The 136,608-nt window shown below is 47.2% G+C and overlaps 3 protein-coding genes across 7 annotated transcripts; all 3 read left to right on the top strand.

Annotated features, from left to right (window-relative positions):
* Positions 1 to 26,989: 26,989 nt before the first annotated feature.
* On the top strand, positions 26,990 to 66,905 carry PITPNA (phosphatidylinositol transfer protein alpha). The gene is made up of 12 exons (XM_031967781.1): positions 26,990 to 27,197; positions 31,083 to 31,113; positions 37,136 to 37,281; positions 39,812 to 39,903; positions 45,368 to 45,375; positions 46,131 to 46,205; positions 46,841 to 46,924; positions 48,265 to 48,342; positions 48,529 to 48,639; positions 49,491 to 49,613; positions 63,028 to 63,095; positions 64,398 to 66,905. The coding sequence occupies exons 1-11, from the start codon at positions 27,178 to 27,180 to the stop codon at positions 63,070 to 63,072; spliced, it is 813 nt and encodes a 270-aa protein (XP_031823641.1). The 5' UTR covers positions 26,990 to 27,177; the 3' UTR covers positions 63,073 to 63,095; positions 64,398 to 66,905.
* Positions 66,906 to 67,725: 820 nt separating this feature from the next.
* INPP5K (inositol polyphosphate-5-phosphatase K) lies at positions 67,726 to 85,300 on the top strand. 3 transcript variants are annotated; one of them, XM_031967779.1, is made up of 13 exons: positions 67,726 to 68,160; positions 70,027 to 70,436; positions 70,586 to 70,693; positions 70,969 to 71,077; positions 74,014 to 74,130; positions 74,423 to 74,598; positions 75,136 to 75,247; positions 76,098 to 76,207; positions 81,637 to 81,823; positions 82,687 to 82,824; positions 83,223 to 83,306; positions 83,600 to 83,704; positions 83,923 to 85,300. In XM_031967779.1, exons 2-13 carry the CDS (start codon positions 70,186 to 70,188, stop codon positions 83,986 to 83,988), a joined length of 1,563 nt encoding a protein of 520 aa, XP_031823639.1. In that variant the 5' UTR covers positions 67,726 to 68,160; positions 70,027 to 70,185; the 3' UTR covers positions 83,989 to 85,300. The 3 variants fall into 3 exon arrangements, with proteins under 3 accessions (XP_031823639.1, XP_031823640.1, XP_012405324.1); XM_031967780.1 differs by lacking the exon at positions 70,027 to 70,436 and having other exon boundaries at positions 67,728 to 67,905; positions 68,097 to 68,160; XM_012549870.3 differs by lacking the exons at positions 67,726 to 68,160; positions 70,027 to 70,436 and having other exon boundaries at positions 70,606 to 70,693; positions 70,976 to 71,077.
* Positions 85,301 to 88,224: 2,924 nt separating this feature from the next.
* Positions 88,225 to 130,044, top strand: MYO1C (myosin IC). 3 transcript variants are annotated; one of them, XM_031967776.1, is made up of 32 exons: positions 88,225 to 88,536; positions 107,705 to 107,863; positions 107,989 to 108,104; positions 108,391 to 108,589; positions 108,733 to 108,813; positions 109,265 to 109,444; positions 109,585 to 109,683; positions 109,902 to 110,015; positions 110,100 to 110,171; positions 110,897 to 111,016; positions 111,204 to 111,286; positions 111,881 to 111,986; positions 112,142 to 112,222; positions 112,588 to 112,679; positions 116,523 to 116,617; positions 116,767 to 116,813; positions 117,323 to 117,403; positions 117,660 to 117,765; positions 118,370 to 118,487; positions 121,682 to 121,795; positions 121,876 to 121,952; positions 122,571 to 122,639; positions 122,857 to 122,941; positions 123,511 to 123,670; positions 124,875 to 124,958; positions 126,251 to 126,344; positions 126,534 to 126,589; positions 127,105 to 127,240; positions 127,520 to 127,590; positions 128,026 to 128,123; positions 128,239 to 128,338; positions 128,635 to 130,044. In XM_031967776.1, exons 1-32 carry the CDS (start codon positions 88,462 to 88,464, stop codon positions 128,659 to 128,661), a joined length of 3,195 nt encoding a protein of 1,064 aa, XP_031823636.1. In that variant the 5' UTR covers positions 88,225 to 88,461; the 3' UTR covers positions 128,662 to 130,044. The 3 variants fall into 3 exon arrangements, with proteins under 3 accessions (XP_031823636.1, XP_031823638.1, XP_031823637.1); XM_031967778.1 differs by lacking the exon at positions 88,225 to 88,536 and adding an exon at positions 89,848 to 90,017; XM_031967777.1 differs by lacking the exon at positions 88,225 to 88,536 and adding an exon at positions 102,250 to 102,405.
* The last annotated feature ends 6,564 nt before the right edge of the window (positions 130,045 to 136,608 follow it).

Raw genomic sequence — 136,608 nt, 5'->3', positions numbered from 1 at the left:
ATCTCATATGTGCTCCTGTCTGCCGACCTCCTCTCTCTCTGCTCTGCTCTTTTGCTCATACCAACTCCCACACCTGAAACGACTCATGCCCACCACGCCATATTTGTAGACAACCACTGACGTCCTTCCTTCATGGCCCAGCTGAGACGCCAGCTTCCTCCTTCACCTTCCCCCCCACTCTCTCACTCTGCCCCGTGAGATGTGTCTTTTCTACCTCCTGTTTCTAATTAGCCTTTGCTTGGATCTGTCTTTTGCACTTGTTATCTCCCAGCCCTACCCCCGTACTGTGGGTATTGAGATAGTTCTTCGCCAATTAGATTAAGTCGTGTTTTGGGGAGCAGAGCCTGTGCTTTCCGTGTGTCCGTTGCCCCTAACACAGTGCCCACATGCTTGGTAGGTGCTTGATATTGTTGTCCGTTGGTTTTAACTGTAGTGATAGAATCTGTGTGTTCATTGTATGAAAATTTAACTCACAAACTTACTGATGTTGTGACGCTGATCCTTCTGTAGGGCTGTAAGGATTACAAAGCACTTGCCTTACCGTGGTCACGGGAGGTAGGTATTAGAAGTATTATCATCTCCATTTTATAGATGCACAAACTGAGGCTTAGAATACAAGTGATTTGACTGTCACTTAGCAGCACCTGACACTTAGTAGGATGCTTAATTAGTGTATGTGGACTGACTGACTCAAGGTTAGGAGGTGCTGCTTTGGTACTGAGGTGGGTACATGGGTAAGTATGAGTTCTTTGTGGGTACAGTTTCACTTTCGCCTCTGCGGGCCCAGTGCCCACCTAATGGGCAGTTCTTGTTAAATGTTTATTGATTGGTTTAAAAAATAATGATAGTGGTCCAGCCATTAGTGTTGGAACAAGAAGTCTGGCCAGGGGCAAAGACTGCTAGGAGCCTTTGTAAGCTGGGTCAGAGAGGAGGCACTGAGGGGACCCAGGTGGCAGCTGGGGTAGGGGAGTCAGGCCTTCACAGAAGAGCCTTTCAGAGGGTGGCAAAGGGGGCTTCCACCTCCCCCCCAAGGAACCAGGCCCGACTCTGCGGTCATCCTTCAGGCTAACTGTAGCCAGCTCCTCTGGGGGGCCCTGCCCCCAGCTTCCTTTGCTTCTCCTCTAGCAGAGGGAGGTGCCTGAGAAAACTTCTCCCCTCCCGCCTCAGCCCCGGAGGTCAGACCCTATTCCCTGGCCCCTCCCCAGAGCAGTTCAGAGCAACAGAGAAACAGTGAGCGTCTCCCTGGGCCTCCCTTCCCTTTTCTCTGAGGCCCAAGGTCAAGGCTTCTGGAACAGGAAGCTGTAGCAGCCTCAGGAAGGATGTAACCATCCCTGTGATTCCTGATCCTGTTTTGCCAGTGACTTGGGTCGTGCCCAAGTCAGTGTCCCCCCCTCCCCAAATAGGGCTATTGCACTGTGACCAGCGGCCCTTCTAGCTGGGGCACCTTGCCAGTGCTGGCCTTGATCCTGAGGCAGAGGAAGGTCTGTAAGGGCCAGGGACCAGAGGGAACATGGATCTTCCTGGTCCCCTGGGAGGGCCTGGAGTTCTGTGAGAAAGAATGATCCTTGTCCTGGGGAGGCCACAGGAAACAGGCCCCAGCAGCTGAGGCTTACTCTGGCCCTGACCCGCTGGCCCCTCACCAGCTTTCCCTGGGAGAGGAAGAAAAGAAGCAGGTGGGATTGCCCACAGCTGTACAATGGCCACCTCCCTCCTGTTCACTTTTAAATGTGTTAAGCTGGGAGACATGAGTCTCCAGTAACTGGAGGAGATCTAGAAGCCAGCTTCTTAAATCGTGGTTCGCAATCCTATACGGGGCCTCATAACTGAACGTGGGGGTCATGGAATTATGATTTAGTATCAGTATGTGTTTGGTTTGTGTGCCGAATTCACATTCCTGTATGCCCAGGGTCACACAAAAGGATCATGAGTGGGAAAAGTTGAAGAAGTCTTAAAGTTTACAAAGTGCTGCCCATTTGGGGGGTCCCTCCACCCATGCAGGTCGGCACCTTTCTGAGGTAGAGGTAGCAGATCACCAGGGAACGCTGGGCCTCTGGGTGACCCGTCCAAGGTAGTTGGTCAGTCTGTGTCAGGAGATGGGCCCAATGGCTGGGGCTCGGAGGCCATCTCTCTCTGCATCCGCTTTCTCTCTTTAGAGCCTCAGCACCAACCCAGTGAGGTCACAGCAAGTGTTCTGTGCATTTTGCAGAAGAGGAGGAGGCCCTTAGCGTTTCTCCCATGACCATTCAGCTGTTGTTTCAGGTGGGATTTGAACCCAAGTCTGAGCCTCTTCTCTACAAAACCCCTCTTCCTCTTCAAGCCTTCCCTTTTGCAGTAGCCGCCTCCTGCCCACTGTAACCAGGGGAGCCTTATTTTCCAGCTCAGTGTCCAAGATGTTTCCTGAATCTTTAATGGTTCAGATCCTCATAAAACAATTATTTTCTCTTTCCCTCTTTTTCCAGCATTAGCATCATCAAAAAAAGTCTTTGATTTATTAAGAAACAATATAGGGTGATCAAAAGGGCTGTGGATTTGAAATTGAGAGAGTCCCTGGTTTTAACTCCTATTTTTGACATGAGCCGACAGCCAAAACACACTCACACACATTTATTGAGCACCTACTGTGTACTAAGTGTTGGGGAGCACAAAGAAAGGTAAGAGGCAGGCTCTGTTCTCCAGTGGAGGACAAAAGTATAGACAATTAATTATACACAAACAAGCTGTGTACGAGATAAATAAGAAATGATGAAGAAAGGGAAGGCTTGGGAGGGAAGAGGGGCTGGGGAAGGCTTCCTGTGCAAGCTGGGCTTTAAAGGAAGCCGGGAAGAGGCAGAGATGAGGGAGGAGGCTTTTCAGCTACAGGGGGACAGCCAGAAAAAATGCTGGAGCTATTCTTGAATGTCTTATCTAGTCTCGGAGCCTCAGTTTCCTTATCTGTGAAATAATGTTATCTGGTGTTTGTGCTGATAAAATGAGATCCTATATGTGAGACACTTTGCAAACCTTCAAGTGTTATTATTTTTAAAGCTGCTAGTGGTGAGGGCCCCCCAGTGAGGGCTCTGAAGAGATTCCCTGCCCCAGCCTCACTCTGCTCACTGGGTGCTTCAACCCAGATAGAGCCCTGGCCCAGAAGCAGGGACTTTAAGGATCAGGGCATTCTGGGTGATCCATCGCCCTTGCCCCTCTTTGTAGAGAGTTTACAGGAATAACTGGCTGAATGTCATCATCGAGTGGCTAATAGCTGCTGATGAACTTCTCTGGCTCAACCAACCTCTCTAAGACTGGGTCTGCATCCAAAGCCTTTAGTAGAACTGGCAAGAAAAGGTTCTCCTGGCATAGCCTGGGCTTGGCCCGGGTCTCTGTCCCACCAGGGTGAGACACTGGGGAAGACATGACGGCAGGAAGGAGAGAACTGACAACATCCACAAGTCAGCAAGGGCAGATGGGGGCGGTGCAGCAGGGGACCACCAAGGGGGCAGATGTCAGCTCCTCCTGGGCACAACAGGGTCCCCTGGGGCTGTCTGCCCCGTCTCGATCCTTCTCCTGTGAGCCGGGGGTGGGCTTGTGTGTGTCACACACACGTGTGGGCCGAGGGATAAAGGCTAAAGTGTGTTCTGGTGCGGACAGGTTAGTGAGCCGGATAAGATGGGGAAGGCAGGGGCCGGCGATGGAGGCGTGGTGGTATACGGTGGAAGAGAACAGCCAGCGGGGGTCCGAGAACGGCTGGCGTTCTGCCCGGTGTGGACCCCAGCCCTAGGGAGACATCATATCTGGAAAGAACTCTGGGGGGAGGTGGGAACCCTGCTGCTGCCCCCCCCCACAGGGAGAGCCTGGCTCTGCTCCCCGGGACCCACGGTTCTTTGTGTCCCTGCGGCATGCCGAGATCCCCCCACCCCAATGCGGCTGGATCACTGTCACCAATAAACTTGCCTCCGTGGCCTCGGACAAGCGTCTCTGTGTGGTACCTTTTGTGGCCCTGCGGCTTGTCAGCTGCCAGGGAAGGCTCCCCGGCTCTCCCCGGAGCCCCATGTCCTCCCTCTCTAACGGGGGAGAGACCCCTTTCCCATCTGGTCACAATCCCAACTTCAGTGGCCTCTGACCAAAGACAGACCATTGCAAGATGGGGGAAAACTGCCCAGCTCTTTCCTGCCCCTCTCCTCTTCCTGCCCCGAGGTATTATCCCCCCTTAAATAGACCAGGGGTTCTTCACCCGGAGCCCAGGCACCTCCACAACATCTACGGATGGATTTCAGGAGCTGCTAGAACTGGGATGGGAAAAAAACATGTCCCCTAAACTCTCAGTGTTACGTTTTTGTAATCTGTGGACGGAGTGCCAGGCCCGGAGTCAGGAATTCTCTTTGCCTCCGGCTCTCCTAGCTGGGAGACCCTGGGCAAGTCACTTCACTCTGGCCGAACATCCTCCTCGAGCGGCTAATGGCTGCTGCTCGTGAACTTCTCCTGCTCAGCCTCTCTAAGACTGGGTCTGCATCCAAAGTCTTTAATAGAAAAGAAGAGGAAACTCCTCTGTCAAAGGAGCCGGAGAAGGAAATGGCAGACCCTTTGGTACCCTTGCCAAGAAAACCCCAAATGGGGGCACAGAGAGTCGGAGGGGAGTGAAAAGTGACTCAACAAAAAGGAACGGGATTAGAGAAGGGGTGCACACGTCTGCCAGCCTGCCAGGGGGCACCATGGCACACAAGCCATTATGAGCCCTGATTTAGATACCGCAAACACAGAAGGACTGACCCAGCGCAATGCCGGTGTTAGAGTTTTCTTGGACCCCCAGTCTGGTGCACTACCCACTAGGCAACATTGCTTCATTTCTCTGGGTAGATGTGCTTTGATAATGCCCTTTGGGTGGTCCTTTTCGGCATTCTGTAGCTGCTCTCCTTTGATCCGCCCGACCCTGTGAAGTAGGCATTAAGGGAGTAATTATATCTCTTTTGTAGATTAGAGAGTTCTAAGGGAACATGGGAGGGGAGCTCTTAGTGGAAAGAAAGATGGGCCTGGAATTAGACACTGAGCACAAATCCCTCCCCCACTGTTGCTACCTGGGTGACTTTGGACAAATCACCCCCCCCCCTCCCAAATCCCTTTTATCATCTGTTAAAAAAAAAAAAAAAAGGGGCCACTCATTCCCTTCCAGCTTAAAATCTCCATTCCTCTGATTGATCCTGATCACGTTGCTCATGAGTATTAGCCTCATTCAAAGCCAACCGACTCGATTCCTCTCCAGGCACCAAAAGATCCCCCAGAGATGAGATGCCAGGGGGTTTCCTCCAGTCTGTCCCTCTCCCGGGTCTCCTACTGTTCTTCCTCTGCCCATAGGGCACTTTGGAAGCCTGAAAAGCTTCCCGTGCCCCAAAGAATGGATTTAAAGACACCCTAATAGCCATTTTCCTAAGCAGAAAGTCCTCAGTTTCCTTATTTGTCAAAATGAGGACATTGGACTAGAACCAATCCTTGTCAGGATCTTTTGTCAGGTGGGTCACAAAGAGTAGGACAGGGCTGAGAAGGCAGAGCACAACTGCAAACCTTGATGGAACTTTGGAAAGAGGGAAAAGCAAAAACAAATGAGTGAACTTCAGGCACGGGAGGAAGGGTAGGAATGACAGCCGCTGGCCAGGTTGCCTAGAAACGAGGTGATGCATTCATAGATTTGGGGTCAGTAGGGACTCAGATCAGTTATTCCAATTTTACAAAGGAGAAAACTGAGAGTCAGAGAGGGAAGTGACTTGCTCGAGACCACAAAGGAAATAAGTAGGTCTCCCTTAACCAAGCCACGGGTGTGTGCTGGACAGGTTGGGAGAGATGATTGTTAAAATTTCATATATTGAAAATCTGCAAACGCTTGAAATTGGGGTCGCATGGATTGCTTTGTTGGCCTAAGAGAGTAGAGAAAACGTTACCAGATGAAGTTTCAAAGGCAACCACTGTTGCCTTTCCTGTCTCCCAGTCTGGCTGGTAAACATTTACCAGCATCCCCCCCACTCATAATCCTGGTTGTTAAACATTTACCAGCACACCCCTGATCCTAATCCCTTTTAGTCTTTCTTTGAATGGGGGGAGTTACAAGTAGGGGTACCGCCTATTATTCATCCCTTAACTTGGTACACTCTTGTTAGTAGTGAAGAGATAAGTTAATGATCCACAAAGGCTAAAAGGCTAGTTTTTATCTTTCTGGACTCGGGTCAACAATATCTTTTAAACCTTGACAATCCATCCTCTCACTACACTCTGCCTTTTCCCTGGCTGTCTCCCCCCCCTCCCCCCAAGTTCCACACACACACACACTGCTCTCCTTCCTCACTTCCACCTCCTGGCCTCCCTGGCTGTCCTCAATATTTAAATTCTGCCTCTGACGGAGGCCCTTTTTAAACCTCTCCATGCTGGTTCCTCCCCCAGAGATCACCGTGCTGTGTGTCTGCATGTCTGTGTTCTTCTTTGCTGTTGTTTTCTCCTATTACAATATGAACTTTTAAGATCCGGGACCATGTTTTTGCCTTTCTATGTATCTCCAACCCGGCACACAGACTGATTGACTAAACCCCTACCGTGCAGAAACAGGGTATAGACAAAAGCCAGAGTGCCTGCCTCCGAGGTTCTCACGTTCTTCTAGGTTTAGTCTCTTAATTCTAAAAGTCCTCTACCTACCCCAGGCCTATTTTGTTCAAAGAAAACTGTGTGACAGGGAGATTTCTGGGAAATCCCCCTAGCGGGTGTCCAGCCAGCTTCAGGGGCACCGGGGAGCCAGGAAGAGGATAACCAGAGAAGCTACTGCGGGATGGTCCCTGCTGCTCTCTGAGCTGTGCTCTGGGGTAGAGAGGACCCTAAGGAAGCCTGTGTATGAAAAACCCACCAATGGAAAGCTGGGAACTGGTCCAACCTTTCAATGGAATGACACTAAGAAAGTGTGATGTACTCAAGATACAGAATGAGACATACATTTTTGGACATGGTTTCTTGCAATCGTACATATTTGTTGCAGGGGTTCAGTTTTGTTTTTCAAAAAAATATCCAGCTGGGAAGAAGAGAGGGTGGGGGTGAAGGATGGGATTGCAAAGAAAGAGTGAGAGGGAGGGAACAAGGGAGGGAGGAAGGAAGGAAGGAAGAAAGAAAGAAAGGGTGAGAAGGAGGGTGGGAGGGAGGGAAGAAAAAAGGAAGGGGAAGGGAAGGGAAAGAAAAAAGAAAGGGAGAGAGGAAGGAAGGAAGGAAGGAAGAAAGAAAGAATGAAGGAAGGGAAAGTGGGTGGGAGGGAGGGAGGAAGGGAAATGGAAGAGAAAGAAAGAGGGAAGAAGGAAGAAAGGAAGAAAGAAAAAGAAAAAAGGAGGAAGGGAGGGAAGACGGAAGAAAAGGTGGAAGAGAGGGAGGAAGGAAGAAAAGAGAAGGAAAGGGAAGGGAAAGAAGAGAGAGGAAGAAAGAAAGGAAGGAAGGAAAGAAGGAAGGAAAAGAAAGTAAGATCATTAAAGAACTTGTTTAATAAAAATAAGCTCAGAAAGAATCCCCCCCAAGCGAGACAGCGCTGAAAGCAACATTTGAATTTCTTATATACTTGAAAGGAATGGTAATCTCGACATGATAGAGAGTTGTAGAATTATTTACAGTTCTCTTCTTCTGTCCCACTAGACCTATGAAAACCTTTACTTTATTTGGTGTTTGTTAAATTCAGAATTATTTTTTTTAAATAAAGTGTTTTGTAAACCTTAAAAAAAAATTCTACAAAGAAAATGATTCCATTGTCCACCTCCTCTGACCAGGGATCTCATTGTTAGCCATATGCCCAAAGGAGGGCAGAGCCAGACAGACAAAGACCTAAAAGAGGGCCCTTTTTGTAATCGCAAAGAACTGGAAAGAAAGCAGATGCCCATCAAATATGGAATGGCCAAACAAATTGTGGGCTATGAACGTCCGACTGTGCTGTAAGAGGTGATGAATTCAATGAATACACAAAGAAGCCTGAGACTTTTATGAACAGATGCAAATGAAATCAGCTGAACAGGGACCCATTGTGCCCCTGACCGTGCCAGTGGAAATGGCAAGAAAACCGACCACCACCCAGAAGGAGTGTTCTGATTATCACCAACAAATCTGGCCTGAAAAAGTCAGATGAGAGTGGGGGTTTGTGCATGAAACACAGAGATGGGCGGGATGACTCAGTGTGGGGACAAGATTTGCTGAATTGTTTATCCTTCATCCCCTTTTTTGGGGGGGGGATCATTGCTATAAGATGGAGACAGAATTTCTTTCACAACTTAGTATTTTCCCCCAGTTACATGTAAAACAATTTTTAACATGTGTTTAAAACATTGAGTTCCAGATTCTTCCCCTTCCTCCCTCTCCACACCCACTCATTGAGAAAGCCCATGTGAAGTCATGCAAAACATTTCCATGAAAGTCATGTTGTAAGAGAAAACATAGATATCCTCCCCCCCCCCAAAAAAAACAAAACTTAAGAAAAATAAAGGGAAAAAATATGCTTCAATCTATATTGAGACACAACCAGTTCTTTCTCTGGTATGGATTTCATGGAGGGAGAATTTATTAAGAAATGAAGGAAATGTAAAAACCAAAGGATATCCAGAGAAAGAACAAAATCCCAAACTTATCCTTTGGTCTTTAGTGGAAGGAACAGACAAGGTCTGGATCAGAGTGAGATTAAATGAAAGAAACTCAGAGAAAGAAAAATTCTCCTTGGCCTGGAGATTTCCCTCAACAGCAACTCAGCCCATCCTTAGAATTGAAACTTTGGACTCCAGGATTGGATTTATCATCCCAGATAAAGCAGCTGGGAAGCAGCCAATCAGAAAAAAAAGGCAGAAAGGGAGATGTGAGGAGGTGACACAATGACCCAAGCTGACCCGGCCTCAGCTCCTCACAGGGAACAGGAAAAGGAAGATTACCTGGTAGCAAATGAGGGGCTGATCCCTTTCGCCTTTGTATCCTATGATTAATTCCACCTTAGATAGGCATCCACCTATTCCATCTACATATAAAGCTAATCCAGGTTCTCGACCTGGACGCACATTCTCATGGCCTCATGGGTGGGGATTCTGCCCTTTGAGACAGAAGATTTGTGCCCAGTTCCTGACTGATAGACATCCTAGCTGTGTTAACCCCTCTGAAATTCCATTTCCACATCTTAGGAAGGGGGATAATAATATTTACTACCTTGTACTTTCCAGGGTGGTTTTGAGGTCGGTGCTTTGTAAACCTTAAAGCCTTTGAAACGGAAGGTCATTGTTTTGGGGTCAACTTAAAAATGTTTTTGTCATTTATTTTTAAAATGCGTTGAGTGGAAGGATACATGTGTGTGTGGCAGAGGGGGTGTCTGTGTGTGTGAATGTGAATGTTTATATATATATATATATATCACACACACACACACACACACGTATATATCCCCTCCACAAGTTGAAACTCAGGAACAGGGAAAGGCTAACTTTGGGTGTGACAAATCACTTCCTTCCCCTGGGCCTCAGTTCCCTCATCTATCAAATAAAGGGGGTTGGAGCAGATAGCTTCTGAGGGCCTTTGGATCCCATGTGACACTGTCTGGCCCTCCTTAGAGAATCACGTCTCAGGATTCAAGGGCAGTGCTTTAAGGATTACAGGCCCAGAGTCGAGAAGACATCCTCCTGACTTCAAATGTGGCCTTGGACACTTAGAGCTTTGTGACCCTAGGCAAGTCAGTTCATCTTGTTTGCCTCAGTTTCCTCATCTGTTAAATGATCTGAAGGAGGAAATGGTAAACCACTTCAGTATCTCTACTGAGAAAACCCCAAATGGGGTCATAAAAAACTACTTAACATCCATAACAAACACAGTTTAGCAGACCTTTAACACTTCTGAGGGATGAGCAGGAAGATTTCCTTTCTCTGACTGGACCATTCCCATTGCTCCCTCCAGGCTGGTAGGCCCCCTGCCTACAGCGGGTACTTTATGTTCTTAATCTCCAAACCCATCTGCAATGTGGTGGCAAGAAGATGAGATTTAGATTGAAGCCCATTTCTGTTCCTTAGTCTCAATGTGACTCCCGGCAAGTCATTTCTCTCCTGATTATTCATTTGTAAAAATAAAGGAGTTGGACTAATTGGTTTCTGGGATCGCTGCCAGCCCTCCATCTAAGTGACTGGATATGACCTGTGACTTACCCTGGGCTCCATACGTATCCCTGTCTTCCCCGACCTGGCTCTTCGGATTCCTTCCTTTGCCAAAATCTAAGAGACTGCGGGACCGAGAGGGCCAAGGCCGGCGGTTTAGGCTCTCCAGAGGCAGGGTGGTGTGGTGGACAGAGCGCCACTGGGTTGGACTTTGCCACGAATGAGCTGTTTGTCTTCAGGCCAGCCCCTTTCTTTTCTGGGTCTCGGTTTGTTCTGTAAAATGAAGGGGGCAGGGAGGGGAGGGAGGAGATGTTTCTAAAGTTCCTTCCAGTTCTAATGTAATGAGACTGAGCCTCCTGCCTTCCCCACATCTTCCCTTTCCTTGTCCACTTCTCCATTTCCATGGCAGTCGGATGGGCAGCCTGGCCCATGGTATGGGCTACATACCGATGGGGGCTGGTTTGCTGCAGGTGACGAGGCAATGGAGTCTCCAGCTAAAGACAGGGATAGGGAGCGTGACCCTAATGAACAACCAGAGACAGAGGAATCAGGAATGGAAAGAGCTGGGAGGCCTCTAAGAACAAAGCTCTACAAACTGGGCCACTGAGAGAATTAGTAGGGGTTGAAAAAAAAAAAAAAAAAGCAGGAAAATTAAGAATCTGAGAAACGCACCAGACACCAACCTTCCCAGGGAGAGAGAGCCTGAGAGTGAAACAAGCACAGCTGCCACAATGTCAATGATTGAACATATGCAAACCATCTCCCAACACATCTACAGAATAGATACTGCTGTGGGTACGTGCTCATCTCACAGATGAGAAAACTGAGTTCAGGGCAAAAGACAAGCAGTGAAAGATTTAGAGAGAAGGACATAAAGAAACAAGTAACTTGTATTTTTGCTAATGACCATTTGGGTGGCTATAGAGACGAGGGACAATGGATATGGACTCGGTGATACAATCATTGAATTTTTCTTTGCAACGAGGGGAGTATTTTGGGGAATTGTTGGAATACACAGAGTCACCTGACAGTGGCTGCTGGAGATCCAGCCCAGATCTGCGGAATGGATCTCCTCGTGTGAGAGGATGACACAAGGAGACTGAGAGGCCGTTGCTGTTCTCCGACTTCTCTGACTGACCTCTCTCCTCATTTATCTCGTTCCCAGTCGGCAACACCTATGTCAGCAAAGGCTGCCCGGCAGCTCCTTCAGAGGCTATGATCCACAGCTGTGGGGGTTCTCAGAGAACTGACCTGCCTCTTAACAGGAAATGATTCTGAGCTTTAAAAATAGAAATAAATAAAAGTTATTAATTGGTCATTAAAAAAAAAACTAGGTATTTGTCTAAACTGAGAAGTAGAGAAAAAGAGAAAAGGGAAAAGAAATATGAGTTTGAAGGTAGAAATAAGCAAGCAGAGAAAAAGGGGTAAAAAGATGGTAAAACATAGGCAGAAGTATAAGTTTCAGAAGAGACAGCTGCTAGGTAATGCAGTGGTTAGAACTCTGTGCGTAGGGTCAGAAGATCTGAGTTTGAATGTGCTATCAGACACTTACTAAGTGACCCTGGATAAGTCACTTAATCTTTACCTCAATTTCCTCAAATGTAAAATGAGCATAATACTAGAATAAATAAGATCATAATAATCACATCTATCTCCCACAGTTCTTTGTGAGGATTAAAGATTGTAAAACACTTGGCGTGGTATCTGTCATATGACGGATGTTCAATAAATGCTTCTTCCCTCCCCGCCTCACCTGCCTTGAAAAACATGCCAGTGAGGAGATCAGTGGGAGTTTGGGAAAATAAAAGGGAAAGGGAAACCAGCTAGCCAACCGCTAACTGGTTTTGAGTTGAATTCATCAACAAGCCTTTATTAGTCTCTTACTGTATACCAGGCTCTATGCTAGGAGCTGGGGAAATAAAGGCTAAAGTGATAAGTCTCTGCCCTCAAGGAGTGTACATTCTATTGGAGGGAACAACTTGTAAATATAGAAATGTGTAACAAGGCATCAGTAAATATACAGAAGTGATACAAAGTAAGTAGGGGAAAGACCTGGAAGCTGGGGGAGGAGAGAAGAAAGTGGTAAAGAAAAATAGAAATTGTCTAAGAGGATTGGCTATAGGGAACAGTAAGAAGGCCAGTTTCATTCAACTAGAGAGAACACAAAGGGGATCATATGTAATAATGTTTAGATGATAGATTGCGGCCAGGTGGTGAAGGGCTTTAAATATCCCAAAAGGAGTTTACAATTGCTCCCAGAGGTAATGGGGAACGGGGAAGTGACATGATCAGGTTTTTAGGAATATCATTTTGGTGACCGTGTAGAAGACGGCTGAGAGCAGGGAGAGACCAATAAAAGGGCTACTGCAGTACTCTGAGGTGAGAGGGATAAGGGTTTGCCGAGGGGGGGGGAGGAGAGAGAGGTGATCTACACGGATGGAATGATCATGTGAGTGGAGTGAAATGGGGAGATACAAGAGACTTTTGGATATAGGCTACGTTGAGCCTTTCTTACTCTCTAAAGCAGTTCCCTTCTGAGTAATTGTACCTTTCTGGGGAAAAGAACGAAATTATCTGGCCCAGGAAGGGCTTGTACTTGTGATTTTGGCCTCATTAATATCCCAAGATGACAGATTCCCAGAGGAAGGAAAAGATTGGAACAGAAACTAAGACAGAATGAACCTGAGAAATGACTGATTAAGAGAAACATTTGTCTAGTTTTATTTATTTCTTTTTCTTTTTCTTTATTTATTTGTTTGTTTGTTTATTAAGCTCCAACTACTTACTTAGACTATTCTTGGTGCTAAGGGAGATACAAAATATAAATAAAACAAGAGGCCTGCCCTCAGGAAGCTTAGTCTATAAATGGGAAAGGATGTCAACAGAGATAATTAGAATACACAATTTTACTTGATCAGTCAGTGAACATTTATTATGCCTTACAATGAATCAGTGGCTCTGCTAAAGGCTGGGGATATAAAGAAAGGCAAAAGATAGTTCTCAAAGAGCTCGTATAACCAAGCTTGTTGTTGAGTTGTTTTTTTCGGTCACATTTGACTTTTCAGGACCCCCTTTAGGATTTTCTTGGCAAAGAATACTGGAGTGGTTTTTGCCATTTCCTTCTCTGGCTCATTTTACAGACAAGGAAACTGAGGTAAACAGGGTGAAGTGACTTGTCCAGGGTCACACAGATAGTCAGTGTCTGAGTCCAGATTTGAACTCTTTCTGACTTCAGGCCTGGTGTGCTATCTATTGTGTCACCTACCTATCCCACAAACAAGCTACAAACCGAATAAGCTGCAATTAAAGAGATTGGGAAAGGTTTCCTCCAGAAGGTGTGATTTTAGCTGGGACTGGAAGGCAGCCAGGGAAGCCAGGAGGTGGAGATGAGGTGGGAGAGTTTTACAACCATGGGGGATAGTCATACTTGAAGTTCAGAGATGGAGTTTCTTGTTCCATCTAATAATAAGGAGGTCAATGCCAATGGACAATGTGTCAGAGAGATGAAAACCAAAATCCTCTGAGAGATCCAAGGAGAAAGAATGCTCAAGGGAATATGAATGAATGAATAAACAAACAAATAACTAAAAGTAGCAGTAATAACAAGGAAATGATAATAGCTGACATTTAGGTCACTATGGTCCCTAGTTCAGGAGCCCTCTCCCTCAAGGGCTTCTGCTCTGGACTCCAATGTTCTGAACTCATCCTAAGGGGCCCGGAACCCCTTCCTCGTTCATCATCCTCATCCTGGAGTGATTCTAGGGACATCTTCTGAAACAAAATTTGGCTTACATCCAGGCTCTCTCCGAAATCCTCTTCAAAAAGGTCCTCAGTGTACAATAGAGATGTCTGTTACAAGACAGTGGTTTATTTCTTCTGCATTAAAAATGCTCAGGACACAAAAGAACCCTAGGCATGCATTAACAAATGCGGAAATCCACAAAGGAATAAGTCATCTCCCTCATTATATTCTCCCAGGAGGTAAAGACAACTTTGTGGGCCCACTGAAGAGCTACCAAGGGATTTGATGGTCCCTTCAGACACACAGTGTGTGTGTATGGGGGGGGGGGGTGCAGATGTCTGGCCAGCTGGGAGTTGGCTTGGGTTTTTTTAGCTGCAGCATCCTTCTGGTGGTAGCCCTGATGATGGGGCTGCTTCTTTGCCTTTCAAGCATCCTTCCTGCTGGGCAGCTACCATCTGAGTCAACTTCCCTGACACGACATTATTCCAGAGCAGGAAATGATTGCTAGTCTGTGGTCAGGGAATGGTGACTTTCTTAGGGCAAGTATGTATCTGGCCACCATTGCTACTAGGGGAAAAGGAGAGAAATTCCCTCATTTCCCCTTACTGGAAATTCAAGGGAGAGAAAGCATTGGATACATCCCAAATGTGATGTTTTCCTTTTAGATTCTCTTATTGCCCACAATGAATAGGCAGTTCTATGTAACTCTGTACCCAGTCACCTTTGATTAGCTCCACCACTCAAGAGCTGCCATGTCAAGAACTTTGACAAGGGGCCTTGGTAAACGTCCCACAGAAAGGGACCAGAAAATAGGAGAGTGTGCTGGCTACCATGCCATGGGAGGTGCCCAATCCAGCAGATCAATGGGTTCTTCAGATCACTCCCATTATAGAGTAGATTTTTGGTTTTACTTTGTTATAAGACTATGTCTCCCCATTTCATCCTGGCTAAAAGTGTGGGTGCTCCTCACAAGCTAAATCCTACCATTCTCTGGCTCAGGATCTGCTCTGTTTCTAACCTAGGAGATTTGCTCCTCCTTAGGCAATGTGGTACCTCCCCCACCCCAAGTTCCTCTCCTAGGGCTTAACATATTAATGCCAAACTTAGTGAGGACACCTGACTGGCATGGTTCATTACAACTCAGAATTCCGAAACTCAAACTAGGTGCTGGGCTTAGCCTCTCTGGGATTATATGCTTGGCCAGGGGTACATGGTGTTTTAAAGTCTGTAAATGGAAGGTACCAGATAGGCTAGAGTGGATTCTTTAGGGCAAGATTTCAACAAGACTTGGTAATCGGTTGAATATAGGAACTGAGGAAGAGTGGTCAAGGGCAAGGTTATTAACATGGGAAACTGATTAGATATTCATGTCTTTAAAAAAAATAATAATAGCATTTTGTCTTTCAAAATACAGGCAAAGGGGCAGCTAGGTGGTGCAGTGGATAGAGCACCAGCCCTGAAGTCAAGAGGACCTGAGTGCAACTCTGTCCTCAGACACTTAACACTTCCTAGCTGTGTGAGCCTGGACAAGTCACTTAACCCCTATTGCCTCAGGAAGAAAAATTGCTAAATCAAAATACATGCAAAGATAGTGTTCAACATTCACCTTTGAAAACCAAATTTTTCTCCCTCCCTCTCTCTTTCCCTCTCCTCCAGACAGCAAATAATCCAATATAAATTAAACATGTGCAATTCTTCTAAACACACTTCCACAGTTATCATGTTGTACATGAAAAATCAGTTAGAAATGGAAAAATAAACGAGAAAGAAAAAAAATAAGCAAGTAAAAAACAACAACTAAAAAGGTGAAAATATTAGTTGTGATCCATATTTAATTCCCACAGTCTTCTCTCTGGGTGCAGCTGGCTCTCTCCATCACAAGTCTATTGGAACTGACCTGAATAACTTCATTGTTGAAAAGAGCCACGTCCATCACAGTTGGTAATCACATGCCCTTGTTTCTGTGTAGGATGTTCTCTTGGTTCTACTCACTTCTCTCAGTATCAGTTCATGTAAATCTCTCCAAGACTTTCTGAAATCAGTCTGCTGATCATTTCTTATAGAACAATAATATTCCATAACAAGCTTCAGTCAAAATCCTGCCAGTATGAACTAAAGAATAAAATTCAGGAACCTTTAGGCAAGGCTATTAGAGTCTGTGTTTGTACGTTTTCTAATGAGGTTCTTCTGAGTGTTTATTTTGCAAATCTCTCATTGTTATTTCTTCAACTCTTACCATACAATTCTGACTATGACGCCTTTACTCTGCAATAAATTCCCTTGACTTCATATTAAAAAAATAATAATATTCCATAACATTCATATACCATAACTTATTTAGCCATTCTCCAATTGATGGACATCTACTCAGTTTCCAATTCCTTGCCACTACAAAAAGGGCTGCCACAAACATTTCTGCACATATGGGTCCTTTTTTATCATCCCTTTGGGATATAATCCCAGTAGTAACACTGCTGGATCAAAGGATATGCACAGTTTGATAACTTTTTGAGCATAGTTCCAAACTGCTTTCCAGAATGGTTGGATCCATTCACAGTTCCACCAACAATGTATCAGTGTCCCAGTTTTTCCACATCCCTTCCAACATTTATCATTATCTTTTCCTGTCATCTTAGCCAATCTGAGAAAAGTGAAAGGGTACCTTAGAGTTGTTTTAATTTGCATTTGTCTAGTTCAATAGTGATTTAGAGCATTTTTCATATGGTTAGAAATGATTTTAATTTCTTTACCTGAAAATTGTCTGTTCATATCCTTTGGCCTTTTACCAATTTGGGAATGGTTTATTAAATGTTAGTATCAAAGAAAAATAGGGAAGTCAGACAGAGCAGCAGTTTTAGTGGGAAGGAAGCTAAAGTTTTGGCTATGTGAACTTCAAGCTGCTGATGACACCTCCAGACACAAAGACCTTTTAGGCAGCTGGAGAAGTGGGGATGGTGCTCAGAAGAGAAGTTGAAGCTGTTTTGGGGAGGCATCTGTACAGAGGTGATAACTGAGGAGGTTTGGGGGACAGAAGTAAATAAGATCACAGAGAGAAAGAGGAGAAACAGAAACTTCTGAGAACTCAAGAAACTATGGACCTATGGGAGGCTCACAGAAAGAGAAGGAAGGGAGGCTGAGACTAAAGGGTAAAGAGACAGAGCCATGAAGAAAGACACACTTAAAGAAAACTGAAACAAAAAAATGAGGAGTGACAAAAGGAGATGAAACTCACCCCAGGAAATAATACACACAATGAGTGCAACAATGGAAACGGAAAGGACCAGAAAAAATAAAACAGCATCCTCTAGGATCCTAATGGCCCAAGCTTAGCTTAGAAGAAAGGTTGGGTGTGGAATATTTCCATGTCTTATCAGCATATCTTGGTTTTTGGTTTCTTTTCAATGTATTTTTATTTTCTCCAGTTACACATAAAAATGACATGGGGGTATTTATACATGTACATTCTTCTTTTTAAACATATTTCCTTATGAATTACGTTGAGAGAGAAAAATCATAACAAAAGGGGAAAATCACAAGAAAAAAACAAAACAGAAGAAAAAGAAAGAAAAAAGTACATAGACTGTGTTGATTTACATTCAATCTCTATAGTTCTCTCTCTGGATGCAGATGGCGTTTTTCACCCAAAGTTTATTCGGATTGCCTTGGATCAGTGAACCGCTGAGAAAAACCAAATCTGTCACAATTGATCATCACACAATCTTCTCTTCTTATGTACAATGTATTCCTGATTCTGTTTGTTTCATCCAGTATCAGTTCATGTAAATCTTTCCAGGCCTTTCTATAATCAGCTTGTTCATCATATTTTTTATAGAACAATAATACACTATTACTTTAATATACTATAACTTATTTAGTCATTCCCCAATTGATAAACATCTGCTCACTTTCCAGTTCTTTGCTACTATAAAAAGAACTGCTACAAACATTTTTGCACATATGGGTCCTTTTCCTTCCTTCATTATTTTTTCAGGGTACAGACCCAGTAGTGGTACAGCTGGAACAAAGGGAAGTATATACAAATATATATAGATTGGCTGGGGCAATTGGAGTTAAGTGACTTGCCCAAGGTCACACAGCTAAGAAGTGTTAAGTATCTGAACCTAGATACTTAACCCCAGATCCTCCTGACTTCAGGGCTGGTGCTCTATCCACTGCACTAATTAGCTGTCCCAGTAGTATATATTATTAAAGGGAGCATACTGGCCTGAGAAACACAATTCCTAGGTTTGATTCCTGGCTCCATTACTTACTACCTTGTGCCTTTTTTATTGATGTAAAAAATAAAGGAATGAATAAATAGATACATAGCTAGATAGATAAATGGATGGATGAATAAATAAGGAAGCAGGCAAATAAATGAATGGCTAAATAAACAGATGAATGAATGAATTAACAAATAAATAAATAGGAATTTTTGAGTTAATTTTTTTTTTAAAGAGAGTGCTGTATTACAGGAGCTCTAAGGTCATAAGCCCTTTCAGCTCATAGTTGATTGATATGTTGGTTGGTTTACCCAAAAACTCTCTTCTACCTTTCTATTATTTTCTTTATTAAAAGAGGTGACTCTCTAAGTAAGAAAGGGAGGAAATAGATTGTACATAAAGGTGATGTAAAAATAAGAGTAATCAATATATTTTTCATGGATTTACAATTTTTTAAGTTTATTTTTAATGCACATTGTTTTATGAATAATGTTGGGAGAGAAAACTCAGAGCAAATGGGTAAAACCAGGGAGAGATTAAAAAAAAAAAAACTGGAAAAAAGTGAACACAGGATGTGTTGATTTACATTCAGTCTCCTTAGTTCTTTCTCTGGTTGCAGATGGCATTTTCTCTCCAAAGTCTAATCAATATATTTTTTAAAGAAAAGGAAAAAAAGAAAACAGAAGAAGCCATAACAGCAAATCAAACATAAAAGACAGGGGAAGGGGGAAGGCCAAAACAGAAACAAAGATAGGAAAGAGAGAAAGAAAAAGAAAGAAAGAAAAAGAGAGAAAAACAGTGAAAAAGAAGACTGAAATAAAAGGAGAAAATGAAAAGCAAAATGAAGTTAGAGAGGGAGATACCGAGAAGAAGCAGGAAGGGAGATGCTTAGAGATAGGATGAGCAACAAAAATCAAGCTGAGAGGAAGGCCTGAAGCCACTCAGTTATCTCTTCTGCACAAGAACAAAGAAGAACAAAACATCTCTCCCTGCCATGTACACATGCACATACACAGCACGTATACACTCATGATACTTACATGCCTACACACGCATTCATTGTTAGTGGGACTATTTCAGCACACCCTCCAGAACAATGTCACCTGTATGAACTACACTATTCTGTAGCTGTTGGACAGCTTAGAGACAAGCTGGTTCCCTCTCCCCCCCCCCCCCCCCCCCCCCCCCCCCCGGGAATTGGGGTTAAGTGACTTGCCCAGAGTCACTAAATCACTGTTAAGTGTCTGAGGTCACTTGAACTTGGGTCCTCCTGACTTCAGGGCTGGTGTTCTATCCACTGCACCACACTAGCTACCCCCCAAAATCACCTTTTTCAGCTGAATGACAAAAGAAAACTTCATTTAAATAATAACCAAGATGATATCTAATGATGAAGAAGAGGACCTTCCCCAGCGCTCTCAGGTGGCAAGATCTAGGGGAAAGGACATTCTGCTTGTAGTCAGGAGCCCTAGGTTTGAATTCTGACATCTATTGGGCAAATCACTTCACTTGTGGCCACATTTTCTCACCTATAAAGGGAAATGGTTGTATGGTGGATTTGGAGTCAGAAAGATCTGAGCTCCATTCTACCCATGGATTCTTACTAACTTTCTGATCATGGACAAGTCATTTAACCTCTATTTTTCAATGTCCTCATCTGTAAAATGGAAATAATAGCACCTGTTGTGAGGATAAAATAAGATAATCCTTGTTAAAAAAAAAACCCTTTGCCAACCTTAAAATATTATATAAATGCTAGCTATTATTATTGTTACTTTAGGATCTCTTTGCCCTAATCTCAGACTGTATGTATGCAAGTCGTTAATGTATAGCCCCATGAGCTTTGGGCCAAAGGGAGAAGATCAGCTATGAGGGCATGGTTGACTCAATGGGACCCAATTCAGGAGGGGGTCAGGTCCTATCCTCCTGCCAGGGGACTATCTTGATCTCAAAAATCTGACCTCAGACACTTAATATTTCCTAGCTGTGTGATCCTGGGCAAGTCACTTAACCCCAATTGCCTCAGCCAAGAAAAAAGAAAAGAAAAGAAAAGAAAGAAAGAAAAAGAAGAAAAAAACTTCAAAAAAGGGGGGCATTTTGGCTGTCCCTGGGTGGGGGCATCTAGTCAAGAAGACACTGTTTCCTTTGAATGGCCAGAAAGATGCTCTTCAGAATGGCCTTCCCAGGATGCCTCCTTGGGGGGGCTGATCTCCGTAAAGCGCCATGACCAAGTCTTTCTGGCTGCTCATGCAGAAAATGCATCCAGAAGCTCTGAACCAGACTTCCTCTTTTCTCATGATATGTGCTGGGGGTGGGGGGAGAAAGGTACCCAGTTGGGATGGGGGAGGGGATGTGTGTGTGTATGTGTGTGTGTGTGTGTGTGTGTGTGTGTGTGAGAGAGAGAGAGAGAGAGAGAGAGAGAGAGAGAGAGAAGAAGAAGAAGAAGGAGGAGGAGGAGGAGGAGGAGGAAGGGAGGGAGGGAGGGAGGGGGAGAGAGACTCAGAGACACAGAGACAGAGAAAGACACACAGAGAGAGAAATCTAGAAATACATAAAGAGACAGAGAGGAGAGAAAAACAGAGATAGACACACACAGTGATACAGACATAGAAAGAAAGACACAGAGAGTGACACAAACACACACATACACACACACACCAGATACACAGAAATAGAGACAGAGAGGCAGAGACAGAAAGAGAGAGAGAGAGAGAGAGAGAGAGAGAGAGAGAGAGAGAGAGAGAGTGAGTGTCAGTCTGTGGAGTACAAGCAAACCCAGCACTGCCAGGCTGATGCTGACTCAGCTGGCTCTGCAGGACTCTGGAGGCTTCAGCACTTCCTACAGCCTCCTCCCCTGGTTCAGGATTTTTAATTTCATGAATGCAGGAAACTCCCTCCACAGTTTATCTGTAATCTCTGATTTTGAAGATCTGGCTGGGGCACTGAGAGGCTGACTTGTCTAGGTCACTTAGGCTGTAACAGAAGTAGGGCTTTATTTTAGGGCTTTCTGTCTCTGAGACTCTCTCACTCTGTCTCTCTGTCTCACTCTGTCTCTCTGTCTCACTCTATCTCTCTGTCTCACTCTGTCTCTGTCTCTGTCTCTATCTCTGTCTCTGTCTCTCTCTCTCTCTCTGTCTCTCTCTGTCTGTCTCTCTCTCTCTCTCTTTTCTTTCCCTTCTTCCTTCTTTTTTTTCCCTCCCTCCCTCCTTTCCTCTCTCCTTCCCTCTCTGTCTCAGTCTCTGATAAAGGAAAGATTTATTTTACATTTTTGCAAGAACGGGTGCCTAGATGAATAGACATACAGCAGCATTTTATTTCCTATCCTGAAGTACAAGTCCCTCCCCTGATTCCCTGGTTGAATGGTACAGAGTTACTAGATATAAATCTCCACTCCTCATTATATAACCAGTCCCTGCCCCAAAGGAACTTACATTCTACCAGAAGGAAAGTAAGGGAAAAGGGCTAAGGGTAAAGAATAAAAGATTCTGAGATTAATTCTCAATGTGTCCCTCTGTGTCTGTCTTTCTGTCTCCCTCTGTATGTCTGTCTCTGACTCCCCTCTATTTTTGACTCTCTCTGATTCTGTCTCTATCTCTAACTTTGTCTCTTGACTCTCTGTCTCTGCTTGTCTTTGACTCTGTCTCCCCTGCATCTCTGTCTCTGTCTTCCTTTGTATCTCTGTCTCTGATTCTCACTGATTCTGTCTCTGTCTCTCTGCTACCACCTCTTATTGTCAAATAATAATAATATCCCATAACAGGGGAAGGAGGGTTAGCTACTTGAGTACAGGAACTATTTCATTTTTGTCTTTGTGCTCCCATTGCCTAATAGAGGGCCTAGCACATAGTAGGTGTTTAATGAATGCTTGTTAAATTGAATAGAATTTCATTTCTCTATTGTTTTAAAGGATAACAAAGAACTTTTCTCCAAATATCCTTGGGAAGTACAACATATAAGAGAAAGAAATAATGTGAATTTAATCTAGAAAGATCACAGTTGGTTTTTGTCCATTATTCGCGAAGAGGACCAAAGTGATACTACTATGTTGGAATCAAGGCATGGTGTGTTGAAGTGTGGTTGATCAGACCAATATGAGCTTGGAAGGTTCTACTGCACATCAGACATAAACAGTCCACATGAACATGTGATCTGAAAAGACAGGAGAGGCTTTGATCACCAAGCAAAAGAGTTTAGATGATGGGAACTATTGAAGCTTTTTGAGCAGAGGAGTAACATAGACCTCTGCTATGAGAATATCCATTTGGAGAATTTTTGAGGATGGATTAAAGAAGGGAGAGAGATCAGAGGCAAGAGAATCAATGAGGAGGCTCAATAGTCCTGGTGAGAAGTGATGAGGACTTGACTCAGGGTAGGGACCATTTAAGTAAGGAGAAGGAAGAAGCCAGATAGAAGAGATATTTTGAAGATAGAATTGACCGAAACAGAGTAAATTAGCAAGAGAGGAGGCTTTGGGAGTAAAGGAAATTAATTCTGCTTGGGGGTAGAACTGTCCAATCGGTGATTGGACACATTAGGTACTATTACTCAGGAGAGAAACAAGAACTGGTTTGTAGATCTGAGAATTACCAACATAAGAATAATTACTGAGCCTATGGGAGCTGAGGAAATCACCGAGAGAGTATATATAGAGAAGAGAACTTAGAATAGAGTCCTGGGATTTACCCACAAGGGAAAGATAGAAGGAATAGAATGACAGGCAGGAAGTGGAGGCAGCTGAATGCTGCAATGGACAGAACACTGGGTCTGGAATCAGGAAGGCTTATGTCCAAGTCCCAGAAACTTACTAATTGTGTGACCCTGGGAAAATCATTTAATTTCAGTTTGACTTAGTTTCCTCAGCTGTAAATGAGGGTGATAATAACACCCACCTCCTCCCAGGGTTGTTGTGAGGATCAAATATCTGGCATAGAGCAGGCACTAAATAAATATACTTGGGGAGCAGTCAAGAGTGTCAAGTGTTTCAGAGAATTCAAGAATGAGAACTGAGAAGAGGTCGTTGGATTTAATCCTGAAAAGGTCATTGGCAACTTTGGAGAGGGCAGAGTTGGCCGAGTGATGCAGGTGGAAGGCAGTTACAAAAGCTTGAGAAGTGAGTGGGATGGGAAGTCCCAGAGGAAGAGGTGGTTGCCAACTCCTCCAGTTGCAACAATATTATTATAGCCAGCAGGTATATAGAATTTTTAGATCTACCCAGATCTTACAAATATTCTTTCATTTTATGCTCACAGAGAGATTCTATTATGAGCCCTGTTGTACAATCGAGGAAACTGAGGCTGAGAGAAAATAAGTGACTTGTTGAGGGTCGCACAGCTAAGATGTGCTAGATCTGAACTCACGTCTTTTTAACTTCAACTCCAGTGTTCCATCTGTGGCTTCACTTGGTTCCAGCAACCGTGACGCCATCCTTCCTCTTTCTGCTTCTTTCCTGAGCTTGCCCTGCATCCCCTACACTTTTCTCTAATTTTTAGTTTCCCTTTATCCACTGACTTTTTCTAGGACTTTGCTTGTAAAAGGAATGGGAGATATTGCAATAGCTTAAGGAAATGGTGGAATAAAATGAAGGTTTTTTTTAAAGGCTAGATGAGGTCTAAGCATGTCTATAAGCATTAGGGAAGGAAACAGTGTAAAAAAGATTGAAAATTGGGGGGAAAGGAGGAGATTTAAGGGGTGTGCTCCTGAAAGAAATGGAGAGAAGGGCACATTCGTCTCTTCTGGTTCTCTTATCTGTTTCATCAATCCTCAGTCTCCTTTGCTCATTCTTTCTTTATTTCTTTCTTCTGAGGCAATTGGGGTTAAGTGACTTGCCCAGGGTCACACAGCTAGCAAGTGTTAAATGTCTGAGGTCAAATGTGAACTCAGGTCCTCCTGACTTCAAAACTGGTGCTCTATCCACTGCGCCACCTAGCTGTCCCTGCAGATAATTTTCTAATCTGTAAACCCAGCCAGCCCTAGTTCTCCATGCTCAGCATCCTGCCCCCAAACTCCAACTGCCTCCTGGACATATTAAATGAGATGTGCCCTCATTCAGTCATTTCAGTTGTGTTTGACTCTTCTAATCCCTTGACAAAGATCCTGGAGTGGTTTTTGTGATTTCCTTCTTCAGCTCATTTTATAAATGAGGAAACTGTGGCGAATAAAATTCAGTGACTGGCATAGGGTCACATAGCTAGTCAGTTTCTGTGATCAGATTTGAACTCAAGGTTTTTTCTGATTTTAGTTCTGCCTAGTGCTCTGTCCTCTGTGCCATCCAGCTGCCTTTAGACGATTCCTAGATACCTCAAACTTAATTGATCCAAAACAGAACTCCTCCCCAGACTTTTCTCTCTTCTGAATTCCCTTCTTCCTGTCAAGCGTGGTACCATCCTCCCAATCATCCAGATCTGCAATCTTAGTGGCGACCTCAACTACTCATTCTCACTCATCCCACATAACTGAGCTGTAGACAATGCTTGTCTTTTCTACCTTCACTACATCACTCATATAGATCTCATTTCATACATATATGTGTATATATGTGTATGTATATAACAATGTGTATATATGTTTGTACTGTATATATGTATAAAAGTTTATATGTAAGATATATACATGTACACACCTACATGTACATGCATAAACACTTATAGATACATGAACAATTCTTTTCACTCGTCTAAAACATTTTCAGGTTCAGGTCTTTGTTACCTCTCACCTTCCTGTCTCATCTCTTCCCACTCCAATCCATCCTCCACTCGGCAGCTGAGTTGATTTTTCTAAATTGTAGCCCCTTCCCCTTGCTCAGTGATTTGCAGTGGCTCCCTCTTAGGTCCAGAATCAAACCTAAAGTCCTCTACTTGCATTTTAAAGTTCTTTATAACCTGGCCCCTTCTTCCTATCTTTCCTGCCTTTGTATGCCCTTCCCCTTTCTCAGAACTCTGTGATCCAGCTCCACAGATTTATTTGTAATTCCCCAAACATCCCATCTTCTGGGCACTCTGTATCCTCCTTACCCCATGCTGTCCTTTTAGTTTCTCTGATTTCCTTCAAACCACGATTCAGTGTTCTCTTTGAGAAGGAAGGGCGAACAACAGCAACAATGGCAAATCCTGCCTTCTACAGGAAGCCCTGGGCAGCTAAGTGGCAGTGGATAGAGAGAACCTGAGACCTGAGGTCATAAAGACTCAATCCTTCTGAACTCAAATCTGGTCTCTAACGCGTCCTAACTGTATGACCCTGGATAAGTCACTTCACTCTCTGTGCCTCAGTTTCCTCATTTAAAATGAGCTGAAAATGAAAATGGAAAAGTATTCCAGTAACTTTGCCAAGAAATCCCCTCCCCCAAAAAGGGAGTCATGAAGAGTGGGTAGTGACTAAACAACACACAGGAAGCCTTTCTCAGTCCTTTTAGCTGTTTTTCTGGGATTCTGTCCTGGCTGCTTTCTATCAAAATCCTGAGTTGTTATAAGTATTCTGTCTCCCCAATTTGAATGTAAGTTTCTTGAGGGCAAGGACTGTTTGGCTTTCTCTTTCTCTCCTCAGAGCCTAGTATGGTGCTTAAAATGTGGTTAAATAAAAGTTTCTCCATGGAGTGTGACAAGTTTACATTTTCCTGAGTGGAAACAATATGCATACAGTTAAACAAATACAATATAGATACAAAGTAAATGCAAAGCTTAAGAAACAACACGCACATAAATGAGTAAATGCAAAAGAGATACAAAGTGAATGCAAAGCTTAGAAATCTATCAGAGAAAACAACATGTACTCAGACAGTTATATACAAAATAGCGCCGTAGATCCGGAGCTAAAACGGAGGCTAGAAGCCATTTTGCAGGTGAGGAAACAGTGAAGACCAAAAAAGATGAAAAAGAAGATGTGTCCACTTCATGTTGTTTGTAAGAGACAGGACAGTTCCTCTACCCCCAACGCCGGTGCCCTCCCTGCAGGACCCAATCAATACGAGGTGATTTCGTGAAAAAGACACTGGTAGAGGAACGGACCAGGAAAGGTCTCATCATGTTAGAGGTGAACAGAAACCCTGGAGAAAAAAATAGCGATTATAAAAGGAAGCGATGCTCGGAGGAAGAATTTTCCTGGCATATCAGACAGAATGCTGGCCCTGCGATCAAGAAGACCGGACTTTAAATTCGGTTACCATCCTTATTATTATCATTTTTTCAGATATTGGGGGGAGGGGGGCCCGGGCAAAGACATGGAGAAAGAAGATGGACGTAGCGGGTGAGGAAATGCAAGACGGTTGGGCTTGGCTCGGACCCTAACGCACAGGAACTCTCTCCTAGGGCTGGACGGGTAGGTTGGAGACAGGTTGTGGTCGGAGTTTGTATCGGATCTTGGAGCAATAGGAAGCCAGGGGGAGTTTATTGAGCCAGGAGCCGACAAGTAAGTAAGTGTAGAGAGCAGGAAAAGTTCAGCATCTCTCTAAGGAGTGCAGCGCTTTCGCTCCGCAGTGCAGGAAGCTTCGGGCCCAGGGTCCCAGGAGCCCGGGGAGATCCGAAGCCCCGTCTCGGCCCTGCAGAGGCAGAGCTGGGGCGTCTGCCGGCTCCACTAAGGCACCCGAAGCTGTCGGGGGGATGGCTCGGAAAGGGGAGCGGCAGCTTCCAGCCAGGAGAGAGCTCAAGGGGGCGAGCCCGGCCCGGACGCCGCGCTCCGCCTCCCGCGAAGGATGCTCCGCGGGGACACCTCCCGGGAGCGCGCGCCGGGCACGTGCGACCCGGGAAAGGCGCACCGCGCGGGCACTCCGGTCGCGGCCGGGGGAGGGGGCGGGGGCGGGAGCGGCTGCGGGCCCACAGCGGGCGCTGGGGCGACGGACGCCCCGCAGGGCTGCGGCCCCTTTAAGGCTGCGGAGGCCCCGCCTCCGCGGTGAGGTCAGCGCGCTCGCGTGCGTGTGACGCGCTGGTTGCTGCAGAGACGCCCCGCCCCCCGCGCGGTGCTGCGGAACCAGGAGCCCCGGGCGGCGGCAGCCGAGGCTGGACAGGCGGCCAGGGGTGAGGGAAGGACGACGACGACGACGACGGAGACGAGCGCGGCCGGGCCGAGCTGAGGCGAGAGCGGCCGCCGCGAAGCGGGCCAGCCGCACGGACGCCGGGCTCCAGACATGGTGCTGATCAAGGAGTAGTGAGTGTCCGGGGAAGGCGGCCGGCCGGCGCGGGGACCCCCGGGGCGAGGGCGGGGGCGCGCGCCGGGAGCGCGCCGCGGGGGGCGGGAGCCCGGGGGCGCGCGCGTGCCCGGACCGCAGGGGGAGGGGGGCGGGCGCTGACCTGGGGACCGGGCGGGAGGGGCTGAGCCGCCGGCGGGGCCGGTGTCCGGGGGTCTGGAAGCCCCCTCAGATTGGGAGAGGGATGAGGGACACTGGGGAGGAAGGAGACGCTGAGGGCCAGCAGCAGGAGGGGGTCACTCCAGAAGAAGGGGGTGCGGACGAGGGGGAGGGGGCGCTGGCGAGAGGGCCGGGGGAGGGGGTCCTGCGGGAGAGGGCAAGGGGTGCTGAAGGACAGTAAGGGGGGGCCGGCTCAGGTGGGATCTTGAAAGGAGAGCACGATTGGGACGGAGACAGGGATAAAGGAGAAGAGAGGTGTCCTGGCAAGAGGGATCCGAGGTGACCTGGCTCTGACGGAGAGGGAGGCACGAGAGTCTGATTGAGGGGGACCGGGGAGGGTCTGGATTAGAGGAGACTTGTGGGGTCGTGGGGGTTGGGCAGACAAGAAGAGGTTGGGTGGGGAGGTGCCCCAGAGGCTGAGGGGAGATTGGGGTCACAGAGAAGGAAGGGTGGGAGGAGTTTATGGACAAAACTGACATGTAGCACTTTGGGGGGGGTCATGGGAAATAAGGAGAGACGGTAGTTTGAGAGGCTGGAGGGGCGACAAGGAAAGCTAGCTAAGATGATGGAGATGTTGGAAGGCAATCAGGAGTGTGATGGAATTTAAGGTGGGGGGAGGGGGCTGGCAAAGGTTGGAAGGGAATGGAGATTTCTAAACCCAATGTTGTGAAGGGATTGGGGTGAGGGATTGATCTGAGGGACTGAAATATAGTTCCCAGGACTGGGAGGGGCTCATTGGCCCAAGTGGTGTGTGAGAGGAAACTCAGGTCACCCAAGGGGATGAGAAGGGAGAGTCCTTCCTTGTATAGTGAAGTTGTGAGTAGACAGCACATAATTCTTGAGCTTTCATGGCCCTTGTGGGTACTTTAAGGAAGGGAAGTAAATCTTCATTTGGACCCGTGATAGGTGAGGATGTTAAAATCCTCAGCTCTCCTAGGCATTGGGAAGAGTATTTTTTTCTTCTCATCCTGAATAAATGTCACAGGGCCGTCTTCAAAGACGATAGATGGGGAAATCGGGGACAGTTTTAAGAGAACTCTGCATCTGGGTAGGGGAGAACAAGGAGGATTGTGGGGGACGACTCAGTGTCTCCAAGGAGTCCAGAAATTATTGATGTTGAAGAAGGGGGACTGATGCAGCCTCCTTGCCTATGTTACCAGGTAGCTACTCTGGGTATTTTCCCTCCATTCGGGAAAGCCGTTTGGTTCTCACTCTGTGCAGGATGTAGTACAAAGGGGAGGCTGGTGCTGTGGATTTTAAGAGATCAGGAACCTAGAAGCTACCCAAGAAAAGCCTTGCTTCTCATCTGCACAGCAAGATTGAAATTGTCCAAGGTCCAGCCTGGTTGAAGCATTTTCCAGCCACAGGGCCTCATGGGGGTTGAAACTGGGCTTCTTTAGGCTCTGCTGGGGCAGAATCCAGTATGATCCTGGAGATTCTCATTGTGATTGTGGAGAAGAGGAAAAGAAGGAAAGTGTTTCCTAGGTTGTTTTTTCATAAGAGAAGGAGTTAGTTGTAAGGAGGTTGTAGTAACTTTGAAATTTTAACTCTTCCTGTTCAAGGAGACAGCCTTTCCCTTGGTCTTTTTCATAATAATGTGCTGCAGAAATCTGCAGTCAGCTGCAGTTAGGAGTTTTGGAGGGAGGGTGAGCCTAAAAGGCATCTGAACACTTTCCGAAGAGGACTTCTCTCTGTTCTTTGATCTCCTCTGGTTCCGCAGGCCAGCAGCACATTTCCTTTCAAATGTGTGCTCTGCATGTGGGCATGTATGTGCGTGTGCCATGCGCTGGGACATATGCATCCTTATGCCCAGAGGAGGAGGGGTCTGGGATATTTTGCCATAACTGCAGTGCTGCAGCTCTTGAGAAGGGGAAGAGTGAAGGTCACACTAACTGGACACCGATTTAAGTCTCAGACTTGGCGCTGCATGTTCAGTTTCCTTTGTCTTCCTCTCCCGGGCTGGGAAGATGGCTTCATTTCCAGGGAGCGGTGGGAGAATGAATGGCTTTAGAGCCGTAACAGACGCAGCTTGGATTGTCCTAGTAGGAATTGGCTCAGGCAAACCCACCTGCCTCTGGTGGGACTCAGGAGCTGATAGTCTCCGAGCTGCTCTGGACTTTTCTGATGATCTCTCAAACGGAAGCTCTCCTGGTCTAAAAAGTTCTGAATATAATTTCCCCTTCTGTGCTTGAATTTAAAAGACTTATTGTTTTCTAGGAAGTTTCCTTTGAGGGTGTAGGAATTTTTTGCCCCAGAGTTAAGAATATTTCTGTGGTGTTTGCTTTCTCTAAGGAGAGAGAAATGTCAGCAGCAATATCCAATAAACTGGATTATTTATGTTATTTGAATCATTCTAGGTTCTTTATCTACCTTGCAGCAGCTGCTCTGAGCCCATCTAGTTTAGTCTGCCATTCTTATTTGATGTTGGGGTCTTAGTTCCATGCCCTCCCCCCCAACCCCATGTGTGCTTCCCACCTTCTTGGGGAGGCCTCATGGCCCTGTACTGTAACCGGGAACTGACCATTCACTGGTTTGGGGAAAGGGACAGGATTTGAGAAACGTTGCACAGGAAGCAGAACACCCCTGCTCTTTGCTCTCATTGATGGGGTTTAATGAGACACTGGCACGGTGCAGAAGATTTAGTGCTCTCTCCAAACCCTAGAAAATGAAAGCTGGGGCTCTGTAACTGACTTCGCTAAGTCTAAGCATGTGTTGCCCATTACCAACCCATTAACCTCCAACTGCCTCCCCCTGAAGTAGATATTGGGCTTCTCTGCACCTCCAAGGAGACTTCACTTGTAAAGAACTTTATAAACCTCTAACAGTCTGACAAATGTGAGTTCCACAAGCTGCACAGGAAACCATGGACAACTTCTGATTCTTGGTTAGTTGCTGGGTGGGTTTTAGCTGGTGTGAGAACTTTATGGAGGCCTCTGGCTTCCTTTTGTTCTTTCATTGCCAGCCTCACTAGCAGGATGGAAGAGGTAAGAAAACCTAAGGAATGGTCACTTCTGGACAGCTCTTGGAAGGTGGATCCCACAGGATCCCACACAGTTACCAGTGTGTAATTAGCCTTAGCCATTTAGTACTGTGGTCTATTTTCAGATTGATTAATTGGTAGAGGTATTTGCTTAGTGGATATTTGAGAATGAAGAGCCCACTGAGGCATTTGATTTGAGATGTAGCTCTGCTTCTGAGCTTTTGGGGGATGAACCGAGTGTCCAGACATAGAATGGGCTGCTTTGGGGGTTGATTTCAGAGCTGCTGCTCTGGAGCATCAGATGTAGAAGGTTCATATCTAATAGATGGGAGCTGCAGGCCCTGACCTTGGGGAGCAGTTGAGCTTCTCACTCTGGGGTCTGCAGCACACCTAAGTCAGCTGGCCTCTCCTGTTCTGACCAGTCTTATGAATTGCTCACCCAGGGAGGGAGGCTCCTTCAGATGTTTTGGCAGGAGGGGTTCCTATGGAATCATAGATGAGGCTCCCTGAGCTCCAGATGAATGTGCAGGGAGGTCACTTAAATTGTAATCTCCCCAAGGGCAGAACTGCTTCCTTCCCTAGACGTGTCTTTTACAGAACAGTGCCACTTAAATTAGGACTTAAGAAATGCTTTTTGATGATGATCTAAGAGGCTTGTATAGGTTCCAGTGCCTGAAGCTGATACCTTGTTTTCCCTTTCTTACAGTCGAGTTATCCTGCCTGTGTCTGTAGATGAGGTAAGTTCTTTTTCCTGATCTCCTCTGTGGTTTCTTTCTTTCTTTCTTTCTTTCTTTCTTTCTTTCTTTCTTTCTTTCTTTCTTTCTTTCTTTCTTTCTTTTCTTTTTTTTTCTTTTTTTTTAAGTATTTCTCTCTGGTCAGCTAATCCTGCTCACATTGATACTCTCCCTGCCACCTTGATTTTTACTTTGTCCAAAAGTAGGAATGAACCATGCTTATTCTGACTGTCGCCAGCCCAGCTTTACTTAAAAGAAAGGTCACTTTGCATCCAGCCAGATCTCTAAGGATCTGATCTGGGAGTTGTCCTAGCTTGTGGCCTGTGATTTTTTTTCCCTCCTAAACTAAAGCTAGCCTGTATTACAGGCTTGGGGTAATAGAGGGTCACCTTCTTAAGTGTAGGGTCACATCGAACTGCTGGCGGGCCGTTCTCCCAGAGATGTCAGTCACTTAGGAAGTCTGTAGGAACTTTATGTCCTTGTGTGACAAACCAAGGCAGCCTATTGAGAAATGAATGGCAAAGACCTTCCACATTCCCCCAGGGCCCTGATGGTGAAGTGAAAGTGGAAAAGTCTATCTCCAAGAGAAGAGAATGAAAACAAAAATGTTTGGTTTACCCACTTGGCTTCTGGTGATGGGATGCTCTGGCCAAGTCAGCCTGAGGAGGTTTCAGTCAGAGTACTGACTCAGCATATGTCCTCGAGGGAGCTATCTCTGGGGCTGCCTCACCTGCCCTTTCCCCAGTCTCACTCCTCTGCCCTCCTCCTGCTAAGGCAGAGAGCCTTGTAGTCATCCCCATTTCCTCCCAGATTTGAGCACTATGCGCACAGCTTCTTGGGAGGCTACCGCTTTCAACACGCCTGGAGGATGTAAGCCTGCCAGGCCCACAGGGGATGGCTGGGATTAGTGGGGGCAGTTGCACAAGTTTGTTTTCTGGTGCTGACATCTCTAGAACTCCACCCATCTTTACCTTTGGATGATACTCATCATAAATGTTTTTGACTGATAACAAACTGCTTTGTATATAGAAACAGTACTTAAAAAAAAAAAAAAGAGGAAAAGACTTTTCATCTGTAGCAAGTGTCCTGTCTCAGTTGCAGTTTCCCTGCTCCTTGAAAGGAATGAGGAGTACTAATATGACCCTCCCAGAGGACTGGGCTCACTGTCAGACTACACAAATGAGAAGCATTGTGGGAAACTTAGAGACAGTTCAGTCACAGAGATTGGAGTCTATGAAGGCGGAGGTCAAAGCAGGAATTCTTGCAAAGGATCCATGGGGAGATTTCAGGGGTCTGTGAACTTCAGCAGGAATAAAAATGATTTTTGATTTCACTAGAATTGGTTTCCTTTGTAGTCCTATATATTTTATGTTATTCTAAGAAGGGTTCCCTAGGACTCCCCAGACTGCTGCCCAAGGGCCCGGGACACACAGAAAGGTAAAGTCGTTCCCTTTCCCTGGGTTAAGGGAATGGGGTGCTAAACCCGGAAGAGGGATGGGGTAAATGGTTGTCTGCAAATCCATTCACGTTTTTCCATCAGAATTATATGAGTGGTTGTTGTTCAATGCTGCAAGAAGAATTGTGCCACCTTAGTTTGTGCCACAGAAATTTTGGCTTGGACATAAAAACATGTCCTGCTCCAGAATTTTTAGTAACTGGCCATGTGGCATGTGCCTGTGAAATGTCCTCTGTAAATGTACGGTGCAGTGCGATGATTTCTCCGGGGAGGGGGAAGGAGGGGCAGTGGTCAAGCCCTGGGCCAGGTGGGGATCAGAGAGACTATCACGTTATCACTTACAGCTTAACCCTGGTTGTCCAGTAACAGCCTTTTGTCTAGAGTCTGTTCCTGAAGGAACCAGAAGTCCCAGCGTCCTCTGCTGGAAACTGACAGACACTTGAATTTTTGAGTCCTTGTATTGGTCCTTTGGCCAGATGGCCAGTAGAACTATTTCCAGCTCCTTGATACCACAATCTGTAAAGGGTTCGAATCTGTCCTAGAGCGTCTGTTCCCGCTGAAGAGGAGCCCAGAATGAGATCATTGGATCCTAGAGCTAGAAGGGACCTGACAGGCCAATAGTCCAACTTTATCCTCTTACACAAGAGGACAGAGACAGTCACACTGGGTTACCGGCTTCTCAGGATCAGCCAGAGTCAAGATCTGAGCCATGTTGATTCCAAGCCTAGTGCTCCTTCTATACTGCTTTACTGCTGTCCAAAGGCTAATTGCTTATTATAAGGCCTGATTATAAGGCAAATTAAAGGACTCCCTCTTCTACTCAGGATTGGCTGTGGAAGCATTTAGTTTTATCTGCTGGAATAAAAAAGGATTAAAATAAAATTTAGGATTGAGATGAGAGAGCAGCATCATCAGGTTCGCTCTGGTTTGGTTTGGGGGGTCTTGATGCATATGTGGGTAATAAGCTACAGAAATGAGAGCAGTGATGGCCCAGAGCCTTGAGGGAGGGAGTGGGGGAGGGAAAGAGTTCCTTTTTGCCCTCCTCTTTCCCCCCCGCTAGTCATGAACCTCAACTTAGAAAGCCTGAGAAAGTCCCGAATGGAGAAGATAAGGAAGCACAGTTAAAACTGACCCTGAAGGAAGCAAGAACCAAGATGGGCCAAAGTCCACTGCCCATCCTGATGACAAGTGGGTGTATCTCACATCTGCTTTTTGAAGTGAGAGGCTGCCCTGAATCATGGGTTGGGAACTCAGATTTATAAGTTTGAGGAAGAATGCTGAGAAGTTATACCTTTGTAATGCCTTCTTTCCCAATAGCCTGATTCAGCTCCTTGCCAGCAGGATGGAGCTGGGGGCCCCAAATTACCAGTTGTATGTCTCAGGGTTTCATCTTCCCTGAGAAGTTCCTAGCAAGAGTAGCTTCATGTGCTATAGCACCAATCTCCTACTGTCAGGATCTTTTCCTGTTTTAAGTTATTTGTCTTGTTTTTTAAAATTAATTTTATTTTCTTTTTTTCAATGAACAAAGATCTGTTTTCTCTCACTCTTACCTCCCTCTTCCATTGAAAAAAATAAAAGCAGAAGCCTTTGTAGCAGATATGCACAGCCAAGCAAAACAAATGCTTACACTGACTTCATCCAAAAATGTCTATCTCATTCTGCACCTGAATCCATCAACCCTCTAACAGGAACAAATTTCATTCATCTTGAGTTTTTCAGAATGATGGTCATTCATTTCATTGATCAGAGCTCCTGAGGTTTTTTTAACTTTTAAGTTTTTATTTGTTCATTCATTTACTCATTTTTTTTTTTATTTGTTTATTGGCAGTGTTAGTAGTTAGTTAATAGAAATTGTTGGGCAGCCGGGTAGCGCAGTGGATAGAGCCCCAGCCCTGCAGTCAGGAGGACCTGAGTTCCAACCTGGCCTTGAACACTGAACGCGTCCTGGCTGTGTGACCCTGGGCAAGTCACTTAACCCCAATTGCCTCAGCAAGGAAAAAAAATGTTTTGATTCTGCTCATTTATCTCTGCATCAGGTCATTGAGATCTTCCCAGGTTTCTCTGAAACTGTCCCCTTCCTCGTTCTGTACAGAACTGCCGTCATCTGTCCCGGTTTGGTTTCTGCACAGCCCCAGGGCCGCTCTCCATTGGGTGCGTCAGCACAGGGAAGGCCTGCCCTTTGCCCTTGTGGGTAGTGCGGTTTCACTTCTTGTTTCCAGAGACATCTCTCAGGCTCCATCCCTTTTTGGGTGCCCAGCCTCGCACTGTCGTGTGGGTGGAACTAGCAGCTGTGCCGTGTTTTTCAGAGTTATGTGTTCACCCTTGTCCCCCACCCTCCTCCTGTAAGAGGATTGCTAAATACAGCAGAGTTCCTGTTTTTCTTAGCTACGTTTTGAAGCCCGTCTTTGGGATCCAGGAACATAACTCAGACAGGAGCGTGGGCTCTCCTTGGCCCTCAGGGACTGTGGTTTGGAGCCTGGCTGTCCCTGTGGGCTCACCTGCTAGCTGGCCCTGTTAGAGGGATACCCTGTGTAGCGGCTCCCACCCGAGCCTGTCTGTCCTAGCAGGGAGTTGGTCTCCCCTCAGGACTCCTCAGGTGGAATGCCCCCTCCCCCTCCCTGCCCCCTGCTGTGTGCCCCCTGACCGGTGCTGGTAGGAGCTGAGTCGTGTTGACCAGGCTTCCTTAGCAGAACTGCCTCCCCTGTCTCATCGGGATTATGGGATCAGAATATCAAGGGAGATTATAGGGCTAAGATGCCAGCCCAACAGGCTGATCCTCTTAGAGGCCGACCTTTGACTCCTGCCGTTGAAGAGGAACCAAATGAATGAAACTCTGTTACTAAAGGAGATTAGTCTGTGCCTGGGAACCCTGTCCCCGGCGTGGCCTGTCAGGCCAGCCACGCAGTTCCCGGCTTGCCGAGGGAGCCAGCCCAGGCAAACATTCTCAGCTCTTCTCCAGCCGAGGCCCCTGGATACCCGCTCAGCCAACCTCTCCTCCACTCAGCGAGTGACCCAAGTGGGACCCCCAGGGCATCATGAGGCACGCTGGCATGCTTAGGATTGGCAAAGCTGGCAGGGCTGGACCTTACCCAGAGTGAGCGGAGGAAGGGACTCTGTGAGATTAGTGGATCTCATGATCCCACTGGAGCCACTCTTGGCTTTTTGTCGAATTTTCACCTGCAACTTTGGAGGTCAGGGGTCAAGGACGGGGTGCATTACAGCTTAGCCCAAGTGCCGGGGGTCTCCCAGGCACGGTAAGCCCCAGATGTTCCCAGCAGCTGCCTTCCCTGCCTTAGCTCAGGGTAAAGTGCTCAGTCCCCCCCCCGCTGAGCCCTCTCTCAGCAGCTGCCTTCCCTGCCTTAGCTCAGGGTAAAGTGATCAGTCACTATTTTGGATGCTATGGTGGACAGTAGTATGACTGGCAACTCTCCACAGACCTATTCCTTCCCTTCTAGTCTGAGAAGGAAATCCCTTATTTTCCTGTAGGGAATAGGATAAAAGAGGAGCATCTTGTTTGGTTTCCCCCACCCCATGCCCAATACACTGTAAGCAATAGCTAGCCGGCCTTCCTTTCTTGTTCTCCTTAGGGCAGTTTTATTACTAGTTTGGCCACAGCCAAGATATTGAATGTAGGAAATGAGTGCTTGCCTCATCAGCTGAGGAAGGCCTTCCATTCTCCCCTCTAACCCCTTTACAGGTTCCCTTGAGAGAGGAGAACAGGACTGAGGTCTGAATAATCACTGCCTCAGACCTGACTGCTGCAATCCAGCCTCACAGTTGTAAGAAAAAGCAAATGACCTTGCCCAGTGTAGCCTGTGACCTCAGAAGGGGACACGAAGCATTTGCCATCTCCTCAGTGTCAGCCAAAAGGGTATTAAGCCTAGAGTACAGCCTGCAGGTGCTAGTTCATGGGGCTTTGCTATTGCGGGGAGCAGAAGAATCAATCTAGTGCCTTCTAGCAAAGCCTCAGACTTGGAAAAGGACTAGGCGGTTTCTTTGCTGCTGGGGGGATTCTTTGGGCTCTTTCCAGGATGAAGAGACTGTAAAGAGGTGTGTCAGGTGGGAAGGAGCTTGTCACATTCATAGAGCACTTTAGGAGGGGGTGAGACCTTGGGATTCTGTGGAAGTGGTTGGAGTGAGATCCACCAGAGTCTGGAGCTGAACTCTAGAGCAACCCCACTCCCCTCCCTGCCCCGGGCAGACGGGCCTTGGGTGCCAGGAATCCATTCACTGGGTGGTGGTTCGGGATCAAGTGAGATGGAGGCCCTTGTGGTATATTACTGGAGAAATAGGAAAATGGGAAGTGAGCAAGTAGTCCTCTGAGATACATAACTGCCGCATGAGTGTCAGCCTGAGAGTGTCTGGGGCAGCTCGTCTCAGTTACTTTGAAAGAATTCTTGGCAGGATCCTCGATGAACTCTTGAACAACTTGTGTAACATTCCCCAGGCTTGTGGGCTGTGGGGTGATCTGCTTAGATGGCCTTTTGCCTTTCTGGGCACCAAGCACTAGATTGGGTTTAACAAAAAGCCATTAGCCCCAGGCTAATTCCTGTTTTTCTATTCCTTCAGTACCAGGTAGGACAGCTGTATTCAGTGGCAGAGGCCAGTAAGAATGAAACTGGTGGTGGTGAAGGCGTGGAAGTCCTGGTGAATGAGCCCTATGAGAAAGATGGAGAGAGGGGCCAGTATACCCACAAGATCTACCACTTACAGAGGTATGTGGAAGCCGGCCCCGGCTCAGGGTTCTCCTGGGGATCTCAGAAGGATTCTGCTTAGTCTGAAGAGAAGAGCCTTCCGAGGAATCTAAGAGCTGGCCTGGTGCAAGACAAGAAATCTTAGGAGCATTGCAGTGATCTTGGGCTGCCTAGAGTGGGAATATATAGTGGGAACTGGAATCCGTTTGGATCAAAAACGTGAATTCCCCACAAATTCATTGAACTCTAAACCCTTTTAACTTCTTGAATGATGACTAGCGCCTTGCACATAGTAGGTGCTGAACAAATGTTTGTTGAATTTGAATTGAATGTATTGAGCCAGAATTCTTTTTAAACATGTCTATTGAACCAGTCTGAAGTAGACCTGGCTATCATTATTATTCTACAGCTATTAAACTGGAACGAAACCAACGCCAAATCAATAGCTGAATCTAAATTTATTTCATTTGGTTCAATTCCTGACTTAAAGTGGTCTAGCTGCTGGGACAGTGTTATAAAGCATCTGGCACACGTATTAAGGAGATGATTTTGAGGGGTAGAGCCAGGACTAGTCAGTCCGCGGCAAGATTTGGGAGGCAGGCTAACTATTTTTGTTGCCTTCCCACTTTCCTGATCAATTCACTTCCTCCTTCCCTTAGACATTTCTCCCCACGCTCTGACCCCCAGGGCCCGTAAGAATGACCAGTGGATATAGAGTCAGAAGACACAGGTTCCAACACTGACTGGCCTTTTGATCTTAGTCACTAACCTCAGTTTTTTTTTCTGTAAAATGGGGACAATAATACTATTATTACCTTGCAGGGCTGTTGTGAAGAAAGTGCTGAACAGACCATAAAATGCTGTATAGAAATATAAGTTATAATTGAGCTGGTGTTGTTCTTACCTCCTTTACTGATCTCAGGACTGCTAAGTTGCTGACTGATTCCATGGGGTGATGCTTCCATCTCATCCTTCTCCCTGTCCTCGACTATTTGCATTTGTGTAGGGGACTTCTAAAGCTAAGCAGTGGGGTTGATATTTGGGAGTTCTCAGTGACGTAGGGCCTGTGTTGGGATTGTACATAGTATTTGCTTGGTCCTCAGGTAGATGTCATTACTCCCTTCAGTTTGCGTAATCCCGTCTCAAACACACTTGGCAAAGGAGAGATCCAAAAGGATAGATTGTTTGCAATAGCTTCTCTCATCCACGAGGACATGGATAAAGGAATATTTGGCATTTTGGCCTACTACCTTCCCAAGGCTGCTGACCCTCCTGTTAGCCTATGTATTGGGTTACCTGTGAGGTCTTGTTTCAGACCTGAGGTTCTCAAGCTATTGTGGCCAGTCTCCTGAAGCCTGAATGAGCTGTCATATCAGCTAAAGATCCAAGGAAAAAGATCCATGCCCCAGGAGTAGGATCAGAAGAATTGAATAGGACAGGATATTCCATAATGGAAGGCACACAAGAGCATCCCTGCATCATCTCCAAAACGGTGCAAAGAACCGGCCATATTAGAACAAGAACATAAGAGCATATTGGGCCCCATTTCCCTTGGGCTGTTTCAGTGTGGAGCCAAGCCCTTTCCTGATTGCCAGCTCTCCCAACACACTGCTAGCCTGGAAGATCCTGGAGGATTAGGTTCTATTTACTTTGTATTAGTGCCTGCAGTTTCTTTCACCTTTCTTTCTAAAGTTTAATTCTGGTCACGATGTTTCCTTGGCTTTTGCACTGTTGAGGTTTTTTTTTTCCCCTCCTGCCTGCTGAAAGAAATCCAAACTCTTTAGAATAGAATTCAAGCTCCTCCATGGTCTGACTCCAAGCTATCCATGTAGGCTCTTTACCCTCCAACCAAACTGTCCTCTATTTCCTGCCCTGTCACATGGTTAACCAGTTGTGTGCCCTCCCTTCCTCTCCCTTCTCTCTCCCCGAGGAAATCCTGGCCCTCCTTCAAGGTCAGAACAAACATCACTTCTATGAGGCCTTCTCAGTTGCTCTGAGAAGAGCTCCACATGCGATACCTCTCTTCATATTGCTGTTCCATTATGTTGCATATCACTGGGTGACATTTCTTCTATATTGTAGTTTCTTTGATGGCAAAAATCCTACATTTCTTCCTTGTGTGCTATAGTGCCCAGTGTAATTGCCTCACACACAGTAGGAGCTCAACTTGATAAGTGTTTGTTGAATCCCAACCCTCAGAGTACCTAGAACCGTACTCTGGACCCAGGAAGCATGAACTGGGACAATAAATGTTTATCCACTAATGCAGGTGACCCAAAGGCACCTTGTGCTTTTGAGGGATTTGGCAGAGAAGCAGTGTCTTAAGCAGTCACCATCTTCCTCTGGTGATGGGGTAGATACTGGGTATCGATCTGGGGAACGAGACTTGGTTGAGACAATGAGCTCTTGTCCTAAAGCCAAGTGATCTGAGCTATCAAGGTAACTTGTGCTCAAGTACTCATCACAGGAAGTCGAAACTGGTCTGAAGAATCTATGGTAAAAGTCCACTATCTTCTTCCTCTCTCCTTCCTCTTCCCCATCCCCCCTACAGCAAAGTACCGACATTTGTTCGTATGCTGGCCCCAGAGGGAGCCCTGAATATCCATGAAAAAGCGTGGAATGCCTACCCCTACTGTAGAACAGGTGAGTATAGGAAGGACTGGTAGCTAAGCAGGGATAGTTTTAGAAGGGGGCAGAGGACATGGGGGTGACATCAGGCTTCTGTAGATGTTCTTTTGGCCTCTGAATAGACCAAAGGTTGGGATCAGAGACTGGCTTCAGAGCAAGGTGTGCCATTATTGGTTGGTTAACACTGAATGAACTAGATGGATAGAGATCGTTAAAGTCATCGTGGCCCATAATCCTTTTGGAGTTGGTCCATCTGGATCTCTGGTTCAATTTGAGTTGTTTCTGTTTTGAGGAGAAGCTATAGGTCAGGTACACTCTGAGAGATTATCCTCATCAGCAAGACAATGTCTTGTCTCAGGCCTGGACTAAAGAAAGAGACAACGGAAGAAGAGAAATTGGTTTCTATTTGTTCTTTTAAGAACAGATGACCTGCTAGTGCGAGGAAGCTGCTGTGTTTACAGATAGACATACGTGTCCCTGCCCGGCGGGGACTTCGTGTCTGGACTTCGTGGCTGACTGTACATCATGGGTCTCAATTAGAAGATAGGACCACGGGCACTCTACATTCATAATGATCAAAGAGGAAGTTGATCTTGACTCTGGTCAGCTCTGGGTCCAGCATATTCCTTTTTAAGGGACAAAACCCTTTTTAAGGGACCCTGGGGCATGGGGTTAGGGTGGCAGTTTGGGTTAGGTCTCCTAGAATCTTTCTAAAGAAGTTCAGGATCTTCTGGAACTAGCCTGTTTTTCCACTACAGCCTGACCTACCTGACCTATGGTCACTATATACCAGCCCTTATCCACAGTGCTGAGCAGTAACTCCTCATTGGCCTCCAAATGCTCATCTTGGTGTAGACGAGGGCAAGCATTGCCACTAAGAATGTTTTCTTGGTCTTGGGTACTTTCCTTGGTGCTTTTTGCTGGTTTGTACTTTCTGGATTTTGCTGATGTATCCTCTCTGGCTTCTTTACTATACGCAGGCAAAGTCTGATTTTACACATTTGGGGAGGAAAAGGATCACCGAACTAAGTGCTCTTTGTCCTCTGGGGTTCTTGGCTCCAGGCTTCATGGGCGGGGTAGAACTTGGCTATTACTGGGGAAGTGATGGATCTGCAGATGGACTCTTGGTTGGGTGAGGTCTTCAGAGGGCACACCCAGCTCAGGAGCTCACTATTGTGAACAGAAATGTGCCCATGAGTCAGAGTGTATCATTACTTCAGCCTAAGCTGTGGACAGGTAGTGACTCTATTCCAGAAAACAAGACGTGTGTACACTTCTCGAAAGATGACATGCAACGTGACTAAGGAGTCTGGTCTTGGGCCAAAGGTGAATTTTCCTGGCATCCAAGAACATTGTCCTGAGCATATTTTGTAGTTAACTATAGTTAATTTTGCACTGAACAGTCCAGGCTCTTTTCTTAGAATGAGGATTGTAGGCTGTTGCTCCATGTCTAGGCATGGTACATTTAGCCCAGGCAGAGCAGTGCCCTGTCCCCTACTTATTTCCTAAGGGGGTGGAAGCTGCCTTGAAGGTCTGAGCATTAGCTCATATGTCGACTTGATCCTTGGAGAAAATGTATTTGCTTCCCAGTAACCCAGGCAGGGCACGGAGGACCCAGAATGCACATGGGGAGGGAGAGCCGATCTGTAGGGATACTGAGCATACATATAAAGAGACCATCTTGGTGAAATTAAGGTTCAGACCTGTCTAGCTTGGAAACATCCTCTGGAAAGAAGAAATATAAACAAATAAAGAGAGCTCTGTGCTATCTCTCTCTGAGCTCTCTGGAAGCTGGTGACAGATGGATTTTAGATCCAAATCTGTAGCTAAACATTTAACTCTTAATTTAGTGCACAGAGAAAGCAAGGTGTTTAAGCTAGTGTGGCCCAACGTTTTATTTTCCTTCTGAAGGCCTTTCATTTCATGAGAGGAATAAAAATGTAATTCAATTCAACAAACAATAAATGCCTACTACGGGTAATGCAGTGTGCTAGGCTTTGGATGACATAAGTCTTGCCATCATGGACAAGACATATAAACAAATAATTGTTTATATGCAAAAGGTACCAAGGTAAATGCACTGGAGAAGTGCGAGAAGGAGGAAGATGTCTCTTTTCCTCTTGGGTTGGGTCAGGGAAGACTTCATGGAAGAGGTGTTTCTTACCTGAAATAGACCTTGGAGGTAGAAATTTCAGTGGGTAAAGGTCAGGAGAGGGATTCGTTCCGGATGGCGCATCTCTCGCATGGGCAAAGGCATGGAGACTAGATGTCACAGGACCAGAAAAAAGGATGAATGGAGAGGAGACTGGTCCAGTGTAACTGGAATGTAGTATACATGGAGAGGATAATAAATGTTTATTATGATCAATTACATGTAAGATCCTGCATATAAAAACATAAAAAATGTATAAAAAAACATATTTAGGAGGCACTACATATATGCAAATATACATATATTTAGAATACATATATACACATCCATATGTGTGTATATGTACACACATGCATACATATATTTCACAAGGAAAATTTGGACACATGTTTATACTGGAAAGAGTATAGACAATTGAGCAATGAGGAAATTCTTCATGAAGTGTCTGAATTGAGTCTTGAAGAAGTAGGATTCTGAAAGTTGAGAAGAGAAAGCATTCTAAGAAGGTAGAATGGGGGCAGCTAGGTGGCGCAGTGAATAGAGCATCAGTCCTGAAGTCAGGAGGACCTGAGTTCAAATCTCGTCTCAGGCACTTAACACTTCCTGGCTGTGTGACCCTGGGCAAGTCACGTAATCCCAATTGCCTCAGCAAAAAAAAAAATAAATAAGGTAGAATGACCTAGATAAAGGAGAGGCAGCAGCCAGATTGGGAAAGAGTCTTAAATGTTGTGTCCCTTGATGATATGTGTTCAGGTCCCTAAGTACAAGGGTGTGAATTGTAAGAAAAAAGCCCAGGTAGTGAAATTGCTTGAGAAAGGAGGAAGGGCAGTAACCCAAAGGCCAGAGACCGTGGCAGCAAGATTTTGATTTGACTGAAAACAGCAGATGGAATGAACCTCCAAGAAGGAAAGCTTGTTGGGTCATGATGGTGAAGGGATCTGGAAGTGGCCGTGAGGAGTCAGGAGGACACCGGCTCTTCCTGACTCACTGCACTGGGGATAGCTGGTCCTGGAGAGAATATCTTTTGAAGATAGGCAGATTTCTGACTGCATCAAGTTAAAAAGAGTATAAGGAGGGATTTATGGGAGATAAGACTACAAATGAATTGGACCTTTGAATTATGGAGGTTCTGAAATGCTAGGAACAGGATTTGTATCTTGTGTTGAAAATGAGGAACTAATGAAGATTTTGGAGTCGTGGGATGATCAGGATGTTACATCAGGGTGATGGTGCCTACTATAAATTAAAAGGAAGATAATTGAGGGGATGGTTATAACATTGTGGACCAGAAAAGGGGAGGGCTGGAGCTAGGGTAGCACATTGAATAGAGATGGTGAAGTGCAGATAGGAGAGCTGCTGGACCCAGAGGATTGATAGCACTTGGAACAAAATACAGATATCAGGGAAGAAGGGAACGTCAGAGATGACCTCACTGTCATGACCCTGGGTGATCTAGAAGCTGATAGGGCCATCTACAGAAACAGAGAAATTAGTGGAAAGGGGGTTGGTTTGAGGAAACAGGTAGAATTCCAGTTTGGAAATGATGAGCTGAAGGTCATTCTGAGAGAGCTGTGGCCTAGGTCCTTGGAACTAGAGTGCTGTGGGGGAGAGACTGGGGACACAAGAACAACTCAAGAGTGATCTGGAATTCATTTAAATAGAAGTCAGAAATGGAGTCTGGGAATGGTTTGCTAGAATCATAAAAGGGGAGATCCACATTTAGGGGAAGAAGAGCAGTCAGAGGAGCTCCTGAAGGCCCATGTCATGAAGCCATGGGGAAGGAGGACATTATGAAGAAGATATGGCTCTCAGTGCCCTATGTTGCCCATCGTACCACAAGAGTCGAAAACCAAAAGGAAAGAGAAAGAAACTTTGGCTTTAGCCGTAAAGTGTTAATAGTGACATCAGAAAGAGTCATTTCAGTAGAATAATGGGGGTTGGAGTCAGTTTGCAAGGAAAATTGAAGAGTGAGTAGGTGGTAAGGAAGTAGGGGGAGTGAGTGTATAGACTACTCTTTCTAGGAGTTGACAGTGGAGGAGTGAAAAGCAGTGCGGGGAGGGTGAAGGGAAGGCTTCTGTTTTGTTTTTTAGGGCAGGGGTTACCTGAGCATATTTGTAGAACTAAGAAAAGGAGCCAGTGAAGGGAGAGATTGGCCAAAGCCAGGCCTAGGGGAGATGAGAATGTATGAGACTGTGAGGAGGGGATGTGCTTAGCCCCTGTCTGAAGTTGGAGCGCTGAAGGGAGAATTACTTAAGACAAAGTGGGGTTTCAAAAGGAAAAGTAGAAGGAACTCAGGGCCCCTTGATGGAGCTGGAGGGTGTCAGCCTGGCCATGAAGGAGCAGGTGAAGTCGTCTGCTGGGAGCGAGGGGGGCCAAAGTGGGAGAGAAGAGAAGCTGGAAATAGATGAGAATTGGAAAGTGGATAAAAAATGATTAAAAGGATGATCCCGCAGCTGAGAGGGCCTAGATAACACAAAAAAAGCTTAAGTTTATAGGATGACTTCATGCTCTCGGTTGCTTGGAGCTTTTCCCACAATCACTCTAGCTTCCTTTTCTCTTAACTTCTGAAGTGGCTGGTTGTTAAGACTGGTCTCGGGGAAGAGGAAAGAAGCAGGATCACGACTTTGGTCCAAAAGAATTGGTTTAAAATTAGCTTAAAGTATCCTCATTCGTGTAGCATTCTTTGTTCTTTTACTGCAAGCCAGTTTCTAAGCCTTCTAACTCCATGTAAAGTATGGTGTCCATCAGAAGTGACACGGCAGCTCCTGCACTTCAAGGACACAAGGTGAACAAGGCTTCTGTTGGGAGATTGTCTTTTCTCCGCTGACATAGGATCTTGCAGCCATTTTTCTCTGATGAATAATTGAGCCTTGCTTTCCGAAAGGGTCTAATTACAACGAATAGGGATACAGAGGGGATGGGGTCTGGTTACAGTGAATGGAAGGGATGCCGAGGCTGAGTGGACAGTGGTTGGACGCCTTCCTGCCTTGCCTCAAATCCCCAAGCCATCGATGATCTTGTACTTGGGGTGATGGGGGCTGCAGTGGCTCAGCTGACCAGACTCTGTTCCATTTCCCTGCCCAGTTGGAAAGGATCCAGACAACAGAGAGTGGCATCTCTTTAATTAAGTGCAGAATTTGTTCCTCTGGGCTTCTGCATGACTAGCGAAACTCAAGGGGATGGGGGAAGCCTAGTTATTCCTGACTGGCTGGAGAGGCTGGTGGGACGACTTTGGGAAATGAGGCTGGGAGTTGACAGCCACCTTGCTGCTCATTTGTCCTTATTAATCTTTTGTTTTTCTTTCTTTCATGCCCAACCTTGGAGCAGTTATTACAGTAAGTATCTTCAAGGGATCTGTAATGTGGATGGTGTGTGTATGTGAGAGATCCGGAAGGAAAAGGAAAGGGGCAATGGAGGGTACAAAAGGCTGCTGGGTAGTTTTGTTTTTTTTTTTTCCTTTTCCTGGGGAGTAGAGCTGGAGGAGGGAGGCTCAATCCTCCTGTGACCCTTCCATAATGGTTCATGTGTTCATTGGCCCAATTGCTCCTTAGTTAAGCTGCACTGGCATTTGGATTTACAAATTGAAGCCTTTCTCAGTATGTGGGTACAGGAGATTAGGACTGAAGTTGCGTCATCCGAGAGTTTGTTTTCATCTAAAAGGGGTCTTGCACGTCAAGTGGGACCTTTCCTTCCCTTGGTTGGGCCCTCACAGTATTGGTCTCGTGTCTAGCTGACTCAAATATCCATTATCCCTTCTCTGTTGAAGTGTTTGGGGCTTTGAGTCAGCACTGACCTTTGGTAAAATGTTAGTGTAGCCTGATCTCCACCCTGCTGGGTTTCTCATCCTCCTGAGGACAGTCCGGTCTTAGTGACCTTGTGTTCCCCCCCTCCCCTCCATGCCTCCCCCACAGTCCTTTCCTATAGCCCTCGAATCACTGCCCTGGCTACCTTTGGAATCCTACATAGAAGGTGGGCCCTTTTCCGGGCAGCCCTCTGCTCTAGGACTTCAGGAGAAGGGTCATAGGCTTGTCATGTTGTCCTGGTAATGAAGAGATCATCTTATGTGGTTCTTTCTCCTCTATGTTGGCAGAATGAATATATGAAAGATGACTTCCTGATTAAAATTGAAACTTGGCACAAACCTGACCTTGGAACACTGGAAAATGTAAGTACAGCTGTCGAGGACTCCACGGGAGCACCCCCTACCTGGACTTGCCCACTAGGGCCTCAGCCCTTGGCCCTACCACCTCGCCATTCCTCAGATGCCAGCATGGGGGCTGGCTGCCTCTCCGGGGCCTGGTCCTCAGGCATGAGGGGACCCTAGGGTGCATGACTTCCTCAAGCTGTCTCAGAGCTCAGTTTATACAGAATTGTAGTGATTGTGGGGAAACACACACAACAAACCCACCCTTCAGACAGATCCCACATAATGCTTGTCTTCTCCAGGGGTAGGGGGACGGGCTGCAGGAAGAGAAAGGATTTGGAGCTCTTAAAAGTTTTTAAGTGAACATTCAAAATAAATCAATGAAATAAAGGATTTATTAAAACAAAGAGAATTTTTTAAAATCCAGAGTCTCAAGGACTAAAGTACTCTGCAGAGTGAATTGAATGATTATGCTTTAATTATATTATGGTAAACATCAGCCCTGTATTTATGTTGCTTTTGCAAGGAGAGTTCCCCCTGAGGGATTCCTCCTAGTATCAATGGCTTTGGGAACCCTTCTTCCAAGCCTCCATTGTAGGGAAAGGGCGACTCTGTATCTTGTGGGACTTGTGGACTGACTCGTTTCCATCTTGCAGGTGCACAAACTGGAGCCAGATGTATGGAAACACGTGGAAACCGTTTTTATAGATATTGCAGATCGGAGCCAAGTGCTTAGCAAGGTAGGAATTGTTTTCAAGGAGAGGCGGTGGAACCTCCCAGAAGCTGGGACGTGGTGAAGCCTTTTAGAAACAGGAGAACTGAACCCCTTCCTGCCTCAAAATGGGGCTTCTCCTATGCGCCTTTCAACTAAGCTCACAAGTTCCCTCTTCTTGGCATGGGAGCTGCTAGAGAAATCACGTGGTCCGATGTTCGGGCTCCCTACCCTGAAAGTCTTCACCCCAGGAAACAATGACTGCTCTGGGTTTCCCCAGGCCAACTAGCAAGGGCTGCTCCACACAGAAAGCGGTGATTTCTAGAGAAGGTGTTGGATTTTAGACCAGAGCCTGCAAGATTCCTGCAGAGCAGAGTCTTTGTGGGAAAGACAGATTCCTGTCTTCCTGTGGCTTTGGATCAGGGATAGGAAGGACTGTAACCCTCTCCTCTTCCTGCCATGATCCGGGCACTGACCTCAGACAGGTCTGTTCCCGTCTTGTCTGTAATAAGATCTAAATTCTACTTTTGTCCTCCCCTGTTTCCTCCAGTTCCTCCAAAGAGGATGTAGGAGCTTTCAGGGGAGTTCTTTGTTTAAGTGCACAGTAGATTCTCAGTTATTCCACATTAATAGGGAGGGGGGAGGGGGTGTTGTTATGACAGATCCAAGATGGCAGAGGAGAACACAAACCATCTATAATTGACTTTGGAAGAGATTTTGTGTCCACTTCTTTTTCTGTAGGAGACTCGCCCTCAGAAGTATATTTTTCTTAGATGATTAAAGAGAATTTGCACTTCCTGAGTCTCAGACAGCTGAAAGATGGCACAGTGAGCCAGAATTAAAAATTTACTGGGGCTTATTCACTCATAGATATTCAGGGATCGAGTGTTTGCAAACCAGTGACTTGAGGCTGACTGTTACTGGCCGAGCAACACAGAGCCTGCACTTGGAATTCTTTCCATCCTGTGCCATTAAAAACGAGTTACGGAAAGCAAGGCAGTGAGATCATGGCCAAAGAAGTTTAACATATGGGCCCTTGGCGGCCACAGTGGAAACATCGTGTCTTTTGAGCTCTTTGCTCCTGGATATATACAGGGAAAGGTCTAAAACAAACCGTGGCAGAAAAAATACCATTGAGTCCTCTCGGAGGCAGCCCTCAATATTTACATAGCTCTGGGCTGACTTGTCACCCACCCACTCTGGCCCGAGGTCAGCTAATGGATTTAGCCGCTCCTGGCCATCTCTGTCCTTGCTTTGGACGGTTACTGGACAGCAGGACGGTTGGTGGGCTCCTCTGCTCCCTGGAGGGGCTGTCAGCGGGATGGTGCTGTGTGTCCCCCCTCCACACTCATGACCTTTCTTTCACAGGATTACAAGCAAGAAGAAGATCCAGCAAAGTTTAAATCCATCAAGACAGGCCGGGGACCACTGGGTCCCAATTGGAAGGTGCAGTTCACCCTTTGGCCACAAGGGGGCTAGATCAGGGACCCAGTGGACTAAGGGGCGTCTGGCTTCCAGAGGGGATGGACCAGGGGTGGAGGAGGGATTGGGGGGACCCGAGGCTGGGCTACAGGGAGTCCCTTGGCTGCCCCCTGAGTCGTGAGCTTGCCCCCGGGTGTTTTCTCAATACAGAAAGAATTGGCAAATCAGAAAGACTTGCCGTACATGTGCGCCTACAAACTGGTAACCGTCAAGTTCAAGTGGTGGGGCCTCCAGAACAAAGTGGAAAACTTTATACAGAAGGTGAGTGGCAGGGGAGGGGGTCAGCGGCGGGCACCCGTCAGCGGCTTGTCTGTTATTGGCTGAGAAGAGCTTAGATCCGTCCAGCTGGCTTCTCGAGCCAGCAGGGTCACCCTCCCCTCCTTGGCGCCTGGCTCCTGACTCTCTTAGCTCTTCTTCCCCTGCAGTCAGGAAGAAACTCCAGTTATGGAAGGGGAGCAGGCACAGACATAGGAAGGGAAGTGACTTGCTGGGATTCAGCTCAGACATTTGTCCCCTTTCTTCAAAAGCCAGAGGCAGGAAGTTTCGTAGTCTGAAAGTCTCAGGTCCTCAGTCACAGGGCTGGACAACACAACTGAGCGCGTCCCTCTTAATCTCGGCATCCACTTTCTGGGAGGTCGGAGACCCAGTCAAGTTTACTGTCCTCCTCCAGTCCCTCATGGCTCCCAGAGAAGAAGGAGATGCTCCTGAGAAATCTGCCCCTTGGCAGAGTTCTGGTGTCTGCTCTGCGTGCCCCCTCTTCGTAGCCTGGTGAGGCTCACCAGGAAACCTCTGCTGCTTAATTAGGCCTGGTCAGGGGCCCAGGAACTTCTCTAGTATCCAAGCAACACAGCCAGCTGTGAATAAGCTTGTCTTCCCTCCACCCCCCACCCTCCTGATGTTCCTCTTGTCTCTGGGCCTCTGCCTTGGGGCCCGCTAAGAAACTGATGTAAAGGCCCCGGGGTGACCGCCCTCCTGATCTCCCACCTACTAGCCAGCAGCCAGCAGCCCCTGTGCTATGTATCAAAGTGTTGGGATCAGCTCTGACTGTGGGAAGGAGCAGGGCAGTGGCATCCTTCCTGCTGAATTGTCAACTTGTCCCCTCCATTTCTTAGCAAGAGAAGCGTCTGTTTACAAATTTTCACCGGCAGCTGTTCTGTTGGCTCGATAAGTGGGTTGAGCTGACTATGGATGACATTCGCAGGATGGAAGATGAGACCAAGAGACAGCTGGATGAGGTAAGTGGGAGCTTAAGGGGAGGCTCTGAAACTCAAGGTTAATCCATAGGCTAAATCCATAGCAGCTGATTATCAGAGCAGAGGTGCATCCATCAGGATGCTGGCTTGGATAGACCAGTATTACCCAGTCGGAATAGACCGATTCTCTTCTGATAAAGTTCTGGGCAAGTGGGACGAGTGGGGCAGCGACTTTCAGAGGCTGAAGACACCGAGAGCTTTGTCCTGAAGTTCTGGGAAGTTCCATACTCAAAACTGAGTAGTTATGGAACTTCTGCTCTCGGGCATGAGGCCCAACCGTACATGATGCCTTCCCTCACCTACCTTGGACAGACCCCTGGGGGCTGGGGGCAGCGCTCGGGAGTAGAGGCCTAGGCAGTGTGCACCAAGTGCCAAGGCAGAACCACAGGAAGGGCGGGCACCAGCTCAGGAGCCGGGGCATATACTGAGGAGCGAAGAAGGTTGGCACAGACCTGTGGAGGACATTGCTCGGGCCCCACAGACATACAGAACCCACATCAGCTGCCCACTTTCCAGGCTTGCTCTTAGTTTTAGTTGGTTTTTCACCTGGATCTCTTGAGAATTTTGTTTCAGGCTTGTTGAGCCTTAAAATAGAGCCTGAGAAGGAAGGCTGGCTTGTGTTCCCTGAAGGTCCTGGAAGGGCTCTCTCAGGTGGGGGAGATGGGGCCCTAGCCATGGCGGAAGCACCTCCGAGCACACTCACTTCACAGTCAAGTAAAAAAAGCCTTTCCTGGCCCCAGCTGTCCTGCCTCCCATCACGCTTAGCTGCTCCTTCTCTTCTTGGACCTCTGTGAACTCCTCCCTTCTGAGCTTGGGGTGGGGATGGGGAGGGCGGGATCACCGGTTCTGCCCTGCTGTGTTTTTCCTGGGTTGCAGTGACTCACCCAATGCCCTAGTTAGTCCTTGTATAAGGGCTGCCATCTTGGTTACTCATTTGACTGCATCTGGCTGGCTCTTTGCCAGGCTCTCGGGCTATGGCCCAGAGCTAGAAGTCTACCAAAAGTCGTGTGTTTATGACTATAGTTTCAGGTCTTGTGAGCTCCTAGCCAGGGAAAAAAGTATACAAAAATGGAAATTTCCCTTTTCTTTTCCTCAATCAGTAAGCATTTATATGTGTCAGATATTGTGGTTATAAATAAAAAGCAAAAGGAGGCAGCTGGGTGGTGCAATGGATAGAGTAGCAGCCCTGAAGTCAGGAGGACCCGAGTTCAAATCTGGCCTCAGAAACTTAACACTTCCTGACTGTGTGATCCTGGGCAAGTCACTTAAACCCCAATTGCCTCAACAAATAAATAAATAGTGAAATCAGCCTCTGCCCTCAGGGAGCTTACATTTCCAAATGAGGGCAAAGCCCTTAGATTTGTCAGTTAAGGTCACTGCTAACTTTGGAGAGCACTGACATTTTTAACTTTTGCATTTATGTATAAACATGATATGTACAAAGAACATACACAGTAACTTAAACGAGCAACCTTCTAACATCTGGGTAAAATGGCTCAGGTTTCTTAGAGAAAATTCTTATGAACTGAGTTCTAAAGGAAGTCAGGGTCAAAGAGACCAAGATAAAAGGGAGCCTGCATCAGTCTTGGGGTATGTTACGGAGAGCACACACTAAAGACCCCAGAAATTCAGCATGTGAAGAGCAGCAAGCAGGCTGCAGTGGTTGCACTACAGAGTGCATGGAAACAATAATATGTCACCTGGAGCAGGAGAAAGGGACCAGGCTGTGCAGGGATCTCAGTACCAAAAGTGGGAGTTTGTATTGATCTCCAAAGAAATAGGGCACTTGGAGGACTCACTAGGGATGGTAAGACCTGGTTATATCTGATCACTTTGGTGACCTTGTGGAAACCACATGGATTGATGTGGGAAGAGGCAAGGAGGCCCGTCAGAAGGCTAAAAAGCTAGTCCAGGCAGGCAAGAGTTGGGGAGGTCCTGCACCAGAGGAGTGACAACATGTGGATCGACAGAGATGTTAAGAAAGCCACAGTGGATGGAGCACCAGCCCTGAAGTCATGAGGCCCTGAATTCAAATCTGGCCTCAGACACTTAACACTTTCTCACTGTGCTTACTAGACTAGTCACTTTATTCCAGTTGCCTCCTTCCAAAAAGAAAGGAAAAAAAGAGAGCTACAGAAACAACAATATATAACTGCTGTTTGGGGCAGGTGAGGGGTTATGATTGCTACCCTGGATGACAAAGGCAGAGGAGTGCCCTTGATAGATGCAGGGAAGCCTGGAAGAAAGGTGGGTGTGGAGGGGAAAGGTGATGAGTAGTTTTGGACAGATTGAGCTAGTTTATAGCCAGGTGGTGGAGGCCAGAAGCTCAGGAAAAAGTTAGGCTTGAACGAGACTACAGCACTTTATCACCAGAATAATACATAATGACTGAATGGGATTTATACCAGGAAATCAAGGCTGGTTCAATATGAGAAAAACTATCAGCATAATGGAACATATCGATAACCAAAGTAACAAATCATGTGATTATTTCATCAGATGTAGAAAAAGCATTTGACAAAATACAGCACCCATTTCTAATAATAACACTAGAGAGCATAGGAATAAATGAAGTTTTCCTAAAATGATAAGTAGCATCGATCTAAAACCATCAGCAAGCATTAAATGTAATGGGGATAAGCTAGAAGCATTCCAAATAAGATCAGGGGTGAAAGAAGGTTGCCCATTATCACCACTGTTATTTAGTATTATACTAGTTAATAATAGCTTTTTATTTCCAAAATACATGCAAAGATCATTTTCAACATTCACCCTCGCAAAACCTTGTATTCCAGATTTTTCTCCCTCCCTTCCCTCCACCTTCCTTCACAGACAACAGATAATCCAGTATAGATTAAACATGTGAATATTGTACTAGAATTGTTAGCTTTAGTAATAAGAAAAGGAAAAGAAATCGAAGGAGTTACAATAGACAATGAGGAAACAAAACTATTACTAGAAAGAATTAACAATTTAAACAAAGTTGCAGGATATAAAATAAATTCACATAAATCATCAGCATTTCTGTATGTTATCAGTAAAACCTAGCAACAAGGGATAGAAAAATTACATTTGAAATAACTGTAGATGACATAAAATATTTGAGTCTACCTGCCAAGACAAAAGCAGGAACTATATGAACACAATTGCAAAAAAAACAAAACAAAAAACCCACAAATAAAGTTAGGTCTAAACAATTGGAAGAATATCAAGTGCTCATGGGTAGGCCAAACTAATATAATAAAAATAACAATTCTACTTCAATTAATCTATTTATTCAGTGCCATATAATCAAACTGCCAAAAAATTACTTTATAGAGTTAGAAAAATAATAACAAAATTAATCTGGAAGAACAAAGATCAAGAATATCAAGGCAGTTAATGGGGGAACAAATGTAAAGGATGATGGCCTGGCCATACCAGACCTAAAACTATATTGCAGAGATGCAGTCATCAGAAAGAATCACTAGTGCCATAGATTTGGGCATCATCTGCAGAGGGCTCATTGACTGCTTGGGAGGTGATGAGATCTCTAGAGAGGACCCCTGGTGGGAATCCATGAGTGGAAAGTTGAAGAAAGAGCAGTATCCAGGGGGGGAAAACGTAGTCACTTGGGCCCAGTGTTGCAGAGAGGTCCCCAAGGAGAACATTGAGAAAAGGCCTTTAGACTTGTCACTGAAAGAGCATTTCAGAGAAATGGGAGAGGTCACAAGCAGATGACCACAGGTTTAGAAAAGAATGAGAGGAGATAAAGTGGGCACGCTGTGTGTGGATGGCTTCCCGAAAAAGATCTAATGAGGATTTTTCATAGAATGGGGGAGACTTGGGTGTGGTTGTAGGTAGCAAGGAAGGAGCCAGTAGCAGAGATTTAAGATCAGAGCAGGGAGGGTGCTGGTGGGGGCAGTCTGCTGGAGAAGATGAGAGGGGTGGGATGGAGCGTTCAGGAAGAGTTGGTGTTGGCAAGGAGGAAAGCCAGGGATTGTGGGGGATGATATCGGCCGTGTCCGATGAGGAGAGTTCCTGAGAATGGTCATCTTTTTTGGCCACATGATAAATGAGCTTCTCAATTGAAAAATTGAAAGGGGAGGGGGGGTGTTAAGGGAGGCTTGAGAGAAGAGATTTGCTTAGGGAGGAACAGAAGAATGGACTTGCTGCGTTAAGATTGGATAACAACTTTTTAGTGCATCCAGTCGGTATTTTGTGATATCTTCCAGCTCATTCCACAGGATGTGAGTAGGAGCAAAGGAGAGACATTTCGGGAGTAATCCTAGGTTGAGTTTCAACAAGGAATAATTGTTGCTGCAACAGTGAAGCAGGTTGGACTGGCTCATCAAGGTGTTGGGGTTGGGAGGGAAGGTGAATGTAGCCAGAGCCAGGAAGCCAGATGGCCCAGGAGAGTCCTGCAAGGGGCAGGGAGCGGAGGGCACGACAAGGACAAAGGGGAGGGTTGCAAACAGGGAAGCATGGGATGATGTGGAAGAAGAAATGATTATGACTAGTTAAAGGAATTGCAGTGGTTCAGATGGGAACATGGAACCTCGTGGGTGATGGGGAGACCCAGGCTAAGGCCATCTTGTGTGAGACGGACATGGGAGCTGAGTAGAAGTTTGAAGGAGCACGAGGATGAATATGGAAGTCCCCGTTATAACAGCAAGCGTGTAGCCAAGGAGACTGTGAGCCAGGCGCTGAACTGAGAAAGGACGGGAATGCCTGGCAGTCAGCAGATGACTAACAGGATTGAGGGGATGTCGGAGAGATCACTGAGTGGTGGCCACGGGAGGGGCGGATGAGCATTAGGAACACTGATTCCCCCTTGGAACCAGTGAGTCAGGGCGTGGGCAGGGAAGTGCAGCCGATCCTGCAGAGGCTAGCCAGGGATGCAGAGCCCTCTGGGGGAGCCAGGTGTCAGGGAGTGCCAGGAGATGGCAGGAGCAAGAGGAAGAGGAAGTCTGAAGTGAAAGGAGATGGGTTAGGTATTGAGCAGGAACTTCAGAGGGCTGGAAGATCTGGAGATGGGATGGGAGGGGGAGGATGACGAGAGGAATGAGCGTTTATTATGTGTTAGGCACTGAGCTAAATGCTTTACAATTACTATCTTATTTCTTCTTCATAATAACCCTGGGAGATAGATGCTATCATTACTTCTATTCGGGATGAGAAAACTGAGGCAGACAGAAGTTAAGTGACTTGCCCAAGATCACACAGCCAGAAAACTGAATTTCTTCTTCATAGTAACTCTGGGACATAGGCACTATCATTACCTCCATTTTATAGATGAAAAAACTGAGGCAGACAGAAGTTTAGTGACTTGCCCAAGATCACACAGCCAGCAAAACTGAATTTCTTCTTCACAATAACTCTGGGAAATAGGCACTATCATTACCTCCATTTTATAGATGAGAAAACTGAGGCAGACAGAAGTTTAGTGACTTGCCCAAGATCACACAGCCAGCAAACTGAATTTGAACTCAGGCTTTCCTGGCTCTAGGTCTAGCACACTATCCCCTGTGTCACCAAGCCGCCTCTGATGGGGATGTAAAAGCAGATAGCTGGTTTGGGGGGGTCTTTGTCAGTTTAGGAGCCCGTTGTCACTGAGAGGGAGTGGGAATCAGCAGACCATTTAGGAACAAGTCGAGACAGCGCCAGGGCTTGATGCCAGTGTTGGCTTGTGGATGACCGGCTGGGACGCCTTGTAATCCCTCTAAGAGACTTTGTGGCAGTGACCGCAGCAAGGTCAGACCCCAGACCCTGGGCTCGAGGCCTTGGGCAGATCATGATGAGAATTGCATGGCAGCATCTGATAGCAGCTTCCTGTGACTGCTGAAGTCTTTCCCCGGTAACCTCATTTCGTGGACAGCAGGCTTGGGGCTCCTAGAGCTGAAAGGACCCTCCAGCTGCCTCATTGATCCTTCTGTCTTCAGGCAGAATCTGTCAAAACCGTCCCAAACAGATGAGAATTAATCCCTTTTAATGCTTGCTAGAGATTCCAGTTTGCCCGGTTTCCTCCAGTGGGTGTAACCACCACTGGAGTTAGAAAGAAATACTCCTGTACCTCCTCCAGCCACAGCGGACGCCCATGGCCGCACGTTCCCTCTGTAGTGCAGACGGGGGAGCTAGCTCTTCTGTGCCCACCATCCATGAAACCCCCTTCATAATATTCATGGGTTTGAATGTTCCTACCCTTTTAAGCCGCAGCCACCGGTTCTGTGCACGTGTCACAGAGGGATGAGACTTGTTCTGCTTCAGGCCCAGAACCAGTCGAAAGGAGATAGAATTGGTCAGATGAAGAAACTGGGGCCTAAAAGTGGACCAGTGACCTGCTGCAAACCACACTGCAAGTCAGTGGCTAAAAACTGAAGCAAAGGCCAGAAGGTGACCACAGAGCCCTGGAGCTTTGCCAGCCAGGCTTTAACCCAGCCCAAACAGGAAAGACTGGGACCACTGGCAAAAGCCTAGTGCCCCACTTGGATCTCCAGCGGCAGCTCTGACACAGAAACGGGTCCATGCTCTCCACACGTGGGCTATCTTTTGTTTGCACTTCATACTTTCCATCTTGGCAGATTCTGCACCATGTGTAATTTTAGTCCAGCCCCTGGGGACCTGGACCTTCCAAGCCTCCTGAAGTTTGGGGAAGATGCATGAATGCCGCCCTTAGAAATGAGAGGCTCCAACCTACTAGTGCTCATGGCTTACAAATTTCCATCTCCTACATCCCTGATCACAATTCGGAATCAATTCAGAACCAATGTCACCCTTCTTTATACATCTTCTTTATCTCCATATAACTGATGATTCCATTCCCAAGTCCAATATGGCATCTGGAGTCCCTTATTCAGTTATTAAGAAACTTTTTTCCCTCTGCTCTCTTAGCAATCTTTCCATCTTGTTGCCCCCAGGAAAGATTGCATCCCTGGCCACTCTCTCTAGAGTTTATTGCACCTTTTCTTGTATCCCCCAACATATTGGACCACGAAGAGGAGGAGTAAGAATACTCCTTACTGCCCTTTGTAAATGCCTTCTCTGCCATTATCGCTCAGAACCCTGTCTCCCTCTCCGGCTCCATCAGTGAGCCGAGACCCTTATGGCTGTGATCTGCAGGCTTTGAGGTCACTCTTCCCTCTTGCCTTTTCTTCTGTTATTACTAGTCACTTCTAACTGGAGTGGCCTAAGCCCACCCCAGCCACGTCATGGACATTTACCTTTTCTTTCTCTCTGTTTCATTCCTCCTTATAATCAGACCTCTGTAGCTGATACTATTCCCTTCCCAAATCTATCTTCTTTCTCTGTCTTTAATGTGTATTGCTTATGTGTGTGTGTGACTATGTGTGAGTGTGGGTGTGTATATTCTACTACCTTTTTCCTGCTTCAGGTAAAACTGAGGTTCTGAAACACTCAATTTCCTCCTTAGGATTTTAACTCGGATTATGAGAGATAGTAAGGACCACCCTCTTTCTTATTTCTTCCCTAATAAATTCCTTCCCCCCTCCCATAAAGCGTTCTCTTTCCTCTCCATTATCTCTCATAGCCAGTAAATTGCCGATTCTTGCCTCTTCTATTTTTACAACTTTTCTCACATCTGTCTCCCTTTCTCCACCCGCACAGCTCCCTCCTAGTGGAGATAACTCATTACCTCTTGGCTGGACTGCTATAATAGCCTCTTAATTAGTCTGCTGCCTTTGTCTCTCCCTTCCCCAGTCCATCCTCCACACAGCTACTAAAATAGTCCTCCTACATCACACTTCTGATTGTGTCATTTCTCCACTTAGAAATCCTTACTGCTCCCCCTCCCCCGGCCTGTAGGATAAGAGACAAATGTCTTAGCTTAAAATTTAATAAAAGTAATAATAACAACAACAACAACAACATTTTACCTAGACCTCATAATGGCTGCTATCGGGTACATACCCCCAGTTGTCTCATGTCGCCTAAAGTAGCTTACCCCAAAAGGAACTGATGAAACGGCGAAATTGCAGCGTGGACCTTGGGCACATCCACGTGAAACTTGGCCAAAACCACATCTGCAAAGAAAAGCTTTGAAATCGTGCAGATTCCCTTGTGGAGACAGGATTGTGAGGGACATTCGCATCACTGCCAACAGAAATCACACAAGGGTTATCTGTAAGAAGCCCAGACTTGGAGATCAATGCAGATTAGGCAGGGAAAGGGGAAGAACGGTGACATGTGACTTCCGGTGGCAAACATTGAGCACCTACTGAATACCTAGCAACCAGAGTTCTAGAACAGAAGCTTGATATCTTTAGTGAATTACCAGATCAATCTCCATACTATAAATACAGACCCCAGTTCATCCTGGAGAACTCAGCCTAGAAGCTGAATCCAGACCATTTTCTCAACCAGATTTGCCACCAGTTATCCAGAAGCAACAGTGATCCCTTCCCAAAGTGACCATGACACAGAGAGTGATCTCCAGGCTACATGGGATGCCAGGCACAGGACAAGGAGCGCATCCTCCCCATGAAGCCGTGGATACTTCCTACTACAGAAAGCACCTCCTGAGTGCATAAACATTAAGTAGAAAGACTCATTCCAGGGGTATTTTTGGTCCCCCATTGAAGAAAAGGAGAAAAATAAGGTCCTAAGAGTCATAAGACTTTCAAATTTTGAGTCTCAGGGGTCACCAGGGGTCCCCTATGTCAGGTTCTTCATTTAAGACTGAGGAACCGGAGACTGAGTGATTTATCTGGTCCTGAGCTGTACGCCTTTTTAGTAAGGTCCTCTATAATCTAGCTACTGTAGTTATTTCTTTGGGCTGAATTCAGGAAATGAAACAAATCCAGGATACATTAAAGAGATGATCAGTTAGCAAAGATAGGCTTGTTTGCCCATTCCTGCATATCTCCAGATACATCCTGGATGTATCTCTGGTGATTGTCTGAACCCATACTTCCAGATTATCAGACTCTTTTCCATTGTCTTTAATCTATTTAATTCAGGTCTTTTGTCTACTTTTTTAATCTTCCAGTGTTGAAGTTCAAGTGGTGCTTTCAGGATTTACAATCTTTTTGCATTCATTATCTCCCCTGTGCCTTACAAATAACCCTCTGAGCCTGGTTTATAGATCAGCAAACAGAGATTGAGTGACTTTTCTAAGGTTACACAACCAGGGGTACCTGCTTGGTGCAGTGGACAGAGCACTGGCCCTGAAGTCAGGACACTTGACACCTACTAGCTATGGGATCCTGGGCAAGTCACTTTACCCCAATTCCTCCCCCCAAAAAAGTCACATACCTGTAAATATTTGAAGCAGGATGCTTTCTCAAGTCTTCCAGATTCTACATCCAGCATTTCATCTAATAAACTTATTTTCTCTTTCGATCCATCTCCATGAAGGTTTTGGGGAGTTCTCAATCCTAGAGCTCAGCACTGAACTCAGCCTGTTAGTCGTGGATCCCCAGCCCCTCTGGATTGGGGGCTTGCCTATATCTTTCTGGTGACCTTGGATTGGGGCTGGTCCCTTAAGCTCTCTCTGGCTAGTCTTTCCATCTCTTTATTAGGAGATAGGAAGAGTTCCCTCGCTTTGATAACCAGGGTTTCCATGGGGCTTGAGGGCCTCTAGCTGCCTTAGCTTCCTTTTTATTGTTGAATACATCACCTCTTGTAGACTATAGATTATAAAATCCTGAATTATTCTGGACCCCATGACTATAGATACTGTCCTAGGGACAGTGAAGTTCTAGGCAAAGACCTCCTGAGTTTCCAGAATGGAATAATGAGTCTGTAAAACACCCCTTTCTGATCAGGGGAACCCCATAAAACTTCTGCTTCTAGCTCACTATTCCCCAGCTTCTGAGTGTTAGGCAAGCAGGGGCCTGACTTACCCAAACCCTAGGAACATTTTCAGATAAACTTTCAGAATGACTTAATAGAAGCTCTAGAACGCAGAAATTTGTAGGGATGGGCGCTCGTGGAGGATGACATTGGTTCTTTTTCTTTTGCTTCTATGATTCCTGCTGACATAGACCAAACTTTTCCATCAATGGCATTTGGCTAGTGATGGCTCAGAATGTTGGATTTTGCTGAACTGGAAGTTCTAACTAGTATTTTTCTAATCTATCCTCCATTTCACATCCTGTACAGTTTGGTTCAAAACTCATTTCTGTTCAGAAAGTCTTCTCTAACTGACTTCACTCAACGCAGAAGGCCCTTTCATTCTCTTTCTGTTGTCAGTCCGTCAGTAGTGTATTCTTTGATCTTAACTTGTTCAGTCCTTCCTAACAACAAAATAATAATATCTTTTATTTCTTGTGTCAATTACCTCCATACCTAGTAAATGCTAAACAAATACACACAACTGATTTGCCATTGAAGTGAATTTCCAATATTTGGGGCAGCTTGGTGTTGACCTCGGAGATTCTTTGGACTTCAATCAGAGCATGATACATGATCATTCAAAGTTTTGTTTTAATTTATTTATGAAAATCCAGTTAAAATTTTGCTAATGCTTCTATCTTCTCCTGCTGTCAAAGATAGCAGAATAGTCCCTCTGTAATTCAGAAAGTTGCAGGGACTGGGAGGAGATGGACAATTATTGTTTTTAGTGTTCTGAGAATATTCATATCCTGGTCTGTTTCCTGTGTGACATACTAGATTTGTTTGATCTTTAAAAATGAGCTTTTAAAAAGTGCTTTAAGAAACAGGTCCCTTCCTCAGCCTCCTCATTTCACTGATTGTCCTTTTAGAAAGAGCCTACTATGTGAAAAACCCTGAAAAGGAGATGAAAATATGTAAAATAGGTTCCTTTATGAACCCTTCTGACGTTTGCATTTTGGTGTAGGGAAGGGCAATGGAAAACTTATATAAATATACAAAAATAAATAATGGCTAATGTAAGAACTGGCTAATGGCTAGGAATGGAAAGATCACTTCTGACTTAAATTTTAGGGGAAACTCAGAAGCTTCCCAGGGAAGATGGGACATTGAGGATGGACTTTGCCCCTTTGGATAGGGTTTGTAAAGGGAATTTGGATTAGAAGGCCTTTAAGGCAAAACTGAAGAGTGTGAGGGGTCTCTGGAAATATAGGGAATGTTATAAATAATAGTAACAACTCCTGAGTGTCATAGAAGTTTTACAAAGCCCTTTCCTGAAGCTCTAAAATAAATATTACTAGTATTGTGACTCCCATCTTATAAATAAGGAGATGAAGGTCCTGAAGAGTGTGGCTAGATAATCCTTGCCGGAATCTCCAATCCCACAACCAATGGCTTAAAGGGAATGAAAGGGCTGGGAAAGAGAATTGTGCTTCTGGAGAGCTGAATTAGGAAGTTTTAGAGAAGAGTTTAACCTGGGACCTATAATGTTGGTTTTTTTTTTTTTTTTTTTTAATAGCCTTTTATTTACAGGATATATAAAAATTTAATTAAAATTGCCAAACCTCTTGTTCCAACTTACCCTTACCCCCCCTCCCTAGATGGAGGATGACTAGTAGATGTTAAAATATTAAAATATAACTTGATAACAATAAGTATGATGACCAAAAATTATTTTTTAAAAAAAGAATAGGTCTGAATTATTGTTAAATTAGCTTGTGAAGGAAATCAAAATGATGTGTGATAAATATAGGGGATTAATTTAATGAATGGTTTTGTCATCTCCAGAGATTTTTCTGGGTAGCTAGTTCGTTATTCCTGTCCATTAGAAATGATTTGTTGATCTCGTTGTTGAGGATGGCCTGATCCATCAGAACTGGTCATCATCTAGTATTTTGGTTGAAGTATATAATGATTCCTTGGTCCTGCCATTTACTAGCATCAGTTCGTAAGTCTCCAGGCCTTTCTAAATCATCCTTTTTTTTTTTTTTTTGTTTTGTTTTGTTTTGTTTTGTTTTTGTTTTTTTTTTTATTTAATAGCCTTTTTTACAGGATATATACATGGTAACTTACAGCATTAAAATTGCCAAACCTCTTGTTCCAATTTTCATTTACCTCCCTAAATGGCAGGATGACCAGTAGATGTTAAATATAAAAAAAACTTAGATACACAATAAGATACATGACAAAACATTATTTTGTGTAAAAAGAATCAGACTTGAATTATTGTACAATTAGCTTTGTGAAGGAAATCAAAGATGAGGGTGTGATAAATATAGGGACTGGAATTAAATGTAATGGTTTTTATATCTCCAGAGTTCTTTTCTGGATAGCTAGTTCAGTTCATTACTCCCATTAGAAAATATTTGGGATCTCTTGTTGAGGATGGCCTGATCATCAGACTGGTATCATCTAGTATTGTTGTTGAAGTATATAATGATCTCTGGTCCTCCTATTTCCCCTTGATCAGTTCGTAAGTCTCTCCAGGCCTTTCTGAAATCATCCTGTTGGTCATTTCTTACAGAACAGTAATACTGAAATCATCCTGTTGGTCATTTCTTACAGAACAGTAATATTCCATAATTTTCATATACCACAATTTATTCAGCCATTCTCCAACTGATGGACATCCATTCAATTTCCAGTTTCTAGCCACTAAAAAGGGTGCCAAAATATTCGTGAATAACCTTTCCCTTCTTTTATAATCTTCGGGAATAATCCCGTGGTAACACTGTGGATAAAAGGGTATGCAAGTTTAAACTTTTTTTGTTCCAAACTACTTCCAAAATGGTTGGATTCCCACAACCCACCAACAATGCATCAATGTCCCAGTTTTCCCGATCCCCTCCAACAATATCATTATTTTTTCCTGTCATCTTAGCCAATCTGAAGGTGTGGTATCTTAGAGTTGTCTTAATTTGCATTTCTCTGATTAATAATGACTTGGAGCATCTTTTCATATGACTAGAAATAGTTTCAATTTCTTCATCTGAGAATTGTCTGTTCATATCCTTTGACCATATAATGTTTTTAAAAACACTTTGACAAATGAATTTCAGAATTATTGGTGTCTTTGGTAAGCCTACATATTTTATTGTGGGCTTTGAAAAACATGATTCTAGCTTCACTAGACTGTGTACCCAAGGAGTCCAGGACACACAAAAAAGTCAAGAATCTTCATGTGAGGGCAGGGTGAGAGATGTGTGTGTGTGTGTGTGTGTGTGTGTGTGAGAAGATGTAGTAGATAGCATAGTAATATGATTGTGGCCAAGATGAGGGTCCAGGCAGGACCCAGGAGAGCTCCCAAAGCAGAAACTGAGAACCCTCCCCTCACTTTGGACCCTTGTGAGAATTCACACAGTGTGGCTGGGGGGAGAGATAATGAGCCTGTGGGGCAGAGGGGCTCTGATAGGTGCCCCTGGCAAATGTGCCATCTCGTTCACAAAACCATTCAGCCTGGGCTTTTTGACACGATTGAATCTTTATGGAAGAACCCTCAGGGAATGGTGTTGGTGGCAAGTTTCTACCACTAACTGAAATCTCTATTTTGTTTTTGTTCCCCTTCCAGATGAGAGAAAAAGACCCTGTGAAAGGAATGACAGCAGATGACTAATGCCATCCCTTCCCCTCAGCACTGTAAGGACCAAGTTATTTCATTTGGTGTAACATGAAAGCTAAGGTTTAACCCTTGGGTTTTAAAGGCCTAACACCTGGGGAGTAAGAGACCCTTCCTTCCATGGCTGTAATGATGTGGTCACCAAACTGACAGCACTTGGGCTGCCGATATCATTGAAAATGTTTATGAACTTGGGCACTTTTTTCCCTCTGAGAATCGCCCAGAAAAAGTCGGATACCAGACGGTCAGGGCATGATAAGTCCAGCCTGCCTCTGTTTCATTAAGCCGCCACCACTTCCATCCCTTCTTCCCCAGACCCTGCCAAGTCCCCCTCTGGAGTCGTCAGCCTCGGCTCAGTGACGTAATGAATGCCCTTTTCTGACTTCCCTGAGCGAGGCAGAAGCCATGGTGTTGGGTCAACCAAAGGTGTGGAGCGTCTGGGCCTTTTCCAGCCTCCGAACTCCTGCCCCCTGCTGGGAATGCTCCTCAGGAGCATTTTCTGGCCACAGCCTGACCCCGGGCATCTCCCTTCTGTGTTCAGCTTAAGTGGTCATTCCTTCAGTCTGGACCCTTTAGCCATTTAGAAGCAATCTGTCCTCAGGGTTGGCAGCCTGAAATAATGGACAGGGAAGTGGCCTGGGGAGTCCCTCCTCTCCCCGCCCCCGCTGGGTGACCCCTCCCACTGCTTACCCTCCCAATGACTTTGGAAGGCTGCAGTGGGTGTGTAGAAGTTCTCCCTCCCTGATAACATGAGAGATCTGGTAAAAAAGGAAATTTAAAAATCTGGAGCCATGGAAAGTTTCTCAGTAGGGGTAGCTAGGGGGCGCAGTGGATAGAGCATTAACCCTGAAGTCAGGAGAACTTGAATTCAAATCCAACCTTCCTGCGTGAGCAAGTCACTGGACCCCAATTGCCTTGCCCCCCTAAAAAAAGTTTCTCAGTAGTTCCTGCCCTTTGTTCTGTTCTGTAACTTCTGGAAGACGCTTCTGGGCTGCTTCCGGGCCTGGGAGATGCCCCTTTCTCAGAGATGCCATTTCCCTATTGAAAATCTTACCTTATTCCTCTGCTCAGGTTAGCACTGATAGCGGGTGATCCAAGAGATCTCTAGGAACGCGAGCGGTCTAACAGAGGGTGCTTTCCCTTCCTCAGTCTCACAGATCTGGGGTACAAAGGCATATGGCACAGGGTAGTTGTCAGGGCCCCTGCTGGGGTCGAGGCTGAGTGTAATTCCTCCCCAAACTGGAGCAGCCCCTGAGGACGCTTCATGGTGTTCTTCTATTTCCCTTTGTTGCTTCCCTAATGATCATCTTTCTTTTTTCTAGTTTTGCAAGACAGTGGTCAGCAGGAAGGCCCAGCAGCTCCACCCTCCCGAGTGACAGGCCATCTTCGGACCCAGCCTTTCTGTGCCCATTCAACAGGCGATTTCCAATCCCTCGTAGCTAATTCTAGATGCCCTTTAATATTGTGAACAAATAGACCGTCTGGTATTATTAAGCACATGTGTGCGGGAGCTGGCGCCTCTGAGATGTGTGGCGTATAGGCTGCTGGATTGACAGCTCCTCCCTCCTCTCTCCATTGTGTTCTGACCCATTTCCATGTGGCCCCTATTTCCAAGTGACATTTTTAGCTGAAATAGCTGTCTTTTGTGATGTGATTTAAATGATTTAAGTTTGTCTGTTTTAAACCTGGGATAAACTGAGGCCTCTTGTATCCTGGCCAGACCCTCATGATTTTGAGTGCTAACCTGGAGAGAAAGAAGCTATTGGATGGACTGATGGATTTTTCTCCTCCTCCTCCCCACCCCCCACCCTTCCCTCCCTTCCCCTGGCCCTTGGAATGGCAGTGCAGCTTCAAGACTTAACATTTGCTTCTAGCATCCCAGTATTCTGGTGCTTCATACCAGGGTGGCCAAGGCTTAGCCAGTCCTAGTTTAGCAAGAAAACCAAGCCCCGCCCTGCGCACCAGCACTTGCAGTCACTATCTTTGGAGACACCTAATAGCTTCTGAAACCATTCTGTCACTCATTCTGTCTGCAGTCCATTTGCAGCGCCCATAGCCTCCCTGTCAAGTCTCCGGCTAGAGGGGCTCTGTCCCATTCGGCCCTTGGAACTCTCTCACCTATGCTGAGTGACCCGTTGGGGTGCTATCTCTGTGCGCGCTGCCTCTCAGTCAGGCCGGTGCTTCTGTTGAGCAATAAGCCCCTGTTCTCTCGGAGCCCCCTTCCCTGGCTTTGAGACTGGCGAGGATGCGAGGTCCCAGTATTTTCATGCTGCATGCAAGAAACCCCTTTTGTCCTAAACCAAATCCTCTCATCCCCAGTGTTGCTGGAGAGGGATTAGGAAGAGGCCCCGGGCCTTCCTTTGCCCACACTGAGCTCAGCTCTCGACAATCCCATAGGGTCAGAGGGATGCTTCCATCCACACTCCCCGGGCTGGGCCTGGGGAGGAGGTGGAGCCTCTAGCCAAGCTGGCCTTCCAGGCAGGGCCCTGACTAGAATTAGCCAGCTGCTGGAGTGCCCTCTTCCTCCTCTTCCTCCTCCTTCTCCTCCTCCTCCTCCTCCTCTTCATCAGAACTGAGAGGACTGTTATCCCACCACGGGCGCATCCCCGAAGCAGCTGAGATGTCACCGTTTCTCCAAAGCTGCTCCAGTCTTCAGTGTTCTAAGCCCAAGCTGCCCCGTGCTCGCACTGCCCAAGAGAGAGGCGAGATCCCCATGGTCAGGGAGGAGGTAGTTTGTCTGCGGGTCTCTGGTAGTTTGCTTTGCCTTACTTATTTCTAAGTGCAATAAAAGGAGTGTAGGACTTCACCTGCGACTCTGGCGGACCCTTCTCTGGGACCCTTCTGGGGGAATGGGGGAGGTAGCCCCAGAGCCACCCAAGGTGAAGCCGGGCCTGGGTCTCTCAAGAGAGTTCCTTCTGGCCACGATCCAGCCTCGTTGGCTGCAGCAGATGTCCCGCGGCAGACACCTCCTCGGGAGCCCCTCACCAGTCAGACAGCTGGGGCATTGCAAGCCGTCCTTTGCGTGTTGACTCCCTCGGGAAAAGTCAGTGTTGCCCTTATCATTCTCTTGCTATTAGCCATATTTGTGCTTAAACAACAGTTTTCTTCTCCCTCCTTCATCTGGAAGGTGGGGTCTAGACATCTGTGACATTCAGAGCTAATGAATGTTTGCACCGTAGCAGTCGGGAAAGGCACAAAGGAGAACGTCCTTCCAAGACCAGGCTCTCCAGCTTCTAAATAAGATCAATGCACAAAACTTGAGATCCTCCTGAGGTGTTTATTTCCTACCTCCTCTTTGTCTGTACCACCCCCTCCTCCCATTTTGACCCAGAGCGAAAGTATCCGCGAGACCCGGGCCGGGGCATCCCTTAGGATCCGCTCTGATCTTGGAGCATCCGAGGGACGCTCCCTCGCCAAGGGAGCCGGGCCTCACCTTCCGGGTGCTGCTGCTGCTGGGGGAAGGTGTTGGCTTCTCTGAGACATTCCCAGCCCCCGGCCCTGCCCCCACCCTTGCTAGCCCTTAGAGGAGCCGTCCTCCCGGGAGGCACCGGGGGCGTCGGGCCGGGCTGGGCTCCAGAGGGGCTGCTGCTATTAGATTCCCGGCCCGCGGGCCGACGAGACCCTCCTGGCTAGGAAGCCCCGGGGCTGGCAGCGCCCGGGCGCCTTCTCGGGACCCCGACACGGTTTGGTTGGTTTTCCTTTTGCAAAATCACTTTGTAGAATTAACTAGATTTCCTTGTTGTTTCTTTCATGTGAGTTCGTGCCTTTTTGTCTCCTAATCTTCCAATGCCGTGTGTTGGGGGAAAAGTCTAATAAAAGCATAGACACAGCTCTCGCGTCCAGCTCGTTGGTGTCCTCCCTCACACCAAGGGTCCGTGAACGGTTCGCAATCGGGCGTCGGTCAGGATCACGCGGTACCCGACGCCGCAAAGGCCCCGACGGACGAAACGTGTGCGGACCGAGTTTCCCAACGCGATCCGGTCCTCGCCGCGACTTACAAGCCTCGGCGGCGAGGCGGCTGACGCCGGGGGACGCCATAAACGCGCGCTTTCCGCGAGCCCCGCGGCGAGCCTTCCCGAAGCAGCCCCGAAGCAGGGAACTCCGGCTTTCAAAACCCTTCGGGAGCGCTGGGACCCTGGATCAAGGGATGGCAAAGGCTACAATTAGTCTTTAGTTTCTGCGCTGTCCGGGCTCCCCGAGGGGGCAGCGGCCAGTCACGGTCAGCCGGGGCCGACTCTGGGGGCAAAACCTTCGTGCAGTGCGCGCGCCCCGAGCCGGGACCCGTGCCGTGGTCGGGCGGGACGATGCACGGACACCTGAAATCTACCCCCGGGGGGGGGGGAGGGGGAGGGGCGGCGAGCGCCGGCCCGAACCGCCCGGCAGTAAGGCTCCCAGGCCCGCAGGGGCGCCCTAGACCGGAGCTGGGGGGGCGGGGGGGCTGGGCGAGCGCCGGAAACTGCCCCGCCCTTCCCCGCCCCGCCTCTGGCTCCCCCTCTCCGTTTGAATGCGGGGCGAGGCATGCTGGAAATTGTAGTCCGGGAGCGGGGGGGAAGCTCTGCGTTCTGGGCCGGGGAGTCGGGCCCCGAGCCGGGAGAACGCTGTGTTGCGCCGTATCTAGGTGACAGGAAAGGTCCGCCCCCTTTTCCCCCTCCCCTCCCTCCCCTTCCCCGCCCCAGTCCCCTTCCCTTTTCCCCAAGTCCCGCCTCTACCTCTGGTTTTGCGCTTTTCTGGAAGCTCCGCCCCTTTCCCTTCCCGCACCCACCCAGGACTCTTCGTGCTCTCAAGACCCGCCTCTTACGGAAGCCGAGCAGGAAAGGAAACAAACAACAGGCGAGAGAGAGAGAAAGACGCCCTCCGGGACCCGCCGCCCACCCGCCTGTGTGGGGGCCTGTGAGGCCCGGCCGGCGGGCCCGGCGAGGGGAGGGGGGCGTGGGAGTAACCGCCGCGGCCTGGGCCCAGCCCGGCCCGGGTTCGGCGCGGCTCCGGCTTGGGCTCATCGTGGGCTCCCTCCCCTGTCACAGAGCCCCAGGCCAACGAGGCCATGGAACTGCCGGTCAAAAAGATGAGGCACCTGAAGAGTCTCGGGTGAGGGGCGGGGGCGGGCGGGGCCGGGGCGGGGCGGGGCGGCCTCCCCTCCCGGCCGTGGGCTAAAGCTAGCTGTCATCGGTGGGGGGAGGGGAGCGGGAGGGTGCGGGGAGACCAGGTGCCTGCCCTTCCCCCCTCTGTCCTCCCCTCGCCCCTTACCCCCTCTCCTCCCACTCGTTTCTCACTGGTAGTGCCGGGGGAGGACCACGATCCCCACTTCTCAGATGGAGAAACTGAGGCACCCGGCCGCCCCGCCCCCCGCTGCGGGCTTGAAGCTCGCTAGTTCCCAACCCCTCCCCCGCGCCGCCCCAGCGGCCCCCGCCCCCCGGGGTTTCTGTCCCGTGTCAGTCCCGGAGTGGAACCTGGGGAAGGGACTTCGGGGTATCCCTGAGCCCGCGGGGGCGCCGCCCGGGACTGCCGTGATCGGTTCCAGAGCCCCCGGGGAAAGGGGCGCCCTAATCCCGAGCTTGGAGCGAGGATCCCCGGGGAGAGAAAGCCGGAGGGGCCGCCTCGTTCCCCAAGGGCGGGAGAAAAAAGCCGGGAGCCCGCGTCCCTGGCTGCGAGGTGGACGCCAGGGGGAGATCTTCCACCGGAGACCCGAGAGCAGCGCAGGACTGGCCACCTGGGGGAGGTTCTTCCCTGCTCGGAAAACGAAGAAGCTGGGGGAGCCCCAAAGCCGGCCCATGAGGGCCCCAGATTCACCCCGCGGGGCCCCAGAGTCAGCCCGCGGGGCCCCAAAGCCGGCCCGTGAGGGCCCCAGAGTCGGCCCGCGGGGGCCCCAGAGTCGGCCCGCGGGGGCCCCCAAAGCCGACCCGCGGGGGCCGGGGAGGACAGTGAATTAGCCGGTATTTGGCAAGGAGTTGCTAGGCTGGGCGCCATGCAACAGGTCCCTTCCGGGGCCACCCCCCTACTGCCCCTCCTCCCCGTGTTTCTGATTTATCTTCCCGTAGGAAGACCCTCTTAACATCAACGTGGTGGAGCTCTCCCAAAGGGTAGTAATTCTATTAGTGGTAACCCTTGGTTGAGAAAATACATGACAAAAAGCTGCTGCGAATTCAGCTGTACTTTTGGATGAATTTTTATTTTATTAATCACAGCGGCATCCACAGACATTTGAAAAAGCTGTGTGTGTATGTATGTATATGTGCAAAACATGTATTCAGTCTGTGGAAGGCAAATTACGGCTTTGCAGGTGAATTCAGGGCCCCTTTTCCACAACCTTTGGTCTCTCTCCCCTTGCAAGGGTCTTTGGACCTTGGGTTACACTTGGAGTCAGAAAGTGGCCCCAGTATAGTTTCCTCTTCTGCCATTTCCTGGCTGTGTGACTCTGGGACGAGGTATTTAACCTCTCTTTGTCTCCATTTTTCATTAGCTATAAAATGTCAATAACTGCAGAACTGCGAGGGAAAACTTTGGTAGGCCGTGAAGCACTGATATATGTGAATTGATGTTATCCCTCCAGGAGACTTATTTGTCCTGGCTGCTTGTGGCTCAGCTAGCCCAGCGGGGGCTCAGTCCCACGCCCCATAACAGCTTTGGGATGTGCTTCTCCTGCTGTCCTCCTTCCCTTGCCCCAGGTTTCTCCCAAGCCTCAGAGGAGGGAACCCCAAATCCCCTAAGATTGAAGGGGGTTATTTCATTGTCCCCAGGATATGTGGGAGATGGGGTAGGACTCAAAAGGTGACTTGGCTTAGAGGAAGGGAGGAATAGAAAGTTCTTTCACTTGACTCTTAGGGAAAATTCCAGATATACCAACCAGTGATCACATGTTTCTCCTTAGAGTTTTCAGAGACTTAGCAGGATTGGCAGTTAAGTCTCTTAAAAAAAAAAAAAAAAAATGAATGCTCTGTTATTTATTGTTTTCAGTCTCTGGACTTTCCCTGAATTATGAAAGCCCAACTCTTTACCCTACCAAGTAGAAGCTGATCCTTAGGATTTTTCTAAGGCTCTTGGTTCTTCCTGGACCTCAGAGGCTCGTGGTGGCCTGTCGGTGACTGCTGAGTGGCCAGGTGGTTGGTTAGGCTTATGGAGAGACAAAACAGCCTGTCTTCTTCCTCGCTTGACTCTGAGACCCCATCGTTCTCCTCACGCTCTGCCAGCGTGAGCAGTACCAGTTCTGTGGGTCGCTCGCCCCTCCGGCAGCGAGTGGTGCAGCTTCTGACCTGTGTGGAGGACATCAGCTCAGATGAGGACATTCAGGAAGAGATGGCTCACACGCTGGATAAGGCTTTCCTGCTGTGGGAGAAAAAGCTGAAGGAGAAATATCTTCAACTTAGGTCTCATTTTTTCTCCCAGTCAGATATCAAATCTTCCCGTTTCCTATTCTGTCCTCATTCACCTAGAAAGACAGTTGAGTGGAGACCAGGGCCCCGTCCCATTCCCTGACTCCTCATTCTCTGTCGCCTCACTGTTCGTTCATCCCCAGGTTGCACGTCATAACCTGGAACGTGGCATGTGCATCACCTCCCACCGACATCACTGACTTGCTTCTACTTGACAACCAGTCTTCGACCCCAGACATATATGTCATTGGGTAAGTTTCTGTTGGGGATCCTTCACTGGAAATCGGGTAAACCTAACTGGGGGTTGGGTAACAGGAGAAAGCAGAGGGAATGGGTCTCCATAGCCACAGGGTCCCAGTTGTCCACATGCTCCATCTGAAGGCAGGAGCCTCCAGCTTCCTGTGGGGCCCTGGGTCAGCTCCAGCAAGGGACTTATAGTGGGCAGAGTCCCACCATAAGGGACTGGCTTTTGGTAAAGAAAGGATGGCGTTTCAGTAGCAAAGACAGTGACCCCTGGAATGGTCAGTTTACAGGAAATAAAATGTGGCCTCATCAATTACCTTTCTGAGCTGGCATTTGAAGATCCATGGAGCAAGCTCTTCATGGACATTCTTTCCCCCCTGGGTTATATCAAGGTAACAGAGGGATCCTGGGATTTGGCTTTGGGTGGGAGGGTTAATGTTCTTCGCTGGCTTTTTACCTGAGGACTCCCTTCCTCCTCCCCTCCATTCCTTCCAGGTTTTAGTTTGCCTGCTTCCCCTCTAGTTCTGAGTGAGTAAGCCAGGAAGATCTCTTCCGAGGCAAGATCCCAGGAAACTTGGCCACATGCTGCCCTGCCCCCACCCCTCACCAAAACGACATCCCCTCGCACCAGCCACACACTCCTTATCCTTCCAAGAGTGGGGACCGTTCCCTTTCCCTCTGCCCAGTCAGCCTTAGCGCCTGGGACTGGGCCGTGCCCCTGACAGCAAAACTAGAGCCTCCTAATCTCTTCCCCACCCTCACCCCCCTGCACTAGGGGTGAAGCTAGTGGGCTGTACTTTGTGGCCTCTCACTGTGGGGTATTGTCCAGGATCATCAGCTATTTCTGTCTCTTCAGCTTGAAAAACACTTCCCTTTCCTCTGGGCATCCTCTGGAAGCTTTTGTCCTCAACAGTGGCCAGAGGAGGCCCTGGCTCTGTGTGGACGATTCCTGACATCCATCCTAAAGGGGTCTCTCTGTGTCTTGGAGCCGAGTGGGTGGGGGAACAGATGCAAAAAGGGCGGCACTTGGTGCAGTTACCCAGATTTATCGGGCATCAAAGAGCTGCTGTTTGGGAAGGGCTTGGGGCTCCCAGGAGCCAGCGGGGCCCCTTAGTGCTTTCCCTCACCTTCTCTGGCCTACATCTCTCCTCTTATCTCCTGTTTACTTAAAACTCTAAACTTAGATTTCCCTCCTGGTCTTGGGCCTGCCTTCTTTGTAAGGCTTTCAAGGTTGTCTGGTTTCTCATTAGGTACCAGCCAAGTCTAAAGGGCAGTTTGACCCTTTGATTTTATATTTTCTGCCCTCCCTCCCCCCAGAGATTCCTTCTATGATGCAGCCCTTCCCAGGTCTGCTGGCTTGTGCACCAGGGTGCACTTCACACCAGAGGAGGATGGGTGTAACAGCCAGCACGCTGGTGCCCCAGGGGACTTCTGCCTCATGGCCTGGGAGAGGGAGCAGCCCAGAGAAGGGCTGGGCACTGGGGCTAATCTCAGCAGGCCCTACAACAGGCTCCTTGGGCTGGAAGGGGATATTATCTTGGTGATTTCTTCAGGCCAAACAGACCCCCTGGCTCTTCCACTCATTTGACCTGAGGATTTCACAAATCTAGATCTGAATCTCTTTATTCTCCTTCCAAGGGAAGGGGGTGGGGGGGAGGAGAGAACCAAAAGGGGCAGGTCAGCCTCTGGATCCTTCCTTCTCCTTCCCTCTTTCCTGAGAATCAGGGCTAACCCCCTTTAGATGAAGCCAGTGCTTGACCATCTGCCAGCCCCAGGGTGGAGCTGCTCTCTGTGTCTCCCACCTCGCTTCCCTACCCTCTTTTTCCCCTCCCCTCCCCCGCCAAGTTGGAGTTATTTGGACTGTCCCATGGCTACGTGGGTAACAACTTAGTAAGAGAGCAATACTAAGGAAATGACTTCACCCCACTGCATTCTGACCCTGAGGCTGACCCCTGAAAGAAATAGGGAGTCAGCACCAGTGAGGAACCCGTGGAAAACACCCACCTTCGGGCTACCTGGGCTAGGAGGCAGGAACCTAGGTAGGAACTAGGGAAGGCCAGGGCTCCTTCTGAACGCCAGGGCCCATCAGCACCAGATCTCCTTGTCTCTCCTTCCTCCTAACTCATAATCAGTGAGCGTCCTCTTTGCTCCTTTCTTTCTACCAAACTTTAAAACTTCCCCTTGACTTCTCCCTACGACAGCCACTGCCCCACCCATTTTCAACATGTCTTTCCCTGCCCTGGGTACCTGCGAGGAGCCCTTTGTCTAGGATACCCACCCAGGAAGGAGTGGCTGCCATTGGGATGAAGCCAGCATTCAAACCTGCCAGGCAGTATGGGATTAAACTGGAAACATCCTGAACCAGAATATATTGTTAACTGGCTCCCATTCACTCTTTGAATTCAGTCTGACTCACGTGCCCCCCACCAGAGGTGTTGGAGGTTCTCCTGCAGCTGAAAGCAGTGTCCAGCCTCCTGTCTTCAGACCCCACCCACCCACCTATTCTTGGGGTTTCCCCACTTTGCTGTATCTTCCACCTTGGAACTCCCTGAGCCAGGGCTCAGGTTTCATAATTCCTGGAAGGCCCTAGGACATGTTCCCACGAAGGATATTTCCTCCTCCAGCTCTAGAGCTGAGTGCTCCAGAAACGGTCACTTAGAAAGCACGATTGAGGCCTCTGCTTTAATGCGCTCTTTTTTGGAGGGGGAGCAGGGAATCCTCCCTCAGGTCCCCAGATTGGCATGTTTTCGCTCTGTCCTGATATTTCATCACTGATATTTCCCATTTTATATTAGGGTTCTGCTCTGCTTTTAGCATCGCCTACCCCTTAGCTTCCTGGACCATCTCCTATTTCCTTGAGACTATACATGTGAGGAGCTCTAAGTAAAAGTTTGCTTCTCTACCCCTTCTCCCCCCAACAGCAAGGGCCTTAGGGAGCATCAGAGATTCTGAGCATCTTGGGCATATGTTATAAGTAAGGGTGAGAGGCTCTCCTGAACAAAATCTCAGGGCGTCTCCAAGAAAAATGGCAGCTGTGACCACAGATTTTCTAGTTGGGCTTAGGAGGAGATGGAAGAGAGTCATTGTTCTCCATTGTTGCTCAGGATGGGCACAGATGACCATGAATGGGTTTCTTAAACTCTTTCCTTTCCCCAGGTCTTCAAGTGGGGTCACGGGCCATTAGACCAAGCCAGCCTGACATAGAGATGGGCATCGATGGGTGGAGGGGAGGTCATGGGTCTGAGGGCGAAGCTGGAGGCACTAGAAGACCCACAGCATTAGATTAGCTCTGAAATAACTGGGGGCCCATCCTTCCACTGTCTCATAGGTGTCTTCCATCAGGATGCAGGGACTCCTCCTACTGGTGTTGGTTAAGCGCCAGCACGTGCCCTTCATTTCCGGAATCTACACCAACTATACCCGTACTGGCCTCGGTGGCTTCTGGGTAACGCATGGCTGGGATTTGGGCCACCTCATGGAGTAAAAACAGACAAAAGATTTTGTAGTAGGACAGCTAAACCTGCATGAAGGCCCTTTCCCGAACCTAGCCCCGGGCAGTGGAGCCCCTTCAAGCCTAGAGGATTGTGGAGAGTGGGCGGGCCCACGCATGTCTGGAAAGCTTTCCTGTGGGGCAAGGGGTGTGGCTCAGCCTTCCCTCTGCTGACTTCCCTCTGAGGGGGTTAGGGGGAGCCCAGGGAAACAGGCAGGTAACTGTTGTTGCTCCTCTTCCCTGACAGGGGAACAAAGGGGGAGTCGCCATCTGCTTCCGGTTATATGGCTATGCTATCTGCTTCCTCAACTGTCACCTGCCAGCCCACGTTTCTAATGTTGACCAGCGGCTCAACGACTTCGACAGGATCCTGGAGATGCAGAACTTTGAGAAGGAAGACATCCCCAATATCCTGGACCATGAGTGAGTTTGAAGGAAGCTGCCAGCTGAGCTTCCCGACTTTCCTCCAGCTTAGCCCCAAACCACCAAGCCCGTTTACCTGGGATCCCCTTCCCTGCCTTTTACCCCCAAACTGTGCCCTAATGTCTAATGCAGAGAAGAGCTCCATGCCTTAGGAGCTCTTCCTGAAGCAGGCCCTGGGAACCCTGGCTAACCCGGGAGTGAACCTGAGCTTCCATTCTTGGCTGTGACCTCTCTTCCCACTCAGAGACAGCCAGAATTAGAGCACGGCTATTTAACCTGACCCCCATTCCTCTGGCCTGGAAAGAGTGAAAGTGCCTCTGGGTACCAGGCACCTGAGTCTCCTGCCATGAAGCTGTTTTACCCTCCCTCCATTTGTGCCTTACCAGAGGACCAGCTATGGGTGCCAGGGAAGTCATGACCTCTACAGATTATTTAGTCATTGTCCTCCATTTTGATAATAAATGGCTTGAGCTGACGTTCCTAGTGGTGCCCTCGGGGTCTATTTTGGCGATGCTCATTCTGACTTTCTCTCTGAAGCCTCCTCGTGTGGTTCGGTGACCTAAACTTTCGCATTGAGGATTACGGGTTGTGTTTCATCCAGGAATCCATCAACAATAAGCACTACAGCATCCTCTGGAAGAAAGATCAGGTAGGAATAAAGAAAGCAAGCCCTTTTGTTGGACACTCAGCCTGGGGGAAGGCCGGTCCGAAGGGATTGGAAGAGCAAGACCTCCTCAGTGTTCATTCTCTGTTCCTGTCACCGTCCTTCCCATGATTGGCCCTTGGAACCTGTGCCCCGGCTTAAGTCCAAGAGATTGTCTGCCGTGTACCACTCCTGTTACTTTAAGAGAGTTCTAAGAGATTCATTTTTCTAACTGGTAGAAAACCCATAGCTACAGAGCTTTTCTGCCCAGGCTAAATCACATGTCTGTGAGCTCTGAAGAGTCCTCCCAGCAGCCCCACTGCCCTGTTATCAGGCCACTTTGGCCACTGCTCTTTCTCTCTCCCTCCCTCCCTTCCTCCCTCTCTATTGGGTTGATTTCCCTTTTCCTCTTAACCACCCCCAAGGCCTCTCAAGTGCATGTCTTTCCTATAGTGCATGATCTCCTTAACTCTGGGAGTGGGGGGCTTGCCCTGACAACCTCCTTCCTTTTTAAGATATGTCAACTGTTTGTCCCCAGAAAAACATTCAGAGTTTCATCAGCTGCTTTTGTCTGGGGCAGCAGATAGGTTTTGCAAAAGGGTTCCAGCTTCCTTTCCTGTAGAGTAAGAGGGTAATGAAGGAAGCAGTGGGAAGCACTTGAGAGATCTGGTGCCTTCCTTGGCAGGGCATTGGATAATATATTTACAGTGATAGCAGAGAGAACAGGAGAGGCTGAGGACTCTTCCTCCAGCCATGTTTCTGCCTGTCCCCGCTCTCATTCTATCCTGAAGCTTTAGTGGTCAGCCAATGCCCAGTTTTTTGGCCATGTGTGCAATGAGGTATCTTCTTTTTGTAGCTCAACATGATCAAGAAAACAGATTCACTGCTCCAGCAGTTCCAGGAGGGTCCCCTGCTCTTCCAGCCAACCTATAAATTTGACATCAACTCAGAAAATTATGATTCCAGGTGAGGGGCCAAGGGTGGGACTAGCTGTAGGAAGTGTGTGGGTCAGGAAGGTGCTGGTTAGGAGGGAATGATGAGAGGGTTTGGAGGAAGGGACTGGGGGATCCAGGATGGAGATTGAGGGGAGCAAAGGATAGGAGAAGCAGCCTCCCCCAAAAAAGAATAGAAACAATTGCCATCTTTTGGAAGCTTTACTTCCTTCCCAATTCATAAACCAGCAGCCTCCCAGAAACAAAAGGAACTGCCTCGGATTTATTCACAGGGAGAAAATAGAAGCAGAGAAAGAAATCAGTGACTTAAAAAGGTCCTGTTCCTCTCAGAAAAAGGAGGAAGGAGTGATAAGGACCCGATGAGACAACAGGTTACATCTCTCTAAGGAGAAAGTGCATCAGGGAGGACAGTTCACATAATAGCCTTTTCACCCACCAGAGGAATGAACGATAAAGGGATTTCCAGAAGTAGAAGCTCAGGCTGGGGAGCCTTGTTGAACATTTACCTTTGCCTTGTACCTTTTTGGGTTCTAACAAAAGAAGTATAAGAAGGAGCAGCTAGGGGGAAAGAGTGGGGGGAAGGAGGGGAATGGTTGGAACAAAAGGTTTTGCAATTGTCAATGCTGAAAAAATACCCATGCATATATCTTGTAAATAAAAAGCTATAAAAAAAGAGAAAAGAATGAGCAGCTAGTTCAGAATCGGGCAATTCAAAAAAAAGTAGAAGTTGTAATCCTTTTATCAGACAAGACAAAAGTAAAAATTTACATTATCCAAAGAAGATGAATGTAAAAACTATTCTACTTAAAAGCACTTAAATGACATTAAATGTGTGCAGTAAATGACATAGAATCTAAATTCATAAAGGGAAAATTTAACTGGATTGTGAAAAGAAATCAACATCATAATTATCGGAAACTTTAATGTTTCCCTCAGAGCTTGATAAACAGAAAAATAAGCATAAGTGGAAAATATATAACTGATTGAACAGACTTTTGGAAAAGTTAGATTTGAAAGTCTTAGGGAATCCTCTGAAAGGAATAATAGTAAAGAATACACATATTTTTCAGCAGCATGTGGTGATTTTACAAAAAAGGCTACATGCTAAGTTATAGATTAATTATAAATAAAGCTAAAAAGGCAAAAGGATACTGACTCCTTAAGAAAATGAAGTTCCCCTTACTTCGGGAAGAACATTAATTTAAAGAAAGAATCTCTGGATGTCTACAAAGGTTGATTTTTTTCCACCCAGAGAATTCTGCTATAATAGCATGAACATTGGACTTAATGTCAGAAGAGATCCTGGATTTAAATATGGGCTCTAACATTTACTTACTGTCTAACTTAGGGTAAGCCATTTCACTGCTCGAAATGCAAAGATAATAATACATAGCATTGTTGTGAAGATCAAATCAGATGAAAGATGTATCTGAAAGAATCATGCACATGTTAGGGGTCTCCACCAGTGCACTAAAGCGTCTTCTGGCCTTTTAAAAGTTTCACTGAGGAGTGATATATGTCTGTATGTGTGGGGTAGCGGCCTGCAGGAGCAGGGCTGTGTTTGCTTCAGGTAGTGCTGGTTCTAAAGTACATTGTTTTTCATTTTGGGTCTTTAATTTGTAATTCCCAGTATTTGGACATCATTAATATATCAGAAGGTTCCTACCTCAGTTTAAAGATAAGGTAACAAAGTCACTTTGGGCGAACAGACAGCAGTTTATCAGAAGTCTGGGCCTTAATTCTGCTGGTTAAATAACAGAAGGCAGGAGGGAGAATGAGGTTGGTAAGTACAGTACAAGCAGGATATGGCTGACCATAACAGGTTAGAATCCCTTGCAAAATTTGGGTGGGACCACAAGGGTCACAGGGAAAGTGAAAGGGGAGGCAGCTGGCTTGGAGGGAAGAAGGAAGAACAGGAGCCGCTGGGGAGGATTAGGACAAATATGAGTTTGGTTTTGATGAAACAGGCATGAGAGACAGTGTAATTTTCTGAGCAAAGGAATGACAAGCAGATTGTAGAAAGATCAATCTGTTTTTATTTAAGATTCATTCCTTCCCTGTTCCCAAAGTCATGGAGCAGCTGACATTTTTAAGCAGAATACATCTCAGATGAGAACCGATGATGTTTTCAGACATCAGAATTGATCCACTTGTTACATTTGGGCAATAAATTTGGCTTTTGGATTTTCTAGCAACTGAAAGAGGAAAAAACATGCAGAAAGACTAACTTGTCTTTTTAGACAAGAGAAGTATTTTTATTTGCAAAATCAAAACTCTTGGGAACAGACCCACATGTGTAAAAATGTTTGTAGCAGCTCTTTTTGTGGTGGCGGGGAGTAGGAATTTGAATGGATGCCCATCAATTGGGGAATGGCTGAATAAGTTTGGAATATTATTGTTCTGTAAGAAATGACGAGCAGGCTGATGTCATGAGCTGATGCTAAGTGAAGTGAGCAGAACCAAGAGAATATTGTACACAAGACTGTGAGATGATCAACAATGATAGATTTAGCTCTTAGTGATTTAGTGATCTAAGACAATTCCAATAGACTTAGGATGGAAATTGCCATCTATTTCCAGAGAGAGAACTATGGAGACTGAATATGGATCAAAGCACAGTGTTTTCATCTTTTTTGTTTATTTGCTTTTTTTGGTAGTTTTTCTCTTTTGTTCTGATTTTTCTTGTATGCACGACAAATATGGAAATAAAATTAAAAGAATTTTTATCTTGGGGAGAGAGAAGATTAATGAAGGAGGGAAAAATTGGTACACAAAATCTTACAAAAATGAATTTTTTGGAAAATTATCTTTACATCTACTTGGGAAAGTAAACTACTATTGAGAAAAAAAAAACCTTTTAATTAAAAAAAAAAAAAAAAAAGAACAAAACTCTAGAGCTAAACTTGAGCATGAATTCATTGCACAGCTCTTCCAAAAGATGAAGGTAGAGCCTAGTATGTGCCCTGTGGTTTTCTGGGGATTATTTATGCAGGGAGAAGAAAACTAAGGAGACTTTTTTCAAAAGCATTTCTTACTGATTTTTAACATTTTTTCTTTTTCAATTTTGATTCTCTCCACACACTGGAAAAGCAAATAATGATATTAGTTATATAGGTGGTATCATGTAAAACATTTTTCCATATTAGCCATATTGGAAAAAATTATAGTTCATTTTGCACTGAGTTCATCAGTTCTCTTTCTGGAAGTGAATAGCATTTCTTCAATATAAATCCTTTGTAATCATTTTGGACCAATTGTATTAATCAGATATCAGTTATACATGTGATAACATGTAAAACATTTCCATATTAACCATATTTTTTTCGAAATTTGCACTCAGAGTTTAACAGTTCTTTCTTTGGAAATCAAGTGGGAAGAGGATGTTCTGAAAATAGTGAGATTATAGACAGCTTTTTCTAAGAGTTTGATTATGAAAGGGAAGAGAGAAAAAAAGGATATAGAGAAGAGAGATTAGAGATCAGGAATAGATGATGATTATGGAAAGAAGAATGAGGGGCTGGGACCAAGGATGCAAATTCAGATTTTGTCTTCTTCGAGGCGAAAGGCCACCTCTTCATCATATGTTAGTCAAAGGAAGAGAATGAAAGATGACATCTAAGGCTTTGGAGATGCAGACTAAAGAAGAATACAGGACCTTTATTTTCTCTGTAAAGTTTTAAGTTCAGTGCTCTACTGAGGGGGGTCAGGAAAGGGTAAGAAGTAGCCTTAAGGAGAAGGAATCAATCTGGTCCATGGTGTCACTCTGGGCCAGCCCTTGATGGGAATGCCCATCAAGACTCCTTTCTGGGACTATTCTTGGCTCCTAGGGGCAATGGATGCTGCTTTAGTTTAAGAGAAGGAGATTTTATAGAAAATTTTTATTATATCAAATTGAAAAGTTTTTGTACAAACAAAACTAATGCAGACAAGATTAGAAGGGAAGCAATAAACTGGGAAAACATTTTTGCAGTCAAAGGTTCTGATAAAGGCCTCATATGCAAAATATAGAGAGAATTGACTCTAATTTATAAAAAATCAAGCCATTCTCCAATTGATAAATGGTCAAAGGATATGAACAGATAATTCTCAGATGAAGAAATTGAAACTATTTCTAGCCATATGAAAAGATGCTCCAAGTCATTATTAATCAGAGAAATACAAATTAAGGCAACTCTGAGATACCACTACACACCTGTCAGACTGGCTAGAATGACAGAGAAAAATAATGCGGAATGTTGGAGGGGATGTGGGAAAACAGGGACACTAATACATTGTTGGTGGAATTGTGAATACATCCAACCATTCTGGAGAGCAATTTGGAACTATGCTCAAAAAGTTATCAAACTGTATACCCTTTGATCCAGCAGTGTTACTACTGGGCTTATATCCCAAAGAGATTTTTAAAGAAGGGAAAAGGACCTGTATGTGCAAGAATGTTTGTGGCAGGTCTCTTTATAGTGGCCAGAAACTGGAAACTGAGTGGATGCCCATCAGTTGGAGAATGGCTGAATAAATTGTGGTATATGAATGTTATGGAATATTATTGTTCTGTAAGAAATGACCAATGGGATGATTTCAGAAAGGCCTGGAGAGACTTACACGAACTGATGCTGAGGGAAACGAGCAGGGCCAGGAGATCATTATATACTTCAACAACAATACTATATGATGATCAATTCTGATGGACGTGGCCCTCTTCAGCAATGAGATGAACCAAATCAGTTCCAATAGAGCAGTAATGAACTGAACGAGCTACACCCAGTGAAAGAACTCTGGGAGATGACTAAGAACCATTACATAGAATTCCCAATCCCTCTATTTTTGCCCACCTGCATTTTTGATTTCCTTCACAGGCTAATTATACACTATTTCAGAGTCCGATTCTTTTTGTACAGCAAAATAACAGTTTGGTCATGTATACTTATTTTGTATTTAATTTATACTTTAATATATTTAACATCTACTGGTCATCCTGCCATCTAGGGGAGGGGGTGGGAGGAAGGAGGGGAAAAATTGGAACAAAAGGTTTGGCAATTGTCAGTGCTGTAAAATTATCCATGCATATAACTTGTAAATAAAAAGCTATTATAAAAAAAAAAAAAAAAGAGGAGGAGATTTTAGAATTGCACACTAATACTTTGCATACCAAGTCAGAATCTTTTGAATCATGGGATTGCATTCGTTTGCAATGCAGGAAAATTAGAAGAGTTCCTACTTTCTGACTTGCTTCTTTGTGATTGACCACTAGCAGCATTTCTTATCAGTTTAGCTGCCCCTCCCCATCTGTTACCACAGGCCCCTTGTACCTGTTGATTCCTGTCATTAGAGGCCATTATAAATTCTTATTTGATGCAGTTGGGATGATCCAGCATTTTTACTCCTGATGTCCTAAATACCGAACTATCCTGATCCTTCCTTCCCCCTTCTTCCTTATGAGTTCAGTGAGAAAAGACGAAAACCAGCGTGGACCGACCGCATCCTTTGGAGGCTGAAGCAGGAGCCTTTCGATAACTCTGATGAGCCTGGGGAATGTGAGACCTTCTTCTCTCCTATACTGAAAAGTTATAAAAGCCATATGAAATATAAAATCAGTGACCACAAACCAGTCACAGCAACCTTTGAGCTAGAGGTGAGTCTCCCCGTTCCTGTACACCCTCCCTAGACTTAGCCCATGGAACTTGAAGCCGGATCTTTAGTTGCTAATAAAAATCCCAAAGAAATGGGCAAGGAGAGATTTCCATTGTCCAGCCTGTCCTCCTCACGGATTCAGGATTCCCCTTCTTCCCTCAATGGCCTTCTTATTGGTTCTAAACTTAACCTGCTCAGATTTCATTAGGAGTCTCCCTCAACCTAATGACCTTACTTGGGTTGTACTTGATTTCATAAGTGTCAATCACGCTCTTTGCCTTTCTCAATAGAAGAGTCTTAATTATTTTAGTCTGTGCTCAGAGCCAGGGTCTTCCCACCAAAATAAAGATTGCCAACTATTTTACTTGCCCTTCTCTGGAAATAGAGAAACAATTAAGAACATAGTCTCTAATCCTACAGTTTTACCCTTGAGTTTGGGAACATTTGGAACCTGTGTGGAAGGTTGATCTAAGTTGACATCTTCTTTTGGGCCTCTGGTACTTCTTACTACCTATTTGCCCCTCTGTATCCTCAGAGGACTGTCTCCTCTTTCCATCCCCCAGGCTCCATCAGTGACGGGCTTCCCCCTCCTTTTAAAGTAGCATTTTTTCTTGTGAAATAGCTGAGAGTAGTCCCCTTGTAGGTGAGCTGGCTCTGCTCTTACAGTATATTTTCATCTTCCTAGCCAGCCAAACTCTGACCCTTTCTCGGGTTCTCAGGGCAAGAGGCCTTCCCTTAAGGACAGCCGTGGATTCCTATGACAGCCCCCCCATTGATACCCCTGTGCCGCTCCATAGAGTTCAACCCTGTCCCTCAGGTTAGGAGGATGCTTAATGATCAGAGCTTTCCTCCTGTCATGTCCAGCTAAAGTCCCAACAATTAACGACACCGATCACTTTGATTCCTGAGAGTCAGTGGATCACGCCTTATGATTTGGTGATCAGCTACATCCAGAGCCCTGACTTCAGCAGCAGCCCCTGGGATTGGATCGGTCTCCACAAGGTAATGAGTAGGAACCATGGGTGTAAGGTAGGGCTCTGTCACTGGAGCATTTTGGAGGTTCTGTTCATGGCAGACCCAGGTCCTCCCTCCATTATCTCTCTTTTTTTTTTAAAGGCAATTGGGGTTAAGTGACTTGCCCAGGGTCACACAGCTAGAAAGTGTTAAGTGTCTGAAATCAGATTTGAACTTGGGTCCCTCCTGACTTCAGGGCTGGTGCTCTATGCACTTTGCCACCTAGTTGCCCCACCTCCCTCCATTATCTCTGGATGCTTCTTCCTGTGGAACCTCCAACAAGCCTGAGCGGGGAAGCCATGGGCTGCCTTGACTATGACATGGGTCTATCTTGTAGCACCCAAGCCCTTGACTAACCCCTACTCTTACCATGTCTTAACTGCTAGGTCGTGATACGCCACTTGAAGGACTACGTGACCTATGCCTGGGTCAAAGACAACTTGGTCTCCTCAAATGAAGGGCTTAACAAGGTACCTGAAACCCACTGAGCCCACTCAGGAGTCGTCCCTAACCCTATGAGTAGCTCCCATTCCCCAGAATCTTACATTTCCTTCCCACATGCCCAGTAGAGGTACTAGAGATGCGCGGTTGGAAGAGTTAGTGAGCAGGGGGAAACTAAGGCACAGAGGGCCAAGTGCTGATTCTGCTACCTAAGAGCCAGAGACTTTCCTTGAAAGAGAGGCTGGAAACTGGGCTGGCAAATGGATAAGGGTCTGGGCCTCCAGCTGGCACTCTCCATTCCCTACCCCCTTCCTTCTTTCAGGTTTATATCAATGCCAGCAGTTTCGCAGAGGAAGGGGGAGAGTTTCTTCTCAGTTACTATAGTAACGATCTTCAAGCTGTAGTGGGGCTGAGTGAACCCTTTCAGGTAAGAGCTATTACTGGCCCCCGAGTGGGCCAAAATGGGGAGTGGGCAAAGCAAAGGGAAGAGGAAGTCACCTTGAGAGGTCTGCTCTGCAGTCATAGGCTTTCATTTGGGGAGCTCTGAAAAACCCAATTATAGTGAGGAGTTTGGGGCAGAAATGCCTCTCTTCTGCTCCGTCCCCACCCTCGAGCACTAATTTACCAGCTTTTCTCTTCTTTCAGATCCCTAGAAATGACATGACTCCAGAAGACTGGAGAGAAAAGAATGGAGATCCACTGATGTATTGAGCCAGGGAGAATGCCTAAATGGGGGGTCACAGTTCTCCAGGATGGCTGCAGCTCCTGAAGAGCCGCCCACCTCCCCTAATTACCTCCTGGTTCTTCATTCAGGACTGGGATTGGGTTTCAGTTCCCAGGATATAGATGAAGCCAGCTGCTCCACCTGCAGCGGATTCTCAAGAACGATCAACTGAGGGGGGAATTCGTCGATGCTCCCCCCTTCCTCTGCTTCCTCCCCGGGTCTCCTCCTCCCACCCTCCTGCCCTGCCCCATTACCTAGGGAGGGCCGATTGCCTTCTAAATGTCCTCAGTGGGGCTGCTAGCCACATGCCCCAACTGGCACCTGCCCCACATTCCTGTGACTCCATCTCCAGGGCTCTGGCTGGCAGGGATGGGCAGCCAGAGCTGTATGGGGTCCTCTGACCAGCTGGCAGCAGGCCCCTGAGTTTTAGGAGGAATCTTGGCAGATCGTATCCCTCTGCCGGTGGCAGGGCAGAGGTGACATAGTGATGGCCGTGTCCTTACGTGCCCTTCTTGCAGCATGGAGAATTAGGCCTATAGCGTCGATAGAGTCGGACATCGCTAACTGTCTCGTCAAGAGGGTCCTGGATCAGAAAGCCCTTTGGCAATAAGGTGCAGCCTTGGGTCATGGGGTGGGGGCATTCAGTCAGTTCTGATGCCTCCTGACCTTGGCTGTGAGGCAGCTGTGGCTCCAACCTTCCCTCTCGGTGGAGTCACGGGAACGAGAGGAGCTGGCCCTGAGCCTTCTCATCTCACCACCTTTCAGTTTTTCTGGGATAGTCCGTCCCCCTAACAATTAGGTCCTTACAAGCCAATTCACTTAGCATCATTGAACTATGAGATACCGGCCCACAGGAAGCGACCCCTCTGCATGGATTGAGCAAGCTGATAGTTAGGGCCATCTGGGGATCTTTAAAAAACATTCCTCTCTAGGTACTATCATGAAACTTTCGAGTCATTCAACACCCCCAACCTCTGGGGGTCACTGGCAACTCTGCCTTAGTCTCCTAGGAAAGACCATCTCAGGGAGCCCACTCTGGGACATCACTGCAGTTCTCTCCTTCCTCCTTCCCAGAGTCCCCCGGAGGGGGTCGATTCAGTGACCACAGAGCCCCCTTCTCTGCAGAGAAGCTCACCGAGGGGGGCTCCAGGTTAGTGGCTGCTTGACATTTCCCCTTTGGAAGCCTCGAGTGTCTCCCTTCGCTTCTGCTGTTTCTGCCCCGGCTCCCCAGCCTAGCAACCTGACTCTGGGTATCTGTGTCTGTTATATTTGAGAATAGAGATGTGGCTTTTAACAGTGTTCTTGTTCGTGGTTCTTGGAAGCGGCTGATCGAGGAACCGGGGAACATGATGAATGAAAGCCCCTCTGATCCTGGGACAGAAGGGCCCTGAGGATCAGTCTCCTCTGGTTCTTGGTGGTGCCAGGGCGTGGGGAGGTCTGGAAGTGGCCCGGACTTCTGGACCAGTCATTCAATCCAAAGCAGCTCACCCCCTGGAGCCAGAAGTTTGTCAGCTTCCAAATGAGGGAGTTGTGACTCTAGAAACTTAGAAAACCAGGAACACCCTGAATTCCCACAGTGAGGAATACATGGGAGCCACCTGCCAGTGGCTGCTGGAGATCCAGCTCAGATCTCCTTGTGTGAGAGGATGATACAAGGAGACCGAGAGGCCTTGCTGTTCTTCAACATCTCTCCTCTTCCCTCTGCCGCAACATCTGTGTCAGCAAAGGCTGCCCCACAGTTCCTTCAAGTGTTATGATCTGCAGCTGTGGGGATGCTCGGAGAATTGACCTGTCCCTTAGCACCACACCTTTGTTTTTGCCTCTTGTCCACTCCCCAGTATTTAGTCCAGCCTTTAGCTGAAACAAGCTGATCACCCTGCATTTGTCCCATGCCCACCTTCCCCTGATGACCACCTTCTATCCTAAGGAGCCATGTTCCCCTTGACATCCTATATTCCTGCCTGTCCACTCTTTGGACTTGGTGTGTCCTTATCTTCCCATGTCACCTTTTCATGTTGTTCCACCTTGAAATTACCTTTCCTAGATCTAACTCAAAATTAAGTCTCACCAGACATGGTTCCAATTCCTGGGGACAAGGGCCGGAAAAATACTGTGTTGGCCCAAAGGGAAAGACCCATTTTGGGAAAGGATCCAGGTTTCTTGGTCTAATTGCCATTTGTATGGCACTGATGAGAGGCTGATCTCCTGAAGGCTTTCTCTTGCTTCTAGCTTATTCATGAGGTCATGGTTCAGAGCTGCAAGGAACCTTAAGAGTTAGTCCAGCCTTTCTTACAGGTAAGAAAACCGTTGGACATCTCTCGGTTAAGTAGCAGAATGGGGATTTGGCCTCTGGCCCTGTGAAGCCTGATCTTGTATTCTTTCCACCATCACGGCTCTGCCTCTTTTGCTTGGGTCTATCTCAGTTCATTTATTCCTTCCACCACTACGTCTCTGCCTCTGTTTCGCTTGGGTCCATCTCATAGTTCATAAAGGAATTTCAGTGATCCCATGATCCTACTGGGGGGAAATGTCTAGAAAAATGACTTGCCCAGAGTCACCTGGCTAGTTTCTGGTAGACACAGAATTCAGAAGCGGATCACCTGATGTCCAGTGGAGTGATATTTTTAGATTTTCCAATTTGGATTTTCTATTTATCTCTTTTTAGCCTGTCTGCTCTTTTCTTTTTCTCTGCTCTTTGACCCCACCCCCTCATGTCACCAGAACAAGCCTGCACACAGACATCCCTTCTGTTAGCGGGGTGAGATGGAAGGGGGGGCTCGCCCTATTTGAGGTAGGGGAGAGCTGGAGGGGGAGATGACATCCCCCTCCCTCCCCTATCAGGATATGTGGCGGCTATGAACCTAGCCCTGCCTCCTTTGTGGAAACAGGAAGTGCCCGAGACATGGTGTCCGTTCACTCTTTCTGGGACCTGACTCCCCAGCCTGATAAGGGCCATTGTGTGGCCGCCAGAAGTGAACCTGCTGCTGGATGGATGTGCTTCCCAGAGGAAGGAAGCTTCTGGCCTTTCCTGGGAGGGAGAAACAGCAGAGGAGGGTGAAGGAACAGAGTGGGGTGTCCTGTGGTGGTTGGAAGGATGGGGCTTAAAGGAATGTCTCCCTGCTGCTGGAACCGCCATCTCCCAGGCTCCAGCCTCTCCATCTGGGAAAGGTGATTTCCTTCTCCACTTCCTTTTCTCACTTCCTACAAGGAACAGCCAAAAGTCCTAAGGGCTCCAACTCAGGCCAGGAAAATGTCAGCTGTGATTTAACAACAATGAAAATGGAGAGGGAAAACAGGAACATTGGGGTGTGGGCCTGCAGGGGAGGGAAGAAGCAGCACACAACTAAAAGATGCTCACTAGCGAACTGGGGGGTGGGGAGAGAAGAGATGAAGTCCTGGGACTCAGCAGGAGAGAATAGATGTCAACCCTCCAATGAAGCTTTTCCCCTCCTGCCAGAGCAACTTTAGGAATTCTTTCCCCCAAGCCAAAGCCATCAGTGGTGGTGGTGGCTCTAGCCCTGGCACTGGGGTCACTTAAATTGGGGGGAAAGAGTGAGTGAAGACAGGAGGCTTGGATTATAATCCAGCCCCAGGTATCCGTGTGCTGGGAGATGCGGTCCCACTAAACCCAGATGTTCAGCCTTTCCTGAGAGGATGGGGGAGGAAAGCAGACTCGGGAGAGGGGCAGACAAAGGCTGACAGACTGATACCCTACAGCAGAGGATGACAAAGAACCAGGTTCAAAGTTAAGGCCCCCGGAGGGAGAATGAGCCGCCCCTGCTCAGACAGAGCCCTGGTTACCGGGCTCAGGTACAGCCTGCCACAGTATCTCTATCTTCTCCTTTGTAATGTGCCCTTTACCTGGCACGATGCCTCTGAGGCTGCCTCTCCAAGCCCCAGCATCGAGGTGCAGCCAGGAGGTCTGGGTGCTTGTAGCTCGTCAGGCAGGTACAAGTCCGGGAGAGAATTAGCAGCCTGCCTGCCCTTTGAGGCCGCATTGGGCTGACCTGTCCCACCCTGTTCGGCCACTTCCCTCCCAGATAAGAATGGAAAGCTTCGGCTCGCCTGGACTTCTGGGAGTGAGTAGGAAAGACCCAAATCATAGGAGTGGCAAGAGAGCTGGAGAGAGGGATGTCCCACCCTCCTCTTGACCGGAAGCCCTGAATCCTGGAGAAGGAGGGGGGGGGGGGCTCATCATTCCCCTTGGTTACCTGGGGCAGCAGGCATTTCCTTAGCCTCTATCAGCTCTTCCCTTTCCTGCTCTCAGCCCCAGCCCTGGGGCCACTGTCCGGCTGCGTCCTGAGGAGCGGACTCGGTCACGTCCCCTGGGGCCAGAGTTGAACCTAGCCCAAGTGGCAAGCCCTGCCTGAGGCCATAAATTCCTAGCTGCCGGAGCAGCAGGAAGCAGTGGGCACAGGCCCGGGCTCTGGCTCCGAGGCCCGAGCAATCTCTGGGTCGAGATGGCGCTGCAAGTGGAACTCATCCCCACAGGGGAGATCATTCGGGTGGTCTACCCCCATGGCACCTGCAAAAGTGTAAGTCTGGGGAGAGGGTGCAGGGATGGCGGCGGGGGGAGGCACTAACATCCCCACAGTCATATCCAGAGGAGAAGGATGGAAACTAACCAGAGGGGCACCGGGGGCTCCCGTCCTCATGGAGGAAGGAAGGAAAGGGTGCTCTTGTCACATGAAGTGGAAAAGGGGTGCTCTTGTCACATGAAGTGACGGATGGGGCTGGGATCCGGAGAGGGGGAAAGCGGGTTCTGCCGCTGCTCCAGTCCAGAAATGAAACTCTCCCCTGTGCTAGGAGATTGGGGGTAGGACGGAGGGGAAGGAGAGAAAGGGAGGGAGCGCTGTGCCCTTCTTCAGCTCAGGAAAGGGTCTGTACAAAGCTGGAAAAGGGCTGGAATACGGTGACAGAAGAGGGACAGCGCAGGGGAAAGAACACTGGATTCAGACTCAGGGACCCGGGCTTTGTCATTTACTACCTGTAAATACCTTGTCCCTTTAGGACAGTTTCCTCATCTTTAACAACATGGGGTGGGGGGAGTGTGGAAACCAGGTGAGCCTTAAGGTGCCCTCCCGCTCCATACCTAGAACCCGGATGGACGAGTTTGGCTTTGGGTCCATTGTTCCCTCTGCCCAAGAGAGATTCTAGGGTTGATCAGGCTGGATCCTTCTGAGGTCTTTTTGGGGGGGAGGGGGAAGGAACTAACCTGTTTGCCCCTATTGTGGGATAGAGAAAGGAGTTCACCTCTGCCCTTTGGTCCGTGTATGGTGGTGAGAGGGGGTCGGGAGGAAAAGCTAATGGTACCCCCTCCCTCTCCCCCCCTCCGCCCCCCGGCCTGGCCCTTGACCCCAAGGCCAATCCTCTCCGGAAGGGCCCCGGCTTCTGCCTGCATGGGATGGGACAAGACTGGGGCGAGGGTGGGGGGCCCGAGAAGCTGGGTCCTTGCCCCCTCGGGAAGGTTGTTTGAGGGACTTTCCAGGGTTTTCTGCGTGTGGTTGTGTAACTCCGGGCCCTGAGACTACTGAGGGCGGGAGGGGAGAGGGTAGTGCGGGGTCCCTGTTCAGGGAAGGAGGGGGCCGAGGAGACGTCTGTCCGCCTTCCTTTCTGCGTTCCCAGCCTGATGTGGGGAATGGAGCCGAGAAGGGGAAAGGGGGCAGGGCCGAGGGGGGCAGGGCGGGAGGAGCCGGGGGGCGGGGCCTGGTGAGGGGTGGGGCCGGGGGCGGGTGCGACTCCGTGTGTGTGTGTGTGTGTGTGTGTGTGTGCGCGCGTACATGTGTGTTTGTGGGTGAGTGCGCGCGCGCGCCAGCTCCCGTTCCCGGGGAGCTGGCCGGGATGACGCCAGGCGGAGCGCTGCTGCCCCCCGCCGCCGCCGGGCCCTGGCCGGGGGAGTGGCCGGGCTGCTGACTCTCGGAGCCGGGCGCCTGAGCCGCGGGACACTGCAGCGGCCCCCAGCCCCGGCCGCGCCGGACCCCGCCGCCCGCCGCCGCTAGCCGGTCGCGCCAGCCCGGTGGGTACCTGGGGGGGAGCGGGCTCGCGGGGGGCCGGGAGCTGCAGGTGACCGTGGGGAGCAGCCACGCGGGCTGGGCAGCAGAGGCCGGGGGCAGGGTGGGCAAGGCTGCAGCGGGCCACCGGCCAGGGCCGGGGCTGGGGGCGCGCCTTCTTGCCCGCCCCGTGTAGGGGAAAGTGCGCCGGGCAGGCCCCTCGTGGGGTGGGGTGGGTGGGTGGGGTGTGGCCGCCGCCCCTCCTACCCGGGCTGGGACCCCATGACCCAGACTCGGGTTCTCTGCTTGTCTGCCCAGGCCGGCCTCGGCCGGATCCTCTGCCTTACCCCGCTCGTTGGACTTAGTGCCACTTTGTAGACTTAGTTGTCTGGCCCATAAAATGGGAGATGTCGGGGATGTCAGGGGAGGAAGCCGTGAGCCCCCTGCTCTCCCTTTCCTCCTTCTCTCCCCCGCCTCTACCCCTACCCGCTGGCTTAGTGTCCCCCCTTAGCCAGGCTAGGCTGGTTTCCCAGGTCCCACCTGCCCCCGGCTGCCCACTCCCTCTTCCAGGCATCCCATTCTTGCCAGACTTCCGGACCCTTTTTTCCTCCCCACGACTCTTATCTCCATTTTTCTTCATTCCTTCCCTATCTTCTTGATCTCCTCCCTACAACCCCCTACGACCCATAGCCTGTGCTATGGCTCTTCTCTTCTAGACATTCTCTCCCCATCCCCCCCACCCCAGCTGCTAAATCAGGGAATGATGGGATGGCTGTAGCAGCTGAAAAGGCCCTCAGAGCCCATCTCCTCATCTGGGGCCCTCCAGGCGTGTCACCTCCCCCTGCCTACCTGCTGCTCAGGGCTCTGCCCACCCAGGGACCAAATAACACAGTGAAGCTCTTACAGCCTGAAGCTGCGAACATGAGTGACCTGCCCGTGGTCCCAGGGCTAGTTAGTGACAGACCATCCCTCGTGTGGTGCCAGGGGAGCCCCTGGAGCCAAGAGGGATCCAGCTTTGGATCCTGCCCCTGATACTTCCTGGTTCTCTGATCTCTCTGAGCTCGATTTTCTTCCTACTTGTAGCGCCAACCTTGGGAGGCTCCGTGGAGAGCCACAGAGTGGTGCAGGACCGGTCACTTCGCCTCTCCTGGGGACTAGTTCCTTCAGCTGTTACCTAAGGAGACAGCTCGGTGATCACCAGAGTTCCTTTAGGACTCAGAATCTATGACCCTGGGGAGGTAGTGGGGCAGCTAGGTGGCACCATCATGGATAGAGGGCCGGCCGGAGTCAGGAGGACTCATCTTCCGGAGTTCAGAGCCAGCCACAGACACTTCCCAGTTATGTGACTCTGGGCAAGTCACTTCACCCTGTCTGCCTCGGTTCCTCACCCATGAAATGAACTGGAGAAGGAAATGGCCAATTGCTGCAAACCCAAATGGGGTCACAAAGGGTCAGATAGGACTGAAACACTCCACAACATGGACTCGGTATCTCGGTGGCCCCAGGCAACTCTCTCAAACCAGAAATTTCCCAGGGAGGTGCTGATCCACATTGGCAGAGGGAGGAGTTTCTTCACTGTGAGCTTTCCCTCTTCCCACCTTACAAGGTTGATATGGGAATTGTCTGAGATAAGGACTGGAAAAAGATAGGAAGCCATCCCGTGATTTCATTGCTGTGGAGAGCTCCTGGGTGATGAAACTGCCATGTCAGACAACGCCAGTTAGCACCTTCTTTGCTGATTAACCTTGGAACATTGCCTAGTGTGGGTATTGAGAGATCAGATGACTTATTCAGTCAGTTAATTAAGTGTCTGGAAGACTAGAACCCAGATCTTCCCATTCCACTGCTAACTCTCTTATCCATTATCCAGTCTTTCTCCTAATGCACAAAGTGCTTTCCAAGTCTTTAAGCCATAAATGCCACTTATTGCTATTAAGTCCAGAATATCAGAATGGGAGGGGACCTTCGATATCTTCTAACCCAAACTCTAGTGCTAGTTGTTGGTGCTTCTATTACAGAATCCCCTGTAAAATCCTTTCCCAATGTCATCTTCCTTCCATGTTCCTGACTTCACCCTTATTCCTACTGCCATTCCCCTTTCCCACCCCCTTCCCCAGCCTGGTTCCTTTACTCCCAGCCTTTCCCAGATTCAGTGATTTACCCCCTCCAGTTATGCTGGAGGAGGGAATGTGTCTGAGCAGTTGCCACTGGGGACTGGCCTGGGTCCAAAAAAGGGTTTGAAGAGGGGACTGGACCACAGGGCAAATATGTTTTTACTCCCGAGAGAGAAATGGAGGTCTCTAGCTCTAACTAGCTCTGGCCAGCTGTCTTGCCCCTCCCTCATGCCCCCAACAATCTGTCACTAAGGCATCTCCTGTGCTCTCACACACCCCGAGGCCTGGGGATAAGTCCCAGGGACTCCTGGAGAATCGAGTAGGAGGATCATTGACCTCTCATTCCTCATCTTCTGATAGTAGTGGGCTGGCTTCATCAAAATAAGCTAAGACTGGGCTGGGGAAAGAGCCAGAAGGCTAGAAAGCCCACTTTACTATAAAAATCCCTCCTGGCTTCATCTTTTAATTTTGCTTTTAAAAATCCTTTGTGATTTCATCTTTTAGCTCTTTCTCTGTGTTATGAGGAGGTTGTAGCTTGGGAACTAGTGAGGGGCAGGGGGTGCTCAGTGGGTGTGTCTGCCCAGAAAGGATCTTTGAAACCATCCAGTTAATCTGATTCTTTAAGCTTTGGTTAAATGGCCCCATCTGTTCCACTTGCACCCCTGACATACACACTTGCTATGTGACCGTGGGTAAATCACTAAGATTCTATGTAGTAGAGGTGGTGATCTATATTAGTAGAGGGAGTTGTCCCAGCCTAGAATTCCTTACACCAGTGAAATCACAAGCCCAGCCCCCAGCCTTGTCCCTAACACTGGGCTGGGAAAGTGAAGGGGGGTGCGGTGGGGAGAAGACTGACAATGGCAGAAAAAAACTACCTCCTGTCCCCAGGACCTTACCCTGTATTATGGGAAAGCAACAAATGTACTGATAAGTCAATACAAAATCTAGCCAAACCAAATACAAGGTAATTTTTTGAGGGGGAGGGGAGAGAACAGAAAGCACTAACAGAGTTATCAGAATAGGTATGGGCAGGAAGGATGCTCAGGAAAGAGAGGACTTGTTCATTCCTCTTTACTTCTCTCCAATTGAGGTTTGAAGGGAAAAGTTGGAGTTCAAAGAGGAGGAGACAAGGCATTTCAGGCATGGAGGACAGCCTGAGCAAAGGCATGGAGGTGGGATGGAGAATGTCAGGTACTGGGAACAGCTGGAATCTATCTAGTCCCACCCGTCCCTGATCAAAAAGCCCTCTAATAATAACCATATAGTTATATAGTATTTTGAAGGGATTTTCTATTGTACAATTTGTCAGATCTTTCTTTTTTAAAAAAAAAAAATATCCTTTTGGGAAAGCTAGGTGGTGCAGTAGAACACTTGCCAGCTGTGTGACCCCAGACAAGTGACTTACCCCCAAATGCCTTGAAAAAATAAATCTTTTTATTGAGGCTTATTGTTTTTTAACATCTCCTTCCTTTCTGAATCTCTTTCCCTCTCCCTTTCCCTTCCCAGAGAGCCATTCTTTGTTATGAAGATTAAGAAAGAAAAGAGAAATTAATTTAACAAAACCAACAAATCTGCCATGTCTGACAGGATAGTCGAATTCTACAACCAGAGTCTCCTACTTGCGCAAAGGAAGGAAAGGCATTTTCTTGGGCCGGCCCTGTAAGATTTGCAAAGCTCCATATGTGTCACCTCACTTGATCTCTTGTTATTCAGTCCTGTCCCACTCTTCTTGATTGTATTGGGAGTTTTCTTGGCAGAGAAATGGCAAAGCACCATTTCCTTTTCTATTTTACAGATGAAGAAACTGAGGCAAACAGGTTGAAGTGACTTACCAAGGTCATATCATATCTGAAGCTAGATCTGAGCTCATGAAGATGAGTTTTCCTGTTTCTAGGCTCGGTGTTCTATCCACTGCATTGCCACCTAGCTGCCCTGTTTGATTTCTATCAAATCCTTTCTCCAGCTTCTCTTGAACACTTCAGGTGAGGAGAAACTCACTACCTTTGAGGCAGTTGCTTCCACATTTGGACAGTAGTTCTTTCCCCCTACATAAAGGTGAAATCTGTCCTGCAATTTCCACTTTTTCCTATCTTGTACTGAAAATTGATCTTTTAGGACCTAGCCACCTCTCTACCTTACCATCTACATTGTTTAATAATATCCTCTCAATACAATTTCTTTTTTTTTCCTTTTCTTTTTTCCCTCCTAAACAATTGGTGTTAAGTGACTTGCCCAGGATCACACAGCCAGGAAGTGTTAAGTGTCTGAGATCTTCTATACTATGGATGGAAAGTATTAAAAGAGAAACCACAGATTTATTGCTAAGAATAATTAACAATAATAATAGGCAACATTCATATTGTATCTTAAGGTTTGTAAAGTGGTGTATAAATATTCTCGCATTTATCCTCCCAACAACTCTGGAACATATCATCACCATTTTACAGATCACTTGTCTCCTTTTTGGTGAAATCCAGGTGCTTCTCCAGGGACTTTGGAGTCATGGAATGGCTAATTACTTTGGGATAATAATGAGAGGCACAAGGGCTTAATATTAGTAGGTGGAGGTCTGGTTTTAGAATCTCACGTCCTAGGAATTCAATTCTGAGTGCTTCCTATGTGCCAAGCATTATTCTAGGTTCCAAAATAAACCACTAAGAGCCTTGGCTCTCAAGGAGCACACACACCATTGGGAAGAAACAGCCACCTCACAGAGGAAGGCATTGTGGATACTAATGTTGGAATCAGAGATACAAAATATACAAAGTTGTTTCTGGGAGCAAGATTAGTAACTAACTAGCACCGGGGATAGGGTGCTTGACTTGGAGTCAGGACGGCCTCAGAAACTAGCTGGTGAGCCTGGACAAGTAACTTAACCTTAATCTGTTAATCCGTGAGCTTCTCGAGAACAGGGATTGTCTGCTGCCCCTTTTTGCATTCCCAGCACTTAGCACAGTGCCTGGCACATAATTAGTATTTAATAAATGGTTATTGGCTGACAAACCTCTATCTGCCTCAGTTTCCTTATCTGTAAAATGGTGATGATATGTCCCAGAGTTGTTGGGAGGATAAATGAGAGAATATTTGTACACCACTTTACAAACCGTAAGATACAATATGAATGCTACCTATTATTGTTGTTAATTATTCTTAGCAATAGATCAGTGCAGGCTTCTTGAAGGAGATGATAGTTCAGCTTAAAAAGGAAGTGAACTAGGTCTCCTAAGAGATAAAAGAGGCCTAGGGGAAAGCCAGGAGAGAAGATATTTTATATATAGGAAATAACAGCTAATTTGCCTGGAAAACAAAATGCATGATGGGAAAATCATGTGAAATCAGTTCAGGAAAGTTGGTTGTGAAGAACCTTAAATACCAAACAGACATTTTGAAAAATTCTGTTCCATTGGCAGCTTCTTGAGTAGTGGGAGGTACTGGGTCTGACCTGCGCCTTGGTGATAGTCATTTGGCAGTCAGATGGACAAAGGGCTGTAGAGGTTGGCAGGGACAACTATTGCGATTATCCAGGAAAGAGCTAACGAGAACCTGATGGAGGATGATGGAGGCTGTGTTGGTGAAGACAAGGGGAAGTGATTTGGATGTCGACTTGGATGTAAGACTTGACAACTGATTGGATGCTGAGTGAGAGTGAGGAGGTGAGAATGGCTCCCAGGCTGTGTGACTCAGAGTGACTCAAAGGATAAATGATGGTATTGCCCTTGATGGAAACAGGGAAGTTGGGAAGAGGGATGGATTGGGGAGAAAGATAATAATGAGCTCTTTTTTGGTCATGTTGAGTTTGAGGACCCTTTGGGACTTCCCAGGGGAGCAGTGCAGTAGGCAGTGGGTAACAAGGAAGCTGAGTGCAGAAGAGAGATGAGGACTGATTATGTGGATTTGGAATGATAATTGAACCTGTGACAACTGATGAGATCACCCAGAGAGAAAGTGTAAAGAGAGGGCCCAGGGCAAAGACCTGGGCTATCTGGTTTGTCTATCACAGGAAATCGCAATCGAGTCCCAGATGCTATTTGAGGAGCTGGGGTTGCAGAGGCAAAGATGAAATGGTCTCCATTCTGTTAAATGAAACCACATGATTCATAAATACAAAGTAATTATGGGGACCCTAGGAGCTTTTGGGGGGAGAGTGGTGGTAATCTGGGAAGGTCCCAGATAGAAAGTGGCCCTTAAATTGAGCTTTGAAGGAAGGTAGGGACTCAGAGGAGGAAGTTAAGAGGAAGCACCATGAAGAGGGAGGAACGTATGCTGATCCGGCCAGAAAAACTGAAGTGTGATCAGATGGAAAGGAGAAATCGAGAGAGAACGGAGACCAAAAATCTGAGGGTGGGAGAGTAGCTGAGGGGAAGGAGGGCTCAGCAATACAAACTGCTGCTTGGGAAGGTCAAGAAGGCTGAGGACTGCGAAAAGGCCACTGCATTTAGCAGGTGAGAAATCTTTGTAAAGCAGCTTCATTCAGTGGTGTGGTTGGAAGCCATATTGAGATTGCTAGGGTTTGGGAAGTGAGTGTGATGTGAAGAAGTAGAGGCAACGAGGGCAGACAAGAGCTTTTTCTAGGAGCCTAGTGGCAAAAGAGAGAAGGGCAGTAGCTGGAAGGAATAACAGCAAGGTAGGAATCTTCAATTTGGGATGACTAAAGAGAGCAGCCGGGGAAGGAAAAGGAATGGGATGGGATCGGGAGGACAAGAAGAGGAATAAATGCTTGTTGACTAGTCTAATGATCTTGAGATCGACTGGCAACTGGAAAGAGTCCTGGATCCCAAGGAGGAGAGACACAGACTCAATTCCCTGTGACAATCCCCAGTGAGCCCCAGATTCCTTCTTTGAAAAATTCCTTCTACCACCTGTAGAATCTGCCTCTCAGCGTTGCTGTATGATGTTGAAGCTTTATGAAACAGCGGTATCGGGGCAGCTAGTTGGTGCAGTGGCTAGAGCACCAGCCCTGAAGTCAAGAGGATCTGAGTTCACATCTAGTCTCAGACAAATTCACACTTCCTGGCTGTGTGACCCTGGGCAAGTCATTTAATCCCCAATTGCCTGGGGAAGGGAAGAGCTACCTCTTTATCCGAAACAAGAGCAAAGGAGATGGGGATGAGGAATGATCCAGAGAAGATGTGATGTAAAGTGGGGAGGAGAGACTCACAATCAAGTAACAAGTATACTAATTGTGTGACTAGGAATAAATCACTTCCCTTCTGGGTCTCAATTTCTTCATCTGTAAAATGGGGATAATAATAATATATAATAAAATTAAAATATAATTGTCAATAAAATATATAAGGCATACAAAAATATATATATATATATATATATATATAAATTGATTCTCACAGCAACCCTGTAAGCTATTATTATCATCCTCATTTCACAGATGAGGACATTGAAACCTAGAAGTGGAGAAATATATATTATAAAGTATTATATACTTGTTAAGTATTGTCTATCCTTAATGGAGAGTCGGTGTGTCATAGTGAATAGAGAACCAGGAAGTCCTAAGTTCTAGTACTGTTCCTAACATATGTTCCAGGAGCTGGGGAAATGACTTAATCTCTCACTGCCTCAGGCAACTCTGCATCTATATATTATGGCAGTTTCTCATCTGCATCTGAAGTTTCCACACCAGATGAAATCATATGTCCTGATCAAGAGAGATCAGCTGTTGTTACCTGGACCTAGGGTGCTGAGGTTTGAAATGGTATCTCATTTGAGGAGGCATTTCAGTAACAAAGTAACAAAAGAGCCTAGGCCTGGTGTTGAAGAGACCTGAATTCTAGTCCATCCTCGGACAATTACCAGGTGTATGACCCTGGGCGAGTCATTTGTCTACCTCAATTGGAATAATCATAGCTTCTACTTAGGAGGAGTGTGAGGATCAAATAAAGTGCTTTGGAAACCAGAAAGCTCCGTGTAAATGCTAGTTATTATAATAATTATGTTATCAGCTTCTTCATCATCCTTCTGGCAACCTTAAGATGCAGATACTAGAGGTAGTATTCTCTCCATTTTCCAAAGGACTCTGGGACTCACCAGGGCTATCTGGCTTGTCTGTCACAGGAAATTGGAATCGAGTCCCAGATGCTATTAGAGGAGCTGGGGTTGCAGAGGCAAAGATGAAATGGTCCCCATTCTGTCAAATGAAACCACGTGACTCAAATACAAAGTAATTACAGGACCGTAGTAGCTTTTGGGGGGAGAGTGGTGGTAATCTGGGAAGATCCCAGATAGAAAGTGGCCCTTAAACTGAGCTTTGAAGGAAGGTAGGGACTCAGAGGAGGAAGTTAAGAGGAAGCACATTCCAGGCATGGTGACCCACCCTTGCATGCAGAGATGATTGCTTCAGGTGAGGAGCAGTAGATAGGCCAGGGGCTTTGTCTACCAAACCTGGGAAAGGAACAAAGATGTGGTTTTCAAAAGGTCACCTTGGCTGGCTGGAAAGACCCTGTTTAAAATGGAAGATCCAACTCTCCCCCATTATTACCCCTTTATTTATAGAAAAAAACCAGCCCAAGTGGAAGGAGGACTTTGGCAGATTCAAGCAGGCAGAAAATAGAAAAGCTGGGATTCAAGTTTTCAGCTCCAGGGGACCAGAAGCTGGATGACCCAGTGATCAGGTAGATTGTAGAAGGAATTCCTAATCTTATATGTCCTTCTCCCTAAGCAGAAGAGTCTTGAATGCCCCCTTTTTTGGAAAATAGATCTGGCCATAAAAGACCTGGATTCAAATAATAAACAACATCCACTTCTGTAGCACTTCAGGGTCTGCAAAGTACTCTACAGGCTCAGCCTGATTCAAGCATTAATTAAGCACCTAAGTGCAAGGTACTATGTTAGATGCTGGAAATACAAAGGCAAAAAAGAAAACAAAAACACTCCCTGACCTCAGAGATGTAAAAGGTATTATTATCTTTATTTTAAATAAAATCGGGCTCATAAAAGGTTAATTACTTCCCCTCTTATATTTATAGGTGGGGCTTAATTTAATTCTTCCTCAAAATCCTCTGCCTCCTTGCCTTTTGTAAATCATTTCCTTTGCCTAGGCTTAAAATTAGAATAGGAGTGGATGTCCTCCTCTGGGCTTTCCCACCGCATCAAATGCAGAAGGCTTTCTCTTTCCCTCCAGTTGCTGGGCTTCTCCTAATCTGATTTAGATTGTTCTATTTTAATATGTTCAAGTTCACCCCCCTAATTTGAGAATGTAAGCAATGGCGTTTGACTTTTACAGAAGGGGCCTTGCATATGTAAGGGCAAAGCTGCTCTTCTGGGATACTCAACTCAAACCCCCTTCCTGACTTCCCCAGGTTTTCCCCACAGTCCTCCTCTCTCTCCTTCCCAGAGGCCCTACCATTGTGTCAAAGGCCAGTCAAAGGCGACGCAGGAAAAGGGGGCTGGCCAGGTGTGAGGCGGCTTTGGCACAGTCAGGACACAACCCACCCAAAACGCCATGCTGGCTTCCTATTCACCCCCTGGCTCCCCCCTGGAGCCATCACTAACTCAGAGTTCGCCTTTTACCCCAGGGCCCAGCCGTGTGTTGGTCAGGGAAGTTCCTGAAAATTCCCACGAAATCTCCCTCTTGGGAAAACACCTAATTGGGGCCACGGCCTGGGTGGTCCACCTCTCCCGAGACTGCAGATGGGTCGCGGTGGGAATCCCGGGAATGTGTGCCATCCCACTCCACCCCCTTCCCTCAGCAGGAATCCCCTCCCTCAGACCCGTACCCCTCCCCCGAGCGCTGCGTGACGTCCCCGCCTCCCCCCTCGGATTCCCCTCATTCCTTGTTCCTGACGTGGGCGTTGGGGCCGGCCTGGCTGCGGAGGTTGGGAGGAGTGGGAGTGGGAAGGGGGGAGGGGGACGGGACTGGACGGGCCGGGTCTGGGGGGGGGGGCACCTTCCTCCACTCTCGGACGCACAGCCCTGTAAGTCCGGTCCTCCAGGCTTCCGTTGCCTTCTGGACCGCGGCCGAAGCCTGGCTCCAGCTCCCCGCCCTAGTACCCCGGGAAGAAGCTCCACCCACGAAGGCGGTGGGAGCGGGGTGGTCTCAGGGGGCGGGGCCTGAGCCCTAGGGGGCGGGGCCTCGTGACTGGGGTCTAGATTGGGGGAGGGGAAGGGAAGGGATTCGGGCTCATTCCCCCGGGTTTTTGCGCAGGAAAGGGCAAAGTCTCCGCCCCCTCTTAAAGGTCTTAGCTGACTTCCTCCGACTCCCCTTCTCTTCAGTCAGCCACCACGTGGCTCCTCGGCTCCTAATTAAAGTTTGCCCCTTTTGGTCAATTCTTTAAGGGGTGGGGCGTTTCCCACGCCCCCAGCCCTCCCTCTCTTTGGAAGACTCCCCCTCACCCCTTTGGGGCCTCCCTCCCCCCCTGGGCCAGTCTGGTGGGGGGAGGGCCATTGCCTATCGGTCCTGGCCTCCCAGGATAGATGAGTGTCCGCGGACCGAGTGTGCTGTGGGTAGGAATGAAGGCTGAACTGGGAGCCGAATTGAATTCAGATCCAAATCCTGCTACTTGCTTATCTGTGACCTTGAACGACTAATTGCCCATCGAACCCCATCTATAAAATGGTGGGTTCGGGCCACATGACCTCCATAGTCTCTTTTTGCCTTGAATTCTGTCATTTTTACTGAGCTGAAGCGTCTGGGAGGATTCTTCCCTCCCCCCTTCCTGATCCCTGCTCAGCCCCGCCCATTCCCCAGCTGCGCTTTCCATTCCCTTGGTATATGTGTGTGTGGAGGGGGTTGGGGGGAAGTTGGCCCCCATATCCCAGCTGTCAACCTATTTCTACTCTGCTGCAAGTTAGCTCATAGCTGGGTGGGAAGGGATGCCTACCTGGGTCCCCTTCTCCCCGCCCGTTGTTCCGCAGCTAATTAGCTTCTCCTAAGGGGAGCCCTGCGTCTGTTGTTCTCACCACCCCGATCCCCGGAGAGCCCCTTGTTGTCCTAGGGCCGGGGTGGGGGAGGAGTAGCTGAAAATCAACCCCGGAGCCCTGAGCCCTTTCGCTGGCCCTGTGGTGGCGGCTGGGATGGTTGTTTTGATTTTGAAGAGCTAACTGGAAGTGAGAATAAAGGCTGCGGGATTGAGTGAGCTTGAGGTCTGGGGCCTGAATCCGGGCCTCCTGTTTAGCCTACGAGACTGTCCGAAGGAGGGAAATTTGGGTAGCTGTGGACTTAAAACGGGAAGTGGAAGAGGGAAGATATTGCTCTCGAAAGCAAGGGGAGCTTCGGAGGTTTAGAACTGAGTAGACGAAAGGAAGGGGGGGGGGGAGAGAATGTGTTGAGCCAATTCCATTTTACAAATGAGGAAACTGAGGATCTGAGAGAAGTGACTTGTCCAAGGTCACGCTGCTAGACTTAGTCTAGACTACGCTTGGGGCTGGCTGCCTTTCTTTGGCCTCCTGCCAGATCTTACTTTGAAACCGGGAGTTTTTTGATCAGTGGGACTCTCAAGGCGCGGGAGTGAGCCTCCCCCGGAATTCAGCTCTCCCTCCCTCTCCCCACCTAATGTGAGTTTAAGGGTGCCTGGCGTCTGGCTGGGGGTGGGAGTGTCAGTGGACAGGGTCATTCTCCCAAAGCACGTCCCGCCCCCCTGCTCCGGCTGCTCCGGGCCCTATTTGGACATTTCTATTTTTAGCTTTTTCTCCGAACTCGACGGCGGAGAAAGGGGATGTCCAGAGGGAAATTCTGTCTTCCATTATTTGAGGACCGGTAGACAAAGTCCTATAGCCACCCACTTCGAACCCTCTCTAAAATGTAGCGGTCTAGACTAGGGTCCGGAAGTGAATTCCTGGTTCGCGTAGACTCGGCCGCCTCCCTGGTTCCGGCTGGAATGGTGTGGAGCTCGCCCCACCCTGGAATCTACGGCTCTCCTGGAAAACCTGACTCAGGAGGAGCCCCCGCCCGGGGGAGGGGCCGAGAAAAAGGGGAGGGGGCCTGGGAGCTCCGCCTCCGGGGCTCTGGAATTAGGGAGCCCCTCCGGAGGGGAAGTGGAGAGTCTCGCCGTTCCCAGGGTCCCCCAGACCCCTCCTCGTCCCCGGGGTTCAGAGGCGTAGGCCTCCGGAGCCCCTCTCTGCCTCCCCCCCCCCCCAGTCTTGTAGGTCCCTGCCTCTCAGGCGGGCGGGCGGGGGAGAGGGCAGTGGGCGGTCCAGCCCCTCCCTAGCTGACACCGCCCGCCTGCCCTCCCTCTCTCCCCTCCCGCCAGTGCCCGACACCTCCGTTGAGCCGAGTGGGTGCTTGCGTGCGGGAGGCGGCCCAGGCGGACGGCCTGGGGGGGTCAGGATGCGGTACCGAGCATCGGTGAGCGGGCCGGGGGAGGGGCCGAGGAGGGGGTCCGGGGAGCTGCCCTCCCCCGTCCCCATCGCCAACCCCCGCCCCAGCTCCGGAGCTTGGGCAGGAAGCGGGCGGGGCCCAGGAATTTCGGGTGGAAAAATGTCCCGGAAAGTTGTAGGGAGAGGATGGGGGTGGGGAGGACGCCCTGCTCCCGGAACGGTTGCGGCCGGGGCAGGGGGCGCTTCTTGGGGACCCCCCCCGCCCCGACTTTTGCTGGGGGCGGTGGTAGGAGCCCCCCACGGTCCCGTGCCTCTCCGACGGCGGGGGCTGCAACCTTAGCCGTAGGCCGGCCCGCGGAGCGCTGCCCACTTGGGCTCGCTTGTCTGAAGGGGACGTTGCTCGTTCCTTAGCAATGGGGAGCAGGAATCTGAAACTTGCCAGCTGCTCCCGGGGCCAGATGTTACCCTGTCCAGATGTGCACGACTTCCCCATTAGGTCAGAGGTCACTTCTTTTAGGAGCTGGGCCGAAGTAGCTTATCTATCCTAAGACCCTTCCTTCTCTCTCAGATCCTTCTGGAAACCTTTCTCCCCAAATCTAGCCGGCGGATTGAGGGGGAAGCCTTATTCCCCACCCCCCAGTCGGAGAAGTCCCAGGCCTCTTTTCCCTCTCATTCCTGCCTCACTTCTCTCCCCCTTTCCCTCCTCTTCTATTCCTTGGCCGGGCATTTTGCGTTGAAGCCACCTTCCAATTTTTTAGCAGTTGGGTAGCCTCATTTGTCAGCCGAGCCTCTGGTAGGGTGATTTTTCCAAGGTTACACTGGCAGTAAGGGGCAGTCAGAATCTGAACTCAAGTCCTTGGGCTCCAATCCTGGAGCTCTCCAGCCCTGCCCCTCCCCTGCTCCCTGTGAGTCCTTCAAGACCCACTTTAGGGGGTAAAAGAATAAAAGAAGCCAATGGCACATCCCCTTGCTAGACCTTGGTGCTTCCTGCTGGCCCCTCAGGAGTTGGGGATGGGCTGGGAGGCAGCTGTGCATTCTGATGAAACAGCCCCCAGGGCTATTCCGGGGCACCTGTAGCCTGTGTGGGGGTGGCTACAGCCTGGGCAGGGAAAGCTTGTTGAGTCAGACTTTGCCCTTCTAGGGGAGCCCCTCGGGGAAGAGAGATTCCCTGGGAAGGGCAGCCTGGGCTGGGTGGCTGGCAGGGTAGGGCTTCTCACCTTAGCTACAGATTTGGGGAGAGAAGGTGAAAGCCCTCAAGACTTTTCCTCATTCTTCCCGGCTCCCTGTATCCATCTTGTCTGTATATATTCTGTATTTAGCTATAGTCGACCTCTTCCCGATTCTGACTGCCCAAAATTATCTGATATTCGTTTTGCATATAGTTTGGATATAATTCTCTACATATATTTTTTTCCTGGTATTTCCAGGGCCTGATACGGGGTTATGTGGGTAAATGTGCTCTATGGCTGCATCTGTGAAGCTCCCCTTCATAAAAACCCCACACAGTCTGGAGAACAGTAACTTGTAATTTTGCCTCGTATCCCCTGCCTATTTTTCAGATCCCTGACTTATCCAAAATGCTTAAAGAGAGGTAGGAGCTGGACTTTTATCTTCCTCATCCCTGAACGTGGAGTTAAAGTTTCCTGTCTGGGAGAGGCTCTGAGGCTGGTCCTCAGGAATGCTTGGGGGAAGGTTAGAGAGAGGGAGTTGCCTCCCTGTTTGGAGGCTTTTTCATCACTGTGCTATTCATCCATCTTGAATACCTGTCTAAAGTGGCTCTTATGTCTACTGAGGTCCATTCAAGGGATGGGAGAGAACTTTAGGGAGGGAGAAGGGTTAGTTTTGTTCTGCTGGTCCCCCCCCCCCAAATGGATCCGGGAATCTGGATGGGGGCAAGATGCAAAGAGACAGATTGAAGTTTGGTTTGGAGAGGGAAGAAACTTCCTAACAGCTGCCCAAAAGAATGGACTCCTTGGAGGTCTTCAAAGACGACCCCTTTTCTAGCATATGGGAGTGATTCTAAGTCAGGCACTGAGGAGATTTAGATGGTCTCTGAAATCCTTTTCAATTCAACAGGCGTTTACAAAATATAAGCAAGGGAGCACAATGCATGCTGGAGGAACAAAGATCCCAGCCAGAGCTCACATTTTGATAGCATATGGGAACTGACGGAATGTCCAGAGCAATCCTGTACCGTAGGCGAACCGCTGAACTTGTAGGCACAGAGCCGACTCTGCTGCTTCTTACCTGGGTGACCCAGAACAGTGGTGGGAGCTCTGAATGGCGCATCAGAGGACCTAGTTTTGAACCCCGTGTCCACTCTTGGTCATTCCGTCTTGGGCAAGTAGCTTGTCCTCCCTGAGCCTCAATTCCCTTCTCTGTCAAGTGAAAGATTTGGATTGTGCTCATTCCTGTCACGTGAGGAGATCATGGCGATTGTAATAATTGACGTTTCAATATCGTTTTGTGGTTTGTAAAGACCTTTATGTACATTATCTCATCTGAGGATCACGACCCTGGGAGGTAGGTGCTCTCCCTAGAGCTATTTATCCCCGTTTTGCAGATGAAGAAATGGAGACACAGTTAGCCCAGGAAAAAACTAGAGAGTCCATTAAAGCCTTATTTTACCGAGAAGGAGACAACCCCCTTGTTCAAGGTTCCCCCCGATTGTAAATAGCAGAGCCAGGATTCTTTTGCCTTCAAGTCCAGAGCTCTGCCCAGTGTGCCAAGCTTCCTCTGACACATTAGTCTTGTGCCTTCCTCTTAGCAAGTGTCAAGCTCAGGACACGACCCAAGAATTCTCCTGATTCCAAATCTGTCTTATCTGTCTGTCACAGTATCCCATGCTGCTTTGATACAGCTTTCCATCTGCTGGGAGGAGGGTGAAATGGGTAAACAATTAACTAATACAGATTGGAAAATAGCTCCATTTGCAAGAGAGGTTCAAGGTGTCCAAGAGTTAGGAGCTGGCGAGGTATTTCTGATTGGCTACTGGAGGCAATGGTCTAGTAGAGCCCCCAAAAAATGTGGATAAGAGATAGAAGGCAGGGAAGACCATGTTTGGTGTGGGGGTTACCTAAATGCGTGGGAGCAGCCCAGTCTGACTGAAGTGGAATGGCCCTAGTAGACAGTTCCGTGATGTAGCGCCAGCTGTTGCCTCACACCTGGAAAATTGCAATATGCTTCCTCTCTCCACTCCAGCCCGTCCAAGGTAGGATTCAAATTCAGGACTTCCTGACCCTAAGTTCTTCCATATTTGCACCATATTGTTTCATGTTTGTAAGCCTAGAGCTAAGGAGGCAGCAGTGTCAGAGCAAGAGCTGGCTTTAGTGCCAGAAAAATGACCTCAAATGATACCCCTACCCGGTACTCTGTGACCCTGGCTGAATTATTTAACCTCTCGGCATTCTGGATACCTTTATCATAGCAGATATTGCAGGGATGATCTTTCCTCTTCTGGGAACTCCCTAGAATTATGACATCATCACTAGAATTCCATCTTCTGCAGGAAGCCTTTATCAACCCCTTTTCATTCAGTGTCTTCCTTCTGTTAATTACTTCCTATCCTGGACAGAGCTTGCTTTGTCTGTCTGTCTCTGTAACTCTGTCTGTCTCTGTCTGTCTGTCTCTCTCTTTCTCTTTATATATATATATGTGTGTGTGTGTGTGTGTGTGTGTATATATATATATATATATATATATATATATATGTATGTATGTATGTATTTTTGCATGTCATCTTTTCCATTAGATCGGAACCTCCGTGAGGTCAGGGACTGTCTTTTGCCTCTTTTTGCATCCCCTGTGCTCAGCACAATGCCTGGCACATAATAGATACTTAATAAATATGACTGATTGGTCACAAGTCCAATCCTTAGCCTGCCACCGGTGATACCAAAGTGACTTCCTTGAATTTCAAGTCTGACCACATCGGTCTGCTTTGCAGCAAACCCCGGCAGTTTCTTGTTCCTTCTACAGGGAACTCTTCCATTTGGCATTTCAGGCTCTTCCCAACTTGATTCCAGATTACCTTTGAAGCCTGATTCAACATTACTGCCCTTCACAAACTTATCCGTGTGGTTAAATGTCATTTTTTTAAATTAAAGCCTTTTGTTTTCAAAATATATACTTCGATAATTTTCAGCATTCACCCTTACAAAATCTCGTGTTCTCATTTTTTCCTCCCTTTCCCCCCATCCTCTCCCCTAGATGGCAAGTAATCTAATATATGTTAAACATATGCAATTCTTCTATACTTACGAAATGCCATTTTCACTGTTACTCATCATCTCCCTGCCTTTTTATGGGCTCTCCCGTATCTGGACAGCATTCTCCCCTTGACTACCATGAGGCTTTGGGGCAGGCAGGTCATGTAGAAGCTGGGGTGTGCTAAACCTGGAATCAGGAAGGCTTGAGTTCAAATCCTGTCTCGGATGTTGAGAGCTGTGTAACCCTGCTCTATGCTTTAGTTTCCTGATCTGTAAAATGGGGATAATAATAGCACCTACCTACCAAGACTGTTGTGAGAATCAAATGAATGTGTGCATATGAACATACATACATGGGTATAAGCATATTGCCCATCTATGTATACTACATATATACTTTGCAAACCTTAAAAGACTATGTTTACAGGAGCTGTCAGAATCCCAAGTTTCTTTCAGAGTTTATGTCAAGTGTCTCTTGACATGACAACCTTTTGGGCTGCCCCCAATTGTTAGTGCCTTCCTGTCAAATTATCTTGCATTTATCTATTTATTTTGCACAGAATTATATGCTTGCTTGTTGTCTCCTCTGATAGGGTGTAAAGTGCCTGGGTTAGAGACTTTCTCACTTTTGTCTTGTATCGCCAGCATTTAGCACAGTGTCCGGCACATGGTAATGTTTAATAAATGACTGTTGAATAATTAACGGCCAAGGGGGAGTGAGACTGTGGATGGCTTTGAACTCCAGGCTTGAGTCTATTTTGTTCAGTGAGCACTGGGGAGCCACTGAAGGTTCTTGATTCAAGGTGTGTGTGTGTTTATCTTGACAACTGTAAGAGATAAATTGGCTGATGAGAATCAGAGAGAGCGAGAATCTGTTAAGATCCTAGTTGGAGATTCTGAGAGCCGGTGACACTGGGGAGGAGGAGACCCGGCAAAGGCTGAATCGGTGCCTTACCCTCCTGCAAGCTCAAGGCATTTCCTCTCATCCATTGACCCCTTTGTGTCCCAGACTTCCGAGCTTCCTCTACCTTTTGTGCCTCGTGGATGACACCTGGTCTTCCTGTGGCCTCTTCTGTCAATGGAGGCAGCTCTGACAGGCCTCACCCCTCTCTTCCCCAGGCCTTGGGAAGTGACGGAGTCCGGATCACCAGCATGGAGAGCGCCCTGACCGCGAGGGACCGGGTTGGGGTCCAGGACTTTGTACTGTTGGAGAATTTCACTAGTGAAGCTGCATTCATCGAGAATCTGAGACGGCGCTTCCGGGAAAACCTCATCTATGTGAGACTTTGGGGAGGGGGAGGGGGAGGAGGGGGAGGGTGGGAAGTGCTTGGGGATGGAGGCCAGTGAAATACAGGAACGTCTGGGAGAATGTTCACCTTCTTGTCCCGTCCCTCGTTCTGCAGACTTATATCGGGCCTGTGCTGGTGTCCGTCAACCCTTATCGGGACCTCCAGATCTACAGCCGGCAGCACATGGAACGTTATCGGGGTGTCAGCTTCTATGAGGTCCCCCCCCATCTGTGAGTGACCTCTCTGACCTTTCCTGAGTCCTGACCTCCTGATTCCTTAGACCTGGAACCCCCAAACTCTTCACCTCCCTTATGACCCCTTCCTTGGTGACGATCAGTGAGTAACTTCCTGACCTGTGATCCCCGGCCATCTGCCTGTGAACCCCACCCATGAATCGTACCTGCCCCCGTGGGACCCCCATTCCCTCACGTTTGCTCCCCCTGTGTCCCCCAGTCTGACCCTCCCCCCAGTGTTCCCCTCATCCCCACCCCCAGTCTGACCCCCACACCCCTTTAGGTTTGCCGTGGCTGACACAGTGTACCGGGCCCTGCGGACCGAAAGAAGGGATCAGGCTGTGTTGATATCCGGGGAGAGCGGGGCAGGGAAGACCGAGGCCACCAAGAGGTTGCTGCAGTTCTACGCCGAGACCTGCCCAGCCAGCGAGCGAGGAGGAGCTGTGAGGGACAGATTGCTCCAGAGCAATCCTGTGCTGGAGGTAGGAAGGACTCCAGGGGCAGCAGCAAAATGGGGGAGGGAAGGGAAGGAGGAACGAGAGCCTCGGGGTCCGCAGAAGGGGTCATCGATCTCCCCTAGAGGGACGCTCTTCCTCCAAAGATCCTCCCCTCTCTCCCACGCCAGGCCTTTGGAAATGCCAAGACCCTCCGGAATGACAACTCCAGCCGGTTTGGCAAATACATGGATGTCCAGTTTGACTTCAAGGTGTGTGGCTCGGGCTGGGGGTGACCAGCAAGGGGAGGCCCTCGGAGTCAGAGGGGAGGAGCGGGAGGCTCTCCTGGGGGTCTCTGGCCACATAGTGATAAAGTGACTCACATGGAACTCACTGCCTTTTCTTGTTACCCCTAGACTAGAAGCTTTTTGAGGGCAGGCACTCTGGTGACTCATTTTTGCATAAGTAGTAGGATGTACAATAGATTCAGTGCATGAGTGAGGGAACCTCAGTTCTTTACTCTTCTCTCTCCTGTTCCTTATCTCCTCCAACTTCCTCTGGGGCTTTCTTGCTCTCCTCCTTCCAATCACCCTGAATCTCTTGGGTACATGCCTCATACAATGAGGGGCCTCCCAGATCCCTTTGGTTCAAAATCCCTCATCCTAAGTCCACATTATCCTCTGCTTCCAGCCCTAACCACGTCTTCCCTCCCCTGTTCCTTAGGGGGCCCCTGTCGGTGGACACATCCTCAGTTACCTCCTGGAGAAATCCCGAGTCGTTCACCAAAATCACGGGGAGAGAAACTTCCATATCTTCTATCAGCTGCTGGAAGGAGGGGAGGAAGAGACTCTTCGAAGGCTGGGCCTGGAGAGGAATCCCCAGAGCTACTTGTACCTGGTGAAGGTGAAATGGGGACAGAAAAATGGGACCATGGGGTGGGGCTAAGAGATGGCCAAACTTCTCTGTTCTGTGGGCGCCCCAACCAAGGAGTTTGGTCTGGGAATTTAACAGAGGCTCATCCTACCCTCCACTCCCCCCTGCAGGGTCAGTGTGCCAAGGTCACATCCATCAATGACAAGAGTGACTGGAAAGTGGTCAGGAAAGCTCTTTCTGTCATCGACTTCAATGAAGATGACATTGAGGTGAGCGGGCTGGGTGAAATGAGCCCTTCCCCCCCAGACCTCCTCTTTGCCAGTTTCCTGAAACTTCCTTCACCTTCTACCTTTGCCCATGACCTCCCCTGCCCCCAGTTTCCTCCTCCTCCCCTTTCTCCTTCCTTTCCTCTCTCCTCTTCCCAGGCCCTTGCCCCTGACTGTCGTGGAACCCTGTTTCCCCTAATGGGAACCCTTCCTCTCCCCAGGACCTGCTGAGCATTGTGGCCAGCGTTCTGCATCTGGGCAACATCCACTTTGCCGCTGACGAGCAGAGCAATGCCCAAGTGACCACAGAGAACCAGGTCAAGTACCTGACCCGGGTAAGTGGGTGACCCCTTGTCCTGAAGGGAGGGGAGACCAGCTTTGATCTCAGTCCCTAACCCTGCTGCGTTTCCTGTTGGCAGCTGCTGCAGGTGGATGGCTCAATGCTAAAGGAAGCTCTGACCCATAGGAAGATCATTGCCAAGGGTGAGGAGGTGAGAGCAGGAAAAAAACCTTTTATGCTTTGGTCGATGGACAACTCTTTCTTTGAGCCCCATTTGCCCCTGGTGCCAGAGGGATTTCTAGGCTCTTCACTGTTCAAACACTCTTCACAAACACGACTGTCTTACCTGATTCTCCTAGGGACCCTGTAATGTACACAGGGTACAAATTGCTCATTATCCCATCTGACAGGAGAGGTCAACTGAGTCAGGGTCACCAAAGCTGGGCCGGGAGCCCAGTCTAAGGGATCCTTCTGCTTGACTGAGTTCTACTTTCTAAATGCTCTATTGAAGAGCCGGAGCAACTTGGTCATGGCTGTGTCTTTATGGATGTCCCGCCATCTTTGGGGAAGCATGGAAGGCAGAGCTTCCCCATCTAAGCCCAGTCCTTTCTGTAGCCTACTGGGCTGTGGGTTAAGGGTGAAGAATGGGAGATGGAAGAGAGATAGCAAGGCACAGAGGGTCTCTGGGGAAATGGCCTCAGAGTAAGAAAGAGACTGGGGTTCAAGGCTTCTCTCTTACACATTCTAGCTGTGACTTTAGGACAGTCACTTTCTCTCTTACTGCCCTCAAAATTCAGAAATTAAAATCTGAGAGTGTCCTTCACTGAGAACTGCTTCCCCAAAGAAATAGAACAGTTAAAAAAAAAAAAAAAGAAAAAACGGGGATGGGGGAGGTGGAAGGAAGTGCGCATCATTCATTCACTTGTCCTTGAACAGCTCCTGAGCCCCCTGAACCTGGAGCAGGCTGCATATGCCCGGGATGCCCTGGCAAAGGCCATCTACAGCCGTACTTTCTCCTGGCTGGTTAACAAGATCAATAGGTCACTGGCTTTCAAGGTAAGGCTGGTTCTGATCTCCCACCTACCCATGCCCTGCCAAGCCGTACCATGACCTTCCTCACCATCCCCCCAGTCCATCAGGCAGAAGGGGATTCGTCTGCTGAGAAGTGCCAAGGGCTGCTTTATGACACATGCTTTGCTCTGAGTGGGTAGTAAGTGAGTGAGTGACCTTGGTTCCACTTTAGGACCCAGAATTCCCCAGCTGGAGAGGAACCACGGTTCTGGGGCTGGTAGACATCTACGGCTTTGAGGTTTTCCAGCACAACAGGTTGGTGCCATTGTACCCTTTATTTTTGTCTTTTTCTCTTCTCTTCAACTTTGACCATCTTTCTGTACTCTTCCCTTCCCTTCCCTTTTGTCCCCACCCCTCATTTTTATTCCTTCCCCCTTTCCTTTTTCCATTCCCTTTCTTCTTCCCCATCTTTTCCTTCCCTTCTCCCTCCCCTTTCCTTCACTATTCTTTTCATTTTCTTCCCTTCTGTCTTATTTCTCCCATAGACTCCCTATTTTCTCTAAGTCCCTCCAGTATTTTCCCTGAACCTGTTCCCCCAGCATCTCCTATTGATTGCTCTCAAGGTCACCCCCATAATTTCCCCTTAGTTACTCCAGGGTTCCATAACATTTCCATTTAATCACTCAGTAAAGTATCTTTCACTGGTTGCTCTTGTGATCCCCCAGCATGCCTCACTGATCTCACTAATATCCTTCCACTGGTCTTTCTCCCCCAGCATATCCCATTGATCACTCTTAGAGACCCCCAGCACCTCCCATTTGTCCCTTTCATAGTCTTCTTATTGATTATTTTGGGGTCTTTTTACATCACCCATCAATCCTTTTGGGGGATTTTTTTCTGTCTCTCTAGCTTTGAGCAATTCTGCATTAATTACTGTAACGAGAAGCTGCAACAGCTCTTCATCGAACTCACCCTCAAGTCAGAACAGGAGGAATATGAAGCAGAGGGGATTGCTGTGAGTAGGAAGCCTCTTGTGGGTGACCATTGGTCCTTCCGTGTCCCAACTTACTGCCCGGGCTGGGTCCCTGGGCTATTGGGGCTCTCTCCACTGGGTGGGCAGCATGACCGTGAGAGGGAATGAACTCACTCCGTGTGTTTCTTTGATCGCAGTGGGAGCCAGTGCCATATCTTAACAACAAGATCATCTGTGACTTGGTGGAGGAAAAGTTCAAAGGCATCATCTCCATCCTGGTGAGGCCCTGACCTATGTCAGCCCTCTCTCCTCTGTCTCATTGCTCTAACGTATCCATGGTGGGAGTAGCGGGCACTGGCTGGGACTGAGCCCAGGGGAGGGAGGAATATATCAAGGCGCGTGGAGAAGGACCAGGGGGAAGGAGTGGGCTCTTGTCTTGGGTCTGGAAGGGGTTTTCTTTGGCCTTTCCTCCTTCTTCTATATATCCTCCCAGTAGAATCCCCTTGTCCCCTGCCCTCTGCAAGGCTCCCCCCTTCTATTCCCCTTCCTCAGGTCCCCTGTAGCTCCCCTGCTGTGCCATCTGTACCCCCCACACCCCCTACCCTCTCTGCCCTTAACCAACACGCTCCTTTTCCTCCCCTAGGATGAGGAGTGTCTTCGCCCTGGGGACGCCACGGATCTGACATTTCTGGAAAAGCTTGAGGACACCGTGAAGCACCACCCACACTTCGTGACGTAAGTTTATGGCTTCCACTGCCGAGTGCCAGTCAGGCTCCTTGGCTTGGCCTTCCCAGTGGGCCACCCTGGGCTCTCTTCCCTTCCAAACCCCATGTCCTCTCATCCCCTCACCAGGATTTCTGGACAAAAACAATGAGCTCCCATGAGCTTGGTGATTGTACCAGAAAAGCTGCCCGGTTACCTCCAAATGCTGCCCTCAGATCTAGAGCACCCCTGAGCACTGTTACACCTGAGCTAGGCCAGCTTCCCGTTTTACAGAAGAAGAAACTGAGTCTGGAGTTGGAAAATGACCCCAGACTGGGAGTCAGGAGGCCAGTTCTAGACTCATCACTAACTAACTCATCTTTGGATGACCTTAGTGGCTGACATTCACCAGCTGTAAAATGAGTATTATGTTCCTTCCCATAATGTTGTGAAATGGAGAGAAGTAAGTGAGACACTGGCTTTAAACGTTTTAATTAAAGCCAAGAAACACGTGACTGCAATAATGACAAAAAGGAAATATTTTCATGAACAAACTCTGTCCCAGAGAGCAGAGGAGGAAAGATACTTCTTGCTAGGCAGAGAAGTGGGAGCCTTCCCATGTAGAATGTGGCAAGTGCCGCCACATTCTGTTGCTTTATACTTTTTCTTTTCTTTTCTTTTCTTTTTTTTTTTTTTTATAAAACTTTTTATTTTCAAAATATATGTACGATAATTTTTCAACATCGACCCTTGCATAGCCTTGTGTTTCAGATTTTCTTTTCCTCCCCCCCATCCCCTCCCCTAGATGGGAAGCAATCCAATATATGTTATACATGTTAAAATAAATGTAACGCTTTTTAAAAATTATATACAAGGGAAGCTTCAGTGGCAGTTAGGATACCTTGCTAGATTAGGAAGTGATAAAAGCAAAAGATATCATTGAAACTTAAAAAAATAAGTAAAGCTAACAAGCATTATACAAATGCCCTATTTCCAAAGTGAGGAGGAGGATGTACTCGCCAGGCCAGGCCGGGTTAGGGAAGGTGAGGGAACAGGACAAACAGAAGCAGTAATAACAGAGAAGCTCTCATGCTGGCTTGGAATCCAAAGAGCTATTTGAATTTAAAATGTAGAAAGTCAAAAGGGTTTTAAAACATCAACAAAAAATCATTTCCCAAGAGAACTGCAAGTTTTTCTTTCCTATTTATGTAAAAGTTAATGGGCTGTTGTCTACTCTCTCTTCTCCTGAGAAGACGTGTTCTGATTTGCTCCTAAATCGCTTCCTCTTCGAATATAGCTCCTCTGCTTTCCCTAGATTCTCCTACCAGTTTTCCCAGTACCTTGTTGGGTAATTCTCGGGGATTCGTTTAATGCCCCTTAGCCTCAGTTTACTTATCTGTAAAAAATAAAGGGGGAGGGAGGGCAACAGAATCTGAAATAAAGAAAAAAATGCACAGATGGAACCGTCATTAGCAATGCTAATTGTGACTGTTTAAAGGAAAAAATTAGATGCATGAAGGGGAATTTTTAGCATGAGAACTAACTTACTTCCCAACTAATCTACTAAAGTCCTTAGGAAGTTACATTCAGAATTAATAACTTCCTTGAGGTCACAGCAAGAGTTAGATTGTAATTTCTTTGAAGCCAGAAACAATCTTTTACCTCTTTTTGTCCCCAGTACTTAGCACCTGACACATAGTAGTAACATAGTAACTCATTAGTAAACATATACACATAGTACTAACATAGTAACTCATTAGTAAACATATAGTAACGGTATTAAGCGTTTCTTGGTTGACTGAAAGGAGAGAGTTGAATCTGAGCTTTTTCAAACTCAGTACTCTTTTCCATTAGGCCAGTCTGACTTAGTTTTTTAAAAAAAAATGTGATTTGTCCAAGGTCAGAGGACATGTTAGTGACAGAGTCAGAATGAAATCGGGTCTGATTTCCAGCTGAGGGCCACGTTCCTCTACTCTCCGGATGAGTCACTCGCTCCCCTCTCTGGGCCTCAGTGTCTCATCTGTAAAAATAAAGAGAGGGGAGGCAATAGATCTGAAATAACAAAAATATGCACCAAATAAGCAGATCAGAGGAGACACAGCGGCACATGGGGCATCATTACATCAACATGTACTTTTAAAAAGGCAAATTCTAAATGATCCAGCTTTTTTTTTTTAAGGGTAATCATTTTGAATTTTGTTTCTTGATAATTACTTTGAAAATAAAGATATCCAAGTTAGTGTCATTACTACTAATAATATTATCATTACTCTCTTTTTTAGAGAAGACAAACAAGATAACAGAGCATAAGCTTTTTCATAAATAAGGAATGAAAAGATATTTATTTTCTTTGACCTGAAATTTGTAGTTCTCTCAGATTTTTTTTTTTTTTTGGTTAGTAATTATTACTGATGTGATCACTACTAATCAATTCAACAAACATTTATTATATACCTTCTCAGTGTCTGTGTTATGTTAAGTTCTAGAGATAGAAAGGTAATAATGACGCAGACCCCAGACACAAGGAACTGACATTCTGTTGGGAAAGCAATGTGTATATGGAAAATTTAATATAAAAATTTATACAAAGCAGGGGGCAGCTAAGTAGCACAGCAGATAGAGCACCAACCCTGAAGTCAGGAGGACCTGAGTTCAAATCTGGCCACAGACACTTGACACTTCTGAGCTGTGTGACCCTAGGCAAGTCACTTAACCCCAATTGTCTCAGCATACACATACACACACACATATATGTATATATGTATGTGTGTGTATGTATATATATATATTTTTTTATTTTTATTAACAATAGAATAGGAACTGCAGAGGGCACTACAAAACGTTACAATAGAAATAGGGAAATAGGAGGTATGGGTATGATAGTGATAGGGAGTGGAGTGGGGGTCAGGAATAGGGACTGTGGAATTACCTGGATGGTATCTATGCTGCACAGATGGTATCATACTTCAGAGTAGCAGTGGTCGTTCAGATTTGATTATCGATCCCCAAGCAAGAGGCAGAGATAGGGCATAGAGGGGAAGTAGAGAAGTAGACATCAAGGCCCTAGTCCTGCCCCGTAGTCCAGGCGGAGTTACTGGAGCCTTGAGGATTTCCTGGTTCTGTCTGCCCTGGCTCTCCCACATAATTATCATGCTTAAATGAGAGCCCACAGAATCATCGTGTAATCCTTGCTTTCGGAAACAAGGGATCATGGTTCATAGATATAGAGCTGAAAGGAGCCTCAGAGGCCATCTGGCCTAATCCTTTTATTTTACAGAAAGGTAAACTCGGCTTAGAGATGAAATTACTTGTTTCCAACCCACACAGGAAACAAATTTGGGAAGTGAAGCTAGTTCCTCCCTCTCTCTAAATTATATACCCCATTGCCCTCTACCAGAGCTGGTCTCTTTGGACTCAGCTTTTTCCTCTCCATTTTGAGATGTTCGTGTTTCATATAGCCTTCTCTCCCATGCAGATACGTTTCCACTCTCAGAATCCCAGATTTCCTTTCAGAATCAGATCAAGCACCATATTCTACAGACCTTTCTCTCCCCGACCCCAGCTGGTTGTGCTTTCCCCCTCAAAAACAGCCACGTATCTACCGATATACGTTCACATGTGCATCTCCCCTAAATAGCCAGTAAACTCCTGGAAGGCAGAAGCTGTTGGCTTTTGTTTTGGCTTCGTATGGCTGTCTTGGCCCGTCAGAGATACTTAATAAATTTTTGTTGATTAATTGGCTGGGAACTTGGCCTTGGTGCCAAGGGCTGGCTAGGAGCGATCTCATCGGAAGTCTCCTTGGGAAACCCGGGCTCCGAACAGCAGAGCCGTGAGCCGGCTTACACAGCTGCCCTTTTCCCCCTTCCCCTCTCCTAGGCACAAGTTGGCTGACCAGCGGACAAGGAAATCCTTGGGTCGAGGCGAATTCCGTCTGTTGCACTACGCTGGGGAGGTGACCTACAGTGTGACAGGTACATGAGTGTCTGGGGCCCTAGGGCACAACCCCTCCCCCCTCTCCCCGACTCATCCCCTCTTCTTGGCTTTCCCTTTGAAATTTGGCACTCGCTCCGATGTGACCTTCTTCCCTCCCAAACCCCGTTTCTTCTCTTCCTCTCGCCAGGGTTTCTGGACAAGAACAATGACCTCCTGTTTCGTAATCTTAAGGAGGTAAGCGGGGCTGGCCCCTGGCGAGGGTAGACAGGTTGGCACTCTGGGGCTGGGGAAAACCGAAGAGAGGGCTTTTTATCTTTTCACATTGGGTGAAGGACAGCTTTTATTTCATTAAACAAAAATGCAGAGGACAGAAAGTAATGATTCATGGGAACTCTTAAGCAAACAGGGAAAGCACCTCTGCGCTCCTGGTACACAGTTCACTTCTCGAGGGGCCCCACTTTTCTGCCATTGCCCCAGAGAACTTCTGACTCACCCATGCCTTGGGCTCTCCTAAAAGGGGAATGAACTGAGGTTGTTGTCAGAGGACACCTTGACTTCCCACTGATACCCAGAGGGAAATCTTTCTCTTTTTTTCTTTTTTTTTCCCCTTATTTCAGAATGGTTTGTTTTAGGGGGGAGGCAACCCTTTCTTTTTTCCTTTTTTTTCTTCCTGGAACAGGAGGAAAATTCCCCATCTCCCACAGGGAATTTCCCTCTTCAGTCTCTTCTCTTCCTTTCCACAGACCATGTGCAGCTCTGAAAACCCCATCCTGAGCCAGTGCTTTGACAGGAATGAACTCACAGACAAGAAAAGGCCAGAGACGGTATGTGCCCTTCAGGGAGAGTGTGTGTCTCTGGGACTCTGCAGGGCTGGGGTCCTTCTCCCCTAGGCTCAATGGGATGTCCAACTGCATCCTTTCCCCCCACCTCCCACCATATTCCCCCCAGTGACTCCATCTACCTCCCCATCTCCAAACCTATAGCCTTCCCCTTTCCTTCTGACCTTTCTGAATCTAGCTCTTAGCACTGAACCTGGCATATAGTAGGCTCTTCATAAATGCTTGTTGACTTGACTTGCAGGCGGCCACACAGTTTAAGGCAAGTCTGTTCCAACTGGTTGAGATCCTCATGTCCAAAGAACCCGCCTATATTCGCTGTATCAAGCCCAATGACGCCAAACAGCCCGGTAAGAGGAGGCAGTCCTTTCCCATCTCCCTCCTGGGTGCACCCCGCCACCCCCACTGTCTCATTTCTCTCTTGGGAAGACTGAGATTACAAAATGCCAGAGCTGGAAAAGAGTCCACTTCTCTCTACCCCCAAAAGGGTTTAAAGAAGGAAACTTAGGGAGGAGGACTTCACCCAGCATCCCCAGTGCTTTTCTTTCCACTGCTCTGGAGCTGAAGGCCATGGGCATCAATGCTTTCTTGCCAGCTGTTTGTTTTTTGGCTTCCTCTTCACTAAGGATACTTGCCCTGGGCAAGCCCCAGAAACCCTCACTTCCTAGATTGGGCCCTTCTCTAAATGGAGAGTTGGTGGTAGGTTTCAAGTCCTGACACTTCTTAGTTGCTGAGTCCATCTTGGGGGTGACATCTGTTGTCACCCAGCCATTTTCTTACTGACAGGCTCCTCATTTGGGATCACACCAGTCTCTCAGGGTACAAGGGAGGTGGGATTGGTCCAGCTATCATGGTTTTTTTCCAGATCTTCATCCAAATATATATATCCCACCCTCTGGGTGTGAGAACTGAGATGCAGAAGTTTGGTTAAGCAGTTTGCTCCTTCTCTCCTAGGTCGGTTTGATGAGGTGCTCATCCGACATCAGGTGAAATACCTGGGGCTGATGGAGAATCTGCGGGTACGGAGAGCTGGCTTTGCCTACAGGCGCAAATATGAGAACTTCCTCCAGAGGTGTGTGGAGAGCAGGGGAGGCACCGGGGCAAAGGGGAGTACATGGGGAGGACAGATGTGGAAGGAGCAGAGATTCGGAGTGAGAGCGTTCCTTCAAGAGCAGGGAGGGAAGAGCAGAGTACACTTGAAGAGGTTCTGAGTTTGGGATCCAAAGGATCTGAGTTCAAAACCCAGCTCTTCTGGGATTTTTGATTTTTAGTTTTCGTTGAGGCAGTTGGGGTTAAGTGACTTGCCCAGGGTCACACAGCCAGGAAGTGTTAAGTGTCTGAGGTCACATTTGAACTCGGGTCCTCCTGACTTCAGGGCTGGTGCTCTATCCACTGCGCCACCTAGCTGCCCTCTTCTATTTTCTTTGTGATTTTGGACAAGCCCTGTGAGGCTCAGTTTCTTCAACTGGAAAATGGGGGGGTTGATCTTGCTGGTCTTTAAGGTCCTTTGCTTGGCATATTGGATAGAGTGTTGGACTAGGATCAAGAAAATCTGGGTTCACAAATGAGTGCTGTACACAGCAACAAGAAGGATATGTGATGATCAGCTCTAATGGATCTGACTGTAATGGATCCCCAATCAGGGGGATTTGGGGCAATTCCAATAGACCTGGGATGGAGAGAGCCATCTGTATCCACAGAGAGGACTGTGGGAACTGAGTGTGGATCACAACATAGCATTTTCTCCTTTGTTGTTGTTTGTTTTTCCCTCTCATTTTTGATCTCCTTTTTCTTGTGCAGCAAGGTAAATATGGAAAAATGCTTAGAAGAATTGCACATGTTTAACATATATTGGATTGCCTGCTGCCTAAGAAAGAGGGGGAGAGAAAAAATTTGAAACAGGAGATTTTGCAAGGGTGGATGTTGAAAACTATCTTTGCATGTATTTTTTAATTGAAGATTTTTATTTTCAGAACATATGCAAGGATAATTTTTTCAACATTGACCCTTGAAAAATCTTGTGTTCCAATTCCCCCTCCCCTCCCCTACATGGCAGGTAATCCAATATGTGTTAAATATGTAAAAATATATGTTAAATACAATATAGGCATAGATATTTATACAGTTTTCTTGTTTTGCATATATTTTTGAAAAAAAACTATTATAAAAAAAAAGGAAAGAAAATCAAAGTTCAGATCCTCTGGCACTTAGCAGCTATGGCACTCTAAGCAAGTCACTTAGCCCCTTCTTCTTCTGTAAAATGGGAATAATAATAACCCAAGTTACTGAGCCCTTAGAGGGCTAAGGAGTTTTATTGTTATTCAGTCATTGTTCAGTCACTTCTGATTCTTCATGACCTTATTTGGGGATTTCTTGGGAAAGACAGTGGAATGGTTTGCCATTTCCTTCTCTACCTCATTTGACAGATGAAAAACTGAGGCAATCAGGGTTAAGTGACTTGCCCAGGCTCTCACAGGCAGTGTCAGAGGCCAGATTTGAATTCAGATCTTCCTGCCTCTATCTACTGCCCCCTTAGCTGCCTGGATAAGGATTCAAAGATGAAAATAAAGCAACCCTTACTCAAAAGGATCAGACATTCTTAGAGTAAACGCCAACCATTAAGTCTGTTAGCCTGTGGTTTTGTGACCTGGCTTTTAAATGAGCTGATTGAGCCCCAACTCAGTGATTTGCCCAAAATTACATAGGAGTAGTGGCTGAGCCGGGATTTGAAAGCCCAGCTCCAGCCAGTACTCTTTCCCTTGTTCTCTGTTGGCCTATGGGTAATGAATGGTAAAGCCAAGATTCAAACCCAGGTCTGTGGAATCAAATCCAGTTTGTTTTGCACAATTCTGTAGCTGAAGGGCTTATGTATGAGTGTTTGTATTCTATATGTGTGTACATATGTATTGTGCATGTGTGTATGTATACATGTATTTGTATGTGTGGTATGTATAGATATACTTGTAGGTGTGTCTGTGCATTGTGTATATGCTTACATGTGTGTAGATTGTGTGTGTTTGTCTCTGTGTATGTATAGAGACATTCTGAAAGTGCTTTCCCACTTGGGGTTTTCCCTGTAGTTTCCCAGTCTCACCAACGCTGCCTTCCCAGCAGCTTTCAGGCTAGACCCTTCTATCTTTTTATTTTCAATAGTATTTTATTTTTCCGAATACATGCAAAGGTAGTTTCGCTTTTGCAGAACCGTGTGTTCCAAATTGTTCTCCCTCTCCAAGATAGCAAGCAATTCAATATCGGTTAAACATGTGAAATTTTTCCAAACATATTTCTGTATTTGTCATACTGCAGATAAAATCAGATTAAGAAAAAAAAACCAAAAAAGAAAAAACAAATGAGTAAATAAACAACAACAAATACTCCAAAAGATGAAAATACTATGCTTTGATCCATTTAAGTCTCTGTAGTTCTTTCTCTGGATGTGGATGGTTCTTTCTATCCCAAGTCTAAAGAAAATGCCTTGAATCACCTCATTATTGAGAAAAGCCAAGCCCAGCCTAGTTGACTATCACATAATCCATTGTTTCTATGCATAACATTCTCTTGGTTCTGCTCGTTTCAATAGTATCTTATTTTCTCCAATTATATGTAAATTTTTAACATTTTTCCCCCTGAGGCAATTGGGGTTAAGTGATTTGCCCAGGAAGTGTTAAGTGTCTGAGATCAAATTTGAACTCGGGTCCTCCTGACTTCAGGGCTGGTGCTCTAGCCACTGCGCCACCTAGCTGCCCCTTTAACATTAATTTTTTAAAATTGTTAAATTCAGAATTTTTCTTCCCATCATTTTCCCTCCTTAAATGGGAAGCAATTTGATACAAATACAGAAACTGAGTCCCAGAGAGGTTTAGTCACTTGGCCAGTATTAGACTGGGAGACAGCATCTTAAGTCTGGATTTGAATCCGCGTCTTCCTCCAAATCCAGCACTCTGAATCACTGGGATCCCGGGTGAGCCACTTCACTCTGCTTTCTTGGGTCACTGGTCATAAGCCCAGAGATTGGACCACCCTCCATTGGACCCCACTGGTCTGAGATTACTTTTCAGTAAATCAAGGCTCAGGGGCCCAGGGTCTGGAGCCCAGGATTTAGACCCTCAAAGCTGAAGGTCCTGTTCTGATTCTAATAGGAGGTATGCACAATAGTCTCCCCGTCCCCCTCACTCAGTCACACAAACACACATTCACTCAGTCACACCCCCCCTTTTCTTCCCAGAGTGGTGAATGAGGCTGGAGCTTGTTCTGTCACCTCTGCAGGTACAAGTCCTTGTGTCCCGAGACGTGGCCCACCTGGGACGGGCGACCACAGGATGGGGTATCGGTCTTGATCCAACATCTCGGCTACAAGCCTGAGGAATACAAGCTGGGCAAGTGAGTGGACAGTCCCTCTGGGGGGAGGAGGGCTGCTGGAGGCTGCAGCCAGACTGGCCCTTTTCCATTCTTTCCTCTAGAACCAAGATCTTCATCCGCTTCCCCAAGACGCTCTTTGCCACAGAAGATGCTCTGGAAATGAGGAAGCAGAGCCTGGGTAAGATTTGGGGTCTCTTTCCTTTGGACTTCATCCTTATCAAGTCTTGCCATCTCAGTACAGCACTGGTTCTTGAGTCAAAGGTCTTGGGTTCAAAGCCCTACTTTGGATCACTTTGGCTTCACTTCCCTGGGTCTCCGTCTTCTCTGTAAAACAGAGGGCTGAACTTGATGGCCTCTTTGGACCCAGGAAGATGGTATCAGGGAGTATCTCTTGGGTACATGGATCAAGTATTAACCATAGACAGAGGACCCAGATTCAAATCTTGCTTTTGACTATCACCTCAGTCGTCCCTTCCAGCTCTCACTTTCTGGTCTTTCCCTGACTCACCCTTTGGGCTCTCCCCTCTGGGCTTCCATAGTGTCTTTTGTCAACACTAACGAGTATTCCTAACATTCTCATACTTTGGGACTTTCCCTGTAACCATCCTGAGGTGTTGAGAATGCGGGTATGCTTGATTCTCTAATCTACTGGGAATCCCAGATTTAGAGAAATTCCTTGCCCTCCTCTGCCCATCCCTTTGGTGGGATTCGAACCCAGCTCTTGTTGACTCCAGGAGAGTCTAAGATGATGCTAATGATGAATGAATATTTGTTCATTGACTTTCTGAAACCACAGCCACAAAGATCCAGGCAGCATGGCGGGGATACCATTGGAGACAGAAATTCTTACAAGTGAAGCGTGCAGGTTAGTAAATTGGGGGGAGGGAATTGGAGGTAGGGGAGAGGAGACGAGAATGGCAGTTTCGAGGAAGAAGTTTAAAATCTTTTCCTGCTTTCTGAAGCCAGAGACTCAGATCTTATGGAACAAGGTGAAGGGGGAGAGCCAAAGTCCAGTTCAGGGTTGTCCTTAGACAATGTATGGGGGGAAAGTGAAGGTGAGCAGTTACTTGATTATCTTACAGCTATCTGCATCCAATCATGGTGGCGTGGGACCCTGGGCCGGAGGAAAGCAGCCAAGAGGAAATGGGCTGCCAGCATGATCCGACAGTGAGTTTGAAGGGCCCCTGCTAGTGCGCCTTGTCGGGCCGAGGAGGACGCGTTGACCTTATGTACTGGGAATGGTGGGGAGGATTTGTTGACTTTATGTATTAGGTAATGGGGAGAACATGTTGACTTTGTGTCAGAGCGATCTCAGCAAATGAAAGCAAATCCCTGGTGATGGATCCCCAAGCACATCCCCCATGACAATGGAATGGTGTGTGCTGGGTTTAAATTCCAGCACAGTCACTTTATCAGGCTGTGTAGCCTTGGGCAAAACTCCAAGTTACTCATTTGTAAAACGAGTCTAATAATACTCATACTGCCTTCCTTAGAGAGGGGACATAGGGTCACAAAATCATAGTGCTAGAGTTAGGGATGATCTCAGAGGCATCTGATCCCCTTGTTTTACAGAGGAGGAAACTAAGGCCCACAGAGAACAAGACAAATGCCTTGTCCACGATTACACTGGACGAAAGCCATCAGAGAGGATTTGAACCCCAGATTTTGGAGAGGAATATCCTCAGTGAGCTGTTCTCATTAGCACGCTGACCTCCCTCCCTTCCTTTCTCCCCAAGGCTAATCCAAGGCTTCATCCTCCGCCGTGCACCCAGGTGCCCCGAAAATGCCTTCTTCTTGGATTTTGTTCGGTGCTCCTTCCTGCTGAATCTGCGGCGGCACCTGCCCCGGAACGTGTTGGATAAAACGTGGCCCACCCCTCCCCCTGCTCTGCATGAGGTCTGAGGAAACTGGATGATATAGAGGCCGGTCACTGTATAGGGGAAGTAGGAAATGCTTGGGGTCCAATATGAACTGAGACGCTTACTAGCTGTGTGACTCTGGGCAAGTCACTGCCTCAGTTTCCTTATCTCTAAAGTGAAGAAGTTAGAATGGAAGACCTCCAAGATAGAGATCTGACCCTGTAGCCTCCCAGGCTCCCAAGGCTTCAGTTTCCTCACTGATTATCTCTTAAGATTCCTTAAATTCTCAGTTTCTGATCTTATGATCCTCTGATAATTGATCCAACTATAATCCTTTAGTGAGCACTGACCCAGCTCTGCACACAGCACTGCTGAAGTCTAGTCCTTCACCTCAAGAATTCATTGGAATGGGGGCAGCCAGGTGGCTCAGTGGATAGAGCACCAGCCCTGAAGTCAGGAGGACCTGAGTTCAAATGTGACCTCAGACACAACACTTCCAGGCTGTGTGATCCTGGGCAAGTCACTTAGCCCCAGTTGCCTTAGTAACCCCCCCCCAAAAAAAAAAAAAAAAAAACTAATTGGAGTGACAAAACACACCATACCATAGAAAGCAAGATAGTAGAAAATAATAGACCTGCAGGAGCGTGGAAAGATGTTCAGAAATCAAGAAGTAGATAACTGTATTGGACCTCAGGCATCTATTTCAACCCTCTTGTTTTAACAGATGGGAAAACTGAGATCCTAAAAAGTTATGTGACTTTTTTCTAAGATCCCATAAATGTTTAGGAACAAAGAGAAGATTTGAATTCAGGTCCGTCTGACTTCAACTTCCTAGAATCAAAGATTTTGAGCTGGAAGCATTCTTAGAGATCTAAAAGATCTAAAAGATCACTGGATCAGACTCGAGTAGAAACCAGATCTATTGCGTGTTGATGTTGAAAACCACAAATTGACGTGCTTTATGTTTTAATTTTTATTTTGTTAAGTATTTCCTGGTTATATTTTAACCTCCATTCTAGACTTTTGTTTTACAAGTAGCCTAGTGAGGTCCTGAGAATGAAAGGATTTGCCCGAGGTCACAAGGATAGTAACGTCTAGTCCACACTTGTGGACTAGAGTCGTGGATAAAAACCGTAGAACAGCCCCTGGCCCCATCCTTGGGGCCTTTCCCCAGGGGCATCTCTCTAAAGCCCCTTCTCCTTCCCTTTTGCTCTCCTTGACTTCATCTCTTGTCCTCCCAGGCCTCTGAACAGCTGAGGGAGCTCTGCATGAGGAACATGGTGTGGAAATACTGCCGCAACATCAGTTCTGAGTGGAAGCAGCAGGTAACTTGGTTTGCTGGGAATGAAGCTCAAGAGAAAGAGCGATGCTGAGCACAGGGAAGGGTCATAAATTTAGAGCTGGCAAGTCCTTCGAGGCCCTTTGGTCCTTTCATTTTACAGATGAGTAAACTGAGGCTCAGGGAAATTAAGTTACTTGTCCGTATTTACACAGGGATATATATGCTAAGGCAGATTTCCCTGATCCCAAATCTAACACTATCTTCTCTAAGCCATTCTGCTTCTTTAAGATATTATTGGTACTTTCAAATATTGAATTCTCCCCCCCCAAAAAAAATTTTTTTTGAATCCCATTATAATGGGGACATAGAGATGAATTCAGAGCTCCCATATCTCATCGTTTGTCTCTTTCCCCATTGACATCTCAGAAAGAAAGTGCATTTCTTTTTTTTTTTTTTAATTATAATAACTTTTTATTGACAGAACCCATGCCAGGGTAATTTTTTTTACAACATTATCCCTTGCACTCACTTCTGTTCTGATTTTTCCCCTCCCTCCCTTCACCCCCAACCCCAGATGGCAAGCAGTCCTATATATGTTGAATATGTCGCAGTATATCCTAGATACGATATATGTGTGCAGAACCAAACAGTTCTCTTGTTGCACAGGGAGAATTGGATTCAGAAGGTAAAAATAACCTGGGAAGAAAAACAAAAATGCAAACAGTTTACATTCATTTCCCAGTGTTCTTTCTTTGGGGGTAGCTGCTTCTGCCCATCATTGATCAATTGAAACTGAATTAGGTCTCTTTGTCAAAGAAATCCACTTCCATCAGGATACATCTTCATACAGTATTGTTGTTGACATATATAATGACCTCCTGGTTCTGCTCATTTCGAAAGTGCATTTCTTTATTGAGAATCAGAGTTTAGAGCATTTAGTGTGGGTAATGGGCTGTTATTGGAGCATTGAAATATACTGAACTTGGGAGAAAGGAAGACCTGAGTTCAAATCCTATATCATACACATGCTAGCTTTGAGACTCTGGGCAAGTCAGTTAACCTTTAGCTGCCTCAGTTTCCTCATCTGTAAAATGGAGCTAATAATAGCACCTATCTCCCAGGATTGTTGCGGTTCAAATGAGATAATCTGTGTTAATGCTTTACAAACTTTAAACAGCTATATAAATGATAGCAATTACTAAAATGCCTACTGTGTGCAAGGCACTACGCTAGGCGCTGGAGAAGCAAGAGTGAGGATTAAAAAACAGAAGCTTACACTCTACCAAGGGTGTCGAGGTTGGGCCGTTGGTCAGTGCCCCACCCTTGTCTCAATAGCTGCATCAGAAGGCTGTGGCCAGTGAAGTTTTCAAGGGCAAGAAAGACAACTACCCCCAGAGTGTCCCCAGGCTTTTCATCAACACACGACTTGGTATGACATCCTGGGCCCCCTTCCCCATAATGCCCCTTCCTCTGCTCCCTTCCCTTACCCACCATCTTCCTTGGGTAACTTCCTCCTGCACTTCCCCTTGGATTTTCTTCTCCCCCCACCCCCCTCATTTCCTTCCGGCCTGGACTTTGTCCAGCAATTCTGCAACTTCCAACCTGTGTCTTTTTTTAGCTGCCGATGAGATCAGCCCCAAAGTGCTCCAAGCCCTCGGCAATGAGCCTGTCCAGGTGAGCCTGCTATTTGGGACCCCAAAGAGAGAAGCAGGAGGGGACTGATGGTGGCAATTCAGAAACATGGCAGAAGCCCACTTAAGTGCTCTTGGGATGGGAGTCTAAAGGAACAGTGGGAGAATCAATCAGAAAGTACTTATTAAGCACCTCCCCCAGCCTAGTGCCTGGGAATACAAGTAGAGATAATGAAAGTATCCCTGGGACAGGAGAGGGAAGTAGCAGACAATTTGGGAAGAGAAGAAGCGGGGAGTCCTAGGGGACCGTAGAAAGTCCGGCATTCCGTTTCCTGCACTAGCTCCCCGAAAGCCCCCTCCTCCAGCGTTCCCCTTCGGTGCCATCTCCTGCGGTAGTTTCTGTTCTCTTTGGAACATGAAGCGACGATAGGAATGACCCGAGATGAGACAGAGGGAGAGACCTGGACCCAGGGGAGTCTGACACTGTCCTGGAAGTGGGCAGGCTATAAGAAGGCCGGGGGCCGCTGGCCAGTGGTCTCATGGCGCCCTTCCCTCCAGTACGCAGTGCCTGTCGTGAAATATGACCGGAAGGGCTACAAGCCTCGGGCCCGGCAGCTGCTGCTGACCCCCAGCGCCGCGGTCATCGTGGAGGAGGCGAAGATCAAGCAGAGAATCGAATACGCCAACCTGACGGGTAAGGAGCCGACGGAGGAGCCGGGAGCTCTGAGGGCCGGGCCGGGGCTCGGGGGCAGGGGCCTCTGTGCATCTGAGAAATGGGGCAGAGGGCCTGGCTGTGGGCTCTGAGGGGGTCTGTATAGAGGAAGCCCAGAAGGCTGCAGCACAGCCTCCCTCTTCCGTCCCTGGCCCTCTTTCCTTTGCTTGGGGAGCTCGGCCCCGTCCGCCAGCCCTGTGTGGGGATGGATGGCTGGGGATGGGGCCCCTCTCTCCGTCCTGACCTTCCCCTCCCCCCCAGGTATCTCGGTCAGCAGCCTCAGTGACAGCCTTTTTGTCCTCCATGTGCAGAGAGAGGACAACAAGCAGAAGGTACAAGGGCTGGGCTGGGGGCTGGGCTGGAAGCTGGACTGGGGGCTGGGCTTGTTCCGTCCCCTTCTCCTCAACTTGCTTGTGAGAATTCCTCCACAGACATGGGGAGCGGTGGTCCCTTTCTGCAGCAGTGAGCATTTATTAAGTGCTTACTGTTTGCTAGTCACTATACTAGGTTCCACACAGCAAAGAAAGACAAAAGCTTCTTCCCTTGAGGATCCTATAATTCCCTCTCCTCCGGCCCCCCCGGATCGTGGCTTGGGGCCGGAGCACAGGCTTCCCAGTGCTGCTGTACCTGTGGGGCAATCTGCAACTGCTTTGGGGCACGGGGTGGGACAACTGCTCGGGGTGGGACAACTGCTCGGGGCGGGACAACTGCTCGGAGCTGGACGGAGGAGCTGAGCATCTTTCTGTCTCCCCTCCCTCGCGTCTCAGGGGGACGTGGTACTCCAAAGCGACCACGTGATCGAGACGATAACCAAGTTGGCCCTGAACGCAGACCGGGTCAACAGCATTAACATCAACCAGGGCAGGTAAGGGGCTGCTCAGCAGGGCTGGGAGGAGGGATGGATGGGGGAGGGGGAGGGGAGGGGGAGGGCCCCCCCCATGCTCCTCGTGTCTCATTGAGCCCTGCTCCTCCCCCATCAGCATTACCTTTGCCGGGGGCCCGGGCAGGGACGGCATCATCGATTTCACCCCCGGCTCCGAGCTCCTTATCTCCAAGGCCAAGAACGGGCACCTTGCCGTGGTGAGTGAAGGGCTGGGGACCAGGGGGCAAGGCTGGGGCCTACGGGTCAGGGTCCCCAAAGTGGCTGCTGAGCCACATGCGTAACATCAGCACAGAACCCTGGGCTCAAGCCCAAGTCAGCCCCATACCCACGCGAGCCATCACTGAGCTTCCGCTGAGTTTCCTTACTGATAGGGGGGCTTCTTCCCCATTCCCCCAGCCCCCAGGGGAGCCCCCTCCAAACAGGTCACAAGGATGGGAAGGGTGAGGCGGGGGCAGGAGGGCTGCCCCTCAGGGTCCTCTGCCCCACCCCGCAGGTGGCTCCCCGGCTGAACTCCCGATGATGATGGACCGCGTCCGTCCGGACACTTCCTGCCCCTCCACCATGCCCGCTTTGCTCACCCGCCCACCCGCTTGCTGCTGCCCCATCCCCCTTCATGGTAACCAAAGACTTTCACTTCCATGCTTTGGAGAACTGGGTGCGCCGGGTCTGAAGGGGGCCCACGCGGCGCCTGCCTCGCGTTCCCGGAGCCCTTCCTCCTGCCCGGATCCCGGCCCCCGCATCGGCTTCCTGGTGGATGTGGGGGGCGACGTAGGGAAGCAGGAAGCCGGGCCAGGAGCGGGGCTGAGGGATGACGGGGGCCAGGGCAGAGCCCCGTGACCGACGCCAAACCAGGGGGAGGACACCTTTTGCTGAGGTTTTTTTTTTTCTGCTGAGTCATTTTCATGCTTTGTATGAGATCATTTTTTTAAGCTACTCATTCCCTGCCACCAAGACACGCTGGATGTGCTCTGGCCAGCCCTGCGGGGGGCAGGGGTCCCACCAAGAAACAGTCGGGGGCTGTAGGAGGAGGAGGAGGCCTGGGGCCCCCCTCTATGGTCTAGCACCAGTTACTCCCTTTTCCTGCCCCCCCCCCCCGGGTCCCACCCAGGCCTGTCATCCCTGGCCATGAGGGGCTGCTGCTCCTTTCTGCCTTAGTGAGGCCTCGCCTACCCAAGACTCTTTCCCAGGAGGACTGAGGCACTTTCACCCCCACTCCCACCACACACAGAGGAACTGGTCCATGAGAGAAGCTCCTGCCAGGGGGAGGGGGAGGGGGTCCTTGGACAGACCAGGGTGGAGGTGACAGAAGGGAGGGACAGGCAGCTTGGGTGGGTAGTGGGGAGAACTTGGCCCGGCTCTCAAAGGCCCTTATTCCCTGTGTGATATTGGGCGAATCATTTCGTCCTGCGTCTTCTCCCTCCTGTCCTGCACAATCAGCATCATAGGATTACTCAAAGGGATTTTAGGGGCCATCCAAGCTCCCCTCTGAACTCACATTCTGTGACTATGGGGGTCCAATGGTGCTTATTCCGAAGCCCCTGCCCAGTGGAAAACGCTCCTTGTTCAAAGCCCCTCAACCCCCCATAATCAGTAGCCGAGATGAGTAGTTGCGAGAGTTGGGTTGGGAAAAATGGTCCTGGGGTCCACGGTGTGACTCTGTTCACTGCTTTGCTGCTCCCCCTCCCCAAATCCACCCTCATCCTGTAGGATAAGGAATGACTTTGGGATAAGAAGGAAAGGGGGAGTCATCACTTATCTCTGCTGCTTCTCCACCCCACTCCCCATTCCCACTGAGGGTCAGGAGGCCCTCGAAGCAGCCTGTGCTCTCCCTTGGGATCCTGGGGACACTGCCAACACTTGCAACCCCAACCAACACTAAATAAAGCGATTATGTTTTTGCAAATGTTTGCCTGTGGTTGTGGAGGGCCCCAAAGCAGGGTGGGAGGTGAGCTGGGTTTGAGGACTTCTCCCTCGATGGGGTACAGAAGAGAAGGGAATAGTGGTCCCTCTGCTAGTGGGGTATAAATAGGAGATCTGCTCACACCCTGCTTTGGGGGGTTCGGATGGGGAAGGGGCGGCTTTGAGGAATGGGCAAAAGCACAGAAGTGGGAGATGGAGAATGCCATGTATCGAGAATAGCAAGTTGATCAGTATGGCTAATTTATAAAATGTACGAGGGGAAATAAGAATCGTCTTGGGAAGGCAGGCTGAAACCCAACTGTGGAAGGTCTTAAGTGCCACAGGGAGATGTTTCTGTTTTCTAAAGGCTATGGGAGCCATTAGGAGCGTCTTAAGCAGAGAAGCAACATAGACGTATCCAATCCATAGATGAAGTTCAACTGTTATTTTGAGCTCAACTCAGATCAAGTAGGCTCCACTTCAGCAGTCTTGTTGGTGGGGAGCTCATCACTATCTGAGAATCATTCTAGTTGGTAGTTCTGGGGCAGCTAGGTGGGGCAGTGGATAAAGCACCAGCCCTGGAGTCAGGAGGACCTGAGTTCAAATCTGGCCTCAGACACTTAACACTTCCTAGCTGTGGGACCCTGAGCAAGTCACTTAACCCTAATTGCCTCAGCAAAAAAAAAAAAAAAAAAGTTTCTGCTAGCGTGTTGGTAAAAGATGGGAATAATCCATGTCAAAAAGATTGTGAAAAGACAGGCACGTGAATAATGCACTATTGGGAGAGCTGTGACTGGTCTAATTCTAAAGCAGTTTGGAATTATGCAAAGAACGTGACTAAAATGCCCATAATTTTGGACACAGATCCCACTGCTATACCCCCCAGAGGCCAATGAATACCCCCAAAATATTCAAGCAGCTCTTTGGTGCCATATGTGAACTGGAAACAAAGTAGATATTGATTGGGGAATGGCTAAAGAAATTGTGGTCGTTATTGTGCCATAAGAAACAATGAATGGGGAGAACAGAAAAGCACAGGAAGAGCTAAATGCACTGATACAAAATGAAGCAAGCATGAACAGGAAAATTTATCATATATTGTGAAAGGAAAGAACAAAAGCAAAATTGAATGCTGTGAAATTATGAGCAAGCGTGGCTCTAAAGGGGTATGAGAAGCTATCCCTTACTCTGCAAAAGTGGGAGACTATGAAAGTGAAACAATACATGCTCATCAGATGTGATGGAAGGAACAAATAAAATGAAAACATCAGGCACTTACTCCGAGCCAGACAGTCAATAACCACTTATTAAGGAGCTACCATGGGCCAGGTGCTGTCCGAAGGGCTGGGGTTACATAGAAAACCAACGGTAGTCCTTGTACCCAAGGAGCTCACGGTCTAATGACAGATACAATGTGTAAACAACAATATATAAAAAAGCTAGAAATGGATTGTAGAGGTTTTGTGCTCCCAACTCAGCATACAAATACAAAAGCAATATAGTGTTCGCCTTCAAAAAATTTCCTTCCTGATAAAAGAAGATAATTTGAAAAACAGTTGATTCCAGGAAAAAGAACAAATTAATTAATATTTATAATATACAGAATACAGTAATTATAATTATTAATATAAATTAATAATAATAACAAAAAATTAAATTAATAAATGACTTGGTTATTAACAAATAATTTTAATGAGTTAAAGTCAATAAATGATTTATTGATAAATAAGGAAATTAATAAAGGAAGAATAATGGTTTCCAGGGCAGGATGTTCTGGTAAGAACAGTCATAGGGATGGTTAACTGGAACAATAAATATGTCAGCATGACATGTCTTTCCCAGAAGCAATGGTATCATTGAACCACAGTGCCAAAAACAAGAAATAGAAAAGAAAGGTGGGCATGTTCACAGCCATCACAGTAGAAAATGTGGGCTGAAAATGTGCAGCTGAGTCAATATTGAGGTCTTGTCAGTGAGTACAACCTGGTTGACATGCATGGTAAGTTTTACAGAATCAGTTTGGTTGATTCATAAACTGTGTGAGGGGAAATATGATAGAATCAACTTGGAAAGATAGGTTTTCTTCTTTGTGTTAATTAGTGTAAAAGATAACTTTCTAGGAGAAAGCAGAGGAGGAATACATTGGGAAATGACATGATAAAAAAAAACCAAAACATGAATAAAATTTTTTATTATAACTTTTTATCGACAGAACCTATGCCTGGGTAATTTTTTACAACATTATCCCTTGCACTCACTTCTGTTTCAATTTTTCCCTTCCCTCCCTCCACCTCCTCCCCCAGATGGCAAGCAGTCCTACCATGTTAAATATGCCACAGTATATCCTAGATACAATATATATGTGCAGAACCAAACAGTTCTCTTGTCGCACAGGAAGAATTGGATTCAGAAGGTAAAAATAACCTGGGAAGAAGAACAAAAATGCAAACAGTTCACACTCATTTCCCAGTGTTCCTTCTCTGGGTGTAGCTGCTTCTGTCCATCATTGATCAATTGGAACTGAGTTAGCTCTTTTTTTTTGTCGAAGAAATCCACATCCATCAGAATACATCCTCATACAGTATCGTTGTTGAAGTACATAATGATCTCCTGGTTCTGCTCATTTCACTTAGCATCAGTTCATGTAAGTCTCTCCAAGCCTCTCTGTATTCATCCTGCTGGTCATTTCTTACAGAACAGTAATATTCCATAACAATGAATAAAAATTTTAATGAAATATTTTTTAAAAGAAAATTTTTCTTATGCAAAAGAGAACGGATTGGGGCAACTAGTTGGTGTAATGCATAGAACACCAGCCCTGAAGTCAGGAGGACCTGAGTTCAAATCTGGCCTCAGACAATTAAAACTTCCTAGCTGTGTGATCCTGGGAAAGTCACCTAATCCCAGTTGCCTCAAATCAAATTCGGGAGATTCCCCAATCAATCTGATGAAATTACAAAGATATGGGCCATTGTCAAACTGAGGACTCCCCAAATAAAACTGATGGGATGCAGAGATGTAGGAATTGGCTGACAAAATCAGCCACACCTCTTTGTGGTTCATAAAAGCTAGTCACATTCTAAAATGCTCAGATTCCAAAATTTGCTCTTTGCTTTTATCTCTCACAGTTCAATAAGATGAGTGAGGGAATTATTTCCCCGACTTCTACCTCCAATAGGAAACACAATGGTGATTTGCAACAGAAACAGAAACAAGGGGGACATGTATGGTTTATGATATAGTCTGGATTGTGTATGGGTTAGAAGCTTCCATCTCAATTTCTATGATTTAAAGCCTGAGAAGAATTCATGAATCTTGTTTTTGAAAGTCCTCTGAGGAGACAAAAGGAGGATTTTGAACTCTATTCTAAAATTATATATATATATATATATATATATATATATATATATATATATGTGTGTGTGTGTGTGTGTGTATATATATATAATTAAAATTATATTATAAACATCAGGATTTTGAATTCTAGACTTAATAGAGAAGGCAGCACCCAGTTTCAAGAGCTGACTTGTGGGACAACTAGATGGTGCAGTGGATAGAGTGCTGGCCTTGGAGTTGGGAGTTAAATCTGGCTTCAGAAACTTGACACTAGAGAAGTCACAGCCCCAATTGCTTCTCAAAAACCCCAACAACACAAAAACAAATCAAGAATTGACTTGTGGGTAACATAAATTTTAAAAGTTGTTGAGTTTGAGAGTTCAAGCATTAGACCTTCTGGAAAGAGATTTTCTGATACCTCCTGCTCCTTGGAGAAGGAATAATACAATCTATATAGGTCTTTGCATCCTACTTAGAAAACAAGTCAATGAATTACTCATAATGTGAAGGTTTGAAGAAATGTTTATTCTATAAGCCCCAAAATATGTTTACCTTAGAGGGGAATCTAAGCTACTATGTGGTACTATAAGTATTGGGGAGATTATGGAGGACTCTGGGAAAGAGGGACTCATGATGATAACCAGATAGCAGCCCCAAGTCCAATTCCCTTCTGTAGACACATTTATGGGCCCTGTAGCCTACTGGAGAATTCCCTCCCAGGTTGGTATGATTCCACTCATCAAAATCATTAGGATTGATGACATTCTATTCATCCATATTGCATGGCGTAGCATCTTGTTCAGTAAAGAATTTAATAAATCTTTGTTGAATTGAGTTAAGGTCATTACCAATTTAACCAAATGGTATTGTCATCAAAGCCATATCCCACCCTCTTGTCCTCTGGGGTATCATGAAAGATTGTTAATGATTCACTGAACTTAAGATTCCCTCTAAGAAACTTTACTGTTCTAATCAATTGAATCACCTCATAGAAAAAAGAAAATTATATTTTTCTGGCAAAACCTATTTTTTGTTGTTGTTGTTTTTGTTTTTGTTTGTTTTTTTGTTTTGCTTTGTTTTTATTTAATTAAAGCTTTTTATTTACAGAGCATATGCATGGGTAATTTTTCCAACACTGACCCCTGCAAAATCTTTTGTTCCAAAGTTTCCCCTCCTTCCCCCACCTCCTCCCCAGATGGCAGGAAGTCCATTACATGTTAAATATGTTGAAACACATGTTAGATCCAATTTATACAGTTTATACAGTTTATACAATTATCTTGTCACACAAGAAAAATCAGATCAAGAAGGAAGAAAAAGAAAAACTGAAAGAAAACAAAATGCAAGCAAATAATAAAGAGAGTGAGAATGCTCTGTTGTGGTCCACACTCTGTTCCCATGGTTCTCTGGATGTAGATGGCTCTCTTCATCACTGCACAAGTGGAACTGGCTTGAATCATCTCATTGATCATCATACAGTCTTGTAGTTGCCGTGTATAATGATCTCCTGGTCCTGCTAATTTCACTCAGCATGAGTTCGTGTAAGTCTCTCCAGGCTTCTCTGAAATCATCCTGCTGGTCATTTCTTATAGAACAATAGTATTCCATAGCATTCATATTACCATATTTTTTGATAAATTCCCATTTATTCTGTATATTTTCATTTATATTGTCTCCCTCCTATCTCCCTATCCCATTAAAAACAAAGAAACAAAAAAGAGTAAGAAAATCCATGTAACAAATGGCAAACAAAACAGATTTCGACATTTGCTATGTCTAAAAATGTATGTCTCAGTCTCCAGTCTGAGTCCATCACCTCTCTGGCAGGAGGTGGGTAATATACATCATCAAATGGGGTTTCTGGAACTGTGGTTGTTCATGAAAATTCTCAAGTCTTTCAAAATGTTTATAGTGTTGCTACTGTATATGTCATCCTGGTTCTGCTCACTTCACTCTGCATCAGTTCATGAGTCTTTCCAGATTGCTCTGAAATTAATCCTTTTGTAATTTCTTGTAACACAACAATATTTTATTTTATTCATATATCACAACTTTTCAAAGCTATTCTGCAACTGACAGGCACTTGTTTAGTTTCTGTTTCTTTGCTACCATCAAAAATAACCCAAAAAACTGCTATACAACATAGTCATGCTAACTACATTTACAAACATAATATGGAAACTATATATGTATAATCTATATTGAATTGCTTACCTTTTCAATGGGTTGAGGGTGGTTTAAAGGACAGAATTTAGAACAAAGTTCGTTTTAAGTTTTACAGTTTTAAAAGTGAATGTTAAAAATTGTTTTTACATGGAACCACAGAAAAACAAAATATTCAATAAATTACCCTAAAAGATCCCTGAGTCTTTCTTTCTTTTTTTTTTTAAGGTATATGGGAAATATATTTTAATATATTTAACATGTATTGGTCAACCTGCCATCTAGGAGAGGGGGTGGGGGGAAGAAGGGGAAAAATTGGAACAAAAGGTTTTGCAATTGTCAATGCTGATAAATTACCCATGCATATATCTTGTAAATAAAAAACTATAATAATAATAATAATAAGGTATATATGAATAATGGTGGTGTATCTTGGTCATCATTTTTATGCATAGTTCTAAATTGCTTTCTAGAATATCTGGACAAAGTCATAGTTCCACAAATAATGCATTAATGTTCCTGTTTGCTCACAACCCTTCCAATATTTGCCATTTTCCATTTTTGGTCAACTTTTCTAAAGAGGAAAGCATGAGGTTGGAGTTTCAGAGTTGCATTAACGTTCATTTTTTAAAATTATTTGAGATTTAAAGCTGAGGGATGATAGACATTCAGCCCAATGGCCCAGCAAATTAAAACATACTTGGAAAATATTTAACAAGATAAATAAATGTAAAATATAATAGGACACAGATAATATTAACATGTAGTTTTCTAAGTCAATATGCCATCCAAATGGATCCTTATGTTTGGTTCAGTAGCCCAATTTCTGAATTTTGAATTTGACATTGATGATTTAGAGCATTTGTTTGATATGCTCTTGGATTTCTTCCTTAGAAACCATTTTTTTTTTCATACTTTTGACCATGTATCAACCGGGAAATGACTTATTCTTTTAAATTTTAATCGATTCTTTATGTACCTTAGGAATGATACCATTACCATTATCAGACATATCCTTTAGTCTTCAACTTTATTCTCTTGCCTTCATTTTCTGGATGTGACATACTCA

The sequence above is a fragment of the Sarcophilus harrisii genome, chromosome 4 (genome assembly GCF_902635505.1).
Source record: "Sarcophilus harrisii chromosome 4, mSarHar1.11, whole genome shotgun sequence".
In the NCBI taxonomy this organism is placed as follows: Eukaryota; Metazoa; Chordata; class Mammalia; order Dasyuromorphia; family Dasyuridae; genus Sarcophilus; species Sarcophilus harrisii.
This window is presented reverse-complemented; position numbering and strand designations above follow the sequence as displayed.

Coding starts and splice junctions, on each gene's coding strand:
- PITPNA (XM_031967781.1), top strand. CDS start 27,178: ATGGTGCTGATCAAGGAGTA. Junction 46,206..46,840: donor ACCTTGGAACACTGGAAAAT/GTAAGTACAGCT, acceptor TCCATCTTGCAG/GTGCACAAACTGGAGCCAGA. Junction 48,343..48,528: donor CACTGGGTCCCAATTGGAAG/GTGCAGTTCACC, acceptor TTCTCAATACAG/AAAGAATTGGCAAATCAGAA.
- INPP5K (XM_031967779.1), top strand. CDS start 70,186: ATGGAGAGACAAAACAGCCTGTCTTCTTCCTCGCTTGACTCTGAGACC. Junction 70,437..70,585: donor GAGAAATATCTTCAACTTAG/GTCTCATTTTTT, acceptor GTTCATCCCCAG/GTTGCACGTCATAACCTGGA. Junction 74,599..75,135: donor CCCAATATCCTGGACCATGA/GTGAGTTTGAAG, acceptor TTCTCTCTGAAG/CCTCCTCGTGTGGTTCGGTG.
- MYO1C (XM_031967776.1), top strand. CDS start 88,462: ATGGCGCTGCAAGTGGAACTCATCCCCACAGGGGAGATCATTCGGGTG. Junction 109,684..109,901: donor TCAATGAAGATGACATTGAG/GTGAGCGGGCTG, acceptor TCCTCTCCCCAG/GACCTGCTGAGCATTGTGGC. Junction 122,640..122,856: donor CTTACAAGTGAAGCGTGCAG/GTTAGTAAATTG, acceptor ATTATCTTACAG/CTATCTGCATCCAATCATGG.